The sequence below is a fragment of the Ambystoma mexicanum genome, chromosome 6q, assembly GCF_040938575.1.
Source record: "Ambystoma mexicanum isolate Mex_15411 chromosome 6q, UKY_AmexF1_1, whole genome shotgun sequence".
Lineage (NCBI taxonomy): Eukaryota > Metazoa > Chordata > Amphibia > Caudata > Ambystomatidae > Ambystoma > Ambystoma mexicanum.
The window spans coordinates 414,408,444-414,552,622 of record NC_090937.1 but is presented as its reverse complement, the minus strand read 5'-3'; positions in this window follow the sequence as shown (position 1 = coordinate 414,552,622).

Here is a 144,179-nt window from a genome sequence, read left to right as displayed (position 1 = left end):
TGGCGGCGACCCTGTTTAACCTCTACCTCTCAGACATTGAACAAATATGGAAAACTGAAATAACTTATCCAGCGAAACTGGGACATTTGCAAATTCAATGGATCGCTTTTGCTGATGATGTGCTAATATTTGATCGAACTCCTTATGGCCTACAAAAAAAGCTTGCAATTTTTGTGGATTACTTATATAAACATAATCTAACTTGTAATGTAGAGAAATCAAGCATCTTTATATTGCAAAATATCAAAAAGAAAATATCTACTATGCAATGGTCAATTAACTCGATACCTATGCCCATCTATGTAGACATGAGATACTTGGGCTATGATGTATTAGACTCTCCCACAAAAAAAACATGGTTCTCAAACCTAAATACTAAAAAAGCTGTTCTGATTACACAGATGGGGATCGTATTTATGAAGCATTGTAAATTCTCTATAGAACCACTATTGCAATTTTACATGCTGAAAGTGGAAGCCATTCTACTATATGGGGTTGACTTATGCTTGTGCAAAATAGATTCAATTCTTGATCAAATACGAGGGCAAGTATGGAAAGCTGTATTAAGATTACCAAATGCATTACCAAACTGTGTGTTAAGACAGGAGCTGGGTATCTCATCCTTATCGGCTAGATTTCATTGGAGACAACTGACGAATTATGGTAAGATGCTATTCCCACCCCAACAATCGCTCTATGAGGAATTCTCAATAATGATTAAAAATCGAGCACCAAACTCATTGCTTGTTTTCTGAAACCTTATGATCAAGACCTTAGACAAATGCTGTCATGAATCGCAGGGTGTGCCCCTTTTGGGCCTCATGGTCCCTGTCACAACGCACTTATACACAATAATACCTTCAATATGGCCATCCAACGCATTCCCTTCTCGCTCCATGCGTTGGACGTAACCTTTCTCTATTTCTAGACCACGCCTTCTGCGGCTCCGTGCGTCTCAATGCTATAGCGACTAGCGACCAGACGTGTGCTCCGTAGCTCGTGGTTCTTCTCCTTTCCACTCCGCTTTCCCTTCCTTGAACCCCCCCCTTCTTCTTCCTCCTGGATTCTAGTTCTAGCGAACTTACCTTGCCTCCTGGATTCCTGGATTCGGCATCCTGGAAAACTGAACGCATTCTGGATTCGGCAGAGACACGGGCCGCCTTCTTCAAAACCCGATCCATCCGAAAGAAGGCAGCATCCAAGGACACCGGTAAAGAACGGATTCAGGTGAGAAGGGGGGAACTCCTTGACAGTTTGAGATGCCACCCAATCAAAAGCGATATCGACATGGAGGCTGCTGTGCAGGACTTGATGCGTCATATGCAGGAACTATCAACCGAGGTACAGAATCTGAAAGCGGAGAACGTCGCTCTCAAACAATTGGTCCTATCCCGGGATTCTGCTACAAAAGAGAGTGTTATACTGGGCGGAGTCGTGGATAAATACGACGGCTCAGCAAAGACCCTTCGTGCATTCCTGGATTTGTGCTTGGTTCACTTTATCTTCAAGCCTTACTATTTTGCGACCCCCAGGGCCAAGGTGGGTTTTATAATCTCTCACCTTTCCGGGAATGCCTTGACTTGGGCCACTCCCCTCGTTAACTCTAGTGATGCCCTCCTGGACGATTATGATGGGTTTATACGGGCCCTAAAAGACATGTTTGACCATCCTGAGCAGGTCTATAGCGCACAAGAACGCTTGTTAGACTTTCAGCAAGGGGCCCAGGATATGCTCACGTATGTGACCCGATTTAAACAACTGGCAAAGGAAGCCGACTGGTCCACTGAGGCGAGTTTTACCCTTTTCATGAGAGGATTGAACGAAGAAATTAAGGATGAGCTGGCCAGAGTGGCACGGCCATGCTCATTCCAGGCATTAATGGATCTTGCCATGCAGATTGACTACCGTATCCAGGAAAGGAAGTCAGAAAAGAAGAAATCCAGGGGAACTCCTTCCAAGGTATCATTTGAGGGTACCCCCAGACCGGAAATCAACCCAAGCCCAGTTTCAGACTCAGAGCCCATGCAGATTGGGGCTTTTCGTGGACCCATATCTCCACAAGAGAGAATGAGGAGAATTCATACAGGCTTGTGCATGTACTGCGCCTCAGATAAGCATTTGGTTAGGGAGTGTCCTTTAGCACCCCCTCGACGTTCGGGAAATGCCAGCTCCTGATCTTAGATGGAGCAGAGCTTTGGGAGAGAGATGTTTGCTCCACATCCATTCCATCCTTGACCTCTCCTGGACAAAACAATTTGGTGGTACTACAGGCCTTTTTATCACCATCTAAGAATACAAACTATTCCATTTTGGCCCTGGTAGACTGCGGAGCTATGGGAATATTCATCGATCATGAGTGGGTTGATAAACATCAGATTCCCTACGAATCACGAAGCACCATGCAGCCTGTGGAGGCTATCGATGGAAGACCCCTCACATCAGGACCCATAAGCCTTCAGACCAATGAGATCCAGCTTTCAATAAATCACCATCGAGAGCTGGTTGGACATTATTAAGTCAGCTCATTACCCCTTGGTATTGGGCATGCCCTGGCAACAGAAACACAACCCATATATCAACTGGTCTGCGGGTTCCCTATTCCTAGGCTCGGAGTTTTGCATGTCTCATTGTCTATTCCTAGAACCTCCATTAACACACCCAAAGGAACCAACAAACGAACAACAGACACCACTAATGGTATCCAATGTCATGCAAGTTCCTGAAGTCTACCAAGCTTATGCTGATGTGTTTTTGACTGCCATTGTCCAGGCCTTATCCCCACACAGACCTGAAGACTGCGCAATAGATACAGAACCCTCTGCAGTGATTCCCTTCGGCAGGATGTTCATTCTATCCGAACCCGAGAAGAAGGCCCTAAGAGAATACCTGGATACCAACCTTCAAAATGGCACCATAAGACCTTCGAAATCTCCTGCTGGTGCTTCTCTATTCTTTGTTCCCAAGAAGGATACCAAGGAACTCAGACCCTGCCTTGATTGTCGCGGGCTAAATCAATGTACCCTCAAGGATCGGTACCTGTTACCCCTGATTTCGGATATCCTGGAAGCCGTGAGAAGCACAGTGATATTCTCCAAGTTGGATCTCAGGGGCGCCTATCATTTGATCCGTGTCAGGGAAGGAGACGAATGGAAGACCGCCTTCAGACACCCTTTGGCCATTTTGAGTACATAGTCATGCCCTTCGGATTGGCTAATGCCCCTGCATTTTTCAACGTTTTATGGATGGGGTGTTCTCTGACATGCTGTTTCTCTTTGTTATCGTATATCTGGATGCCATACTGATCTTTTCCAAGGATCCTAAACAACATGAAGAGCACGTGAAGGCAGTGTTGCAGAGACTCTGAGATCATAAACTCCTGGCCAAACCTGAAAAATGTTTGTTTCATGTGACCTCCGTTCATTACCTAGGGTTTATTCTTACCCCAGAAGGAATCGGTAAGGACCCTTCAAGGTAAAAGCCATATTGACCTGGCCCGCTCCAACTTCCGTGAAACAAATTCAATCTTTCCTGAGACTTGCCGATTTCTACCGGAAATTCATATCTAATTTCTCCGAGATACTGATTGTTGCTCTCCTGAAGAAAGACACTCCTTTCCTCTGGTCAACACCACAAGATATGGCGTTCCAGCGTTTAAAGACAGAGTTTACGCAAGCTCCTATCTTGGCTCAACCCGATACTAGCCGTCCTTTCCTGGTAGAAACGGACGCTTCAAATTATGCAATTGGCGCAGTCCTGAAACAAGAATTAGGAGATAAACTGGAACACCCAATTGCTTACCTCTCACAAACTCTGACTCCTAGTGAAACACATTATTCAGTCCTGGAAAAAGAATTGTTAGCCATCCGCCAAGCCTTCACTGAATGGCGACATCTACTTTTGGGAGCTAAACATCCAGTTCAGGTCCGTACTGACCACCGGAACCTCCAGATTCTACAGTCTTTGGAGTGTAGGAACAGTCGTCAGGCGCGTTAGGCATATTTCTTTGCCCAGTACCAGTTCCATATCACTCACGTTCCTGGATCACAAAACCTGATCGCCGACGCCTTATCTCGAAGACCTGACTACAAGCCCACTGAAGACAAGGCATATCCTCAGATGTTTTCCCCCACGATCTTTGTGGCCCAGGCAGTCAACCTCCTTGAAGAAATCCAAGCCCAAACCCAATCCTCTGATCTGTGGAAGGACAAATCCAAAAGAAATCCTTGGAATGTAAAGGTCCGGGAAGGTTATTTGTTCAAAGACAATCTGTTGATCATCCCTACAAAAAGACTACAACAGAGAATAATGAATCTCTGCCATGATACCCTACACTCCGGACATCATGGTGTCACCAATACACTCCGTCTGATACAAAGGCAATTCTGGTGGCCTAGGATGAGACCTGACGTACGGCAGTACATTCAATCCTGTGTTGTCTGCAGCCAAAATAAACACAATAACAAGAAACCAGCGGGCCTTCTACTACAGCCTACATTGCCATCTACGCGCCTTGGGAGATTATCACTACGGACTTCATTGTGGAACTGCCACCCTCCCGTGGGTATACCACCATCATGGTTACCATAGACTTGTTCACTCATATGGCTCATTTTACGCCCCTGCGTAAATTACCATCCTCTTCTGAACTAGCAGGAATCTTCCTGGAACACATATTCCGTTTGCATGGACTCCCTTCCAAGATCATTTCGGATCGCAGACCTCAATACATCTCACAATTCTGGAAACATCTCTGTCAATGCTTAGGGATCCAACGTGCCCTTTCGTCAGGTTACCACCCTCAAACCAACGGAATCACAGAACGTGTCAATCAAACCCTGGAACAGTATCTTTGATGCTTCGCCACCAAGGTCCAGGATGACTGGTCGCTCCTGATATCCGTGGCTGAATTTGCTTACAATAATTCTGACCATTCGGCACTTAAGATCAGCCCCTTTTATTGCAGTCAAGGATTTCATCCGTCGGTCCAACCTTCTGTTCTTCCCCAATCTACACCAGTACCTACAGTTGACTCCTGGATCGAAACCCTTGTCAACATACATAAAGAAGCCATGGAATTTTTGGAAAAGGCCAGGAAACAGACCAAGAAATATGCAGATTCCAGAAGAAGACCTGGCCCTTCTTATGCAGTCGGTGATCAAATCTGGTTGTCTTCAAAATTACTACCCCGACATCTACGGCCTAGTAAACTGGCCCCTCGGTACTATGGTCCATTTTCCATTAAAGAAAATATAAATCCTGTTTCTTATCGGATCAAGTTGCCTGAATCCTGGAAGAAGATACACCCAGTCTTTCACACATCTTTCTTGAAACCCTACTATCCGTCCTCGCAAAAACCCTCCAGACCTCCTCCTATACTGGTCAATGACCAATTGGAATATGAGGTATCTCAGATTTGTGATTCCAGGTATAGAAGGGGCCAGCTTCAATACCTGGTTGAATGGAAAGGATATCCTCCTAGCGAAAGAAACTGGGAACCTCTCTCAATCATCAAGGTCCCACGGCTGCTCAGAAGGTTCCACCTCATCCACCCGGGCAAACCAGGAGGGAAGGGTCTTCGGAAGAGACATGCTGTCATGAATCGCAGGGTGCGCCCCTTTTGGGCCTCATGGTCCCTGTCACAACGGACTTATACACATTAATACCTCCAATATAGCCGTCCAACACATTCCCTTCTCGCTCCATGCGTTGGACGTAACCTTTCTCTATTTCTAGACCACGCCTTCCGCGGCTCCACGCGTCTCAATGCTATAGCGACTAGCGACCAGACGTGTGCTCCGTAGCTCACAGTTCTTCTCCTTTCCACTCCGCTTTCCCTTCCTCGAATCCCCCCTTCTTCTTCCTCCTGGATTCTAGTTCTAGTGAACTTACCTTGCCTACTGGATTCCTGGATACGGCCTCCTGGAAAACTGAACGCATTCTGGATTCGACAGAGACACGGGCCGCCTTCTTCAACACCCGATCCATCCGAAAGAAGGCAGCATCCAAGGACACCGGTAAAGAACGGATTCAGGTGAGAAGGGGGGAACTCCTTGACAAATGCGGCTTAAAACCATTAGATCTTGAATTTCGGTCTGCTACTGTAAAGAAACTTTTATATGAGTATGACTGGTCAATTACATTGACAGACATGCACACAAAAAACTATATGTGGAAGCAGCAAAATTTGCTACATCTAGAATTCCGCGAAAGACATATCTGATAAAATTCCCGGCCAAAGAATATCGAGATTTGTACTTGAGATTTAAGCTCAATCAACTGGAACAAGCATGACTTGCAGAAAAAGATACCATGGTGCAGATTTTCTGTAGGAAATAGCTACATTAAAAATGTAAAACACCTAACTATCTATTGCACACATTTTGAAGCTCTAAAATATTCTTTTATTGGTCCGGACATGTTGAGGATGACTCAGGAAGCGAGGGAATGGTGATAGAAGAAGTTCATGTGGGGATACTCAATCAAAGTAGTTCTATCACCATGCATGTTCCTTGAGAAGTTGGTTCTGGAATTGCATATGAAGGAACCATAATACTAAAGGTGTATGTTCCTCTATGTAATGACAAGATCATATTTATATGTTTATTTGTTTTAAGAGCATGTATAATTATTAGTTTTGGATTAGGAAATGTAAATAGAAATTGGTGTATTCAATAATGAAATTTTAATCTTTTGTAATTGTATTTCTCAAGATGTTGTAAAAAGTTTGTTAATCAAACTAACAAACAACGTTTATATAAAAAAAAAGAAGTCAGAGATTACTTTGTATCATGTAGTGGCCTCGGTGAGGGGTTTTGGCTTGAGGAGCGGCCTCCTCCATAGGTTCTTGAAGCTGCAGACTTCCATCCAGCCTTCTGGAGATTCATCTGAAAGGAAGTCTTGTAGCTCATGCAGACTTGTGTTTTTGGCTGATGAGAGTGAGTCTTGTTTTATGGCTGCTCCTTGCAGTGGGGCTCTTTTACTAATGTAATCAGAGAAGCTTTAAAAGCTGGGTGTGTCCTTCATGCTAAGGCCATTTATGGGTGCTCATTTTGAGCTTTTGAACATTGATGTTCTCTTCTGGTTCTTTGCTCACTACTTCATCTGAGCCACTTAACATCTGGAACTGTTCCTGGCTCTGTAACCATGTCTCTGCCCCTCAATTTCCTACACTTTCAATCTTCAAAATTGTAGATTGGCCTTCTGCTAATGATACTATATTTTGTTTCTTGCAACTATTCATTGTGTTGCTTGAAATTATCTGTACTGTCTAGTGGATTGTTATATCATTTCCATTCTTATTGGCAATCCCCTTGTTCTTGATTCTTCCTGTTGTATTCAGTTAGTTATTGCCATAATTTCTCTTATTGTACGACTTCATTAATTAGTGTAGATAACCTTGGCGTAAGGCACTATAGAAGCAATAAAAATAGAAATTGGTGTCTACCAGGGTATATTTAATAAAAACAGAACTCAAATTCAGAAATAAAATATGAGGTGCTGGAATGGTGCTTCACTGTATTCATTAAAAAATGTACTTTCTTGTGATGCAATTATACATTGCCTGCATGCAAGAAATAAATAAGTATATTTTAGAATGTTAGGAATAGTTTATATAGTAAATTTGCTTGTGTAATAGATAGCCTGGTGTTTGGAGTTATTGCCCAGACTTGTCTGTAGTGAATCTGTTACAAGGTAACTTACGTTTACATTTGCATTTGAAAACCAATATGTATGAAAGCCCATAAAAGAAACCCATCAGGTTGGGTTACATCAACAGCATCACATGCTACAAATGTGAAAACTACATAAATAAATAGGATACATATATGGGCCTCATTACAGATTGCTGGTAACCCGCCGGTGCTGCCAGCGGGTTGCCGGCAACCTCGTATTATCATTACCGCCTCCTGACATCCCGCTGCTACCGGGATATCACAGGCGGCAGAACAGTAAGTTCCCATTCCCATGGAGTTCCATATGACTCCATGAGAGTGGGAACCCTGAAGCATTGAGACTGTTGTTAATGGTGCCAGTGCTTCAGTGAAAAACCTGTTGGTAGGGGCCTGAGCTCCCGCCAGGTCAGGCCTGCCGATAGTTCAGTGCCCCTACTGTCAGACTTACAGTGACCCAGTCCAGAAAAGGTGCTGCTAACCTGTTAACAGCACCTATATTTCTTGACTGGATCACTTATAATGAGGCCCAGAGGCTTTTTGTATGCTCTGTAGCTTACTTTATGACTCCAAGTGGTCATGTGGGGGAGTCTGTTATTTCCATAGAACAAATAACTAGATAATCTAGATCTGTTTCGCTTCAACCTTTTCTGAACTGTTGCTCAGAAGTAACATATAATCTGTCCATCCCTTCATGGATGGCTGATTCCCAGGAGACATTAGCCACCACTTTTTTGTTTAGTGATTAAACCTTTAAGCTTTGAAGCACAGAACAATATGTGTAATTTAATCTATGCATAGTGCAGATCACATGTTTTTCAATAACCCTGCAATGATTTGGTCTATAGGTAAAGCTAAAACTGGTTGGGAATTGGGTGGGATTGCCCCACAATATGAGACTAAATATGATATAATATATTTAAACAAATATCATTTTAATAACTTTGTCATCTTACCTGCTACAGAAGCACGTCATGTCTCTAAAGTTGCAGGCTCAAACTGTGATTTGAAAAATGTCTGCTTTAATTATCTAACGAAGAAGAAGAAGAAGAAGAAGAAGAAGAAGAAGAAGAAGAAGAAGAAGAAGAAGAAGAAGAAGAAGAAGAAGAAGAAGAAGAAGAAGAAGAAGAAGAAGTGGTGCCTGGGGGACATTTGGCTATGAAGTAGGCAGTAGCAATTGAGCGTCCATAGCAGGAACGTTCTTATTGAGAGGTTAAGAGGAAAGTAGATCAATAAATGGCCAGGTTATGGACAATGCCTGTCACTAAGAAAAGAGAGGAGGTCTGTGTAAAAGATATCCTAAATCCATAATTGCTAACATTGGGTGTACATCTATATCCCACTACAATCCTGAATAAGGCCAGAGCAGTATTTAGCCCCAGTGCATGGCCAACGAGAACTGGTTGAAACACGTGTTGACAGACATTGAAACAAATATACAAATATTTGTTGTCAAATAGTGGCGTTGGTGATTAGTAGATTAGTAGATACATCTCAGTTTATTACAATCCCGACAGATGTACGGGAGGGAGCATTGAAACTCAATGAAAGCGGGGCGTATGGGAATTAATTTGTATGACGTAGAAGATACATTTGCATTCAGGTTGATGAACAGTGATGTACAGTAATTTTATAGGGTGTTTTGTACATAATGACATTTGATGAAATATTTTGTAATCAAAGAAATAAAGAACATTTATTATAAAAGTGTACAACAGCAGTGTGGCAACAGTAAAGGGAACAATCACTATATTTTGTGGTGGCCAAGTCGTGTCTGACTCTATGGGTCTTGTTCGTTGTTTGCTAAAAATTGCATGTGCTTTAATGATCGGACAAATTAACAAACAAGGTTTTGGCTAAAATTTCGATTTGAGTTGAAAATTGTACAGAACCACAAATGCCAAATATTTAAATCATGTTGGACCTATCAAATAAAGGGTTGTTTTCTCTGGAAATTCTTAATAGAACAAATAGAAACACTCAAACAATCAAAAATGATGATGTCAGATGACATTGTGTGGGAAAATGTAGACTCTATTTAGGTCAAAACCCATAGAAAGTAGAGTTAGCCCTGGGATTCTGAAAGGTCTGCAGATAGGGAAAACCTATTCAAAATGATAAGTGCTGAAGTAGTATAATACCTTGAGATGATGATAGGACTCAGTATGTCCTGTCCAGAGGTAGACTTTGCATAAATAAAACATGACTACCTTGGAAGAAACCCAAAGCAGAGACCAACAGTCCTAGCCGACTGGGTAAGAGCTACCTGAAACTATGAGAGGCAATGGCAGTTCTGTACCTTAAAGAAAAACCACAGGTGAGTATCAAAGCCCCAATGTGATAAATATATTCCCTCCCTTTTATCAGTATACACACTGAAGGGGCTGGGTACAGGAAGAGAAGTCACTGGGGGACTCAAGTTAAAGCAGAATTCTGTATCATTTTCCATTGCAAAATGCAGCCTGCTTTCTTAACTGTTTACAGACTTCTAGGTGTTAGGAAATATTTCATATTTGAATGTAATTTTCCCTCCATGTGTCAACCCCCAAATATTTTGCTGCTGTTTTACACCCTGATCTAACCTTTGCCAGAGAAGCGAAGCCCTCCGCCGCACTCCTCTGGGCTTTCGCTCACTTCTTATCGGGAAACTGACATGCCCTTAAGACAGTCAGTACTGGGAGACTTTGTTTCCCTTAGTCCTTTCCTCATGTTGCAGTTTTTGTGCATCATGTTACAAGAGTGCAATGTAACTTACTTTACCGCACTCTTGGGTCTCTCATCATTCCAAAGGCCCTAGAAACTCTCGCTGGACTTATTATGAACTGTGCAGGTGTGTCACGGACAGGACTGGTGGCAGCTATTGTTTATCTTATGTTTTGAACTTTTTTTTTGCAATGTTAGCTGCACTTACCGCGTTTGGCACGAATAGGTGGCCTGGCTCCAAAATGGCCATGCCACGTGGTTCTTTGTCCTGTCCTTTGGCCATCTTGCCCCTTCACCTTCCCCAGGTCGAGCCAACCTGGGCCAGTCCTTATTTGGTCATGCACTTTCCCACGAAACCCAAAGCTTTCACGGGCTTCTGCATGCCTTGTGTGTGTGCCTCAGGATGTGGGCTGGGATGTCTGTTCCCAATACACATCCTGGGTGCCAGAGAGTCTGGAGTGTCTTGAATGCCTGGCACCACTGTGGTCCATGATTGGTCCACATATGGAGTGAGTGTTTATGAGCAGATCTCCCATTGGGTCCTCTCCGTTTTGGCGCGAAGGGAACTTTGGATAAGAGGAGGCCAAAAACACCACTGCCATGTCGATCTCCTGAGTTCACACGAACAAAGGATAAGGAGCCAAGTATCCTGCAAAAAGAAGCCGAGTTGAGGAGCCGCTGGTGACCCGCTGGAAGCTTTGGCACCCTGAGCCCGCTGTCGTCCTGCGAGACCCATCTGCATCTGATCGTCCTAGAAGGTCAGCGAAGGCTCTTCGACCCAATGGAATAGTGGGACCAACTATTCTCGGCACCTTCATCAAACCCTGCAAGTAAGCCTCTTCGGAAGTGTCCCTGGGCCAACCTGTGGGCTGACCAGTTTACGCAGCACGTTTGCTCTGTCATCGCTCTGGTTTCGAGGAAGCCCTCAAAACTTGGTATACTGCTTGCTCTGTGTCCACGGCACCCTCACACCGAATTCCGTACACTTGGCATCCCAGGTCTGAAGTGAGACGAGTGCGCCCGGACCGGAGTAAATGCGGTTACCGTGTTGCCCTGCTGTGGCAACGACCTGTGCAAGTTCGCTGCACTTGTGACCCTCTTGACCCTGAAGCCTACTACCGCAGAAACCACACGGTGTCGAGACGTCCTGATTTTCGCATTCAAACCTGACAGCGAAGTGGACTGAACTGGCGAAGTCTGGGTCTGCCTGTGTCGGGCACCGGTGAGTAGTCCATACCCCAACTAGTGGCCCCTAGCGCAGGAGCCTATTTCTTTTCTACCGCTGTTGTGATATAGCAACTCTATCCCGCACTCTCAACCTTCCTCTGCCCGCATGTGGAGGTCCTGCTTGAATAGTGGAGATTTGTTCTTCATCGACCGCATCCACCTTCCTGAGCTGCTAGTGACCCTAGAAGAGACCCTATTTTGTCCAGTGGCACAAGCGTGTGCATGTACTCTTGAGCATAAGGCTCCTCTCTTCGTAGGGCTTGGACTGCCTCTTAGTTAGGTGTATTCTTGATGTGGAACTGGGTCTAAAGATTACTTGCACTGCCTGTTTTCCTCCCCATCTAGGTGGTCTACATATTTCGTGCTTCTTAATCCGTTAGACCCCTCTGGTCTTGTATTTATATCGTGTTGATTGTGATGTGTTGGTTTACTTCAGTATTATTGTGATTCTTTGCTATGGTCTATATTACAAAGGCCTTATAATAAATATGTCTATATTTTTAATGTAACACCTGTCTGGAGTAATTTGTAAGTGTCTTTGCTTTGTGTGCTCATTGAGGTCTTTCAGTCACCCTCACCCCTCTTGAGATTTATGGAATTAATGTACCCTGAAAATTCCCGCGCAGACGTGCGAAACCGTGCGAATCGCAGTGCAAGTGCGAAAATCGCAGCGAAACCCATGCACATCGATTCATGGAAGTCCGTGCGCGAGTAAAATCTGGGATGTGCGCTGAAAATCTGCGTGGCGCACACCGGCGCACAAGTCATCTAACGGTGTGCACTACGGCCACAGCGAAAGCGCACATAGCGCGGCGCGCATAACAAAAGTAGGCGTAACACGGGCCGTGACACGCGGAATGGGGAACAACGCGTGAAAATGTGGGCATCACAGGGGAAGTACAGGAGGCAAGTGCGCGGAACGCCCACACGCTCGCCTACAACACGTATTCATGGAATCGAATAGGGCAAACCAGCGCACGGGCAAAGACGCGCACAGGGCCAAACACGTCCGCCAACGAAGGCAGACGGTAGCGTCCCTGCGCATGAAAAAAATGTGTGCCAAAATGTGCGCTAACAAAAAGCACATATATACAGCTCTGATGAATGTCCCATACTGTGGCCCTCTAGGACAAATGACGTGCAAAGGGGTAAGCGACAAACACGGACACCCGCTGTGTCAAAAATAGCGTGTGCGTGTATTTCGGGGGCACAGGGGAAGTTTCACACGCGATAAACCTTGGGTGAGCGGGGTACGTGTAAATCTGGGGTTCGCGTGAAGTTTCACACGTGATAGGCCCTGTGCGAGTGGGGTGCGTGTATTTCTGGGGTTCGCGTGAAGTTTCACACGCGATTGGCCTTGGGCAAGCGGGGTACGTGTAAATCTCGGGTTTGCGGGAAGTTTCACACGCGATAAGCCCTGTGCGAGTGGGGTGCATGTATTTCTGGGGTTCGCGTGAAGTTTCACACGCGATTGGCCTGGGTACGTGGAAATCTGGGGCTCGCAGGAAGTTTCACACGCGATAGGCCCTGTGCGAGTGGGGTGCGTGTATTTCTGGGGTTTGCGGGAAGTTTCACATGCAATTGGCCTGGGTACGTGTAAATCTGGGGTTCGCGGGAAGTTTCACATGCGATAGGCCCTGTGCGAGTGGGGTGCATGTATTCCTGGGGTCCACATGAAGTTTCACACATGATTGGCCTGGGTACGTGTAAATCTGGGTTTGCGGGAAGTCTCACACGCGATTTCAGCAGGGTACATGTATTTCGGGGGTGCCATGGAGTCCTACACGTCAATTGGCAGTGTGGCTCCTCCCAGGTATTCGCTCTACAACCTCCACAGCCCCTGCAGGCAGCCCACACCACAGGGGACTACCCTGAAGCCCTGGTCATGTCCCGCAGGAAGCCCATCCATCATTGTCATGCCCCCCAGGCAAGCCACATGTCAGCTTGCACTACTGATCACCAACGCATGACCCCCTCCACCCCGACCCCCCAGCACTGAGGGGCACCTGCCAGCAGGCCCCGACTCATGTCCCCCAGCACCCCCAACCCCCAGCAGTGCAGGGCACCTGCCAGCAGGCCCCCACTCATGTCCCACTCATGTCCCTTTGCAGCCCCAACCCCCAGCAGTGCAGGGTACCTGCCAGCAGGCCCCCACTCATGTCCCCCAGCACCCCCACCCCCCAGCAGTGCAGGGCACCTGCCAGCAGGCCCCCACTCGTGTCACCCAGCACCCCTACCCCCCAGCACTGAGGGGCACCTGCCAGCAGGCCCCCACTCCTGTCCCCCAGCACCTCCACCCCTCAGCACTGAGGGGCACCTGCCAGCAGGCACCCACTCATGTCCCCCAGCACCCCCACCCCCCAGCAGTGCAGGGCACCTGCCAGCAGGCCCACACTCATGTCCCCTTGCACCCCCACACCCCAGCAGTGCAGGGCACCTGCCAGCAGGCCCCCACTCATGTCCCACTCATGTCCCTTTGCAGCCCCAACCCCCAGCAGTGCAGGGTACCTGCCAGCAGGCCCCCACACATGTCCCCCTGCCTCCTCCACCCCCCAGCAGTGCAGGGCACCTGCCAGCAGGCCCCCACACATGTCCCCCCGACAGGTCATCACACTCCAGACCCATGCCCCTCATGGCCACCCAAATCCCACCCCAGTCCAAACACCCCACATTGAATTCCCAAAGTCATGATAGAAAATACATAACCAGCATGGCCATGAATCAATGTCCCTCAGACCCACGCAATGGTGACACATGACTGTGAAAAGATCAACATTGTGACATGCACAAAACAAATGAGATAAGACTACATCAGTAAAGTATATAATAAATGTGTATTCAATAATTAACCAAATGAATAAAAAAAATCACACAATAATGGAAAAAATGAAGAAAAAGCTGCATGTCCAAAATATTTAAAAAAAATCTGTGAAACCAGAATACAAATAAATCCAAAAGCAAATGGGTCCAAAGAGTCTGTCCGTCCAACTAAATCCAAAGTGTAAAAGTAAGACACATCCATTGATCCATGGTAAAAAAGAAACTTAAATGAAGTGAAATCCAGTGTAGAACTATATACAAAATACAAATCCAGGGTCCATGAGCCCAACCATTGAAAGGAAACCTACAAAAACCCTACCTAATGAACAACTATATACAGAAAGGTAGGGCATTGTCCAAGCGCCCCAAATGAAATGAAAACCAAAAGGAAACCTAACAATATATACAAAGGCAGCGGGCTAGTCCGACGGCTCACTTCCTGATTTCCCGGGCCAGGGCATCATCGAACTCCTGCTCAATGTCCCGGAGGCGGTCCTCTTCTAAGGCCCTGAGGGTTCGCAGGGACGATGACATCCGGACCTCCAGGTCCCTGCGAATTGCCTCGAGGCACTCGGCCCACCTCAGAGCCCTTTGCATGGAGTTCTCTGCCCTGACCATTGTGAGCCGTGCCTCTTCTGCCCGCTGCCGCTATAGCATGGCCTAACCGCTGCCACACGGAAGACACTTCCCGTCCGGGGTCCTCCTGCCCTCCGGACGATGCCTGCTCCTCCGATGTCAAAGGCCCCGAGCCATCATGGCTCCCACCTTGTTGCTGCTGCTGCTTTGCCTGTGCCCGTGCCCTGGCTCCTGCTGCCTGCACATTCTCCTCCGGCTGGGGAGCAGTTGTTGAGGTGGACACCCCTGCTGGACGTCCGACTCCCGACTGTGGCAGGGATGTGTCCTCCAACAGCCTGGCCGCACGGTCAGAGGCAGCTCCACAGGGTACCCAGGTGATACATGGGTGGGAAGATGCATGGAGGACGACTGGCGCATAGGGGGTTCAGGTGAGGAGGGGGTCGAAGCAAGGTTCAGCAAACGGAGGAATCCGGCCTGGGTGACCTGTCCCAGTAGGCTGACGTGGTCAACGAGCCATTCAAGATGATATGTAGTCTTCCCATGAAAAGCCTGCAGGTCACCTTGCATGTCCCGTTGACACAACGCCACCCCACCCAGGACAGGCTCAACCCAGTCCCGGACAGCCACGTCCACAGGGAGAGGAAGGCCAGTTGTTGTAAGCAGATCCCCTCCCTGAAAACGGGTCTGGACGTAGGCAACCCTGCTGGTGCGGGATCACAGGATCGGGAACAGGATTACACACAGGCATCTCCGTGGCGGCCTGTGCTGCCTCCTGTCCCTGCCCCTGCACTGCACCACTGGCACCAGTGGAATCCCCACCTCCAGACCCCGTCTCAGTCCCTGCGCGGCCTCCTCCTCCACCAAACCCCCCACCAACCTGGATGACTCCGTGCCATCTTCCTTCGTCAGACCCTGTGGGGTCTCAGCTGCCCCTTCTGATGCCGAGGAGTCCAACTTCGACCTCCACCTCTTGGATCTACCCTCGGCAGCTGCGGCCTGGGACGCGGCACCAGACTCCTCTCTCCCTGACGAGATCACAACCTGGGAGGGGACCATTGTACAGTACCCTGATGCTTGTGTTCTATGTCTCCCTCTACACAGCGGCAAGTGATGAAGAGGGCAGAGACAGCGCTGTGGAGCAAAGCGGCGGGGATACCCCCACCGGCCGTCGACGCAAGGCCCAGTCACCCTCCCAGAATTTACCATCGTCCGGGAGTGAGGGGACTGGTGCTGCGTCTGCCACTAACGCTGCAGCGGAAGGGGTGGATGAGCCCCCACAGGGGCTTGCAACGGCGGAAGACGGTGTGGAGCCATCCAATTTGGTTGTTTCCACAGAGGAGGCCGCTACTGAGCCGCACATGGGGCCTGGTGGGGGTGGTACCACTGGTGCAAGTGGTGCAGTCCAGGGCCAAGGGCAGGAGGCAGCACAGGTCATCGCAGAGGGGCCTGTGCATGTCGCTGTCCCTGACCCTGTGACTGCACCACCATGCACCAGCAGGGATGCCCCATCCCAGGCCTGTCCGCAGGTAGGGGGGATGTCCATGTCATCTGACACTCCTCTACCTGCGGACGAGGGGGCCCTGGCCGTATGGAGAAGGTCCTGATTGGTGTTGCGTTGCGCACGCGTGACATTCCTGATGACGTGCGTGCTTCCCGGGGGGAGCACGCACGTCATCACGAAGAGCAGCGTGCCAATGTGGCCCAGTTGGGAGTGTCCATGGTCGGGGGTTTTGTACATGTGTCGGCCACTCTGGCAGCCCTCTCCTCCTCTGTGGAGACTATGCGCCAGTCGTTCTCCATGCCGTCTTCCGGCCCAGATGCCACCAGGACCCCCTGTGGACCTGCCCTGACCAACGCAGCCAGCTCGGTGGGGATCCTATCCCTGCCACAGTCGGGAGTCGGAGGTCCAGCAGGGGTGGACACCACAGCAACTGGACCCCAGCAGATGGAGGATGTGCCGGCATCATCGAGCAGGGCACGTGCACGACAGCGTTGGTGGATTCCATCAGCCTGGATGCCGTCATGCTGGCAGAGGCAGTTGCATCGGAGGCAGCGGCCGGCTCAACGTGGGAGGCACCATGGCTCGGGGCAATCTACATCAGAGGGGCAGGCATCGGCCGGAGGGCAGGAGGAACCTGGAATGGGAGTGTCTTCCGTGTGGCAGCGGTTGGGCCAGCAGATAGGTGCGGAGCGGCGGCGGGCAGAGGAGGCACGGCTCACGATGGTCAGGGCGGAGAACTCTATGCGCAGGGCGCTGAGGCAGGCTGAGTGCCTCGAGGGAATTCGCAAGGAGTTGGAGGTGGACATGGCGTTATGCCTGCGAGACCTCGGGGCCAGAGAATAGGCCCGCCTCCAAGACATTGAGCAGGAGTTCGGTGATGCCCTGGCCCATGACATCAGCAAGTGAGCCGTTGGACTTGCCCGCTGCCATTGTATATAGTTCATTAGTGTTAAGTTTAATTTCTTTTTTCTTTCATTTGGGGCGCATGGACTATGCCCCATATTTTTGTATATAGTTAGTAATTAGGTAGGTTTCATTGTAGGTTTGATTTATGTCGTTGGGCTCATGGACCCTGGATTTGCTATTTGTAAATAGTTTTACAGTGGATTTTTCTCCTTAATCTTTATTTTTCTTCACCATGGAGCAATGGATATTACGCTTTTCTTTCCCTTTGGATTTGCTTTGTTGGACGGTGACTTTGGACACATTTTCATTTGGATTAATTTGGATTCTCATTTTTTTTATTTATCATTTTTTGAGACATGCTGCACTTTCATTATTATTGGCATTATTGTGTGTTTTTATTTCATTCCCTTCTTTTTGACTTGATTACATTTTTGTTTCTTACTTCAATGTGTGGTCTTCTCTCATTGGTTTCATGCATGTCACAATGTGGGTTTTCTCAGTCATGTGTTGCCATTGTGTGGGTCGGACAGACTTGTACTCATGCGCATACTGCTTATTCGTGATCTATCATGTAATGGGGATTTCAATTTGGAGTGGATGTAAAGCTTGGTTGGGTGTTTGGACTGGGTTGCTGTGGGGTGGAATTTGTGTGGCCATAAGAGCCAGGGATCTGGATTGCGATGACGTGTTGGCTGGGGGACATGTATCAGGGCCTGCTGGCAGGTGCCTGTCAATGATGGGGGTGTGGGGGTGCAAGGGGACATGTGTGGGACATGTGTGGGGGCCTGCTGGCAGCTGCCCCTGACTGCTGGGGGGCGGGGGTGCTGGGGGACATGTGTGGGGGCCTACTGGCAGGTGCCCTGCACTGCTGGGGGATGGAGGTACAAGGGGGACATGTGTGGGACATGAGTGGGGGCCTGCTGGCAGGTGCCCCTGACTGCTGGGGTGTGGGGGTGCTGGGGGACATGTGTGGGGGCCTGCTGACAGGTGCCCTGCACTGCTGGGGGTGGGGGTGCAGGGGGACATGTGTGGGACATGAGTGGGGGCCTGCTGGCAGGTGCCCCTGACTGCTGGGGGGTGGGGGTGCAGGGGGACATGTGTGGGGGCCTGCTGGAAGGTGCCCCTGACTGCTGGGGGTGCGGGTGCAGGGGGACATGAGTGGGGGCCTGCTGGCAGGTGCCCCTGACTGCTGGGGGGTGGGGGTGCAGGGGGACATGTGTGGTGGCCTGCTGGCAGGTGCCCCTGACTGCTGGGGGATGGGGATGCAGGGGGACATGTGTGGGCAATGTGTGCGTGCCTGCTGGCAGGTGCCCCTGACTGCTGAGGGGTTGGGGGTGCAGGGAAACATGTGTGGGACATGTGTAGGGGCCTGCTGGCAGGTGCCCCTGACTGCTGGGGGGTGGGGGTGCAGGGGGACATGTGTGGGACATGAGTGGGGGCCTGCTGACAGGTGCCCCTGACTGCTGGGGGGTGGGGATGCATGGAGACATGTGTGGGACCTGTGTGGGGGCCTGCTGGCAGATTCCCTTGACTGCTGGGGCATGGGCGTGCAGGGGGACATGTGTGGGACATGAGTGGGGGCCTGCTGGCAGGTGCCCCTGACTGCTGGGGGGTGGGGGTGCAGGGGGACATGAGTGGGGGCCTGCTGGCAGGTGCCCCTGACTGCTGGGGGGTGGGGGTGCAGGGGGACATGTGTGGGGGCCTGCTGGCAGGTGCCCCTGACTGCTGTGGGGTGGGGGTGCAGGAGGACATGAGTGGGGGCCTGCTGGCAGGTGCCCCTGACTGCTGTGGGGTGGGGGTGCTGGGGGACATGTGTGGGGGACTGCTGGCAGGTGCCCCTGACTGCTGGGGGGTAGGGGTGCAGGGGGACATGTGTGGGGGCCTGCTGGCAGGTGCCCCTGACTGCTGGGGTCTGGGGGTGCCGGGGGACATGTGTGGGGGCCTGCTGGCAGGTGCCCTGCACTGCTGGGGGGTGGGGGTGCTGGGAGACATGAGTTGGTGATCATATTGCAACGTGACATGTGGCTTGGCTGGGGGGCATGCCCATGGTGGATGGGTTGCCTGCGGGACATGACCAGGGGTGCAGGGTAGTCCCCTGTGGTGTGGGCTGCCTGCAGGGGCCGTGGAGGGGGTAGAGGGGACACCTGGGAGGACCCACACTGCCAATTCACGTGTAGGACTCCCCGCGCACCCCCGAAATACGCGTTCCCCATTCTGACAGCAAAATCGCGTGTGAAACTTCATGCACAGCCTGGTAATACACGTACCCTACTCCAATCGCGTGTGAAACTTCCCGTGCACCCCTGAAATGCACGTACCCAGGCCAATCGCTTGTGAAACTTCCGCGCACCCCTGAAATGCACGTACCCAGGCCAATCGCGTGTGAAACTTCCCGCGCACCCCTGAAATACACGTACCCAGGCCAATCGCGTGTGAAACTTCCTGTGCACCCCTGAAATACACATACCCAGGCCAATCGCGTGTGAAACTTCCCACGCACCCCTGAAATACACGTACCCGGGCCAATCGCGTGTGAGACTTCCCGTGCAGCCCTGAGATACACGTACCCAGCCCAATCGCATGTGAAACTTCCCGTGCAGCCCTGAGATACACGTACCCAGCCCAATCGCGTGTGAAACTTCCCGCACACCCCTGAAATACACGTACCCAGGCCAATCGCGTGTGAAACTTCCCGCACACCCCTGAAATACACGTACCCAGCCCGATTGTGTGTGACACTTCCCACTCACCCCTGAAATACAGGACTCAGGCCAATCGCGTGTGAAAATTCCCACCACCCCTGAAATACACGTACCCAGGCCAATCGCATGTGAAACTTCTCGCGCACCCCTGAAATACACGTACCCAGGCCAATCGTGTGTGAAACTTCCCGCGCACCCCTAACATACACGTACCCAGGCCAATCACGTGTGAAACTTCCCGCGCACCCCCGTAATACACGTACCCCACTCGCACAGGCCCTTTCGCGTGTGAAAGTTCCCGCGAACCCCGTAATACACGTATCCTGCTGAAATCGCGTGTGAAACTTCCCGCGAACCCCAGTAATACACGTACCCCACTCGCACAGGCCTTTTCGCGTGTGAAACTTCCCGCGCACCCCTGAAATACACGTACCCAGGCCAATCGCGTGTGAAACTTCCTGTGCACCCCTGAAATACACGTACCCAGGCCAATCGCGTGTGAAACTTCCCACGCACCCCTGAAATACACGTACCCGGGCCAATCGCGTGTGAGACTTCCCGTGCAGCCCTGAGATACACGTACCCAGCCCAATCGCATGTGAAACTTCCCGTGCAGCCCTGAGATACACGTACCCAGCCCAATCGCGTGTGAAACTTCCCGCACACCCCTGAAATACACGTACCCAGGCCAATCGCGTGTGAAACTTCCCGCACACCCCTGAAATACACGTACCCAGCCCGATTGTGTGTGACACTTCCCGCTCACCCCTGAAATACAGGACTCAGGCCAATCGCGTGTGAAAATTCCCACCACCCCTGAAATACACGTACCCAGGCCAATCGCATGTGAAACTTCTCGCGCACCCCTGAAATACACGTACCCAGGCCAATCGTGTGTGAAACTTCCCGCGCACCCCTAACATACACGTACCCAGGCCAATCACGTGTGAAACTTCCCGCGCACCCCCGTAATACACGTACCCCACTCGCACAGGCCCTTTCGCGTGTGAAAGTTCCCGCGAACCCCGTAATACACGTATCCTGCTGAAATCGCGTGTGAAACTTCCCGCGAACCCCAGTAATACACGTACCCCACTCGCACAGGCCTTTTCGCATGTGAAACTTCACGCGCACCCCAGTAATACACGTTCCCTGCTTGGCGTTTGCTGTTTGGCAGCCCTGTAAACTGGTCCAGGGTTAGCGCAGCCCTTTGCGCTGAATTGGGAATTTTGATGGCTTTTCCTTGCGTGAGGGCATTCTTGGGGGCGTAACTGGCGCTGCTGCAGGGTCGCTGTGCCACTCTGCGCCACAGCTGGTTTTGGAGGCTAAAATCCATGAATACGCTGTGCGCGGAAATCGATTTTAGCGCACACGGCTGGCACAGACATTCGCACGCGCACACTGTGCGCCAGCCGCGTGCGCCACTTTTGTGCGAAATTCTATGAATTACCCCCTTAGTCTTGACCACCTGCCATAGCTACCCTGATTGGTCTGGCTTGTCCAGAGGTTACCCTGTTCCAAGAAACTAGGTTGGCCTTCTGAACCTCTGCTTCAGGTCAGAGTTCTGAAATCCATCTTAACACTAGGTAACTTATTTAAAATAGAATCCTGATTGCATTTTCGGTGCAAAATGCAGAAGCTAAGTAAAAGAAACACAATGTTTTCACTAGTATATTTTGTAAAGAGAGCAATAAACCAAAACCCGAATGATAAAACTAATCCAAAAGATCAAATAATCATTGTACCTCTTTGCAGGGGAAGAAAATGTGTATTGCATGTAAAAAAGGTCTCAGATGGTTCCGTACAACCAAACTGACACAGAGCGTGTCATGTCCCAAGATGTTACAAGTTATATAGCGGAAAACTGCAAATCTGCATACATAGGTGAAAATGTCATCCCACCACCCATATTGGATACTACCTATGGAACATGCTAATGCCCCCTATAGCCCCTGGATCGATTGGCCAAACCTTATCTAAGCCCATTCTCCTAGACATGTGGCCCACTATATCAATCCAGGTATGGGAAGTTTTTATGAGTATATTGACACATTCATACATCGTGACCATGACATAATGTGCACCCCTCTGATCCAGAAACTGCTGAGGCCAACTCTGATTTAATAAAACAATAGAAAATCTCATTATACCAGGCACAATGGTGCACACAAGCTGCACCCCTGATCTTGCACTAAATATATTGGCATCACCTCTGCTTCTCCAATCCCAAATAACGGAGCGTTGCAGACACGGCATCCCCCTTATCTCCTTCAAACCCCAGATGCCCAGTAATGAAGTGACTGTGGCGCAGCTCTTGAGTCTCAATTTCAGGGATTTATTTGCTTTAGTTGTGTGTCTACTTGTAATTCAAATGGGATGACTACTCATTGGGGAGGGCAGTAGTGCTCTAAATCTTTGCCTGGCCTTTTGGCATCACACCTCATGCCCTATTGTCATGAATGTGTCCTTCAAAGGGTGCGTCTCTACCTGCTCTCCACCAGCTAACATTCAATTCCCAGCACATTCAGGCCCTGCAGCTGAATACAGCGAATATTTATCTGTGCACTGCAGGTGCCTCTGATCTCAGCTTCTTTTCTTGGGGACAGAAAAGAGATTTGTCATGGGGCTGAGCTAAACTGAGCCGTAGCTCCACATCAAGGCCTGTGTTCTATTTTGTTCATTTTGTACTAGACATTAAAATCCAATATGGCGGAACTCCTGCCATGTTAACATACTGACATTGCTCATACCACAGTATCTTTCTGACTCCATCTTCTACCTGCTTCAGGTCTTTCCTCGCACTTCACTGAAGATCATAACTTTGCAAACAACTACTGAACATCAGCCTATACCCTGCCCTATCCATAACCTCTGCAAATACAACATGAATATATGGGTTGCTCCATCTGTGTCTACAAGTGATGTATGCACCTTCTGCCATGTAAAATCCACCCTGCTCTCATGATGTCACGTGGTATTAGGTGTTAAACTGTAATTGTATAGTGCCTCCTTTATAGTTCAAATTTTGGGTTGACTTCGCCGCCATTTTAAGATTCATCAGCCATTTTGATTTCCACTTGTGTGTTTTTCATTTTAAAATGGTGGGCTATGTTTTCAACTCACAACCAAGCTTCCCGACCTTTGAGTTCTGTTAATGTTTAGACTGTCCAAGAGCCAACTTTTTATACTAGTCAATAAGGCCTTGCACTGCATATGAACTGTTGTTTAAGTGTTGTCTGCGCTCACAAGACTCATCCTTGAATACACATTGGGGACAATATAGAACAAACCTCGAGCATAGACACAGGCCAAACACAATTGTAAAGGGATATTGATTGATGCTTACCGTAAGATCTGAGAACATACATCATCATTGTGCCTCAGTGGAAATGCAAATTTATGTAATCCTTTGCATAATATTTTACAATCTGTATGTGAACTAGGTACAAACTCTAGACCACGAATTATTAACGTGAAGAGAGGCTCAACAATATTACTCAAAATTGTATAAAAATAGGAACGTTTAGATGTCCAGCACTCTCTCACCTCTCTCTGTCGGGCTGGTAAACATTGCGGGGTGTTGGGAGCCAGATAGCTATCTGTGTTACTTTGTAAACTATACAGTAATAAAAGATCTGTGAATCTCTTTAGCCCGTGATTGGTGTAATTCCTTTGTGATACTGAGCCTCGATATTTCCTTGTTCTTTCAGATGGTGCCCGAATAGGGACCCCCAAGATCGATGCCATCTCATTGAAGGGTTGACGCGGCTATCGGACCGGGATCGGACGGTGTGAAAGGGGGCCCGTTCTTGGATGAGACACGACACCTCAACAGTACTGCACTACCCGATCCCTGGAAGGTGAGCTTGCGGTCCGATACGGCATCTTGACAAGGGTCCATATATCGAGGCGGGCAGTTTTGCCAAAATCACCAACCACGAGGGTCCTTTGTTGTCCTTTGTAATCCGATCGGACCTCCCTTAGTCCTTTGATTTAGGTGAGTCGTGCCCCGATTCCTAAGTATCCTGATATTTGGTTGTAGTATTGTTCTCGCGAATGCAATCGTTGCCAGGTAACAACAGCAATCTGATATGCCTAGGAAATTGTCTGCCTGTTTCAGGGCGTTATTCCACAGAGACAGACAATCTTTGTAATTTGGCCGCCTTGCACCACAGGAGAGGTCACCAGCATGTACTATGTATTGTAAGTACGGCATTGGTAGTATAGTATTCAATGATATTTGGCACAGACAAACTAAACATGCTTCCAAATTTCAGTGGCCAATCAATTGTAGCTTTGAGATTTCCTGTATAGAGTATTTAGAATATATATTGTTAAAGAAAAAAGCTAGACCTGCAGCATTCAATGTAATACAACATTGGAAAAAAGAAGCTATGCAGCAACTTAAAAGTAAAGAGAAACATGCACGTCGACATATGTCAAATGCCAAAAAGGCATTATATGATCAACCAAAACAGTCAGAGTCTGTTAGAAACATGGATAGGGCTTTTCAACTTGGTATACAGAAAATATATCCATCTAAAGACTTTCATGTATCAGGTGAACTAATTGATAAACTCTTAAACGAACGTAGGCCTGGTGCCAGTGCACCACCTCCTTATGTACCTATTCCTGTTGTCTTACCTCTTCCTGCTGTCGCTCCTCCTCCCGTAGCAATTCCTGCTCCTCCCATTGTTCCTCCTATTGCGCCTTTGCTGCCAGCTATTGCTCCGTTTCCTGTTGTTGTTCCTCTGCCTGTACCTTCACCTTTACCGACTGTTGCGATTCCAATAGATTCGTCTTCGGTGCCAGTAATAGCATCACCACTGCCTGTTGTACAGAATTTATCTACACTTTCTTTTCCAAGAGGTCTTGCTTCCACTTGTAGTTGATAGAGGAGCGAGTGCTGAATCAAAACTGCAACTCCTAATACAGTTTCTAAAGAGAGAAATAGAGACTTGAATGCATGGGCTAGACAATGCATAGAGAAAGGTGAACGATCTGACGTCTTAGCTGCACTCTCTAATCTAGAAAGTCTTCCCAAGCAAAATGTCTTTATTGAAGGGATGGGAATACATTTGACTGTAATGTGCAATAGATTGAAGGACCTAGATATCCCACAAGAGTTAAGGGATCTGACTGTTTTTGCTCATTCAAGAGATACTGCAGAGAAAGTATATGAGCATGTCGAGAGGGTTTTTGAGTTTAGAAGGGAGTTAGAAAGGTTACAGAATGATGAAATAGATGGTGATAGTTTGGATACTTTTTATGTACAGAAACGGTTCCTTCCTCTTTGTAAGTTGATGAGTGAAGAAACACAAATTTGTACAAGAGATGCACTTAGATGGATTTCAGACATGTCGATATCTCCCGTAGAAGTATATGACACGTATAGTCAGTATGCTTCAGAAATGCAGAGGAAAGTGATATAGGTAATGGTAGAATACCTGCAGGATGAATGTATAAAGAGAAAGGTTTGTTGTCCCACAGAATTATTGAATATCTATAAGAGAGCTTTCACATCTGACACTGCTTCCTCCACTTTAGCGCTCGATTTAGCTCTGTTGCTTAGTAAGCGTTCGGAGTTGCCTACTTCTCAGTTGCCTATGAGGGAGGTTCCTCCGACATGTGCTCCTAAAGTTGAGGTTCTGGCTAATGTCGCAACAGATGTAGCCGCCTATGATATTGATGCACATTATGTATCACAGTTTGTTCAAGTCCCGTTGTCAAGACAGGAATACTATTAGACAGTCTATTCCAGACATTAGGAAAAATCTGGCAGGGTTTTATAAAGAAATTGAATCTGTCTTGCAATCATCAGTTTTCACTCTAGGTGATATAGATTTGTTGTTTCCTGTGCTCCTACCTGCTGATTTATGGAAACAGATTAGGACTGTAGATGATACAACAGGGTTGGGTGACACATGGGATAGTTTGGATAGGCAAGATAGAGAAAGGAAAGCTGGTGAAAGACCACCACAAGTGATACTGACCTTGCCAGATAGAATAATGGCAAAATTGAAAGCCTTAATCCCCAAGAGAAGGATTGTTTGGGACAAACTTACTGCTTGTACCCAAGGAAAATCTGAATGTGCTACCGAATTCTTTAATCGGTTCGAACAAGTATTCTCATATTTTAGCCGTCAGGATTTAAGAACAGAGTCCCGAAAAAGATTATTCGTGGACAAATTTGTGCGTGGATAGTTGCCTGATATCCAGTCACAAATTATGACTTCTGAGAGTGCTTGTCAAGCTAAATCACAGTCTGAAGTATTGCATATGGCTCAGTATTATGAGAATAGAGTCAATAATGAGAAGGAAAGGATTGAAAAGAAAAAAGGAGTTCTGAAAACTAAGATATTGTTGCAACAGATAGTTAGAGGACCTAGAGGGGGTATTACAGAGTTTCAAGGTCAGTTTGTGCCTCAAAGAAGTGTGCCGTTGGGTCCTGTACACACAAACCAATGTGCTTATTGCAGACAAGAGGGCCATTGGCGAGCACAATGCCCGATCCTCCAGCAGAGGTTCAATAACACATACAGTGTCATGGGTAGACGACCCAGAGGCCGCCCTGGGGTAGGGGGTCCTGGACGAAGCCAGTTTGCTCAAAATTCTCAGTCCTTTTCGCAAAATGATCAGCAACCTAGTGGGGATAGCAGAAATATCTTCACTAACAATTCTACTGCCTATCTCTCGGAAGATCTTGCCTTTGATGATATATTGTTCCGTTAGGACAGCCCGAAGCAGGGTCTGGAACCAACGCCTATTCCCATTAATCAGAAAGGTCCCTACGTTGAGATGATGGAGGGGAATAGGAAGCATCTATTTTTGATAGATACAGGAGCACAGAAGTGTTCCAGTAACCATTCACGGGTTCCAGTCATTCCACTGTCAGGGCAGACTAACGTTTCTGTAGGGTTTTCTGGTACGCCAGTGGTTAGTCCGGTTTCTTTGCCGGTACCGATTTCACGGGGACCATTTACGGATCACTGTCTGTTTCTTTTGACAATGAACTGTGGAGAGAATTTGTTGGGGTTGAATCTGTTGAAGGAATTAAATGCGCTAATTAATTGTTCTTCGGATGGAGTGTGTTTGACGATTTCACCACAGCAATTTTCTGCCACACAATTTCTGACTAGACCTTTGCCGCCGGAATTTAGTGAAGTTCCGGAGTGTGTATGGGCGATTGATGATAAGGATGTTGGTATTTTACAAATTGAGCCTGTTAAAATCGTTTTGAAACCAGGAGTTAAGTTGCCACAAATTCCACAGTATAAGATTTCAGTTGATGGTGAGCAAGCTTTGAAATGTATAGCTTCTCATTTTGTACATCGTGGGGTAATTGAAGAAATTGCAGGAAGTTTGTGCAATAGTCCGATTTTACCTGTATATAAGAAAGGGGATAATGCAATTCCTTTCCATTTCATTATCAATTTACGCGCTATCAATAATATTGTTGCTCCACAATTTCTAATTGTGCCTGATGTAACGATGATACTAACGATGATTCCAGCGTCTGCTGCTTATTTTAGTGTTGTGGATCTTAAGAATGACTTCTTTAGCATTCCTATATACGAGGATAGTAGATATTTGTTCACGTTCACTCTAGGAGGACGCTCGTTTACATTTACCCATGCACCACAAGGGTACACAGAGAGCCCAAGCATTTATAGTAGGGCTTTGAAATAGCAGCTTGTGACACTTGAGTTGCCTATTACTTGTACATTGCTGCAATATGTTGATGATCTTCTTTTAGCTGCATACTCAGAAAGTGCTTGCAAAGAAGGCACTGTGTTGTTGCTTATTCATCTAGCAAAACATGGACATAAAGCTTCACTAAAAAAGTTTCAGTATTATCGACAGGAGGTCGCCTATTTAGGCTATCTCCTGTCAAAGGAGGGAAGAAGATTGACACCTGAACAAATTAAAATCATTTCTAGCATGTCTATCGCAAATACACAGAAGGAAGTCAGAGCCTTGATAGGAATGGCTTGTTACTGTAGACAGTGGATCCCGAATTTTTCATTAGTGATCAAACCAACGTTGGCATTGACAAAGAAGGGCATTTCTTTGCCACTACCGTGGAACTTGGAACACCAGAAAGCGTTTGATCTGCTCAATACTGCACTGTGTTCAGCACCAGTTTTGGGCACACCAAATTATGAAAAGGCCTTCGAGTTGTATGTGCAAGAACGTAATGGATGTGCTTTGGCTGTGTTAACACAGGAACATAGGGGGAAGAATAGGCCTTGCGGTTACTTTTCCTCCACCCTTGATCCTGTTGCATGCGCTTTGCCGAGATGTCTGAGAGCTGTCGCTGCTGCTGCATCTGTAAAACAGAGCAAGGGTATGGTCCTAGGCCATGCTTTAACCTTGTTGGTACCTCACTCTGTAGACGTTCTATTAAATAGAACGCAAACACAACAACTTGCTTCCACACGATTAACGAGATATTCATTGATCTTGTTTGCACCGCATATACAAATTAAAAGGTGTTGTGTACTGAATCTGGCTGAACTGTTACCTCTTCTGGAAGATATTGCTTGCAGTGACGAAATGTCACACGACTGCCTTTATACCACAGAACAAGAAACTAAAGGCAGGATTGATTTGAAAGATACACCTTGAATGATCCTCAAGGGGAGCTGTTTTGCGATGGCTCCTGCTTCAAACTACTGCATGGTACATCCACTGCTGCTTATGCCTTCACTACATTAAGAACAATCATGAAAACCAAGAAAATTTCGCATAACTCCGCGCAGGCCGCCGAGATTATTGCACTTACTCGAGCTTGTGAACTTTCCAAAGGGATTAGAGTGAATATATTTACTGACAGCCAGTATGCTTTTGGGGTGGTTCACAGCTTTGGTAGATTATGGGCAGAACGCGGTTTCTTGACCTCACATGGAGCGAAAATCCAATATGGCACCTTGATAGTTCAGCTACTCAACTAGCAATTATGAAGTGTGCCGCACATCAGAAAATAGTAGATGATGTAGGGAAAGGGAATGTTTTTGCTGACCAGATAGCTAAACAGACTGCTACTGACCCCTACTCAGATATGTACACTACAAGGGAAGCCTTGTACTATATATGAAGGGATTGATTCCATAAGGAATATTCAAGAAGATGCCACTCTAGAAGAAACTAAACAATGGGCTGAGGGCATGGCGAGGTTGGATGAAGAAGGGTGTTGGGTGGATAATTCAAAGGGAAAATGGATGTTACCCGATGCGTATGTTACCGCAATGATCACAATGCCCCATGGTCACACTCAGATATGTGCTAGTAAGATCTGCAAAATGTTAGAATCTGTCTGGGTAAATGTTAAAATCCTAATAACTGCTGAGCGTTTTGTCCAGAGTTGTACGGTCTGTCTACAGCATAATGTGGGGAAGGGTATGTCGACACTGAGGAGTAGTTTTGGTCCACCCTCTGTGCCAACCAATTTCGTTTCGAGCTCTTAACCACAAACTACTCTGAACTGTGTGTTCCTCTGCAAAGACTCTGAACCAATAACATTGGCCAAGGCCTATTGATTTGAATCCTAGTTGTAGTAAGCATTTTCTAGATTGCCCTGCCTACTTACTTGTTGGTGCTGCTTGATTTTGTATAACCTTGTCTTCCCCTCCTTTTTTGAAATTGCTGGAGTGCCATTTTGCTCACACTTAATTTTGAGCTTAAATAGTCCAGAATGCATTGGGTGGTGTGTAGTGTATTAAGATTGTGATTTTCTGCTGCTTTCCTTTAGTGAACTGTTTTACAAATGATTGTGTAAATAAATGTATATTCTTTTAACCAGAAACCTTGAGCCAATGTTTGTTTGAACCATAGCAATTGTTGTCCTTTGTGTAACTTCCTATACTGCTCACTTTACTCTTGAGATAATTCTGGCTGCTCAGCCATCACTATCACTTTACTGTGTAGTACAGGCTTGTACTTGTACCAAAGGTGAATTTGTACTGTCACTTGTTGTCTTAATTGTGTGTGGTGTTCCCAAAGGGGACTGCATATGATTGTACCTAAGAGTGCACCCTTTCTTCACTAGCCGTGTGTGCCCCCTCACATCTTAGGTCCCTGCATCCTGTTCCATTCCACTCCTCCTGCATTTGACTTCCTCCCTCTTGCATCGCAGCCCTTCCCTCTTTGATCTATTGTGTACTATTCTTACACTGTCTCGTGCTACACTGATTTTCTGGCATTACATTTCATTGCCTGCTTTCTTTTTCTTTGTTCCTTGTTGACAGTATTGACTTTGTGGATGCTCTCTATGGTTCTTGATATTGTGTTGCTATCCACGGTTTGTGGCATCACATTGCAATTGCCTGCATTCTTCACATCTAGGTTCCCTGCTGACCTCTGTGTTTTGCTTTTGATCCTGAATTACATCTGCAATCTTTCCTTCCAAGTTCCTTGTTGTGCTTTGTGCTTAGCCTTGGTTCGTACTACATCTGCATTCTCTACTTCTAGGCTCTCTGTTGTGCTCTTTTCTTTGCTGATGGTTGTGTACTGCATCTGATTTGTAGGTCCATTGTTCAAGTTATTTGTTGTGCTCCCTACCCTTTCATGCCACCCCTGTGCCTACCTCCGTTCTGACCCCTTGCGTGAACTCCCTTCCCCCCTCCCCTGCATGGGCTGCCTTCTACCTACCCCCCTCTTTTGCCACTGGAACATTGCCCTCCCCCTTAAGCACTCTCTTGTGCACCCCTTCTGCCGAAGCCCTCAGCCGATCCTTCCTCTCCAGCTAACTATCACCTAATCTCCATCACTCCTTTCCTGGGCAAACTCTTGCAAAAGCTAGCCATCTCCTGGCTTAATCTACATACCGAATCTGTTGGTCGCCTCCAAGACCACCAGTCTGGCTTCAGAGCTGCCAGAAGTATGGAAACTGCCCTCCTGAACACCCATGAAGACTTGCTCTCCAATCTTTAAGCTACCTTCTGTCCTCATTCTCCTTGATCTATCCTCTGCTTCAGACCATGCCATCATGCTCAATCGCCTCCGTGACAACCTTGGCATTACTGATCAGGCCCTGGCCTGGTCGACCCCTTTCTCACTGGCCAATCCACTCAGGTCCAATTGGGTTCTTTCCTTTCTTCTACCTCTCTCTCTCCTTGTGGTGTTCCCCAGGGGTCTAACCTCTCTCCCTAGCTCTTCAACCACTACCTGGCACCTCTTGCCCATCGCATTGCTATTTTCTGCTCATATTTTGAATGTCATGTGGATGACACTCAGCTCTCTTTCAGGCTCCTCTCGGCCACCTCTTCCTCTTCTCTGATACCAGAATGTCTGGCCGCAATTCAGGAATGGTGTGCCAGCAACGATCTCTGGCTTAATGCCAGTAAGACTTGGATCATACTCATTGGGACACCCGCTCCCCCCTTTCCTCTTACTCTCTGGCCTCCCACTCTGGGCCCTCTTCATGCTTTTTGAGACTAAAAACCTTGGCGTCGTCTTCGACTCCACCCTCTCCTTCTCTCCTCACATCTCTGACGTCTCTAAGAAGCCAAACTATCAGGTGCACTCCTCAAAGGTATTCTTCCTTTTCCCACTTTCCCCCAGAAGCTCACTGTCTCAAGAGCTGTGGCTCTCTCTAGGCTGGACTATTGCAACAGCTTCTTTCTAAATCTTCCTGCCTCTACTCTTCGACCTTTACAATTTATCCAGAACAGGAGTGCAAGACCTTTCCTTGGCCTCAAGCCCAGGGATCATATATCTCCAGCTCTGAAAATATCTTCACTGATTACAATGATCAAGTTCAAGACCCTCTGAATTGTTCACAAGGCTTTCTGGGGCCTGGGACCGCTCTACCTCCAACCTTCTCGAGCTCTTTGCTCATCCACCTCAAACTCTCTGATGATCAGACGCTTTTCCAAGCAGATAGTTGGGGGTACATCTATCCCCTCAGCTGGGAACTCCCTCTGGGACAGACTCCCTGCCTCTCTCAAACTTGAGCAGAACCACCTCCGGTAGCAACTGAAGACCTTCATTTTTGCTTACACTTTCTCACTTCCTCTCACCTGCAGATGCACCTGAGTGCTTGGTGTACTGATCACCTGGCCACCCTCTGAACTTGGGATCAAGCTCCTGCATGACCAGTTACCCTTGCACTGCCTCTCGGCTCCCCAGCACTTAAGGGTTTGTATTTGTAACCGTACAGTCCCTTCTCTCTGCACTTATGAGCCACCCGCTGGCTGCACTTGTTATTTAACTGCACTTTCCCCTTCCCCTCCAGCCATGACACTTCTCCTCTTCCCTCTTCCCCACACTTGCCTTATCTGAATGACACAAGGCCTAGTAAGATCATTATTTTGTCCTCCCTTTGCTTCCCCCTCCTTTTCTTGCCGCACCTAGAAACACTTGTATACAGGTGCATTATAAATGCCACATCATATATCATATCCGACCTGGTGATCTGCAGCCACTTAGCATTTGCTGCAGTCTCAATACCTGGCACAAGGAGTGAGATAAAAATGTTTTGTTTTTGGTAAACAATTTTAAGTAGTTTGGGATTGCCTTTAATTGATCAGATTAATCTTTGGACAAGAAATGTGATCTTTTCTGGCACTGAAGCCTTGGTGAGTGGCGGGTATGCTTGTTGGATGGTGGCTTAGTTGTTTCTAGGGGCGGGGCAGCACATTAATGACAGTTATATGGACGTCAGGAGCTACTAGAACCTCTAAGTGCAAGGTGGTCAGTGTACATACATCCCTCCATGATGTTTGTATGCATATTGTCCACACACCCAGTTGACATCCATTAACGCGTCTGTGCCTTCGCTCAGATCAGGGATAAAAAGTGTCTTATTACAATGAATATTAGTTCCTACAGGTATAGTGCCATTCCCTTGGAAATAAAAGGAATACTCCACTGGCCTCTGTACTTTTGCTGGCGTCTCACTTAACTCGATCCATGTCAATTATGGCAAATCATTTCCCCATGCCCTCACACAGTTAAGATTGACACATGCCACTACATCTTCCGAGAACACCAGTAAGCCTCCCTTCTGTGCAGCTCACTACTCCTGCCACCAATATATAGTTGGAAAATAGTGCTCCTTCCATTTTGAGCAATGGTCTAATTTCCCAACGGGCATTGTCTTTCTTCTTGGCAAACTCATCGCTGTCCATTGTTCTTACCTGGACCGTGTGCCCCTGGAAAATATTGTGTACTCTGCACATAGCCTGTTGAACTGAACATTGGGATATAAGAGGCTGCATTTCTTAAGGTATAACTAGCTTGGGTGCACCCACCACATGAGGTATCAAAGAGCATACATAGCAGCTCTTGTTTGACCTCTCCCACTCTACGGATGCAATTATACCTCATGTTGTCCATCTCGGGGTGCTGGACAATTGCCACGGTATCCAGTATCATGCCCCCACTGATTATATTCTATCTCTGCTCAGTTTCCCTCCCGGTTCGTGTCATCCCCAAAGAAACATCTCTGTCATTCCCATACCCCCCATTTATATGACCCAACCATATAAAATAACCACACAGCAGCAATGTGGACACTCCAGAAAACAACATATGCAACTTAACAAACATATTTCACAAAGCTTGTATTGTTGAACCTACAGAGGGGTAGAAAAAACATGCAGATTAATCAGGTGCAATAGCATAAGAACACATGCTGCCAAGTATATTTTTACATTACTCAAAAACTGCTGCATTCTCACGAGAAGGCGGAGTGGTACAGGTGCTTTTTTTTTTCGAACATCAGACAAGTGGACCGAGTACCACAACTCCTTCACACAAACTGCGAACGGGGTAGCAAAGACTACAGTAAACAGTCCTTGAAAGTTCTGGTTGTTCTAGCACCAGACGAAATTCCTCATGAACACTTGGTCCCCGGGATACAGTTGGGGTGGGGTAAATTCACTCTACCTGCTGATGATGTCTCAGCTGCACCTTCTCTTCTAGGGGCAATCTGTTGAGACAAAATCTTTATGCTTTTTGTTAGCTCGCCCAAGTACCCCATGAAACTCCTCCCTCAATACTGTTGTTGCCCTGTGAGCATCTGATCCTGTATGTGTAGGGGTAAAAATTGTTTAAATTTGTTTCCCTGTCACTATTTCGTGTGGGGACACATGGTGATCTTTGCTTGTATGCATTCTCAATCTAAACAAAGCCAGAGGGAGACAGTGCAGCGAATTCCTCCATAACTTTCTGCACATTTCTCTTGGTTTAGCTTTCAACAATCCATTTAATTTTTCCACAATTCCTTTGGCCTGTGGGTGGTATATCAAGCACAGTTTATGCCATATCCCTAATAGGGACGCAATTTATTTTAACAATTTATAAAAAAAATATGGAATTCCCTTATCAGATTCTAGGGCCTCACATACCTCCCAGTGAAGTAAAACCTTGCTTAACAGAACTTTAGCTGCAGATTTAGCATCTGGTTGTTCAAAAGGGCCAGCATAAACCCAATGGGAGCAAGGGCACACAACAACAATAAGGTAACAGTAATTATTACTCCTGTTAAGCATGTTCACTTTATTTCAATTTAGAGTACCCAGAAGGGTCCAGTGGGACAGGGCAACATGCCACACAATGTCCCGAGAGTTTGTTCAGCAATATAAAGATGACTGACAGGAATGTTCTGGGTAATGCACTTGATTATAAGCAACCATGAGCCATTCCTGTGGCATTACTTCTTTATCTGTAATTTTGTGTCTCCATATCAAATCAGTATGTGACAGTGAGCATCCCCTTCTAACCCAAAGCTCTTTCTCTTCCTGGGGCACCTGACCTTGCAGTTCAATTATTTGTGTGCGTATTAGGACTCATGCCCTCTCGCCTCATGTAATATCTCAGGCTAGAATTGGGCCTAACCTCGCTTAAAGGAATGGCACTGCATGCCCAGGGTACCTTTTACTTGAAATGATGTGCCTCGCCTGTATGTAAACTTCTTGCCCTGGCGGGTACTAACTATGATCTAGAAAACGTCCCGCGTGGTGGCAACATTAAACATCTTAATGAATCCCTTTTTCTGTGGATAGTTTGGATACATGGCTTGCAGAGAACTAGACCATACGCCCGCCTGAAAAAGTCATTTGAACACAAGCTGAATCACCAGGATTGGTGTGAAAACTACTAAAAGCTGAAAGGGTATGAGTCAGTATCCCATGTAGTTCATAGATACAGGAGGCTACAACCTTACCTGCTTGTGTGCCCGGCCCGGACGTAAGGGACTTTGTGTTAAGGCTACACAATTATCAACTGCAGGTCCTTGCTGTTACAGGCCCATGCCTGGGTATAGCCCCTAAGAACAGGAACGGTTGCATCTGTGGGAGAAACAATTGCCTGGAGACCACCAGACATGCGCTAACTGCATGTCCCAAATTGGGACCGTTGTATATGTGCATGCTGTGAAAGCTGGTGCATAGCCTTGAAGCTATCACCAGAGTCTCTTTTTGGGACTACTGTCTCAACACAGACACCATCTCATCCTGGCTTGCCCTGTTCAGAGTTTGGATGCATGTGAGGGGCCTCCTGTTGAATGAACCCCTCAAGGGACCAGACATGGCACTTATATTTGTGTTGTCCAAGCTCCCTTGAAGTGGGGTAAAACATTATAGGTCGGAATATTGGCCCTGTACCTTGCTTCGTCAGAGAACTAGTCTGCCTGAGTATAGGCTTATATAATGGTCTTGGATAGCCTGGATGCTGTGGATCACTGGTGGGTGGGGGGTGAACCATTTTCATTAGCATTAACTGTGTACCCACTGTATATTTTAGTTTTAGGTAGTCCCATTACCTGATTAAATTCTTAATTCTCAACTTTTAATTCTGTTTTAATTCTGTGTTTTATTTTACTTTACCTTACAATTGTATGTTTCTATGCTTAGTATTTTTTTTAATGTTTTGTTATGTGGTTATGTTTGTGTAAAGTTCAAATTTGGACTAAATCACAATAAATTATTATTGTTATTATTTGTGTGAACGGCACTGCAGTGTATCAGACTGCAAGCACAGCTGATGATTTTCCACCTCAGGAAATGCAGTGACATCTGGTTCCCACAAATGTGCTGCTTCTTTGGCAGCCTTGTCTGCATCATCATTACCAATTGAGACAGGGTCTGCATTTTGGGAATGGGCAGCACATTTAACCATTGCCATGAGTGTTGTGCGGGACATGGCATAAATCAATCTATCCAATAAGGCTCCATGTTGTACAGGCATGCCATCTGACCTCCTAAATCCCCTGCTTTTCCAACTGGACAATCCTGAATATACAGTGGTGCTCACGTACCCAGAGTCAGAGTATATGGTTACTAAGCATCCTTGAGATGCCTCTAATGCTTCAATTAATGCAATCATTTTTTGCAGCCTTGGCTGAATAGTGTGTTGGTAATCTCTTTTGCACTAAAACCTAATATTCCCGTTCCACAAGGTGCACAACTGCTGCACCTATGTGTCTCTGGCCAGTCTCCTCATCAATCATCGATGACCCATCAACAAAGATGACCCTCGCCTTCTTCAAATGCACAATCCCTTGCTAGTATTAAATCATATTCAGGACCTTCATATGTAACACAATCATTCACTTCCTCACCTTGCTGGACAGGTATTGCAATAAATGTTTCAGGGTTCATTGCCTGGTACCTCACAATGTGAATTAATGGGATTGGCAGAATGACTTCATTTACAGATGCCCTTTGTGTGGTCAGAGTGGATTTAGATTGCTAAAGAATTGCATGCAATATGTGCTCCACATATAATGTCACTGAGTAACCAATAGTGATTGTTGAGGATTTTTGAATGGCAAAGGATGAAGCGGCCGGTACCTGTTCACAAGGAAATGTACCCTGCATCACTGCATTTAATATGCCACTATAATATGCTTTGTTTTTTTTCCCATGGATGTTTGTTGAGCCAACAGTGCAGTCATGACATGGCCATTAGAATGAGAAAACATGTACAGTTATGTTTGTATAATCAGGGGTTGCTAGTACTGTTGCATTACTTATAGAATTGTTAAATTCCTGGAAACATGTAATCATTTGACCTGTCCATGTGAGTGTTCATTTTCTTTTCTGTGTTTCCTTAAGTCCCTGCATCAGAGGTGTTGTGTAACTATAATCATCAAAATCCATTCCCTTAAACAGTTACTCAAACCCCAAAAATTGTGCATATCTTTTACTGTAGTTGGCTATGGTGTGTTCTGGGATGCAGCTGCTCTTTCTGGGGTTACTTTTTCCCCTGCAGATGATATAATCTGTTGAAAATGCACCACCTCCTTCTGACAATACTGCATTTTTGCCTTATACACTTTGTATCCTTTTTTCTGAAAGCTGCATGATAGTTCTTTGTACATGTATAGTACCCAAATCCATATGGAATACTATGTTGTATATTCTGGGGGACTCACAGTACCCTTCAGAGAGTCTGGTGTGTTGGAACCTTTATCTGCTGTAGTTAAACGCATTGAGGTATTGAGAATCAGGGTGCAATAGAATGAAGAAGAACACATTTTTCTTGTAGTCAGCGATCAGCACCGCCTTCCAAGTCTAACTTTATAATCGTACCCGGAGCATGAGCTTGGAGAACTGCTGGCCTAAACAAGAATTCAGACAGCACTCTCCATGGTTTGTTCCTAAGGCTCAGCATGCAGCTCAACAGAACGGTCCCTCCATACATAAACAAATCTGGTTGCAAAGATATTCCACTAGTAGCGCTCTCACTGTAGAATGGTTGTGTTATTTCCAGGATTCTATTATAAAAAAATCTTGGTTTGGAACACATTACCACTCCTTCTATGAATGAAATTGTCACATTTAGCTTGCTTAACAGAACCCTTGCTAACAGGTTTGCCAGTGTTGAATTTGAAAATAGTAGCAAGGCTAACACTTCTTGAGTCCCTACCTTGATCGGTAAGTGTGCTGTGAATGGAAACAATTGTATTGCTCCAGAGAACCCCTGCATGCCCAGTAACTTTCCTGAAAAGGGGAAGGGCCCTTTATGCATGATTTTGTTGCACGAGTGTCAACCATAATTCCTGGTGTGGAACACACTGCCACTCCTTCTGTAAATGAAATTATCACATTTAGCTTGCTTAACAGAAACTTGCCTAACAAGTTTACCAGTGTTGCATTTGAAAATAGTAGCAGGCTAGCACTTTTTGAGTCACTCCCTACCTTGATGGGTAGGTGTGCTGTGAATGGAGACAATTGTATTGCCCCAGAGAATCCCTACATGTCCAGTACCTTTCCTTATACGAGGAAGCACCCTTCCTTTATGCATGATTTTGTTGCACGTGTGTCAACCATAAAAAAGAATTATTTGTTGCCTATCTCCCCAACTACCAGGGGTTACTCTTTTGAGTTGGCTATGATCGACAGGATTAGGCATGTCATGGCTGTCTGTGGGCTGCCCTAGTCTGTAAATATCCAGGGTTTACCAGCCACCACACTCCCCCCTGTTTACTGTGTCATTGTGCCATGTGGCAAGGCATTTTTGTCCCATACGTGTGGTGCTGTCTGTTGTGTTTGTTGTTGCACATACACTGGTGCATTATTTGGTGCTGAGGGTTGCATCTGTGGTGAAATGGTGCTTGATATTGATACTTGGGATGTTGTCCCTGCTGGGGCACCTGCGTGAGGGCTGTACCATACGATGCACTGGGAGGCGTTATTCTGTACTGCTGTGGGTTTGCAATCGGGACTTCAGGCTCTCTGGGACAAGCACAGGTATCATTGGAATATGCTTGCCTGCTCCTACACTCTTGCACAAAATGGCCCATTCTCCAACATGACCAACACTGTCCTGGTTCACCAAATCTTGGCCCCATCCATCCAAATCCTGCTCCTTTGCCTCCTCACCCTCCTTGAAATTCTCCTCTTCCTTGTTGGTAACCTCGCTGAAACTTCCCTGAAAACCTCAGTTATCCAAATAGCCTAGATACCCTTCTTTCCACTCCGGTGCCATTCTCGTTTCTACTGGTATCATTCTTGGTTCTACATGCCTTGCAGGTGGGCCCGCTATCACTGTTCTTTCTATACTCAATAGAGCTATTTGCTTCTGTACTATCTTTGCCTTAGCCTTCTGTGCATTATCCACCACTTAGTTCTCTTTCGCTATTAAGTCAAATTACCTTTTTCTTTTTTCCAACAGGAAAAAAGATCAATTTAGAAAGATAACTCTATGACCTCACAGAGCAGTCTTTCTAAATCGAACTGTCAGCCCTGTGTCGCACACGAGTGAGCGCAGGGGCTAATAGGCACGGCAAGATGGAGAGGGTGAGCTGCGGGAGTCAGAGGTGAGTGTATGTGTAGTGTGTGTGTGTGTCTGTCTATTTGTGTGCATATGAGTGTTAGAAAATGTGTGTGTATGTGGACAGAGGTGGTGGGGCATCAGGGAGCAAAGGGGCGCTTAGGGTGGTGACCCCCACAAATGAAAAACTATAAAAACAGTGGTGATGTCCCTTTCCCGCTTTCTGGGGGGGTGGGGTGTTTGCACAAAATCAACTGAAAAAAATTGGTCTTATTGATATGCGACCATCAGAAAATGGGAAAATGACATAGAACCTCTCCTTCTCCTGCCTTCGCCTACAATGGCATATTATAATTGCCTGAATCTCTGCCCATCCCTTAGCCTCTATCCCTACTACTCTGTCCAAATCTTTCTGCACCTCCTTTGGGAGTCCTTCCTGTAACATATGATAAAATATTACAATGGTCTTGTCCCATAGTTCCCTAGTCTCAGCCCTCCACATCTCCTGAATCTGAAGTATGTATTGTGCCGGGTCTTCATTTTTCATGGTGTGCAACATGATTGAATCTACATCCGGTGTGTCAGTGTTAGGGGAGTTGTGGTAAGACTTTATCAAACTATCCCTTGGTATTCAGGCCCCAACTTCTAGTTTAAGTCTGTAATTCTCAGGGTTCTGGTAGTCTGGCAGAGCAGCCAGGCTTATTTTAGGAGAGAGATGTGAGCTGTAGATAGGTACAATGAACTTAGTAAATACATAGGCCCAAAGAAACTCTTCAACACTTGTAATTATAGTAAAATAGTTATTCTATATGCACAAGGCTAAAGTTAAATCTCAGGTCATTAAGTACTATTTCAAACTAAGCAATACAATATCAAATCAAAGCAATACTTCAGGTCAGTAAGCCATAAGATAAGAATTATACATGTAATTGAACAAAGTACGATCACTTGTTAAAGCAACTTAGAACATGTTCTGTTGTAGGAATAAAATGTTAAACAACACCGACAAAAGCAGGTCGGTACTTTAAAAAGACTTGTGTTACTTTTCAGAGGCTTCAAGGCTTTAGCAGTCCATCCCTGTCTAGTTATGAGTTCTGCAAAGTTAGATTGGATGTAAAGCAAATAAGGCACACATGCAGAAAAGGCAAAGTTCCAGAGGATTCTTCAATTACAAGTAAGTAAAGGTCTTTGGTTTGTTAAAAGGTTTTCAGGACCTTGGGTGAGGTTCCATATGGGCGCACAAGCGTTAAATCTGAGCAAACAACCAAACACCGCAATTAGCAATCCAGCAACAAAGGAGTGACATAATGACGCAAGGTATCTACTACCATTGAGTCCCATAGTACCTGAACAGTTATGAAGAAGATGTATCCGGGTTATTTCACGGTGCATCAGCGGTGGACCCGCTCTTCTGTTCCTTGGTCGTGGAAACAAAAGTAGGGAGTCTGAAAGGGATGTCACAGCAGCAGTCAAGAGAAAGGACTCCCAGCAAATGATTCTTCATGTTCCAACATCGGTCTGCAGTTTTGGTGCCTTTTGACATACTCCAAGAGTGAACATTTATGGCACAGTCAATTTGACTTGATTATTCAGTCCTGCACTCTGTTGAGGGGATTTTGGGGAGGGAGATCTTGCCTCTGTAGATCCAGCTGGAGTCAACAAAAGTTCTGGGAGGGTTCATTCATGGGAAGATGATGCAGTGCAATAGGGCTGGAGGTCCCAAGGGTATTGGCAGTTTGCATCCCAGGATGCTAACAGCATGTTGTGGGCTGTCTCTTTTTGCAGGTCCTCTTATGGCTGTTTGGTCCCATCAGCCAGAGGGAAGGAGTCATCCTCTTCAGAGCTCTACTGTTGGTTAGAATACAGGGTCAGAACATCAGTAGTCTCTGAAGGGAAAAAGGCTCCCCTTACTCAGGAGAACAAGAAAAAGGTCCAAGTGTCCAGCAAAAAGTGTTGGTGGTCTCATAGGTAGAGGGAGTTGGCATATAAATGAAAAATCCCCCTAACAATCAGGATAGGCTGAACTTGAGACAGCCCACACCTTCACCCGACAATCATTTAAATGTGCCCGTCAGGATTGTCATCGCCCATTCGTATCCCAGTGTAGCCTGGTTTTTCAGATATCATCTGATAATGTGCCAAACAAATGTTTGGTATCTCCTACCGCTAGTGTAATGCCTGTAGTCTGTGTTTCCAGTGCATATATCAACTTGCCTGCTCCTGCTACGAGTGATGGCAGTGCCTTCATCAAATTGTTTCTATTGTGCCCTTCTAGGACTTTTGTGTAACAATGGAAACTGTGTTCCTTCCGGCCTGGCCGGTAATTTTCTCCCCCCCTCATTTACCCTTCACCACCGCCATGTGGTCTGGCCACACTTTGAGTCTTGGACCCTAAAAATCTCACTACTCTTGCCATGGCCCTAGGTGGTATTTCATCTCCCTATTCCTCATCAGTGCCCCATTCCTCCTCATCCGCTATTCCTGCGTCTACATCTTATCTGATTGACTCATAATCTAAATTCTCTGCACATTGTTATACCTCTCGATCCCACTCAACCTTGCGGCCATCATCCTGCATATCAACATGTACATCCCCGCATTACTGTCAATTCACAATAAATATCACCTGCTCTCCATTCATCAATACCTATTGACGCTCAGTGGAGAAGATCCATCTGGTAACCCCTAGATATAATAAAACTACTAAATATTGCAACATGGTCTTTTACACACCAGGCACTCCCTATCAACTCTCTCCACACTGTTAAGATGGATTTCTGAACTCTGTCCTGGAGGGGCAGAGGACAGAAGGCCAGCCTAGTTTCTGGGAACAGGGTAACCTCTGGACAAGCCAGACAAGCAAGACCAATCAGGGTAGCGATGGCGGCAGTCAAGTCAAGGTCTCAAGAGGGGTGAGGGTGACTGAAAGCCCGCAATGAGCACACAAAGCAAGGACGCTTACAAATTACTCCAGACAGGTGTTATATTAAAAATATAGACACATTTATTACAAGGCCTTTGTAACATCGACCATAGTAAAGAATCACGGTAAAACTCCAATAAACCAACACACCACAAGCAATACAATATATATACAAGACCAAGGGGTCTAAGGAATTAGAAGTACGAAATATGCAGACCACCTAGATGGGGAGGAAAACAGGCAGTGCAAGTAATCGTTAGACCCAGTTCTACATCCGAGGCCACCTAACTAGAAGGAAGTCCGAGCCCTACGAAGAATGGAGCCTTGTGCTCAAAAGTACCTGCACACGTGGATGCCAATGGGCAAAGGGGAGTCTCTTCAGGGAAATCAGGCAGTTCAGAGAGGTGAACAAAATGATGATGAACAGATCCCCGCTACTCAAGCGCGGCCTCCACTTGTGGGCAGAAGCAGGGAGCGAGTGCGGAAAAGGGTTGCTGTTTACGACAGCGATGGAAAGCCACAGGCTCCTGCGGGAGGGCAACCGGTTAGGGTATTGACTACTCACCGGTCCCCGATGCAGACAGAGCCAGGCTTCTCCGGATCCATTTTGGTACTGGTAGGTTCAGATGCGATCAGCAGGATGTCTTGACGCCGTGTAGATTCCGCGACAACAGGAGTCAGGGTCGAGGGTGTCCCAAATGCAGAGAACACGCACAGGTTTGTTACCACAGCAGGGCAACTCGGCAACCGCATGTATTTCGGTCCCAAAGCGCACGTCTCACTTCAGACCTGGGAACGCCAAGTGTACGAATCACGTGAGAGTGCCGAGGACTTGGAATTTAGCAGCAGCCAGACGGCGGTGACAGATCAAGATTCCTGTGTAGGCTGGTCAGTCCACTGGATGGCCCAGGGACGCTTCCGAAGGCTAACATACAGGATTTGGTGAAGATGCCGAGAATAGTTGTTCCCACTATTCTAAAGGGTCGAAGAGTCTTTGCAGACCTTCTCGTTCGATCAGAGGCTGAGTGGTCTCGCAGGACGACAGCAGTGCAGGGTGCCAAACCTTCAGCGGGTCAGCAGCGATTCCTCGACTCAGCTTCTTAGTTGCAGGATAATTGGCTCCTTATCCTTGGTTCGTGAGAACTCAGGAGATCGGCATGGTAGTGGGGTTTTCAGCCTCCTCTTATCCAGAGTTCCCTTCGTGCCAAAATGGAGAGGGCCGAATGGGAGATCCGCTCACAAACACTCACACCATACGTGGACCTATCACGGACCACGGTGGTCCCAGGCATTCAGGACACGCTAGACTCTCTGGCACCCAGGATGTGTATTGGGAACAGACATCCCAGCCCACATCCTGGATGCACACACAAGGCATGCAGAAGCCCGCGAAAGCGTTGTGTTTCGTGGGAAAGTGCATGAGCAAATAAGGACTGCCCCGGGTCGGCTCGACCTGGGGGAAGGTGAAGGGGCAAGACGGTCAGCGGACAGGACAAAGAACCTCATGACATGGCCATTTTGGAGGCCAGGCCACCCATTTGGGCCAAATGCGGGAAGCGCGGTTAACATTGCAAAAAGGGGTTCAAAACACAAAGAAACAATAGCTGCCACCAGTCCCGTCCGTGACACACTTGCAAATTTCATGATAAGTCCAGCGAGAGTTCTAGGGCCATTGGAATGACTAGAGACCCAAGAGTGCAGTAATGTAAGTTACGGTGCACTCTTGTTTCATGTTGCTCAAAAGCTGTAACATGAGGAAAGGACTAAGGGAAACAAAGTCTCCCGGTAATGACTGTCTTAAGGGCATGTCAGTTTCCCCGTAAGAATGGAGCAAAAGCCCAGAGGAGTGCGGCGGAAGGCTGCGCTTCTCCGGAAACGTCTAGATCAGGGTGTAAAACAACAGCAAAAAGTTTGGGGGTTGCCACATGGAAGGAAAATTACCTACAATTATGAAATCTTTCCTACACACACACACACTCTCCTCTCGTTGTTTTCTCCTGCAAAGGTGCACTTAGATCTATGCGTTCTCCTTGAGTGTTCTCCTTGAGCTCCTCCTCCACTCCAAGTAGCAAGCAGGCCTTCTGGAAATTTGGCACTTGCAAACCTCTTCCGGTGAAGCACAGGGGGCGAGACACTGCAGATGGGCACCCCACCCCAGGATGTGTGGTTGGCATACCCCCGACCTGACGGAGAGTCTGGGGTCATGTCACGGTCACCACATTATAAAAAGATCAATAACCCATATAACTGGACTGATTGCCCACACATTATATAAACCCTTTCCCCTAGACAGGTGGCCCACTACATTGTCAATATTAAATCCAGGTACGGTATTAGTTAATGAGGATATTGGCACATTAATAAATCGTTACTGTCACATGATGTGCACCCCTACAATCCAGACACAATCAAAGTCAACTGGCGAGCCCAACTCTACTCTACTTTAATGGGGCAATAGGCTTTCTCATATTGCAAGATGCTCAAAGCACACAAGCTGCACCCCCACCTTGTACTAAATGTATTTGTATCACCGCTGATCCTCCTAATATAAATCATGGAACATTCCAGGCACACGCTCCAGACACAGCTTCCCAATATCTCCTTCAAACACCAGGTGACCAGTAATTATTTGACAGGGTCACCGCTCTTGATTCTGCATGATCAGGGATGTATTTGCTTTAGGTGTGTGTCTACTTGTAGTTCATATGGGATGAGTGTTCATTGCAGTAGTGCTCTAAATCTTTTTCTGGCCCCTTTGCATTGCAAAACCTCACACCCTATTCTCATAAATGTGTCCTTCAAGCCAGCATGTGTCTCCCCACAGCCAGCATGCAATTCCCACCGTGTTCAGGCCCTGCAGCTGGATACAATTAACATTTAACAGGGTATTTCATAGAATTTCGCAGAAAAGTGTCGCAAGCGGCTGGCGCAGAGTGTCCGCGTGCGATTGTCTGCGCCAGGCACGTGCGCTAAAACCGATTTACGCGCACAGCGTATTCATGGATTTTAGGCTCCCAAACCAGCCGTGGCGCAGAGTATCGCAGCGACCCTGCAGCAGCGCCAGTAACGCCCCCAAGAACGCCCTCGCGCAAGGAAAAGCCATCAAAATCGCAAAATCATGGCAAAGGGCTGCGCTAACCCTGGACCAGTTTACAGGGCTGCCAAACAAGGAACGCAAAGCGGGTAACGTGCATATCAGGGGTACGCGTGAAGTTATACACGCGATTAGCCAGGGTACGTGTATTACAGGGGTACGCGGGAAGTTTAACACGCGATTGGCCAGGGTACGTGTATTACAGGGGTACGCGTGAAGTTTTACACGCGATTAGCCAGGGCACGTGTATCACAGGGGTACGCGGGAATTATCACACGCGATTTGGCTGGGTACGTGTATTACAGGGGTACACGGGAAGTTTTACACGCGATTCGGCTGGGTACGTGTATTACAGGGGTGCGCGGGAATTCTCACATGCGATTTGGCCAGGTACATGTATTACAGGGGTGCACGGGAATTATCACACGCGATTAGGCTGGGTGGGTCCTCACAGGTGTTCCCTGTACACCCTCCACGGCCCCTGCAGGCAGCCCACAAAACAGGGGACTACCCTGCACACCTGCTCATGTCCCCCTGCACCCCCACCCCCCAGCAGTGCAGGGGCAGCCTCCACCAGGCCCCCACCCATGTTTCCCACCACCCCCACCCCCCAGCAGTGCAGGGGCACCCTCCACCAGGCCCCCACTCATGTCTCCCACCACCCCCACCCCCCAGCAGTGCAGGGGCACCCTCCACCAGGCCCCCACTCATGTCTCCCACCACCCCCACCCCCCAGCAGTGCAGGGGCACCCTCCACCAGGCCCCCACTCATGTCTCCCACCACCCCCACCCCCCAGCCACCAGGGGCACCCTCCACCAGGCCCCCACCCATGTCTTCCACCACCCCCACCCCCCAGCAGTGCAGGGGCACCCTCCAGCGGGCCCCCACTCATGTCTACCACCACCCCCACCCCCCAGCCACCAGGGGCAACCTCCACCAGGCCCTCACTCATGTCTCCCACCACCCCCACCCCCCAGCCACCAGGGGCACCCTCCACCAGGCCCCCACTCATGTCTCCCACCACCCCCACCCCCCAGCCACCACGGGCACCCTCCACCAGGCCCCCACTCATGTCTCCCACCACCCCCACCCCCCAGCAGTGCAGGGGCACCCTCCACCAGGCCCCCACTCATGTCTCCGACCACCCCCACCCCCCAGCCACCAGGGGCAGCCTCCACCAGGCCCCCACTCATGTCTCCCACCACCCCCACCCCCCAGCAGTGCAGGGGCAGCCTCCACCAGGCCCCCACTCATGTCTCCCACCACCCCCACCCCCAGCAGTGCAGGGGCACCCTCCACCAGGCCCCCACTCATGTCTACCACCACCCCCACCCCCCAGCCACCAGGGGCACCCTCCACCAGGCCCCCACTCATGTCTCCCACCACCCCCACCCCCCAGCAGTGCAGGGGCACCCTCCACCAGGCCCCCACTCATGTCTCCCACCACCCCCACCCCCCAGCCACCAGGGGCACCCTCCACCAGGCCCCCACTCATGTCTCCCACCACCCCCACCCCCCAGCCACCAGGGGCACCCTCCACCAGGCCCCCACTCATGTCTCCCACCACCCCCACCCCCCAGCCACCAGGGGCACCCTCCACCAGGCCCCCACTCATGTCTCCCACCACCCCCACCCCCCAGCAGTGCAGGGGCAGCTTCCACCAGGCCCCCACTCATGTCTCCCACCACCCCCACCCCCCAGCAGTGCAGGGGCAGCCTCCACCAGGCCCCCACTCATGTCTACCACCCCCCCACCCCCCAGCCACCAGGGGCACCCTCCACCAGGCCCCCACTCATGTATCCCACCACCCCCACCCCCCAGCCATCAGGGGCACCCTCCACCAGGCCCCCACTCATGTCTCCCACCACCCCCACCCCCCAGCCACCAGGGGCACCCTACACCAGGCCCCCACTCATGTCTCCCACCACCCCCACCCCCCAGCAGTGCAGGGGCACCCTCCACCAGGCCCCCACTCATGTCTCCCACCACCCCCACCCCCCAGCCACCAGGGGCACCCTCCACCAGGCCCCCACTCATGTCTCCCACCACCCCCACCGCCCAGCAGTGCAGGGGCACCCTCCACCAGGCCCCCACTCATGTCTACCACCCCCCCCACCCCCCAGCCACCAGGGGCAGCCTCCACCAGGCCCCCACTCATGTCTCCCACCACCCCCACCCCCCAGCAGTGCAGGGGCACCCTCCACCAGGCCCCCACTCATGTCTCCCACCACCCCCACCCCCCAGCCACCAGGGGCAGCCTCCACCAGGCCCCCACTCATGTCTCCCAACACCCCCACCCCCCAGCCACCAGGGGCACCCTCCACCAGGCCCCCACTCATGTCTCCCACCACCACCACCCCCCAGCAGTGCAGGGGCACCCTCCACCAGGCCCCCACTCATGTCTCCCACCACCCCCACCCCCCAGCCACCAGGGGCACCCTCCACCAGGCCCCCACTCATGTCTCCCACCACCCCCACCCCCCAGCAGTGCAGGGGCACCCTCCACCAGGCCCCCACTCATGTCTACCACCCCCCCACCCCCCAGCCACCAGTGGCACCCTCCACCAGGCCCCCACCCATGTATCCCACCCCCCACCCCCCAGCCACCAGGGGCACCCTCCACCAGGCCCCCACCCATGTCTCCCACCACCCCCACCCCCCAGCAGTGCAGGGGCACCCTCCACCAGGCCCCCACCCATGTCCCCTATCACCCCCACCCCCCAGCAGTGCAGGGGCACCCTCCACAAGGCCCCCACTCATGTCTCCCACCACCCCCACCCCCCAGCATCCAGGGGCACCCTCCACCAGGCCCCCACCCATGTCCCCTATCACCCCCACCCCCCAGCCACCAGGGGCAGCCTCCACCAGGCCCCCACCCATGTCTCCCACCACCCCCATCCCCCAGCCACCAGGGGCAGCCTCCACCAGGCCCCCACTCATGTCTCCCACCACCCCCACCCCCCAGCCACCAGGGGCAGCCTCCACCAGGCCCCCACTCATGTCTCCCACCACCCCCACCCCCCAGACACCAGGGGCACCCTCCACCAGGCCCCCACCCATGTATCCCACCACCCCCACCCCCCAGCCACCAGGGGCACCCTCCACCAGGCCCCCACTCATGTCTCCCACCACCCCCACCCCCCTGCCACCAGGGGCAGCCTCCACCAGGCACCCACTCATGTCTCCCACCACCCCCACCCCCCAGCCACCAGGGGCACCCTCCACCAGGCCCCCACTCATGTCTCCCACCACCCCCACCCCCCAGCCACCAGGGGCAGCCTCCACCAGGCCCCCACTCATGTCTCCCACCACCCCCACCCCCCAGCCACCAGGGGCACCCTCCACCAGGCCCCCACTCATGTCTCCCACCACCCCCACCCCCCAGCATCCAGGGGCACCCTCCACCAGGCCCCCACCCATGTCCCCTATCACCCCCAGCCCCCAGCCACCAGGGGCAGCCTCCACCAGGCCCCCACCCATGTCTCCCACCACCCCCACCCCCCAGCAGTGCAGGGGCACCCTCCACCAGGCCCCCACCAATGTCCCCTATCACCCCCACCCCCCAGCAGTGCAGGGGCACCCTCCACCAGGCCCCCACCCATGTCTCCCACCACCCCCACCCCCCAGCAGTGCAGGGGCAGCCTCCACTAGGCCCCCACTCATGTCCCCCTGCCCACAGGCCCTGACAATCCTCAAGCATGTGCCTCATGGCCAGCCACTACAGCCCAAAGACACAACCAAGTATTACATGTGCCCATGATACTACTCCAATGGAAACAATGTAAATCAACACATGTGTCTCACACACACACAATGGTTGCAAGGGAACCTGAAAACCCATATCATGACATGCATGAAAACAATGAGATGAAACCACACATTGAAGAATGAAAAAATCAAAATAATGTATTAAAAACAACAGCAATGGCTATCAAAATCAACCAAAATACACAAGTAAAATAATTAAAAAATCAAGCAGGCTGTCTCTTTTCAAAATGAAATCAATAAATGACAATACGAAAAAATATCTTCCAAAGTTCAAGTCCATGAAAAGTAAATGAAGGTAAAAAAGAAATAGAAAACCATTGCTCCATGGCAAAAAATATTCATAGTTAAAAAAATATCAAAATCCAAAGTCCAACTATGTACAAAGTATTCAGGGTCCATCATCCCAAGAGAAGAAATGAAACCTACCAAAAAACCTATCTAAAATGGAACTATATACAAAAGGTGGAGCAGTGTCCGTCGACTCCAAAGAAAAATAAACTGCAAAGGAAACCTATCACTAAATAACTATATACAATGGCGGCGGGCCAGTCCAGCGGCTCACTTAGTGGTGTTCCGGGCCAGAGCATCATCGAACTCCTCGTCTATGTCCCGGAGGCGGTCCTGTTCCATGGCCCCGAGGGTCCGCAGGGACGCCGACATGTTCACCTCCAACTCCCTGCGGATTGCCTCGAGGCACTCGGCCCGCCTCAGGGCCCACCGCATGGAGTTCTCCGCCCTGACCATCGTGAGCCGCGCCTCTTCTGCCTGCCGCCGCTCCGCATCTATGGCGTGGCCCAACCGCTGCCACACGGAAGACACTTCCCGTCCAGGGTCCTCCTGCCCTCTGGCCGATGCCTGCCCCTCCAATGTTGAAGGCCCCGAGCTATCGTGGCTCCCACCTACAGCCTCCTGCTGCTGCAGCTGCTGCTGTCCATGTGCCCTGTCCGATGGTGCGTGCACATCCTCCTCCAGCTGGGGTGCAGTTGTTGACGTGGCCACCCCTGCTGGACGTCCGACTCCCGACTGTGGCAGGGATCTGTTGTCCACCAGCCTGGCCGCACGGTGGGAGGCAGCTCCACAGGGCACCCAGGTGACACATGGGTGGGAAGATGGCATGGAGGACGACTGGGGCATAGGGGGTTCTGTGGAGAAGGGGGTCGGAACAAGGTCCAGGAAAACGGAGGAATCCAGCACTAGTGAGCTGTCCCAGTGGGTCAACGCGGTCAACGAGCCATGCGAGAAGACGTGCAGACTCATCATGAAAAGACTGCAGGTCAGCTCGCATGGCCCGTTGACGCAACGCCACCCCACCCTGGACAGGCACAACCTGGTGCAGGATAGCCACATCCGCAGGGAGTGGAAGGCCAGGTGTTGTAAGCCAATCCTCTCCCTGAGAACGGGTCTGGAGGTAGGCATCCCCGCTGGTGCAAGATGATGCAGTGACAGGAGCAGGGACAGGATTGCACACAGGCACCTCCGCGGCGGCCTGTGCTGCCTCCTGTCCCTGATCCTGCACTGCACCACTAGCACCAGTGGAATCCCCACCTCCAGACCCCGCCACTGTCGTTTGCACGGCCTCCTCCTCCACCAAACCCCCCACCAACCTGGATGACTCCGTGCCATCTTCCCCCGTTGGGCCCTGTGGGGTCCCAGCTGCCCCTTCTGCTGCCAAGGAGTCCAACTCCAACCTCCGCCTCTTGGACCTCCCCTCGGCAGCTGCGGCCTGGGACGCGGCACCGGACTCCTCACTCCCCGACGAGATCACAACCTGGGAGGGGATCCGGGCCTTGCGTCTCCAGCTGGTGGTGCGACCCCTGCCGCTGTGCTCCACAGCACCTTCTCCGCCCTCTTCATCAGTTGACGCTGCAGACAGGGAGAAAGAAAACACAGGCATCAGGGCACTGTAAAATGGACTCATACACACATGACAGTTATACATGAGTGGCATTGGTAAACCTCAGACATGGCATCACAATCCCCAACACACATGTCATTTCAACTTGCACACATGAGCCATACCGCAGCCATAATGCAACAGCCAGCACCATCCATTCACATACAACAGCATGAGCAGCCAAAGGTCATCCACACATCACATGCAACATAGGGAGTACACTACACATGCACACACAACACCAAACTTGCATGCATGTGTACACCTCCGCCAACTGTCGCAGTGTTTTGATCGACATCCATGTCACACCTGACAATCATTCCTCCACATCCTGTGCCATGCAAGCCCACACACACAAGCACCATCCATGTGTCACACATGAGACCCCTCGCATGTGTCACCCTCACGGCCCTGTACACCCCCCCTATTTGGCCACATAAAAATACATGTTCAACCTGCACACTCCTGGCACACCACCACACGCACAGCTTACAATCAGTATGCATGTACACTTACCACTCGACTCCAGACGGGTCTGCTTCTCAAGGACCTGGATGTGGAGCGCTGGGGATATGCGTTCCAGGACCCTCATCTGATCTTCCGACAAGTGGCCCCAGCGCCCCTTAGCATCCGCTGCCTTCAGGAGGCGCCGGGCCTTGTTGAGGGTCCTGGACCTGAAGTCCTTCCTGACACGTTCGTAGTCGTGGACTGCCACCTCCTCCGCGTTGATGGCAGTCACGATGTCCATCCAGATCCGAGTCCGTCCTTCCTTGTCGGTGCGCAACCTTCCGAAGAGGGCATCATACTGCCCCAGGACATGCTCCACCAGGACACCAACTTCGGTGGCAGTGAAGCTGGTGCCCCTCTGCCTCCTTGGCCCGTGGTTGCCACTGGTGCCAGATGTTGCAGTGCCCGACATGGCAACCCCAGAGGCAGGAGTGGGTGGGCAACTGGGTCCTGGGGCTGGGCTGTGGGGCGATGGAAAATCAGTCGGGAGTATTCGGTTCCAGCAGGGGTGGTCACAGCAACAGCACCCCTGGCTGATGTGCAGGCAGCAAATGGCAGGGCACGTGGACAGCAGGCAGCAGCAGATGGCAGGTGGGAGCGTGCTCAGGGCTCTGGGGGGCAGTAATTTGGCCTTCTGGGCAGGAGCGTGGTCTTCCGTGTGTGAACGCGTGGCCAGCTTGATACGGAGTGATTTGGCACGTGAAAATCCAACACGTCTGCGTGTAATTCGAGGAAAGGCCCTTAGCGCGTAAACGCGTCGCCAGCGTATGCGCGTCTATGAAGTCACGTGCACGTTGAATTGGGCACACGTTGGAAAATGTTGCGTGTGAAAAAAATGAAAGACACGTCCGAGTGTCAAAGCGTGTAATTGGAGAAAATGGACCTACATGCAGAAGTGACAAAGCGTGTAATTGGTGGAAATGGCCCTACACGCAGAAGTGACAAAGCGTGTAATTGGTGGAAATGGACCTACACGCAGAAGTGACAAAGCGTGTAATTGGTGGAAATGGCCCTACACGCAGAAGTGACAAAGCGTGTAATTGGTGGAAATGGCCCTAGCGCGTACACGCCGCGTAAGTGACGCTGGACGTGGGGGCCTGCATAAAAGGTACGTGTAGAACACCATTTCCTTGTACGTGCTTTTCTTGGAGAGGGAGTGGGTGAATTCTGTACTTCTTGTCGTTTCACACGCGATTTACTTCACGGCGTTTCAAATTCGTACTCCCTGTTACCTCTGACAGCTTTTTCTCTTTTTTCTCTTTTACTGGTTTACCTGGGCCTGTTCCCTCAAACAGTGTTCCCTTCTACTGTTGTCCTGTCTCCTCAGACAGCGTACAAATCTTCTTTTGGCGGGGGTGTTGCCAACCAAACGCGCTCCTTTTTCACGCTCTTTTACCTGGCAGACGGTGAGTAACGCACGTATCTAACATCTGTGCTTGCCCCGTGTGTAGCCTACCCCTTCAGAGGTCATTCTAGGCTGCGTGTGACACACATACGTTCATTCTTGTGTTACTGGGTGCCACAGCGTAGTGCAGGTTTTACTTTCTGCACACGTGGTCTAAGAGGGGTTGCGTGCACGTCATCTCCCTTTTTTGGGCCTCCTGTGCGTAGCGTGACACGTCATCTTTCCCCAGGGGTTACATTCAGCCTTGCTAGAGCACTAGGGTACAATTACCATCTGGTACCAAACCCCTTTGACCCCCAATTGCCCAGGACAATAGTTTACAGCCACTCCCATACGCACATTAACATCAGTGCCATGGCTGGGAGGCGAGGATTCCGTAAGGGTGGCAAAGGTGGAAGAGCCACAAGTGGTGGCCGTGGTGGATCCGGTAGGGGACGTGGTCGTTACTTTCAGGGTGAGCCTGTCCCCCCATGTGTGGAGGACCAGTCAAGGGCACCCATAAACCCCCCCCCCCGTTGAGGCTGATGTGGCTGACACCATCCATGCTCAGCCCTTGTTGGACCAGCCCATTGTGGCACCAGACCTGGCTGACTCCATGGCTGACTTCGAGGTCAGCAGGCCTAAGACACGTGCGCTGGTGCACGTTGATGTCATCATGCCACGTGCATCTGGGGCAGCAAGGTCATCTGCTGCCCCAAGTAGGCAGGGCGGAGAGGCTGCAGGGGCAGCTGCGGCTCCATCCACCCCAGCTCTCACACACCCTGCCAGGACAGTGTCGGTCCTAGTCCATCCTGCTGACATTCCCCCTGACACCATTACACTTGAGCCAATGCCTGCACCAACTCCCATGCTGAGTGTGCAATCCCACACTCCTGATACAGAGTCCACCAGGGCTCCTGCCCCTAGTGTCCAGAGCGGTGCAGGACACTCAGGATCACCACCACTTTCCAAGCGGAAGAGGAAGAGTGCTCGTCCGGCACAGGCTGATGCCCCAGACACGGCTACACAGTCCGGCCCATCGAGGAAGCCCAGCTTCACGGATGACGAACTGAATGCACTTGTCGAGTATGTGTCCGCACATGATAACGAGATGGTCATTGTTGCAGGATCCAAGACCACACCTGCACAACACCAGGCACACTGGCAGACTGTTGCGGACATCGTAAGTGCCCTTGGAATCGTGAGGCGCACAGCCAATGATTGCTATAAGCGCTGGAATGACCTAAAGCGCAGGGCAAAGAATAAGCTGGCCTCAAGTCATGCCGCAACTCTAGTGACTGGAGGTGGGTCTCCAGTAGTGGACATGGAACTCACTCCACATGAGTTAGTCGCTGGGACCTACGTCACGGAGGAACAGATCCAAGGCGTGGGAGATCTGCCTGATTACAAGGCATTGTCCGGTGAGTGCACATGCATGTGTGTGTCATCCATGTGCATGGTGTGTGTGTGAGGGCTACTGTTTGTGTGCCAGGTGAGAGTGTGTGCGCCTGAGTCCTATGGGTCAGCCATGTGCTTCATGCAATACATCCTGCGCAGCTGCATTTGGCCATAGCAGTATCCCTTCTGCCAACAGTAGACATCTAGCCCAACAGCACGCCAGTTGCCCTTGAAGTGTCACCTTGCCACAACATTGTTGCTTATTTTTCTCTGTTCATTCAGGCAGATTGTTTGCATTCCACCACTTTTACTAGGCATTTCTCAGTCCTCTAGTCACATGTCTGACATGGCTATGGTAAAGTGGAGTGACTTTGTTACCTGGATATCATTTGTACACACATGTCCCTGTGCAATTGGACCATTTTGGACTGGCAGCTCCAGGTGAAAAATCTGACCTGTTTGAATTAGATAAGCTATTACATGCGGGAACTGGACTGAATGAATAGGTGCTGCCCTCCTCTCCATCTTCACTCAATAGCAATGGTACATGCCATCTGTGTGATGGCATGTGTGTTTCACCTGGCAATCACAGGCCAATGTGTGATGCCACTGCCAGGCAGCATGCAGAAAATGTGTTCATCTTCCATCTTGGTGTCATCAGTGTGTGCCATTTGCCTGCCCTTCATATGCAGTGAGGGTGCATGCATGTGAGGGTTTTAGTCATGTGGAACATGTGTCAATCAAGTACTGGTTCTCTTGCTTCTCAGCCCTCATTGTGTGCCATGGTGCTAATGCCTGTTTCCATTTCTTTGTTTTTATGTCTTTGCAGGGGAAGACGCACCTGATACTGCTGGGGTTGTGGAGATGGTGCAGACCCAGGAGGGGTCTGAGGGCCGACCAACCACCAGTGAGGGACGTGGTGTGGTGGTGGTTGAGAACCCACAAGTGCTGCAGGTCGTGCTCTCAAGAGCTGTACTCAGGTGTTGATTCGGATGATGAGACCTACGTGCCGTCGCAGGTGAGTGTTCCAGGGAGGGATTCTGTTCTGTCCCACCCACCTGCACCAGGGTCAGAACCCTCAATGGGGATGTCAGTGTTGGCAGCTACGCCTTTGGTGGTTACGGATGCAGGGTCACACTCCGCGACATCTGATCCTGTTCCTGGGCCAGCAGATCAGAGGGGGAATGCAGTCCTGCAGCCTCAGGCAGTGCCGGCATAGCAAGGCGCAGTTCGCCTTGCCCCAGACAGGTGTGGTGCCCGCCGACGTGGTGGCCGTACGCCACCTGGCAATACCGCATGGGAGCAATCCATTTACGGTATGGCAACCCAATAGGCAGCATCATACGAGATGATGGCTCAGGCCATGGATAGGGTGGCCACTTCCATTGTCCCCCCTGAAAGGCTGATGGAGCGACTACAGCAGGCAACCGACTCCATCTGCCAGTCACACAGGGAGGACATGTTGGCGTCCAACAGGGACAGGCGGGCGGCACTGGCGACTCTGCAGGAGGCCATCTCCATAGAGTCCCAGGGCCACAGGGAAGCCCTGAGGCAGGAGCTCCTTCACCTCAGGACGACTTTTGTTGAGCTTGAGGCTTCAACACACCAAAGGACAGAACAGCAGCTGCAGCGTCTCACCCGTACGCTCTCAGCTGAGATGCAGGCAACGAGGGCGGAGGTCCGGGCATCCCGTGAGTTGTTGCATGGGGACCTCCGCACACTCATCCTCCAGAACGAGACCTACCACACCCGCATGCTTGCAGCCATTGAGGAGCAACTAGGGCCTTGCATGGGCTGCCTCCCATAGTGCAACCACCTCCGGATGCAGCTGCACAGGGTGATAATAGCGACAGCAGTGATACTCCCACAATAGGGTAGCCGTGTGGGCCATGAGCCCATGGAGGTGTTTTTTTTTCCCAGGATCCACACAGGTGGGTTTTGGTGTGCATCCTGTCCTCGGACCTCCTGGGTGGCCTCCCCAACCCCGCCGGGCCCATCAATGGCCATTTTTGATTTTTTTTAATTTTTATTTTTATTTTTATTTTTCCCAATTATTTTGGGACAATTTGTTGCCTTCCGTGGTTCCTGTGGGCATACGCTCCATTGTGGCTGGGCACATGCAGGCTTGTCATGTATTTGGTTCAGATGCTTGGGTTTGAGTCACACACATCCCTCCTGCTTCCCGTTTCCATGGGCTTGCAAAGGGTGTGCCCAAGTGACATTGACGTACATGGTGACATTGGACTCCCACTACATGTGTGGGTAGTCTAGTCAATACTGTGTATACATTCCTAGTGCATATTGCTGTTGTGTTGTACACTGCATGTTGCATTGATGTGTAACTCATCATCTGTGTCTACCTCCCAATTTGCAGGTCCCTTCCTCATGTCTACACAAGGCCCTCTAGTTTGGAGATGGGGTCCATGTTGGCAGCAGTGCACCTACAACTCTACATGGCGCCAACACTGTACAGTTGGAAGTGGTGGGAGTGCAGGCATTTCCAGGTGGTGAGACTACTAATTTATTACATTTGTGATGTCATGTTAATGGTAGTACCTGCTCAAGTTTGTTGTTGGTCCTGCATTACTGTGAGCATTTCAGGTGTTGCAAGTTTCAATTAGGGACACTGTACATTGTGACACTTGTGTCATGTTGTGGGGATTACTTTGTTTACCTGCAAATAGCATGACATGGCACAGTGTGTCGTGTGGCGGTGCTGGGGATGGGTTGGCTGACATGGCACTGTCCTCTTGTTGCATTTTGCAAGTGGGTATTCATTTTAGCTGCTTGAATGTGTTTCTTCACAAAACTGCCTTGGTGGTGTCTGTGTGGGTAGGGATGCACACATTGTAACACTTCCAGGTGAACAATCTCAGGCTGATATGGTTTTCACGGTTGATTCTCCAGACATTCAGGATCAGTGTCAGGTTGAGTTATCATTGATTGTCAGATGGAATGTGCCAGGGCAGTGTGCACTCCACAGGGGTGTGATTTCTATGTGAAGTAATTAGCCACTAGCTGTGTACGGGCTGCCTCCCTCCGTGCCCTTTCCCCTCCCATGCGCAGCGGCTGTGCATGTGGTTGGGGATGTGGGGCCACCACCATGTCCACGGCCAGGCCCCGGCGTGTTTCAACGTTGTGCAGGACACATGCTGCCACTATGATCCTGCACACTACTGGGGGAGCGTATAACAGCTGCCCGCCAGAACGGTCAAGGGAGCGAAAGCGTGACTTTAGCACTCCGAATGTACGCTCCACTATGCCCCGGGTTGTAATGTGGGCTGTATTATATCTTACCTCGGGTGGCGTGGTGGGGTTCCGAATTGGCGTCATCATGTGGGGGCTGAGAGGGTAGGCACTGTCCCCTGTGGAGGTGGTGATTGGTATCATTGGTGGGGTTGTGACCTTGCTCAGTATCTGACATGCATGCATGTGCAGTGGCATTCATACTCACCAAGCAGCCATGTATCGCCATGCCGCCCAGCTTCTAGGTCCCAGCTTAGGGTGGACATTCGGTAAATGAAGCTGTCGTGGGTGGACCCGGGATAGTTGGCATATACTGAGGAGATGATTCCCTTGGCATTACATACTACCTGCACGTTGATGGAATGCCAGTGCTTGGGGTTCCTATAGATGTGCTCTGATGCCCTGGGGGGACGTAGAGCCACATCGGTGCAGTCGATGGCACCTAGCACTTTGGGGAATCGTGCCACACCATAAAAATCCAGGGCGGCTGTAACGCTCACCTGATTCCCGTAGAGGCGCCGGTCTTGACTGGGCGTATACCGTATCTGCAAAGGTGATGTGTAACACACGGCTGGCTCTTTGGGCTGGACCTCTGTGCACTGTATGTCTGACTTGAAGGGTAAGATGTCTGCAGATAGAAAATATGGGATTAAGGAACTGGGTTATTGAATGTCTCTCTCTTCTTCCCTTTCTCTTCTCCTGTAGAACCCCAAAGGTTAACGCTCTCACCTTAGGTAAGGGAACGCCGTGCTCTCCATCTGCCTCGGGGCAGGGTGCTGTAACCAGTTTCTTCACTGGATAAGGGGAGCAGGCCTCTTGACTTCAGAGGACTGCTGTCTGTCGTTTACTGCACGAACGGTAAGTTTCGAGTAATTCTAATGTGTTTAAAGTCTTTAGTAATGATGTTTCTTGTTTTGCAGGGTTCCGGCGATGGCGGATGACGGGCTGAAGTGAGTTGAAGATGGAGCCCGTGTGATGAATAGAAGCGCCTGGAAGCACGTAAGTAAGCGCTTGTTGCCTGCTTCACGATGCGCTCTAACTGTCTTTTTATTTTGCAGGTACAAGTTCGGAGCGGCTGCAGGGTGCCAGAATACCCACTGGGTTAGATGTGGAAAGGAGTAATGGCACGTGAGTATTAAAGTTCCCCAATGTCTTTAAACGCACCTTGTTTTGTCTTTCAGATGCGGGATGCAGCGCCGAAGGCCTCCGGAGCGTGCAAACAGTTGGTAAGCTTTTGTCTTTCAGATGCCGGAATGCAGTGTGAAGACCTCCGGAGCGCACGAAGAGTAGGTAAGCCTTTGTCTTTCAGATGCCGGAATGCAGCGCGAGGCGTTGGTGACAGCCGATGGACCAGGTAAGTGAAGAGCTGTCACTGAAGACCGTAATGCTAACCTGTTCTTTCTTGTCTTTATAGGTGTTGCTGAAGACTGGATTCAGGATGGTAAGCCTTTTTCCTTAGACCCAGGATCAGATGCAGAAGACACGATGAGCGTTCTGCTGCAGAGGATGCAGAATAACGCAAAGCAAGATTCATTCATCGGGTGTGGTTTAAATAGCCTCCTGTAGTGCTTAGGTCTCTCCTTCCACAGCCACGCCTAGGTAAGAAAAGAGTTCCTGCTTTCCAGAAGAGTTCCAGTGTTCTGAATCTAGGGAGTGGCTCCTGCCCCACCCAACAGGAAAAGTAGTTCCAAACAGAAGAGGATCAGAGGCTCAACTGGCAGGCAAGTAAGCAGCATGGTCTGCTGCAGGTAAGTCCACCCAAGCATTATGAGCCCGGCGCTTCCAGCGCTGGGACTGGGCATATTTATGAGCCTGGTGCCACTGGCGCCAGGACTGGGTCCAAAAGGTCCCAATTGGGACTGGTTGGCACTCGGAACCTGGGTTATGGATCTGCTTCCAAGGGAGTTGGGAAAACCCTGACCTTTTGGAAGCAGAGATCATGACAGCGGCAGCATGCCTTTCTGCAGGTGTTCTGGGCAGGTATATGTGCCTGCGGACTGATGGGCGTGCAGTGATGATGTTCAAGACCTGGTGTAGGCAGCATGACTGGGTGGCCTGTGATACCCCACCCACTATGGCACTTGTCCGCTGAAATGATCCAGTGGCTAAGAAGTGCAGTACATTGAGGACCTTCTCCAGGGGGCTGAGTGCTTTGGAGCACAGGGTGGGTGATGTGAGGTCATCCTCCCACTCACTCACCAGGTCCAGTATTATGTGTGGTGGAAACCTGTACCTCCCATACACCTGGTCATCAGGCATCTCGAAAAGGCTGGTTCTGGGTGTGAATATTCTGGCCCTGACTATCCTCCTCCTCCTCCTTTGGTAGCCCACGGCCACTGCTGCTAGGAACGGTATGTTCATCCTGGGTCTGAGCTTGTTATTTTGTTAGCGCGCTAATTTATGTGTTGCGCGTGTTGTAGGCGAGCGTGTGACCCGCGCACCCCTGAAATCCAGTACCCAGTCCAATAGCGTGTGGAAATTCCCGCGCACCCCGGGATACAGGTGCGCTGACGTACTTGCGTGTGTAAGTGGCCGCGCACCCCTGAAATACACGTACATAGGCCAATCGCGTGTACGCGCACTTTTGTCCAATTACACACGATGACTCTCTGACGTGCTGTCCAATTACACGCGATGACACTCTGACGTGCAGTCTTTCCACGTGTGCTCCGTCATCACGTGCTGTGTGGGAAACACCCGTGCGGGTCACGTCACAGAAGCGCTTTTGCGCTGAGGGCCTTTGGTCCAATAGAATCGCGTATGCGCGCTGACGCGCTTACGCGCTAAGGGCCTTTCCTCGAATTTCACGCTGACGTGCAGGATTTTCACGTGCCAAATCACTCCGTATCAAGCTGGCCACGCGAAAACACACGGAAGACCACGCTCCTGCCCAGAAGGCCGAATTACTTCCCCCCAGTGCCCCGAGCAGCCTCCCACGTGCCATCTGCTGCTGCCTGCCTGCCTGCCTGCCTGCTGCCACCGTGCCCTGCCATTTGGTGCCTGCACATCAGCCATCTGCAGGGGTCCAGTTGCTGTGTCCACCCCTGCTGGAACTGAAGACTCCCGACTGGGATTACATCGCTCCACAGCCCAGCCCCAGGACCCAGTTGCCCACCCACACCTGCCTCTGGGGTTGCCATGTCGGGCACTTCCACATCTGGCACCAGTGGCAACCCCAGGCCAGAGGGGCATAGGGGCACAAGCTTCACTGACACCGAAGTTGGTGTCCTGGTGGAGCATGTCCTGGGGCAGTATGATGCCCTCTTTGGATCGTCCCGCGCCAGCAAGGAAGGACGGGAGAGGATCTGGGCCGACTGTGTGGTTGCCATCAGCGCGGAGGGGGTGGCAACCCGCGACGTCCAGAATATCAAGAAGCGCTGGGAGGACTTGAGGTCCAGGACCCTCGTGAAGGCCCGGCGCCTCGTGGAGGGGGGCCGGGGCCACATGAGTTCCATCCAGATGAGGGTCCTGGAACGCCCAGCGCTCCACGCCCAGATCCTTGAGAGGGAGACCCGTCTGGAGTTGAGCGGTAAGTGTCCAAGCATTGCTGTGTGAGACAGGGCATGTTGTGGTGTGCTGGTTCTCTGATACTTGCCTGTATGTGTGACATAGGCCATGCATGCATGTATGTGTGCAGGGACATCATGGTAATGCATGTGCGACCAGTGATGTGTGAACCACATGGTTGTTGCATGTGTTTAAATGCCACATGGGGAGCCCTATGCAGATTTTAAACATGAGAGCATGCCAGTCTCTGTTCCTGGACATGGGTGGGGGTGAGGGATGGGTGCTGATGCCAGGTACATATATGGTAGCCATGTCTGTGTGCCTGACCTGCGTGTCTGTGACTTGTGCATGCCATGGATGCATGACACATGTGTGTGACAATGCACAGATTCACTGATGCAGCCTAGTTACCCTTGTATCCGCTGTGTTTGGGGTGTATGGGGCCAGATGGATGTGACTGAGGTGAAGTGTGTGCATGTGATAGGCATGAGCCATGATGCATGTGAGTTCCATATCATTTTATGTTTCAAGAGTCCATTGGACATGTATGGAAATGTCCATGGCATGCACCATGCCTGTTACTGTGTGTGTTTTGCCTGGACTGACCCATGTGTTGTGGAGGGACATGATGGAAGTGTACTTTGACAGTGGTACTCATCTGCTATTGCTTCCTGTCTAGGGGACCATTGTACAGTACCCTGATGCTTGTGTTCTTTGTCTCCCTCTACGCAGCGGCTAGTGAAGAAGAGGGCGGAGACGGCGCTGTGGAGCAAGGCGGCGGGGATGCCCCCACGGCTGCAGCGGAAGGGGTGGGTGAGCCCCCAAAGGGGCCTGCTACGGTGGAAGACGGTGAGGAGCCATCCAGGTTGGTGGTTTCCACAGAGGAGGAGGAGGCCGCCACAGGGGCACACATGGGGCCTGGTGGGGGCATCCCTGCTGGTGCAAGTGGTGCAGTCCAGGGCCAGGGGCAGGAGGCAGCACAGGTCACCGTGGAGGGGCCTGTGCATGTCGCTGTCCCTGACCCTGTGAGTGCACCACCATTGACCAGCAGGGATGCCCTGTCCCAGGCCCATCCGCAGGTAGAGGGGATGTCCATGTCACCTGACTCCCCTCCACCTGCGGACGAGGGGACCCGTGTCTGTATGGAGAAGGTCCTGATTGGGGTTGCGATGCGCGCGGGTGCAATTCGTGATGACGTGCGTGCTTCCCGGGAGAAGCACGCACATCATCACGAAGAGCACCGTGCCGACGTGGCCCAATTGGGATCTTCCATGTTCGGGGGTTTCCTGCATGTGACGGCCAATCTGGCGGTCCTCTCCTCCTCTGTGGAGGCTATACGCCAGTCGTTCTCCTTGCCGTCTTCCGGCCCAGATGCCACCAGGGCCCCCTGTGGACCTGCCCTGACCTATGCAGCCAGCTCGGTGGGGATCCCATCCCTGCCAGAGTCGGGAGTCGGAGGTCAAGCAGGGGTGGACACCACAGCAACTGTACCCCAGCAGATGGAGGATGTGCCGGCATCATCAGGCAGGGCACGTGCACGACGGCGTCGGTGGATTCCATCAGCCTGGATGCCGTCGTGCTGGCAGAGGCAGTTGCGTCGGAGGCAGCAGCAGAGTCAACGTGGGAGGCATCATGGCTCAGGGCCATCAACATCGGAGGGGCAGGCATCGGCCGGAGGGCAGGAGGACCCAGGACAGGAAGTGTCTTCCGTGTGGCTGCGGTTGGGCCAGCAGATAGGTGCGGAGCGGCGGCGGGCGGAAGAGGAGCGGCTCACGATGGTCAGGGCGGAGAACTCCATGCGGAGGGCCCTGAGGCGGGCCGAGTGCCTCGAGGCAATCCGCAGGGGGTTGGAGGAGCAGATGGCGTCGTCCCTGCGGACCCTCGGGGCCATGGAACAGGACCGCCTCCGGGACATAGACGAGGAGTTTGATGATGCCCTGGCCCGGAACACTACGGAGTGAGCCGCTGGACTTGCCCGCCGCCTTTGTATATAGTTCTTTAGTTTTAGGTTTCATTTGTTTATTCTTATGATTTGGAGTCGACGGACACAGCTCCACTTATAGTTGCATTTTTGTTAGGGTTTTTTGTAGGTTTCCTTTGTTCAGTTGGGCTCATGGACCCTTGGATACTTTTGTACATAGTTCTTCATTGGATTGTTTTATTTTTTAATTTTTTATTTCTTCTCCATGGAGCAATGGTGTTTGGATTTATTTTTTTTCTGTCGGATTGATTTCATTTTTAATGTGACTTTGAAGTACATTTTTTTTGGATTTGGTGTTTTTAATTTTTTTGGACAGACATGCACCTTTTCTTTTTTTCATTGGCATTGTAGTTTGTTTCATTTCATTTGCATTCATATTTTTTTAATACAATTTTGTTTTCATACTTCACTGTGTGGTATCATCTCATTGGTTTCATGCATGTCATGTTGGGTGTTTTCCAATTCATTTGCAACCATTGTGTGTGACAGACATGGGTTCATTTGCTTTATGTACGTTGGGGGTGTAACATGTAATTTCCATTTCCATGTGGGTGAATGGGTTACTTGGTAGGGCCTTTTGGCTGTGGAGGCTGACCATTACGCACATGGTTGGTGATTGTGAGGACCTGGGTGCAGGGAGACATGGGTGGGGGCCTGGTGGAGGGTGCCCCTGGACGCTGGGGGGTGGGGGTGGTGGGAGACATGAGTGGGGGCCTGGTGGAGGGTGCCCCTGGATGCTGGGGGGTGGTGGTGATAGGGGACATGGGTGGGGGCCTGGTGGAGGGTGCCCCTGCACTGCTGTGGGGTGGGGGTGGTGGGAGACATGGGTGGGGGCCTGGTGGAGGGTGCCCCTGCACTGCTGGGGGGTGGGGGTGGTGGTAGACATGAGTGGGGGCCTGGTGGAGGCTGCCCCTGCACTGCTGGGGGGTGGGGGTGGTGGGAGACATGAGTGGGGGCCTGGTGGAGGCTGCCCCTGGTGGCTGGGGGGTGGGGGGGGTGGGATACATGGGTGGGGACCTGGTGAAGGGTGCCCCTGCACTGCTGGGGGGTGGGGGTGGTGGGAGACATGGGTGGGGGCCTGGTGGAGGGTGCCCCTGCACTGCTGGGGGGTGGGGGTGGTGGGAGACATTGGTGGGGGCCTGGTGGAGGCTGCCCCTGGTGGCTGGGGGGTGGGGGTGATAGGGGACATGGGTGGGGGCCTGGTGGAGGGTGCCCCTGGATGCTGGGGGGTGGGGGTGGTGGGAGACATGGGTGGGGGCCTGGTGGAGGGTGCCCCTGCACTGCTGGGGGGTGGGGGTGGTGGGAGACATGGGTGGGGGACTGGTGGAGGCTGCCCCTGGTGGCTGGGGGGTGGGGGTGATAGGGGACATGGGTGGGGGCCTGGTGGAGGGTGCCCCTGGATGCTGGGGGGTGGGGGTGGTGGGAGACATGAGTGGGGGCCTGGTGGAGGGTGCCCCTGCACTGCTGGGGGGTGGGGGTGATAGGGGACATGGGTGGGGGCCTGGTGGAGGGTGCCCCTGCACTGCTGGGGGGTGGGGGTGGTGGGAGACATGAGTGGGGGCCTGGTGGAGGGTGCCCCTGGTGGCTGGGGGGTGGGGGTGGTGGGAGACATGGGTGGGGGCCTGGTGGAGGCTGCCCCTGCACTGCTGGGGGCTGGGGGTGGTGGGAGACATGAGTGGGGGCCTGGTGGAGGGTGCCCCTGGATGCTGGGGGGTGGGGGTGATAGGGGACATGGGTGGGGGCCTGGTAGAGGGTGCCCCTGCACTGCTGGGGGGTGGGGGTGGTGGGAGACATGAGTGGGGGCCTGGTGGAGGGTGCCCCTGGATGCTGGGGGGTGGGGGTGGTGGGAGACATGAGTGGGGGCCTGGTGGAGGGTGCCCCTGCACTGCTGGGGGGTGGGGGTGATAGGGGACATGGGTGGGGGGCTGGTGGAGGGTGCCCCTGCACTGCTGGGGGTGGGGGTGGTGGGAGACATGAGTGGGGGCCTGGTGGAGGCTGCCCCTGGTGGCTGGGGGGTGGGGGTGGTGGGATACATGGGTGGGGGCCTGGTGGAGGGTGCCCCTGCACTGCTGGGGGGATGAGGGTGGTGGGAGACATGGGTGGGGGCCTGGTGGAGGGTGCCCCTGCACTGCTGGGGGGTGGGGGTGGTGGGAGACATGGGTGGGGGCCTGGTGGAGGGTGCCCCTGCACTGCTGGGGGGTGGGGGTGGTGGGAGACATGGGTGGGGGCCTGGTGGAGGCTGCGCCTGGTGGCTGGGGGGTGGGGGTGATAGGGGACATGGGTGGGGGCCTGGTGGAGGGTGCCCCTGCACTGCTGGGGGGTGGGGGTGGTGGGAGACATGGGTGGGGGCCTGGTGAAGGGTGCCCCTGCACTGCTGGGGGGTGGGGGTGGTGGGAGACATGAGTGGGGGCCTGGTGGAGGGTGCCCCTGGATGCTGGGGGGTGGGGGTGGTGGGAGACATGAGTGGGGGCCTGGTGGAGGATGCCCCGGCACTGCTGGGGGGTGGGGGTGGTGGGAGACATGAGTGGGGGCCTGGTGGAGGCTGCCCCTGGTGGCTGGATGGTGGGGGTGGTGGGAGACATGGGTGGGGGCCAGGTGGAGGCTGCCCCTGCACTGCTGGAGGGTGGGGATGGTGGGAGACATGAGTGGGGGCCTGGTGGAGGGTGCCCCTGGATGCTGGGGGGTGGGGGTGATAGGGGACATGGGTGGGGGTCTGGTGGAGGGTGCCCCTGCACTGCTGGGGGGTGGGGGTGGTGGGAGACATGGGTGGGGGCCTGGTGGAGGGTGCCCCTGCACTGCTGGGGGGTGGGGGTGGTGGGAGACATGGGTGGGGGCCTGGTGGAGGCTGCCCCTGGTGGCTGGGTGGTGGGGTGGTGGGAGACATGGGTGGGGGCCTGGTGGAGGGTGCCCCTGGATGCTGGGGGGTGGGGGTGCTGGGTGACATGAGCAGGTGTGCAGGGTAGTCCCCTGTGGTGTGTGCTGCCTGCAGGGGGCGTGGAGGGTGTACAGGGAATACCTGGGAGCACACAGCCAAATCGCATGTAGAATTTCCCGCGAACCCCTGTCATACACATGCCCAGCCAAATCGCGTGTGGAACTTCCCGCGCACCCCTGAAATCTACGTACACGGCCAAATCGCGTGTGGAACTTCCCGCGCACCCCTGAAATCCACGTACCCTGACGAATCGCGTGTGGATCTTCCCGCGCACCCCTGAAATCCACGTACCTGGCCAAATCGCGTGTGGAACTTCCCGCGCACCCCTGAAATCCACGTACCCGGCCAAATCGCGTGTGGAACTTCCTGCGCACCCCTGAAATCCACGTACACGGCCAAATCGCGTGTGAAACTTCCCGCGCACCCCTGAAATCCACGTACCCTGACTAATCGCGTGTGGAACTTCCCGCGCACCCCTGAAATCCACGTACCCTGACAAATCGCGTGTGGTACTTCCCGCGCACCCCTGAAATCCACGTACCCGGCCAAATCGCGTGTGGAACTTCCCGCGCACCCCTGAAATCCACGTACCCGGCCAAATCGCGTGTGGAACTTCCCGCGCTCCCCTGAAATCCACGTACATGGCCAAATCGCGTGTGGAACTTCCCGCGCACCCCTGAAATCCACGTACCCTGACAAATCGCGTGTGGAACTTCCCGCGCACCCCTGCAATCCACGTACCCTGACAAATCGCGTGTGGTACTTCCCGCGCACCCCTGAAATCCACGTACCCGGCCAAATCGCGTGTGGAACTTCCCGCGCACCCCTGAAATCCAGGTACCCTGACTAATCGCGTGTGGAACTTCCCGCGCACCCCTGCAATCCACGTACCCTGACAAATCGCGTGTGGAACTTCCCGCGCACCCCTGAAATCCACATACCCTGACAAATCGCGTGTGGTACTTCCCGCGCACCCCTGAAATCCACGTACCCCGCCAAATCGCGTGTGGAACTTCCCGCGCACCCCTGAAATCCACGTACCCTGACAAATCGCGTGTGGAACTTCCCGCGCACCCCTGAAATCCACGTACCCTGACAAATCGCGTGTGAGACTTCCCGCGCACCCCGGTATACACGCACACGTATTTTTTGTCAACGGGTGTCCGTGTTTCTGGGTACCCCTTTGCACGTCATTTGTCCTGGAGGGCCACAGTATAGGACATTCATCATGGCTGTATATAGGTGCTATTTGTTGGCGCACCTTTTGGCGCACATTTCTTACAGGCGCAGAGACGCTACCGCCTGCTTTCTTGTGGCGGTCGTTTTTGTGCTTGTGCGCTGGTTTGAGCGTGCGCTTTTTTGCCCTATTCTATTCCATGAATACGTGTTGTAGGCGAGCGTGTGGGCGTTCCGCGCACTTGTACCCTGTACTTCCCCCGTGACGCCCACATTTTGGCAAGTTGTTCCCCATTCTGAGTGTTACGCCCCGTGTTCCGCCTACTTTTGTTGCGTGCGCCGCGCTATGTGAGATTTTCGCTGTGGCCTGTGCGATTTTCGCTGTGACCTGGCGCACGCAGTTAGATGGCCTGTGCGCCAACGTGCGCCGCGCACTTTTTTATCGCACATCCGATGGTTTTCTCGCGCACGGCCTTCCATGAATCGATGTGCGCTGCTTTTCGTGCGATTTTCGCACTTGCACTGCGATTTTCGCTATTCCACTGCGATTCGCACGTTTTTGGCCACTTGCGCCGCGCAAATTATTCCATGAATCGGCCTGTAAATGTGCACTGTGGGTGCCTCTGACCTCGGCTTCTATCTTGGGTGATGGAAAAGGGATTTGTCTTGGGACAGAACAGCAGCTCCACGTCAAGGCCTGCATTATATTCTGTTTATTGTGTACTAGGCCTTAAAATCCAATATGGTGGCACACCTGCTATGTTAACACACTGCTTTCGTTCCTATCAAAGTATCTTTCTGATTCCATCTTCCATGTGCTGCAGATCTTTCCTTGCATCTCACTAAAGAAAATGATTTTGTATACAACTACTAAACATGCAGCCTATACCTTTGCAACCACAAAATTAATATATGTGTTGCTCCATCAGTGTTGAAATATGTGGGTATCTAATATGTATCCAAATTATATACAAGTGATTTGTGTGCATTCTGGCACAAATAAATCTGCCTGCTCACACAATGCTACGTGTTAATAGGTTTCTCTCAGCCTGAACCTTTTTGCCTAGCTGGGATGCTGAACAATTTGAAATGGGGTTTGTGAGCTGGTTTACAATTCTTCACAAATTTACAATGGGTTATTACATTCTGAAACTGAATAATCCATGATTATATTAAGAAAATGTCTGAGTACAGCCATTCCATTCTAGTCTGATGAGAGGGAGTTACGTTTTTTCATTTATTTTCCCAGAAAAAGAAGCAAATTTATAATGATATAGAAACCCTTCTAATGACATTGCACAGCATGAAGAGGGTGATTTGTTAGATAGATCCATAATTGTCAAGTGGAATTGGGTGATATATTTTGTTTTCTTTTCAGAAAATCATAGCTTCATGCTCCTTTGTTATGTGATAGAAAGAAGTATGTTGTGCTCTCTAAAAATAAAAACATTGCTTCCCAAAACCAGACCTATACATTCTTAATGTAATCCACTATAGATTGTATGTTAAATGCATGCATTGCTTGAAGCCAACAGGTGTATGCTTATGATAAAACATAAATATAGAAATGCATTTTTAAGCCACATTTATATGTTTGATGTTGTAGATAATACATGTATTTATGTAATACGTCATTCAACAAAAGCCATTTCAAATGTCTGTTGTTTATGAAAATTGCTAATACACATCGGCTGAAAAGGGGCAATGTTACAGCTGAACTGCCTATTGCTGTTAAAAATAGATTTGATTTAAAGAATTATGTATGTGTATTTCAATGAAGCTACATTATCTCAGGCAGTTATTTCTTTCCTTTCTGTAGAGAAGCTGATTTTGATTGTATGACATTGTTGGTGACATCCCCAGCATAAAGTTCGGGAGCCATCTTTGAATTTGATTTATTATTGTTAGGCGGAAACCTGTGCAGTTCCCTCTGGGACCACTGCAAAAGATTTAGGACTACAGTTGTTTGTCAGTAAACCCACTTGGTAGCAGTCTGTACCACACAGATTCACTTGGTAGCTGTGGCTGAGCAGTCAGACTTCCCTCAAGAAGAGTTAGGCAGTATGTGGAGTATACAAAATAGGGCAATCTACACAGTAAAACAAGCAAACACGCAACAAGGCTTCGGTGTAAAGATATATAGTTATTTATTTATAAGAACACATCTACAGAAAACACTCTGGCACTCAATACGGGAAACAATTTCAATCACAATTACTCTACGAAGAAAATATCAATCCCCCTAACAATAGTTCGACAAGTCTAGGTTCAACGGCATCACTTATTTGCAGACAGAGGTGTATGCTTTAACCTAGATGGCACTCTAGTATTCGTTAGGACGGGAGAGAAAAATAAGGCAGGTTATGAAGTCAACTCGGTACCAATACTTTATGGATACTTTATGGACAAATGCAAGGCAAGTAAGGCAGGGTCTACTGCAGATCACAAAGTTCAGAGGCCAGACCCACACGGAGAGAGGCAAGGCGATATGTCCCAAAAAGTGTCTCAGTGGAAATGCGCTTCGAGTCTTTATCTCAAATTGTTATGGAAAGATTGTACCAGTTCAGAACAACAAGTTAAAGAAAGCTTGAAGGCGACCCAATGGAAAGGTGAGGATTAAGACACCCTCACTCTATCCGGCAGAAAGGGAAGCCAGGCGGACACGGTACCTTGTTTGTGGAGAGACAGCTCCGGCGGGGGCAGTTGTTCCTGGTGGTGGATGCACATCGGGTCTTTGCCAAGAGTAGAGATGATCTCGTCGTCGAAGAAAAGTGAAGTCCGGTGCACCACCAGGGAAGAGACCATCCGCGGAGTGCTCCGTCACAAGGCACCACCTTTTGGTCGCGGTACAGGGGTAGTGGCTATCCGGTTGCCGAGGTGCTCTGCACAGGCAATTCGACCACTGTGTCCTGGAGCGAAGAAAAAGCAAAGGGGACTGTTTGTTCCCACCAGTCAGGGGAAGAGACTCTCCGGCAGGGAGATCTCCTCTGTCGTCGGGAAGTGGTGAGTCGGTTCCGCAGGGCTCCACCGGAGGTGTCGTCATTGCAGGTCGGCTCAGCTTTACCCTCATCGGAGTCTTAGGTCCTGTGGCGACTTCTGAAGATCCAGTCCCAAAAGCCCTGCTTTTATGCAGAAAACCCCATTTCATTCAGCCTAGCTGTCAATCAAAACATGCTAAGTGGTGAGCGGGGTGGCTCACCACTTGGGCCAATCACACTAGAGTGCGACAGGAGTTGGCAAGGCAACTCGGTCCAGGGTGCCTAAACCCCCTCCCACACCCCTGTGGTAACCCAGACAGAATGGCACCACTTTGGAGGGTCTCTGTGCAGAAGCCCGCCAAAAGTGGAACAAAGGGCGCAACCTTTGGTTTAGGAGTCACAGAGACGAACACAGACGCCATTTTAAAAACCGAGTTCTGTCAGAAAATACCATCCGATAAACTTATTTAAGATAAGTAAACCGGTGGTATGTTAGAGATTAACGAGAAAAAGTATCAATCTCCAACAATGGGAAGAATCCCATAGGGTTACATTCGGAGTCGAATATAGCAAGTAGTTTCCACTACCACCAGCCAAAACTCGACGAAGGGGGACGGGATAGTGCCCCCTCGAATAACAGACCCAGGAGTAATCGAATTACCCCTACTAGTACGTCCACAATAGGATGGTTTGTACTAGTTCTGTTAGTAAATTTAGGTCTAGTAAAGCCAATGGTGACTTTACATGCCCGGGGAGACAGTAGTCAAACCCGGGTATGGAGTCTATGATGGAGGTCCACTAGGACGCCCCAGTGTTATGGCACGGAGGGTGCAGTGTAACACACATAGCAAAACATATGAGACCCTATGGAGTAAAAGACCCTATAGCCCATAGAACACATTGACATTCAAAGGAATTACACACATTCATGTCCAAGAGTGGGAGAAAAAGGGTCTCACTCTTGGCAGGATGGAAAAAACAAACTCCAGAAATCCAGCAAAGCTGCTGGGGGACTCACTAGGTTAGGAAATTCAGCCTAAACAGAGAATTCTCCCTAACACTTATTGTAAACTAGAATATTATTCCCAAATATAGACTGTTTCTTGTCCCTGAATCATGGGGTGGGGCTGTGTTCTAGGGGGTGTTGATTAGGGGATGCACCCTTAGAAGAATTGAAAATTGCATGCATTTAAAATGTAACATGTCTGTTGGTAATAGTAGAATGGTTTATGGTGTCAAATGAAGCAAAAAGACATAGGTGAAGCTGCCCTTTCAGAATCCACTTGGAATTTAAGGCCAACCCAGAAGAAGAGGAGTATTGATGCAATTCCTCCAAGGAGCCTAAAAATGGTTTGAGCATAATCTAGGAGGATGTTTGTTTTCATGATGTGGCATTGTTAGAAATATGCCATTCAACAAGCCAGTTTGCCTCTGAATGAGTTTCTGGAATTTCATCTATAGCGGTTCTTTTGTTTAAATTCATTTGTTGTTATTGTACATAGGCTTATTATAAACCTTGTACAAAGAAAAAGCAAAAGGAATTCAAATAACTATCAATTTAAACAAAATTAATTTAACACATTCATTAAAAATACCATTCTTAATTCATTGCAATAACAAACAATTAAAACACAACACTCAATTTCATCAACTTAAATCAATAAAAAGTGATAACTCGAATTAATAATGAGGTAGGCTGTCCTTTTAAAATGTACTACCAAAAAGTGTCAGAACTTAAAAAATCAATATCATAAACATACATACTAAACAATTCTTCCCATTTTATTTGGAAGTGTGGACACTTTATTATTAGATGCTTTAATGTTTCTAAATTTTGATAAAAATAAGGCACACCACAGACAGCGATGTGCCTCTTATATACACAGTCTCTCTAGTATGAATGAGATTAAAACACATTCTTAAAAAGTGTTGAAAAACTCTCTGGTCAGGGTATTGATTTATATAATTCTGCACAATTCCTCTTTTGTTATTTTCTAAACACGGGGTCAGAGTAAAGTTTGGATTTTTGCTTTGCATCACAGGTATTACTCTAATCCATTTCAAACATTTTCCCTGTCGATGATAAAGGGTCAGCTATCATGTTTTCTAATATTACATTGTACAGTTATTATAATCATAATTGTTCTTTTACAATGTGGTTAAAACCAGCAAGTGGTTTCTAAGCACATGATCAGGATTCAAACATGTGTTGCGCTACGTTGTCTTGCTTCCAAGACAAATGCATTGCCCCTGTGCTATCCTTCCTCTTCCAGACTTTCTATGCATCTCTTTTTAAAATTAGCGAAACATCTAATATTAATACCTTCTAATGGCTTGCCTACCGCCTAATATAACGATTCAGTGTTGGCACAGAAACATTCCCTGCATAATGACAACTGTTTCCAGGACACCATACAGGACAATGAGGTCAGTCCCAACTAATATCATAGAATTACTGCTGGCACAGAATTGGGCAATGACAAGGCCTTGCACCATACTAAACCCTCAAGACGATCAATTTCCAAGCTCTCAAATACTGAAGAGGATGCAAAGCCATACAATATAGACAGGACTGCTTTCTGTTTATAAAACAGAACTAGCTGACATAGCGAGAATCTACAATACTTTCTTGAGACAAAAGGCATTTGAGCCCCCAACTGCTGGGAAGACGTTACTAAAATGAGCCCCAAATATTGTACAGATTGTACAACAGTCAACAGAGTCATACCAAGAAACCATTTATATTTTATGGGTTTAGTTCTCTTCTCATTGAAGAACAAATATTAGATTTTGAAGGATTAGTCTTCAATTTATTTTTTATGGTGTATTCTTCAAATCGTGACATTAGGCGCTGTAAGCCTATGGGAGTTTTGTCCAGTAAAAGAGCATGGTTGGCATAACCCAGCCAAAAACAACCCTCCTTGGCAATTACCGGCAGCAGAAATGCTGTGGTTTCTAAGAAAACCCCAAGATCTGAAATATATAAGTGAAAGAGCCAGGGGGCCAGGACACACCCCTGTCCCAGACCGTGCGCTGTTGGAATTTGTGCTTGTGACCTCGCCCTGTACATTTAACCTTACCTGAATCTCAGTTTCATTATGAATGTGGATTAGAATGTCTGAGATGTGATGTGGAAGCTTCCACCTAAAGAACTTATTCCATAGTCTTGCTCGATCCACTATATTGAATGTGAGAAAGCCACACTAGCAATGTACAATGCGTCGGCCTCCTCACCAAAGCATATTCAATCAGATAGTAAATTACCAACCAATTGGCATCCATCATGATCCCGCTCCTAAAATCAGTTTGATACTTTAAAAGCATTTTGTTTTGATTTATCCAGGTTTCAAACTTTATGAAGGCAAACCCAGAAAATCTTGCTGTTGGCATCTAGGAAGGCATTTGGGTGGTAACTGCGTGGATCCTGATGGTCCTGCTTCTTGCAAATCAGGACTATATGTGGGTACTGCCAAGAGAGGAGCAGAGCTCTAGTTCTCAAAAGGCTTTTTTTCAGTAGAACAAAGAACACTCTGGCCCAAGTGTCTAGAGCCATGTTCATCATTTTATTGCATAGACCATTTGGTCCCGGTGACCTAGTGTCGGAAGCCAATGAGATGATCCACGGTATATATTCACATGAAATCTCTATGTTCCATTCCCCCTCATAGACACAATCAAAAGATTCACTGGAGGCATTTTATATATAATTAAAGGAGTCGTCTGGGGCGTGGCTTGGTGCTGTCTAGAATGGCTGCCTAGTCTTCGTCTCTCTGCGCCGGGGACCTAATTATTTTTTATTATACACCCCTATAACCCTTTAATAACATTTGGCAGTGTCTCCTCTTCTTACTGTGTGACTCTCTGGTGGTCTGTTTTGCACTGCCCGAGGGCACTGTTTAGCCTCATGAACTCGCTTGGAGCCGTGTGTGGGCCAGGCCTGCAGCCGAGTGATCCCATGACTTGAACAGCCGACGTCTCCTGACAGCTGCCCGGACTCTGCTGCGTGGGAGGCACACCTCACGCTGGTAACTGGATTCTCTCACTACACGTGCCAATTTTATAAGCAATCTCCATTTACTAATGTTCACTTGATTTGAACAACATATGAAGACATATATTTTCCTTTTAAGGATTTCATTGTTCAAACTCTTCTCTGTTAGAGGTTATGCCTACTCACTGACTGCTTTTAACAAAGGAAATATTTTTACATAGCTCAATCTATTTTCTTTTAAAATGCATTTACATTGAATTAGTTCTCAACACTTCTCACTATATTGTTCCAAGCACTATTTCAATCAAAATTAGCAGAATTGCTTTACGTCAAGTACTATTATATGGGTGTGCTTGCAGATAAATGATACCTTCTTCCAGCTTTTAAGTGAATGAAGCCAAAATATCATGCCTGTATATCCACCCAGTTTGTTCATTATGTCATCCAAGAATAGACCAAAGAAATATCTTCACCTTCACCTACTACCATCAAAAGCAGAAAAGTGACTTACCCACACCAAAAGAAGACATTTTAGACCCTGTCATGCCAACTATTCTGTCAGAGATAAGAGCTTTGAAACCATTTATAGAGGATACTAATGCTAAATTGAAGCAGCTTGACAATAAGTGGTCTGTTTTTGAATATCAGATGAATGAGGTGAAAAGGCGTATTAGTGATGCCGAGGATATCACAAATAGAGTAGTAACCCCGGAAACCACTATTAAATCTCTACAAAAACATACTGAGAATCTTGAGAACAGAAACAGGAGAAATAATGTATGTATTGGTGGCCTTCTGGAAGGAATGGAAAAGGTTAATCCTATTTCATTCTTATATATCTTTTTACCTCGGCTCCTTAACTTGCCTGCATTAATGCATCTCAATATCCAAAATGCCCATCATGTTGGACCAACCAATTCAGTCTGAAACTCTGCAGGCTTACCTAGAACACTCATCCTGACTCTTTTGGATTACACCCATGTTACTCTTATAATGGAGAAAGTGAAACAAATAAAGCAGCTGTCTTGCAAAGGCAAGACAATACTTATCTCACAGGATGTCTCCAATGTTACCGCAGCAAGAAAAACAGAACTTCTCACCTTTAGACCCGCCCTGAGCCAGTTAAATGCGACATCTGGCATTATCCATCCAGCTATTCTCAAAGTCACCCTGAATGGGCATATCTCTGCTTCCAGAACCCAACAGATCTGAGAAACTATATTCCATCTCACGAAAGGTATGATATGGACACTCAAGACCTCCTACTTGAAAAGAATTGCAACATGCAATGGGTCAATATATTGAATCTATATTGATCATATTCCACCAGAGCGGGGTTGGGCTTGCCTTGTTTCAATTGGCTCTCCACCCCTATCTCATTGTATATCCAATATGGATCGGCGTGGCTGTTTCCTATTAGACACATTCCTATCTATAGCTCTTGGTTATGTCTCATGGTTACAAAAATCCATGTTTTCACTGTCCATCCCCCCTTCTCCCTTATATTTCACTCCATCTATGTATCCATGCGTTATACAGAACTCTATATATGTGTCTTATGGCCGTATTGCTCAAATGCTCTCTCAAATATGCTCTTGCAAGTCTTACTTTATTAGCAAATGTTATTCTTTTCATATGCTATTTACATTCTTTGTTCATCTCATTTTAACTTGTACCACTTAACATAATCTCTTGGAATGTCATAGGATTGCATAAACCTGTCAAGAGACAAAAAGTGCTATCTCACCTCAACATAACAAAGCCATCAATTGCCTGCATACAAGAATCACATTTCTCAAATGAGGAAGCACCTAATCTAAGATGTCACTGGGTCGGTCAGGTCTTTTCAAGTGCAGCAAATGACAAAAAGAATGGTGTTATCACACTATTAACAAGGCATTTAAATGCAAAGTGATATCAAATGAATCTGATGATCTAGGTAAACTGGTACTACTCTAGATCTTAGTGGAGACCATTGAGTATACAGTTTTGAACATCTATGACCCCACATCTGCAGATCTTTCTTTCTGACAACAATTTAGAAACCACATTATTCAATGCAACCCCCATAATGTAATAGTCAGCAGAGATTGTAATCAGATTATGGACCCTTCCTTGATAGGAAATCTAGTGTACGCTTCCAAAACACCACCTCCCATACACAATTTACTATTGTATCAGAGTTAGGTTTTATGGCGTATCACTCATCCTACCGATTCCAAATCTAGGGTTAATCTCCTTCTTGCTTGCTTCCCAAATAGAATCTTTAACAATTTCAGATCACTCCCCAGTATACATCAAACTTGCAACCTCTCAGAACACCCATAACTCCCATAAATAGACATTTAATGCTACCCTTTTGAGTGATGAATTATGCACACCATACATTACACAGCAACATGACAATTGTTTCTTGGAGAATACAAGTCAGGACTATGCAACAATTGGGACTGCTACAAAGCTGCTCTTAGAGGCCAAAACATATCCTTTGTCCCTAATAAAAAAATAAAAAATAAAGCAAGAATCTGACATCAGACTCAGACAACTCAAGCCCCTTGAAACTCAATATGTATGTGTAAAATCCCCTTCCATTCTTAGGGATATTTTAAGGTTAAGATTGCAATACAATAGAATTGTTATGCAGTACTCATGTGCCAACTAAATGAAATATAAAGCAAAGATCTATCAATTCTCTAATAAGACTGCTAAATTCCTTGCATCATATGATATGATATGACATTTATAACGCAACTATACACAAGTGTTTAAGTGTTTCAAGGCGCGACGAGGCAAGGAGGGGAAACAAAGGGACGACAAAGCCAACAATCTTTCTAGACCTGGTGACATTGAGATCGCACAAGGGTAGGGGAAAAGTGCCAGGGGAAGCGGAGAAAGGGCAAGTGCAGAACACAGGATCAAAAACAAGTAGTGGGGCCAGCAGGTGGCAGTGCAAGGGTTAAGTACAGACAACAGGTGTCTTATAACTGCAGGTTTGCAGCTACAGAACCAATTGCACGGGTTGCCAGGAGGCAGTGCAAAGCTTAAACTTAAAAAAGACAACTCTACACTTGTAGTTATAAAAGACCACAGAGGTAATAGGACATTTATAGACAAAGAAATCATCCAAGTCTTTTCTCAATTTTATTCTATTATATTTACCTCTGAGGCCCCTCCAAATGACACTCATATTCAAGATTTTCTTCATTACATTTCCCACACTAGATATCGCCAAGCAGATTTCCAGTTACTAAATGTGCCAATATCTTCTACTGAAATACACCAAGCCATTAAAGACCTTAGAAAAGGGAAAGCCCCTGGCCCAGATGGTTTCCCTATTGACCCTGTTAGGCAGAATCATATGCAGTACCCTTTTGGAACACTACACATAATTAAGACTACAAGTGTCAGTACAATTTCACCTTTGGTACAAGCCTGTACTACACAGTAATGTGGTAGCAGTGGCTGAGCAGCCAGACTTATCTCAAGAGTAAAGTGAGCAATACAATAGGTTACACTAGCAATTACAGTGACTAGCAATCACAGTGATTCAAACAAACACTTACTCAAGGTTTCTTGGTAAAGGAATATACATTAATTTACACAGTCAGTTGGGAAACATTCCACTAGCAAGAGCAGCTCAATATCATATACTAATATACTACAAATACACCACCAATAAGTTGTTGAATAAGTGCAGCTCTCCTGAAGTGGGAGCAAAATGGTACTTCAATTACTTTTAAAAGGGGTAAGAGAAATCAAGGCATAAATACTTTCATAGGCAGGGCAAAGGGTTTCAGTTCACTACAACCAGCAATTCAGTTCAATAGGCCTGGGCCAAAGTCAGTGGTTCAGAGTCTTGTATAGGATAGCACAGTTTTGGTAGTAAACGGTTAAGTCTTTGCCACGTTTCTTAGAAGAATTTGGTCAGACGAAAAGTTAGATGTCAGTTTATGGAAGGACAAGCCTTCTAAATTGGGAAAGTTTCACAAACTTTCACTGCGGCCCAACAGCGTTCTCCACCGCACTTGCACAGTACCTTGAAAGTGAAGAAAAACTGTAGCTGAGGCAGTTGTTCCTGGCAGTTCCTGCAGATCTCGATGTTCCTGAGCTTCAGTCATGGGGACAAGAAGGAGGACGTCGGAGGTTCCTGCACTACCCAGGGAAGAGTCCACAAGCTTGGCAAAACGTCGGTTTAGGATGTGAGTGCCCTAAAGACCACAAACTGGTATCCTTCCCACTGGCTATCTGGTTTTCAACAGCACTCTGGAGAAAATTCGAACCAGTATGGGGACGGCGTCCAGGCGGCTTATGAGTTGGTTGTTCCCAACAGACTCAAGGGAAGAAGTTAACCTTGAAGGGCTTCTCTGTCGATGGAGTTTCAGGCAACTCGGACCTGCTGCAGGGCTTCACTGGTGGACCAGGAGTTGCAGTAGTCGTCTTCCTTCAGCTCATCTTCAGTTCTTTTGTTCCAGTGATCGACTCTGCTTTCCAAGTCCCAGAGACCAGCTTTTAAACAGTTTTCCCCCATTCATTCCAGCCTGGCTGTTACTCACACAGCAGGGTGGCTGTCCTTGCCGGACAGCCAGCCGGCAAATCATGCTAGAGTGCATTCAGGTACCTAGGAGACTAAGCACAGGGATTTTCGGGCACCTCCCTCACATCCAGTCCACCCCAGACACTCAGGCACCAGAGGAGGGCTTCAGCACTGAATCCCGCCAAAGGCCAATGAACAAAGGGACCAAACTGGGTTTGATGCGCAGAGAGAAACACAAGAAGGACCTTTCCAAAAAGAAATGGTGAAAAAAGTCGACCAGAGTCTGTTTTTAAAGTTAGGTCTTGGCCGCCATATTGGAAAACATGGCTGACCAGATTTTTAGCTACCAGTGTTCGCGTTCGGGACAAATCATGGTAGTTTGTTTAAAACCACTGCCACCAGCCATTTCAAGTGTGAAATGGTAAAATGTGACTGTTACATGAGTGTTTAGACTCAGAGGATGCCAGGCAACCCCTCCAGCACTCTATAGAAAGATAGTGTGTGCTGGGTCTGTAAATTTAAAAAGGCTAGTAAAGTCAATTTAACTTTACATGCTCTGGGAGACAGTAGTCAGTCCCAGAAAAGGTATTTAAACATTGGGTAGTCTGAAATACACCCCTCTCCCACTGCACTGAAGGTGTTGTGTGACACACAGAAAAAGATGATGCATATGGAGTTGTTTTAAAACTCTATATCCTAAGAACACAAAAGTAAAACATATTGAAAATGAAAAGTTCAAAGTCCCAAAATATAGCAAAAGAGCTGGAGGGCTCTAAGGTAAAGTGAATTTAGCACTTGGGTGAGAATTCTCCTTAACCGACCCTTTCACCCATTTTTGCAATATATTAGTACTTAAACTCAATACCCACTTCATCACAGAAGTGAAGCACAGGGATCCTTCATGGAAACCATGTTAATTGTTTTCCCAAAGCCTAACAAAGATCCTTAAGCTATCGTCCAATTTCCCTCATTAACAGAGAGGGCAACATTTTTGCCACAATTTTAGCTAATAGACTTGTCCCCTTCTTATCCAGCTTACTTAAACATAAGCAGGTCGGATATGTTAAAGGCATTCTATCCTCTTCCAATATTAAAATGTTTCTTGATGTCCTAGATATGATACTTAACTCCAAAGATCCCCATGCAGTGGTAGCTCTAGATGCAGAACAAGCTGTTGATAGGGTAGAATGTGACTACATGTTAGAAGCCCTTAAGTTTCATGGCTTGGGCACCCCATTTCTATCCATGATCAGTGTTCTATACTCTAACGCTAAGACTGCAGTCTTTGTCGATGGACAAATGTCCCCCTACTCCCCCTTGTTTCGAGGGACGCATCATGGATGCCCCCTTTCCCCAATTCTTTTCATTTTAGCTCAGAACCCTTCTTAGAAGCAAAAAGACAAAACAATGACATTCTAGGAATTTAATGTGGGTATTTACATGTGAAAAGTGTGGCATATGCTGATGATGTGCACATGCTCTTTAACGATCTGGATACTAGTGCTCAACACCTATTAGATATTATTTCAAAGTTCTCAGTAGCATCTGATACAAGTTAAACATCGACAAGTCGGAGTTTCTACCTCTCAATGTGCATTGTACAATAGATCAGACCCAAACCTTAGGCATGAAATGGTGTCCCAAAGGCTTTAAATACTTGGGTATTCATATATCTGCATCAAGCAAAGACATCCGAAAGCAGAATTCCGAGGCCCAACTAACAGGAATGATTGAAATAACAACCTCTTGGTCTCTCATTTACCTCTCCTGGTGGGGTTGCCTGGAATCTATTCAAATGATGATTTCCCCCATTATTCTCTATCTCCTTTATATGTTATCAACTCATCTTTCCCCCTCCATTTTTAAATCCATAGACCCCTGCCTAGACTGGTCTGTCTGCTAAAGATGCAAAATCCACATTAAAAACTAGAGTAATCCAAGAGCTCAATGGACAAAACTTATCTGCCCATGATGTTGTGGAACAATTGACTCAGCAAAATTCAAAATGCATGTGCCTAATTCAACGAAACAATGTTGAAAAATTAGATACAACCCATACTGCATATCAGCTCAACAGACAAAGTAGAAGTGCATGGTATGACACTCCCTATGTGTCAACAAGCAACAGCATGAATAAATAGCTTAGAAAAATATATCTCCAACACAGCTGGATTAAAAAATGGTTAACTCTGTGTCTAATCTGCAGAGCAATTCTAAAAAGTAACTTTGATTCAGAAAAAAGTTTAAGTCATTGGAGCAATTGGTACAGTTGTCGATTTTGAAACATATCCGCATGACAACATTCAGTTTGTCAACATCCATTTTGACAAACTTACAGAAGTTAAAAGAATAGGCTGAACATAAATTCCTTCTTTTCAAATACATTTATATAACCAAAGAACAACTCTCTATCTTTTGCATATACTCCATATGCTGTCATTATTCACTGATCTCAAGGTCTAACTCTAGACCACACAGAATTCTGCATTGCCAGTCTTCAAAGAAGGGATAAGTTACATAACACTTTCACGTCTCTGTACACTTTCTGGTATATTCCTAGTTAACTTTGATGCAAACAAAATCAATGCTGATGTTCCTTGCATCCTAGAATACAACAGGCTGCATGCATTGTAAAATCCCACCTAGATATGTACCCTGTACCTGAAAAAACACACCCTTTCAATAGAGAACTAAAAGGAACATAAACTATACTGGATCACCCTACACTCCCACTGACAAAAAAAAGTACAACTACAGGATCTGCAAATTATGAAAGCAGCAATTGCTCTGGTCCTAAAACAACTGCAGCGCCATCAAAAAACACAGACATAAATGTCTCTTAACCAAAAACAACTGCATGCCCATCAGAGGCGTTGCTAGGGGGGGATAAGGGGGCTATAGCCCCTGGTCTTTTGGTTGTAGCCCCTGATAGAATCTCAGGAGCTACAGCCAAAAGGCTAGCTAGCCACCAGTCCCGACAGTTCCGACATCAGCATAGCCCCGGGTCTTTTCCAGACCTAGCAACACCCCTGATGCCCATTAAAAAATACAGAGGCAAAACTGTCTGGTCCATTTACATTCAGCAACACAAATGGAATAAATTGCTATGCAGCAGTAGCAATCAATCTTCTCTTCCAAATTCCACCAATTTATCAGAACATTTATTTAATCGGCTCAAACCAGTTATGTATGTAAGTGCTTCACCTTCATACAAATGGCACAAATAATCCTGCCGACACCTACAGTGTCTAAGGCAAGAATTGGACTACTGTGTCGGAATGGCAACATTCACCATAAACACACACAAAGATCCACAAGAATCACTAATTTACTTAATATAAGTACTAGAAACAAAGAACTTTCCTATTAATGAATTCTTCGAGAGTTCATACACATGGAAACATATACACTCTCTGCAATCATGTTTGTCAAGAGCACATCCCTAATCAATGATTTGTGTGTGTATCCATACCAAATTGTGAATCCATTCCATTTCACCAGCATCTACAGAATAAAATCATGGCATATTATGCTCTTTTTCAATGCAGACAATCACTCCAGCATCCAAATAGATTTGTATAGCCATTATGTGATACTAATATATATATATATATATATGTTTTTATTATAATGTGTTTAGCTTGCAAAAGTAGGCTTTTTGCATTTAACAGTACAAGCACAGTCAAATAAAACAACAAAGTCCTAAGAATTGTATAACATTTCATCATCAGTTCATGCACCAAGAACCATTTAAAAAAAGAAGAAAAGTAAAACAAGACATAAGTCCATCCCGCTGTATAGTAATTACTTAATTTCTTCCCCCCGATAACCAGAAAACGCATTCAATTGATTTCAAGAACACAGTTAGCAAATCATACAGTGCCAGAATCAACTTTGTCAAATTACCCCACATTGGCCTGATCCAGTACATGTCAGTCAGCACCTCCTCACCTATGTAGCACATCCCCGGGGCAGCAAAACCACGACAATCCATGGTGAAGTGTTTCAGGTTTTCCACTGTGAAGTATGCACACAACCTACAGGTGTTAGTAGTTAATGTTTTGTCCCGCTTAATTATCCTTTCTAGGGTAGCATATTGGTTCAGGCAGAATCAGAGACATACATTCTGGATGTTTGGGCAGGGGAACAGTGACAAGAACATCAGGTTTTTTCCTCGCCTCCTCCGAACACAGCATGCTCCCTGTAGAGTGAGAGATTGCCCAGTAAATCAGACATTTCTGCCCAGTCAGCAGTATATATTGTTTCAAAGGCTCTCTTCCAGCCCCTGTTTCCCCCATTCATGTTGTGCTCTTGCACCTTGCCAAATCACGCGCTCACTGCGTGCACCTTTACGATCTGGGCTCTTGTTTCTTCCCCAGTCTGGCGAATCATGCGCTCTGTGCGCGCACCTCTAAGCAAGAGCAGCTGTGCATCTCTGAAGCACCGTGTACCACACGCTCTCTGCATGCACCCTCGTCATCATCAGCTGTTTGTGAATTTGGATGCTGAGCTCAAGCACTTCCACACGTACCAAAGCACTGATCAGCTGTGCAGCGTTCACCTCCACGTCGCTCCTGTGATGTTTACTTTCTTCATCTGGTAAGCCTCGTGGCCTCCGTCACCGTTACTGACCCCTTGCTTGCTGCACCTTACTTTCACACTGCTATTGCTTTCTGTACATGAGAAACAAAATAAAAACAAAAATATATGAAAAAAGGGGCACACTTTTTTTGCAATATGTTAATCTGGGTGCTTAAACACGCAGCATAATCTATTGAGAAGCAAGTGATTTGTAGCACGTGTTTTTTGCCAGCATCCTAGCCACTCTCTCACTGTTGTTACTCTCTACCGGCCCTCTGGTCAAATCACCTCTTTTCTCTCTGAATGGGTTGACCTCTCCTCCTCCCTCCTAGCCTCAACCGCTCAACTCCTCCTCCTTGGTGACCTCAACATCCATCTTGATTCTCCCGGCTCCTCATCTACGCTCTTTCGCGACCTCTGAGATTCTCTCTCCATCTCTATCATCCCCTCCGGCCCAACCCACTCTGCTGGTCTCACACTTGATGTCTTGATCTCCTCTGGCCTCCCCCTCTCTACTCCCCTCACCACTTCTCTCTCCTGGAGTGATGACTGCCTCCTCTCCTCTCATCTTTCCATCTCCTCACAACAAGCAAAGCCTACCCCAAGATTGCCACCACCTTCTCAGACATTCAGCCCATTAAGCGTGTGTCAGTTCGAGGCTTTCGCTGCCACCTTCTTCACCCCTCCTCCTCCCCGGGCTGACTCACACCCTGACACAGCCCTGTCTTTGCTCTACTCCTCCATTTCCTCTACTTTTGATGCTCTTGCCCCTGTCATGAGGATCCACTTGAAGTCCAAAGCCAAGTGCAATTCCTGGTATGACTCTGGTCTAGCTACACTTAAATGTAAGTCTAGGATGGCTGAGAGGAAATTGATGGCTTCTTGCTCATCCTCTGACAAACTGGCCTGCTGACTGCTCCAACGGCAATACCGACTCTCTGTCCAAACCAAGAAGAGAATCCACATTCAAAGCACACGTCTCTGTGGCATCTAACAACTCTGTTGAACTCTTTAAAATCTGTAAGGAGCTGGCCAAAACTGCTGCAGTCTCCACCCCTCCTCTCGCCTCCCAGGCTCTTTGCAATGCCCTTGCCTCTCACTTTATCTCTAAAACCCAGGACATCCTGTCCACCCTCTCCTCAACTACCCCTCCTTTCCCCTCTCCTTCTATGCTTGATAACCCTCCTTCAGCTACCTCCCTCCTTCTCCTCCTTTCCTCTTTTCACCCCTGATGACGTCGCTAAACAAGTCCGATCTATGAGAGCCTCATCAAAACAGGTCCATCCCTGTTCCTCGAAAACCATTAAGGACCTCATTGATACCATCAATTTGGCACTTGCCGAATTCTGCAACTTCTCCTTTGCCTCTGGTTCTTTTCCCTCCCCTCTGAACACTCTGAAGCACTCCCTTGTGAATCCTCTCCTCAAGAAACCCACAGCTGATACTTCTTTTGGCTAACTATTGCCCAATTACCAATACTCCCTTTTTGGGTAAGCTCCTGGAAAAGCTAGCCATCTCTCAGCTTAACCTTCATTCTGACTATGTTGGACCTCTCCATAACCACCAATCTGGCTTCATAGCTGCCAGAAGCAAGAAAACTGCTCTCCTGAACATCCGTGAAGACCAGCTCTCCAACCTTAGCTCTAACATTCCCTATGTGCTCATCCTACTTGGTCTCTTCTCTGCTTTCAATATGGTCAAATATGCCACCCTGCTCAATCGTCGATGTGGCAACCTGGATATCACTGGTTGACCTCTTTCCTCACTGATCGTAACTCCCAGGTACAACTAGCCCTCTCTACCTGTGGTGTTCCCCAGGGGTCTAACCTCTTGCCTTGACTTTTCATCCAATACCTGGCAACTCTCACATACTGCATTTCCAATTTCTGCTCAAATTTCCAGTGTTATGCTGACGACACTCAACTCATTTTCAGGCATCCTTAAGCCACCTTTCTCTCTTTCCCTCATATTTGATTGCCTAATCGCCATTCCAAATTGGTGTGCCACCAATGATCTTTGTCTAAATGCCAACAAGACTGAAATCCTCCTCATTGGTACACCTTCACCATCCTTTCCCCTCACTCTCTGTCTGGCCTCCCTTGGCCTTCCTCCTACCCTTACCTGCGAGGCTAAGAACCTTGGGGTCATCTTTTACTCCAAACTTTCCTTCTCTGCACACATCTAAGTCTATAAAAAGTCAAACTTCTTACTGCATCTCCTCAGAGGTACTCTGCCTTTCCTCTCCTTTCCCCAGGATCTCACTGTCTCTCAAACTCTGGTTCTCTCTAGGTTGGTCTACTGTAACAGCCTCTTTCTAAATCTACCTGCCTACACTCTCCGCTCTTTACAACTAATCCAGAACAGGACTGCAAGACTTGTCCTTGGCCTAAAGCCCTGGGATCATATCTCTGCGGCTCAGAAATCCCTTAATTGGCTCCCAGTGGATGTTGTAAGGATTACATATAAAACCATCTTCATTGTCGACAAGGCTTTCTGGGCCCTGGGTCCAAAATACCTTCAACTATCCCTCTGTAAATTCTTCCCCTCTCGAGCCCTTCACACCTCTTCTTCTAACTCCCTCAGGGTCAGTTGTTTTGTAAAGAAACATGCCAGGGGTAGATCTCTGTCTTTGGCTTTGGCCTCCCTTTGGAACAGCCTCCTTGCAACCTTGAAACTTGAGGAGAACCATCGCTGGTTCCGGAAGCAGCTCAAGACCTTCCTCTTCACTTCAACCTTGGCCCCTCTTCTCCCCTGCTAATCTGCTTTCTATCTCTGCATCGTGCACCTGGCTACCCTCTGTTCTTTGGGCCCAGGTACCTGCTTACCCTGCCTCCCTCCTGCACTGCCTCCAGGCCACCCCTTGCACTGGGGTCTGTATTTGTACCCATACAGTCCCCCACCCTCTTTTCTTCTGCACTAATCAGATACACCTTATCTGACTAACCTAGCAACCTAGCACTTTGCCACTCGCTGTCTGCACTACCACTGTTTATCACCTTTATTATTTATTTTACTTATGTATTCTGTTCTCTCCTCTGTTCCACACTTTCCACTTTCTCCCCCTTCCATGCACTTCCCCGTTTTCCCTTACCCAAGCACCTGTGCGCTCTTAATGTCACAGGGCCTAGTAAGATCGCTGTTTTTGTTCTCCCCAGCTCCCCTCACTTTGCCTTGTAGAGCTCTGAAACACTTGTTTATGAGCGCGATATGAATAACATATCATATCATATCATATCATATCATATCATATATAGATTGCATTTTACCTCCCCCGGGAATGGATTCAGCTCATCCTGGGATGAGCCAATATTCTGGAGAATGGCAGACATGGCAAGCTTAAATTTGATAACATTGGAGGCCGTGTTAGATTGAGATGACTCACCTAGATCTTGATAAAGAGAGTTATTTGGGTGGTTCAACATCTTTCCATATTCTGCTACCTTATTCCAAAGGACTCTGGCTGCCAGGGACACTAAACCCAGTCCATGTCTGATCACAACGTTTGGGACAGTTTGATTCAGACCCAAGGTTCTTTTGCAGAGGAGCCCCTGTAAGGTGTTTAATGGGCCATCCCAGGTGAAACAAAACCATATAGAATAGTTGGTTCAATAGTTTGCAGATAAAACCTAAGCAAGGGGATCATAGAGTAGCAACAAACATGGGCGTAATTTTAGGAGGGGACAGGGGTGTTTGTCCCCCCCTACTTTCATGGCACACCATTTTGTCCCCATTCATTTGGCTGGGGCAACTTTTCTTCAGATGTCATGTCCCCCCCACCTTTTTCAGCAAAGTTACTCCACTGGTGACAAAGCTGGGAATAGATGCTCTTAATTATTGCCAACAAGGCTGGGCACCCTCCCCTAAATAGGGTAATGCATTCTCCGCTGGGATATCTGGTTACAAGGATGAAGCACAGATGTCTTTCCAAAAGCTGTTCACCTACCCTCCAAATCCAAGTCTTAGAGCGCTTCTTAGTTGTAAAAATGACGACCTTGGATTTTTTCACGTTTATCTTGAAGTTATTTTGGACCGCATAGTTGAAAAAGAGGGTCAATTTCCGGACAAGGCCAATTGGGGTTTTATCAAACAAGATGATATCATCGGCACAAGCGAGCCAGTCCAATACTAGGTTGTCTAGCTTTACAGAGTTGGTAGTTCCCACCTTCCATGAGGCTGTAATATCCGAAACAGATAGGTTGAGGAGGGTCAGGCCACCACACAGCCGTGTCCAAGACCCACGTAAGTGGAAACAGGGGAGGAGATGGCCCCTTCCCTCATCAACCTGACCCTCAGTGAAGAATCCCCATGCAGCAATGCCAAGGTCTGTACAATGTTTAATGGGATCTTCCATTTAATACGCTTACTCCAAAGAGTTTCTCTGCTGACTGTATCTCTGCTGACTAAGCTTTTAAGGTATAATGCAGATGGTACCAAACATAAGTGCAAGCTCACTATCTTTACACACAGTCAAGTATCTCTAGGCAAGAACACCTTAAAAACAGCAGGCATAATATACCACACTGATGCCACAGCCACTTTAGGCTAATATACTGCATAGGTCAAAAAAGGAAGTGGTTGGTTTGAATGGACCAACACTTCTGTAACTCGAAAGCATAGGTCACCAGCACATCTAACACATGTCTACCTAATAGTCTTGCAACCCAAATGTACTCATTAAAGTGCTGTGCAATACACAGCATAGGCCAATGGGTATCTAACTACTTTGAACATACCCTTCATTAGAATGCACTTCAAACATGCCATCACACTTCTACTGACATAATACATCCTTACTACTACAGTAGTACTTTCAAAATCCAACACAGTTACAATATGCAGACAGGTATCAAACTACTTTACATATACCCTTCATTACAATACAATAAACAGGTAGAATACTCCATTGGGTATCTAACATACCCCTCATTAGAATACAATCCAAACATACCATCACACTTATACTGACATATCTATAGTACTACAGTAGTAATTTTAAGATCCAGTACAGTTAGAATACACCAATGAGTATCTACTTCAAACAGACTCATATCAAACAAACACATCATTCTGTAACAAGTAAACTTTACAACCACTTAAATGCCAGAAACAGTATCGCTATGCAATGTTCTTTATTTTCAGTCCACCATGGATTTTGTTTTCTCCCAATGACCCAATGATTACTACATGCATGTATAATTGGTTATTTATAATGTGCTTAACACCAAAGAGGTTTCTAAGTGCAGACCTGAGATTCAGATCTCTGTTGTTCTGCATCGTCTTGCTTCCAAGACGACCATGTTGTGACTGAGCTATACTACCCATGCTGTATGTAGATCCAACAACAGTGTACCACACAAAAATGTTGTACCAAACATAGTATATTCAATGTTCAATTTATGAGGGTCAAAAAATTAAATCTATATGTACAACTGTATGCAATTAAATGTTTCAGAAGCAAAGTTCTTTTTATTTACTTTATAAAGAAACAACTGCAGATTGCAGCCTTGTTACCACATTCAAGTAATTATCCACACCCAGTATCAATTACTCTTGGCATATTACTGTAGCCATAATTACTAAAGAGAAATTATTATATGTTTCGCCAGTGTCTACAATTCTACATTACAGCCTTCTTACAATATTCAACTAAGTATCCATTCCCTGTAGCCAAAATCACTGATGACAAACCATTGCAGTCATACGAAGTGTGAACAATTCTGGTAGGATTATATCAGTGATGTCATCAATGACATTTGTGATGTCGTCTTTGATGTCCTGGGTGTTAGTCTTAGCAGTGCATGGTGGCGGCGCGAGTTATGGTTGCTTATCTTACCATAACTGCCGAATTTCAAGGGTTTTTCAGTTTTACTTTGAACCATAACGTCCCTTTAACAACCTTTTTTCACTGAATTTCATAGGTTTTTAGTAGCGCAACTTAACCATAACGTCCCTTTAACAAAGTTTTTTTACTGAATTTCATAGGTTTTTAGTAGCGCAACTTAACCATAACGTCCCTTTAACAAAGTTTTTGTTACTGAATTTCATAGTTTTTTAGTAGCGCAACTTAACCATAACGTCCCTTTAACAAAGTTTTTTTACTGAATTTCATAGTTTTTTAGTAGCACAACTTAACAATAATAACTTTGACTTTATGTACATATAATATGGAACATACTGAACCCTTTCTACTGAATTTGACGGTGCGCAAACATGTTTGGACAACAGTACCACCACCTAAAAACTCTAGGGAGGTATGTGTAATAGTTATATCATAACATAGGAACATTGAACAAATTCACAAAGCAGCACACATCCAAAGTATATGTAGTAATACTTAAAAAATGTTAACCATATATGTAACACACTAACCATTCATGTAAATACAATATGTTTTAAAATGGAATATACCAAAATAAGATAAAGTGGCTTCCACCATAATTACCTCACAGACGCTCCACAACCAACAGCAAGACCAGACGTATACACTACTGATTACATATCTCACCAGACATAGTAAGTGCACTTCTTTTTACTCATATATTTACAAACTTTCTATATTAGAAAAAAAAAACATATTACTTTTTTGTTTTCTCACAGAAATGTGTAGTACTCTCGACTGGCTAGAGGAGCATTTCCCACGAGAGGAAATGTTAGAAAATAGTCCACCTAATGGTACACACTTTACTATATAAACCAATTAATAAATATTATTTTGTATACATTTAACATATACATTTTTTTTTATTACAGACCATACAAAAATTCCAAGCATCTCACAACAACAATCAGAGGATATCACTCTACAGCAGATTAATCAAAAAATGGACGACCTTATGCAAAATTTTATGGATTTGAAAAACTTTGTGGAAAATTATGTGAAACCCCCAACAGCACACCATTGTCCAACGTGCACTTGTCCCCCCTCACCCTATCCCACGCAGTTAACCCCAAACCCTGTCTATGGACGAAAGCGTTTCGATGAGATTTCCTTCCCTTCTTCACCTGTTCCCAGTTATCTAGAAATCCCTAATCCTCCTGTTTTTGTTTCCGTTTCTGCCCCACCTTCCCAGTCATAATTGTACATATATATGAAATAAAGTTACTTTTCTTATATTGTGTTGTAATAACTTTCAGTTCATTGTGATAAAACCAATTTAGGTGTCCACGGACACTGCGGTTGTTCGGAAATGTTCGTAAAGAAACGAAAATGTAACTGTCCTGAGGACACTACATCTGTCCGTAATGTTCTCATGCAAGTTGAAAATGTTCTAAGAACACTCGTAGTGTCCTGAAATGTTCGTAAATAAACGAAAATGGAGGTGTCCTTAAGAACACTATGCCTATTCGTAGTGTTCGATAGCAAGCGGAAACTGTTCTAAGAACACTCGTGGTGTCCTGAATTGTTCGTAAATAAACAAAAATGGATGTGTGCTTGAAACGCTATGTCTGTCCGTATTGTTAGCAAATAAATTAAACTGTGCTAAGAACAAACGGCTGTCCGTAACTGTTCGTTTTACATGTGACGCACTTTTAATTAGTTCAGGACCCGAACACTGTCCGTAGAACATCAACACGCATGCGCAAAACAATGTCCGTACATTGGGTGTCCTGCGGACGACCGCTACCTTAGTGAACATGCTCACAAAACAATCATGTGACCGCGCCCAGGCTCATCTCGTGCTCTAAATGCAGACACTGTTCGTGTCCCCGACCAGTTTAAAAGTACATTTCCAAGTAATCCACAATATTTCTCATAAAAAAATCACCATACCACAAATCCCACATACTAATCCTAACTTTCCACATAGTTTTTGTGACTTTTTGAACCTTTTTTGATGTTCGATCTGTCTTGCGGACGGCGCGCATGTCCGCGACCCACGCACAAGCACCCCGATATAAGACCACGGCCTAGAGCGCATTCTCATTGTGTTTCTGACTATTCCACAGAGCACACTGCATTTTGCTGCATACTTTGCAGATTTTGAGATTTCCATCTCCAAGCCTATGACATCCATGGCTCGACTATTACCACATGGTGCTACATCTGCCTCAGCACCACCCCCACCCCCTCCACCACCACCATTTCCCCAAGGGACTGAAGAGGGGAACAGGAGTTAGGATATAGAGAAGGAAGAAGAGGATGACGAGAATGAGGTAGAGGAAATCCCTACTACCCGCCGTCGGCGTGAATCTTGGGTGTGGCGGTTGTTTACCGATCATGGAAACGGTCATAAGTCTCATGCGAACCGTGTCACCTGTAATGAGTGCAAAATGGTACTCAGTCGCGGGAAGCATGGTTCGTATATCTTTGGGACCACTACCATGAAGCGACACCTGCGCTCAATCCACACTGGGGCCATTCGCAAGGTTGTACCTTGCGAGAAGCGTAGTAGGTTGATTGCCTCTACTTCATCCTCCGTTCCTGATCCTGTCACCACAAGGAACACCTCTGTGGGACAGCGTCTTCCTCAAGCTGCCTCACAGGCCATACAGAATTCTGATGACCCTTACCTTTCGAGGGTCACAGTTGTATGTGTGTACTGTGACACAGTACTCTGCAGGGGGGCGCGACTTTGGAGTGCTTTTGAGACGATCGTCTCAGAGCACCAGAAGACCTGCTCACTACCCAAATAAAACCCACTCTACCTCTCTCAGCTCGCCCTTTCTTATCCCTTTGGTTGGTGTCCCCCTCCCTTTACCCTCCTTTCCCTCCTCTCCTAGTGTGTCGTGTACAAAAAAGAACAAAAAAATACAAAATAACAAAAATAAAAAAAAAATAAGGCTCTTTTCAGAGCCGCCTTTCACAGTTAAAAAAAAGAAGTGAGCATACATAAAGCATAGCCATTTCCATTTCGTGAAAGTCCGCGTACGGTCCGCGAACAGAAAAACAATTGCATTGCTACCCTATTGAAACCAATGCATTTTTCTCTAACAGGAAGTGGTGGCTCTGAAAAGAGCCTTTGGGAGGTGTTTGAATGTAAAACATTTTAACTACGCCAGACGTACTTCAAAACGAATGCTGTATTTATAAAAAAGGTCGCAATGCATTTTGTACATTTCTCAGAAAAATCTGATTGCCAGCATAAGTAAGATGGACTCCATCTTTGCGAAAAATATATGTACTACGAAACCAAATATTTTCATTGTTAAAAGAGGACATGCCAAAATCTCTTAGGAAGGCACAAACAGCCTTATTAAGATTACGCCTTGGTTTCTCCATTTGTGTACCACATGAGAAAGAACGAAGCCACACTTGTCTCTGCGCAATCCGTGAAAAAAATATTTTAGAGTTTGGAAACATGTCCATTATCTTCTGAAGTCCTTCTTTCATTGCAAATTGCAAAGAAATTCCAGACACATGTCCTAAACTGTTCCCTCCACAATGAATTACAATTATGTCTGGATGTTCCTCTATCTTCAAAGTTGCACAGAGAGGTAGCAAGTCCAACCACTTAATTCCACGCACTCCATGCCAGTGCACTTCCACATGTGGGAATCCAAGATCTATAGATACTCCACAGCTTTCTGCATGCACCTTCAACCAATGAATCCACGAGTCTCCCAAAATCCATACAATCTGTGTTTTGAAACACTCAGCCATAGCTATCTGTTCTTCTCTCTGCAAAAACAATATCTGAGAAAACCTCTCCTAGCACAAAACACTCACTAAACTTTACTGACCAATCCCTTGCTTCATCCAATCTCATTTCCATACCTCCCCTCCCCAAATTCCCCGGATGTAATACGCGATGTCCTAGAACTACCGCCATGTCCGCGAAGGTATCGTAACATGTACAGCCCTTCTACCATTTCAATTTCACTCTCTGTGCCATTCCCTCATTGGATGTAGCTAAGCAATCACATGACCATCCACCAATCAAATCCAATAACTCTACATGTAACTGCATCATCATAGAGCAGCACTACAAATGTACGGTGTATCTCTCGGAGTACAAGTCTCATACCATTGACAACCACGATCTACGAGAAATACTATACAAATCTCCAATATTTCTACTTGCAGCTTGGTCCATATCCATATACATGAACAGAAAGTACATGTATGCATATTTTCTATACAGTACATGAACACATTTTCTAACCGACTTTTACCTTCTATAATCTGAAAAATGAATGGACGATCATTGTTTCATTGTCCTAAAAAGTCACTTACAAACCTTTATATCGTTTAATTTCTTCATACACACACACACATGCAAATACTATTAAACTAACATTTTTGAAATAAAATATATACACGACATATAATCACACAAAATAACATACACACTCTATGATCAAATCTCAAACAATAATATTTGTACAAACACATAATTGGTTTTCATTTTTTTCGTTTATATAAGTACTTACATACATTTATATAGGACAAGCAGACTATGACATTCACTCACTGTTACGTGCAAAAGCAGGCTATGACACATAGCTCTCAACGCACACACTTTTGGCGGGTGTCACCCGCCTTGTAAAGGACTGACTCACCCGCCAAGCCTCCTGCATGCCCATTCATTCCAATGGGCGTCTCACCCGCCAAAAACAAAATCAGGTGATTTCACCCGCCTTTGCGACACACATGATTGAGAGCTATGATGACAATGACTCACTATTACGTGGAAAAGCTTAGTTACAAGAATAGTGGTATACATTGGTAGATTATGAATTCCACAAACCATAGTAAAGATATTTTCTTTCCTACTCTTAGTCATAATATAGTTTTAATGGTTTTCAGGAAGGCGCTGAGCATTTCAATTTAAAAAATCTATGTCTAAAATGAAAACAGTGCTATATAGCAACCAAATTACTAATTTCTTTCTTTTACAATTGCAGTGAAGCCCATTCTCCTGAATAGAAGCAGCCGATTTTGATCTACAAAGAACAACTAAGAAGCAAACTACTCATTTTTTAAAAAAAAGTAAGTAGATTGTTACCATAATATTTGATTTATAACTCACACGCACTGTACGGTGCATTCATGGTATTTCTGTGCCTAAAAATAGAGATTCTGCACCATTCTGACCAAAAATCCCCCCGTCTTAAACAGTGATCTCCTGTCAGAATGGCCCTCAAATTCCTATTTTTCGGCACACAAATTACCCAGCTCAGCCGCTAGAATGTAGATGTTGTAGAACAAACAACTGTTTTAATTGTATAGCTTTACCTATATTATTTATTCTTCTCCACACCACCGGCTTACTTTTTTCTGTCATCTGAAACCCAGTTTAGTAACACATTAATTGAAGAATACCCATCCCTAGTAGTTCAGCTTCCCAATTCACAATCACACACCATTACATACATCTTTATCATCTTACTCAAACAATCATGCACACAACACACATGCATTGCAGAAAACCCCAACCCATACCTTCTGTATTTTCTTCAACAGACGCTAAAGAATGCCCACCAAAAAGCAACTCTGTAGAAAGGGACGCAGAAGTAGAGCAAATGAAAAGAAAAGTCTCCAACATAAACACCCATCTATAGCAGAATTTGTAAAAAACGTTGAAACACAACAGCTAATACAGTCATGTTGTGAAACAGAAGAAGTAAAACGACCCAAAAAACTATTAACAGAAAATCAACTATCACTACAAATAAAACGTCTTCTATAAATCTTGATATAGTACAAAGTAAGCATACCAAGAAAAGTATATTAGCCAAAATGTTCCGTCACAAAGTCCTTCAAAATCTGATAAAAACAGGAGAGAAACCAGGTTCAACACTTCAAACCTATCGTAGGAAAGTAATCTTAGAAGCGTTGATAGACAGTGCAATTCTTCTCAAAATAAACTTATTTATTGTTGTGTTAAACAGAATTAAACCACTAACAAAACTAATAACTAAGTTTCAAAAAAGACTTCTCAATAAACAAAATATGAACAGAAATAACTTCTTAAATATCTGTGGAGGTGAATGGAGTCACACTACAAGCACAGAACCATACTTTAATGAAGAAGCGTACAAACAAAAGCAAACAAATACAATTGCCATACATAGCAGTGGTCGAGGTTATGAAAAAGTTAATAATACCATAATGGAACAAGAAGTACTCCTTACAAAAATATGCCCTGAAAACCTAGATTTACCCCTCCATTTGACTGAATCAGAACATCTAATTTACACATGGCCATGCACGTCAATGTGTAACATTCCAAAAAAAAATGTCAAATCTTTATGCCTACTCCTCAATCAATATGTGAAAAGCAAAGACAAAATCAAAATTAAAATACTGCAAAGTATGGATGCTTGTCCAGTACGCAAGCACAAAGGACTGCAAGGACATTCGTTGGCCTGCATATCAGGAGCTACTTACAAAACAACCTTCCATGATATCAAAAGGATATCAACACATCATGCTAGTATAAGAAATCTAGTTTATAAACTATATTATGCAAAAAAGTCCTGCTTTAGCACTAGCCAATTTAAATAACATTCTTCTACATGGTACACCAAAAGACCTACTAGAAGAAATCGAGTATATACAGAAAAAATATTTTGGAAATGAAACCCACTTACAAGATGAATTAGCTGTCAACCAACTTCGTAACAAATCTGCACATGGCAACCTTTCACTACACACATAGAAAAAAGAAATATTAAAATTTCAAAGCACTTCAGCTGAAGTACCAAACCACGTGTGTGTATGTTGCCGCAGAACGTGTTATAGAAGTAACACAAAAACTATAGACCTTTCATACAAAATAGAAACAATGAAGATTCTAAATGGTTTGAATTAGCGCTCTACCTTATAGCAGAAAACAAACACAAAATAACTGACCCCATAATACTTTGCAGTTACTGCACCACCAAACTTGACAACAACCAAACTCCTTCACGTGCTATCTCAAATAGCTTGGAATTACATCCACTACCAAAACTCCTTCAACAACTTAATTTATATGAGAGCATCATAATTCAAACAGTTCATCCATTTCAAGCAATAATACAACTTCAACCAAAAACTGCAAAATTACCTCCCTCTGAATTAGTGAAAGGTAATTGTGGAAAAGTAGTGTATTTACCATTAGATCTAAAAGAAAATGTGCACACACTAGGAGTGAACGTCCAATGCAACAATCTTTAATTATCTTGGTAAATGGAGTACCTACAAAAGACAAAAAAAATTGGCAACAACTGGTAGATGTACATAAAGTTAGAGAAGCCCTGCAATATCTCAAAGAGAATAATGATTATTACAAAGAAATTAATATCGAAGAAAACTTGAAAGATACAACTGAAATAATTCAAGAGACACAAGAAACTGGTCAATTTGAGCTCCTAGATCCTGCTACAATAGCAAACACTTTAGACCATTATACAATTCACCCATTGCACTCTAATGACACCATAGAAGATGCACTGGAAATGTACCAAATGTGTCAAACAAAAGGATCACCAATCAGCATATGGGAGAAAAGTATAGAAGCACGTGCTTTTCCTCTACTCTTTCCTACTGGCAAAGGAGGAAGATACGATGATAGACCTGTTCAAATATCAGCATCAGAATATCGCTCATTACGAATGTATTCTGAAGATCCCAGATTTCGACAAAATGTGGAATACATATTCCACCTACTCTTTGAAAGTGAACTAGCAACTTTATGTTACAGAGTTGCACACATATTCAAATCAGGATCACACTTTCAAAATATGACAGCCACACAATTATTACAAAAAGTTCAACAAAAAGATGAGGTTTTACAGGCAAATCTTACAAATCTATTAGCAAATATGCGAGGTACTAAAGAGTACTGGTTTCGACGCCATGGAGATGTACGTAGTATGATCAGAAACCTTGGCCCACCCACTTGGTTTGTTACATTAAGTTGCGCAGAATATGCATGGGAAGATTTACATGCTTTCCTACGCATATCAAACAAAAACAAAACAAACATAGATATACTAACACCTGGAGAACTTTGTTCTCAGGATCCTGTTAATGTTTCTAGATATTTTCAAAATCGCTTCATTGCTATGCTACATTTTATTTGTAATAAAACTGTTCCTCCCCTTGGAGAAGTGCAACACTTCTTTTGGAGAAAAGAATACCAAGCCAGAGGAGCGCCACATGTCCACATGTTTTTATGGATTAAAGATGCTCCTAAATTTGATCAAGACAGTGATGCCACTCTTTTACAGTTTATTGAAAAATATGTCACTTGTGAAATTCCGTCAGAATCCACAAATAGTGATCTTCATGCAAAAATCTTACAATTCCAAAGACACAAATGTGGCAAATATTGTCGTCGCAAATACAAAAACAAAGGGAAATACTACACCAAATGCCGATTTGGTTTCCCTAGACCAGTTAGGTCAAGTGAACAACCTCATGTCTTCAGTTAGACATAGTGTTAAAGGTAAGTCACCTAAAATACATATTGCATAAAAAGAAAAGAAGAAGAAAAATATATCAATGATTACAATGCAATCATTGCCCACTTGTGGAATGCAAACATAGATGTGCAGTACATTTCAGACAATTCTACTGCAGTTGCACGATATGTCACAGCATACTTAACTAAATCAGAAAAGACAGAGCTCCAAGACCTCTGGAATGACCTGTCATCAGATAAAACAGTGTCTCAGAAATTATACAGCTTGGGCATAAAAATGCTGTCCCATAGAGAATGTGGATCCTATGAAGCAGCTGATCGATTAACTGGTACTGCATTGTATGGTAAATCTGCAAATATAGTATGGCTAAGTCTTGGTCCAGCTTAATCTAGAAAAAGAGTTCTAAAATCATACGAAGATATAGAAAAAAATAGCCAAACATAATCCCAACAGCCAAGACATTTATTGGACACATACTACCCAAACAGGAGTACCACTTTGGAAACCATGTGTCTATACCACATAGCCCAAAACTACACATACAAAAATAATATAAAACCTGATGAGCAAACCGTAAATACAAAGTGACAAACTGTGATGGCAGCTTAGTAAAACTCACCAAACCAAATTTAATTAATCATATCAAATTGTCATTAAAGACTCCTCAACATCAAGAAATATATTACATGTCCCTGCTACAACTCTTCAAACCATGGAGAAAAGAAGAAGAAATACTAGATACCTATGACTCATATGAAGACGCTTTCAAAGCCAATGAAAGCAGTATAACTGATGTAAACTTTGCACAGTTCAAAACAATGTTGCACATTGAACAGCAACAAGAAGAGGAACTCAAGGCCCAACTAGATAAGGACACTCCTGACAGTAGTCAACCTTCTGTCACAGGAAGCCAAGAACCACTGGGAGAACCACTAATAACAAATGAGGCAGAATTAGCTATGATAGAAGTAGAAAACACCATGTGTCACTATGAAGATAAAGAAGACTTAACTACACTACAATCAAAACTAAGCAAAGAGCAACGTAGCATTTTTCAAGAAACAACAAAAGAAATTGCACATGGTGTGCAACATGAAAACAAAGAATGCACCTGCCAAAATTACAAACCTATACTATTGTATGTCAGTGGTGAAGCTGGTTCTGGCAAAACATTCCTAATCAAAATCATCAGTAAGTTCCTTCAACAATTGACAAACAACAAACTGTCAGCTGTTGTCACTGCCCCCACAGGATTAGCTGCCTACAACATAGGTGGTGTCACTTTACACCGATTACTACTCCTGCCAGTAGAACACCAAAACAAGTTAGATTATTACAAACTTTCTGCAGAAGCTGCAATGGAACTACGCAGAGTATTGAAACAAATGAAAATGCTACTAGTAGATGAAGTGAGCATGGTGTCCAACCTAATGTTAGCTTTGATTCACCTCAGATTACAAGAAGTACTCAAATCAAACTATGAAGAGCTCTTTGCAGGAAAACACATCATTGTTTTCGGAGATCTTCTTCAATTGACACCTGTAAAAGGTGCGCCTATTTTTAAAACATTAGGACACAAACTCTGCCGTAAAACTGTTGGAAGCATTGGAAATGTCAACCTTTGGCAACATTTCCAATACAGAGAATTAACAGAAAACATGCGCCAATCTGCAGATCTCACTTATGGCAACATCTTAAAAAGTATCAGAGTTGGTATACTTTCTAGAGAAGCAGAAGCAATATTGAAAACCCGGCACATTCATGCACTTTATGGTGATAATGCATGTGCTACAGATGTTATGGAACTATTAGCCCACAAAAATGTCTATTCTATGGCCTTAATGCCAACTCTTGCAAGCTGTTTCAAATTCAAGGAAATAGTGTTAAGCAAAGAAATGCAACCAATTATGGAAATTAGCGCCACAGACAAACTAGATGTACATGGAATGACACTACCCATGTGTGACCAAGCCACAACAAGACTAAATATTTTAGAAAAATCAAACTCAAACACAACAGGCTTGGAAAAGATATTAAAATGATCCTTAAATTGCAGAGTAATGCTTAAACGTAACCTTGACCTGGACCAAGGACTAGTTAATGGAGCACTGAGTACAGTTGTTGGCTTTCAAACATACCCACGTGACAACAAAATTCAGTTTGTCAATATTCTCTTTGACAAACTTTCAGAAGTAAAAAGAATAGGACGCTCAACAGCTTGATTCCTTCTCTTCAAAGACATGTATGTACGCAGAGAACAATTTTCTCTAACTCTTGCATACGCAGTCACCATTCATAAATCACAAGGTCTTACTCTAGACAAAGCAATGATAGACATTGGTAACACAGTCTTTAAAGAAGGCATGAGCTACGTAGCACTGTCACGCCTACGTACAATTGACGGTCTATTTCTAATAAACTTTGATGCAAGTAAAGTAAACACTGATATTCCTTGCATTTTAGAATACAATAGACTTCGTTCACTATACACCCCCCATCTACAAACATATCCTGTTCCACAAAAAGGAAAATGTTCTAAAAGAAAACTAAATCAAACAGAAATGCAACAGGATGTCACTGCAAATCCTCCAAAGAGACGAAAAGAAACTAAAACTTCATCAAGTACCACAAGCAAAAAAGAATCAATTAGGGAAAGTACACCAGGTACTTCTTTAAAGAAGGGAGACAAACTCCAAAAAAAGCAGTTAGATACAGAACTACCTGGACCATTTAAATTCTCAAATATAGTTGGTGCAAGTTGCTACGCAAATGTAGCAATGAATATTCTATTTCAATTACCACCAATTGTTGACAACATTTACTTACAAAGTACAGACCCATTGTGTTTGCAACTGTTAGTACTTCACAGAAATGCAGCAAACAATCCTGACAACACGTGTAGTGTTTTTGGAATAAGACAACAATTGGACTACTGTGCTGGAATGGTGAAATTCACTATAAACTCACAGGAAGATCCACAAGAATGTCTAATGTACTTACTATTAGTACTGGAAAACAAAAACATACCTATAAATGAAATCTTCCAGATTTCATACATGTGGACACATACATGCACTCTCTGCAACAATGTGACACAAGAACAAATCCCCAATGAGCGATTTGTCTATATATCAATACCTAATTGTGAATCCGTTCCATTTCAGCAACTTGTACAAAATGCAAACCACGGTAGATTATGTTCTACCTGCAATTTGGATAATCGCTCCACATTACTAATACAAACACATAGTAAATACGTAATACTAATGCTTCTACGTTACAATGCAGATGGTACAAAAAACAACTGCAAGCTGACTGGATTCACACATGGGCCCTCATTACGACCCTGGCGGAAAGTGACTGACCGGACCGCCACAGCGTAAATAGCGTTTCCGCCATTGCACGAAGGAGCAAAGTGCGGCCCATTCCGACCCATCGGGCACGAGCACCACGGCATGGCGGAAGTGCAAAGTCCGCGATGGCGGAAATGACCCCAAAACGGCCCACACCGCCGCCGTACGGCGCCCTAGGTGCAATACCGCCACCCATCACAGCGGACACCGCAGTGTGCGCCTACCGTAAAGTACGGTGACCGGAAATATACGGAAACGGAAGTTAAAACATGGGCCCGGAACGGGAAACATCCCGCCGTACACCTATAAAACCACTAAAACCACACAACCACTAAAATCACTACCCTGAAACACACCCCAACCCGTCATCCACCCTAGCGAAACCAAGAAAAATGGGAAAAGTAGCGAAGAAAGCGTGCGACCGCAAGCGGCAGGTCCACTTCTCCCGTGAGGAACTCACCGTGCTAACAGAGACCCTCCAGGAGAATGCTGCCGTCGTCTTCTGCACGCAAATGACCAGGACGGCACTTGCAAACAAGAAGGCCATATGGGCTCTGGTGGCACAGCGGGTAAGTGCGGTGGGGACCGCACCCCGCACCCCACAGCAATGCCGCAAGCGATGGGACGACCTGCGGATACGCGTCCGCAGCATACTCTCTGCCAACCGCAACATTGCCACAGCCACCGGGGGAGGTCCTGAATCACCCATCAAGTTGACCCCCTGGGAAGAAATCTGTGCCTCCACCATCGGAATGGAGAGCATAGAGGGAGTCGGAGGGATGGAGAAAGGAGTGCAGACATCTGAAGATTCAGGTAGGTGGGCCAAATAAAACAATGCCAAATCCACAAAGTCCATCCATGTGAAGTACCATGCGTCCACATAGTGCAACAGAAACACATGTCCAGGAGAACGTCCACACACATCGGCCTGATAGCGCACGTTAAAACCCACAATAAATACATAAATAATTAAAAACCCCTAAAACACGCACTACACGTGCAGCAGGCACACCCTAACTGCAGGCTGCCAAACAACTGCACCCTCACTCCACACACAAATGAAAGCACCTCCAAGGCCCCGACCCAAATCACCCTCAGGTACCACCCCAATGCATGTGATACAATGCCATTCCAATTCCCACAGACCCATCAATAACCCTCGCCCTCCTTTACTCCACCACAGGGTCCGATCCAAACGACGAGCTTCAGGACACCCCTACCAGCACACCTGCAAAGAGGGCCAAGACCAACGGCCAAAGACCCTCCACCTCAGCTGCACGCATCAAGACACGGCAGCAGCACAAATCAGGTGGCAGCACAGAGGAAGGAACATCAACAGGCACCCCAGCAGCCAGCATGCCCACAACACCACCACCACAGGTCCCCCCAAACGGATGCCACAGAAGGCACTGCCTCTGGTGGCAGCAGCACCATAGGTGACACCCCATTGATGGCAGCATGCTCCGACACAGAAGACGGGGATGTCGAAGTCAGATCCATCCATGACCTGTCCCAATCCCCCTGTCTATCCCATCCCGTACAACATGAGGATACCACGCAGGGGCACCCACAAGACGACGACTGGCCATCCCCCACAAGCCCTGTGGCAAGGCAACATGAGGACAACAGCCCCTCTGTGACACCCCCGCAAATGGCCATGGCCCAGCAGAGGCAACAGTCCCTCGACCAGTTAATCGTGCAACAGCAGCAACTGGCCACGCTCCTCAAGGACCATGCCGATGAATGTGGGGGCACTAAGGCAGACATAGAAACATCAACTGAGACACTTAGGGCAGAAATGGAGAGAGGTACAGAGACACTAAGGGCACAAATGGAGAGTAGCACCGAGAGCCTGGGAGTCCAAATGGAGAGATGCACCGAGAGCCTGAGGGGGGAACTGCATGCGACGTCCAAGGACGTATGTGCCGAACTTGCCGCAGTGCGCCGTGTGCTCACTGAGCTCTCGCAAACCCTTAGGGACATGCATGGACGTGAGCAGGCAGAGACATCATCCGTTGCAAGTTCCGTCCAGGGCTGCCCCCAACGTAGATCTGGGAGGAACCTGCGCTCCACAGGCAGGGGTGCCCCTGATACCCGCAGAGGGGGCTTGCAATAGCGACTGCCCACTGACAATGAGCATCTTTGGACACTGGTGTTCGGGGGAGAGGTAGGAGGGTGGAGGGGGTGTGTTGGGCTCACTTGGGTGGCGGGTCGATAGGGTGTACAACATGATATCACATATGCCATAAACTGTGCACGATCAACCAATGAGATGTGTGGACATTGATCTTTGTGTACTAGGCCATCATAGGCGTACAGTCCATATTGTGCATGTCCCAGACACACACAGTGCCACGAGTCCCGTGTCCATGTATCAGCCACCAGGCGTGAGTGCTAGAAGCATACATCAATGAGATGCTGACGAATGTCACGGCCCTCCGGTGCCTCGCAGACTCCATGAGGTGCTGCCACATCCCCACCCTCATCATGACCATCATCAGGTGCTTGCAGTTCTGCGTCAGGGGGCATGGGCACATTTCTACGTACGCACATGTTGTGGAGCATGACACATGCCATCACCATCTTTGCAACCTTCTCATGGCGGTACAGGAGTGCCCCGCCAGACCTGCTGAGGCAGCGGAAACGACCCTTCAGTAGGCCGAATGCCTGTTCAATGACTACACGGGTACGTGAGTGGGCATGGTTGTAGTCCTCCTCATGCTGGTCCCGTGGGTTCCGGACTGGTGTGAGGAGCCATCTCTTCAGTGGATATCCAGCATCACCTGTATGTGGACGAGAAACGTATGATGTGGAATGCCATTGCTACGTACGCACACCCCCCCCCTTCCTGCCAGGTCATTGCCGAATCACATACCCCACATTATCATGCATGTAATGAGACTCACCGAGTAGCCAGGATCTGTTCCCTGCGTGTCGCTCCATGGAGCGTGGTATTGTAGAGTTCCTCAAGACCATAGAATCATGGGTTGATCCAGGGAATCTGGCACAACAATGTGTAATGATCCTGTTGGAGTCACACACCATTTGTACATTCAGAGAATGAAATTGTTTTCGGTTGCGGTACTGGGCCTCCATGGCATGTGGGACGACCAATTCCACATGGGTGCAGTCGATGGCACCAATGCAACCCGGTATGCCGGCAAGTGCATGGAATCCCACTTTCGTGTTGGTAATTTCCTGCTCCGAGCGTGGTAGAGAGATGTAGTCGTCTGCGTGCTGCAGGAGGGCATCGAGCACTTGCAATAGTGTCCGTGAGAACAGTGGCTGAGAAATGCCATGCAACTGTTCGACTGTGTGCTGGTAGGTGCCTGTGGCCAGGAAGTGGAGTACAGACACCACCTTCAGTAGGGGTGGGATGGCGGTTGGGCTATCTATCATGCTGACAAGGTCAGCCTGTGTCATGTCCACAATGGCGGCTATGGTGTCCCGGTCCAGGCGGTAGAGGGTGTGGATCTGCTCATCAGTGAGGTTGAACGGATGTGCTCGGAGGCGTGGGATTGCGGGCTGCCTGCGTGGTGGTAGTGGCTGTGCTGGCGGCCCTTGCTGGCCCTGCCTTGGCCTCCTCCTCCTCCTCCTGCGTCTCCTCCGTGCGGCCGGTTGTAGTTGGTGTTCGTCTTCTTCTTGGAGTTGGAGTACTTGCAGTGCTATCAGGTCCCCCAGGGCCAACATCGCGAGTCCTGCCGGTAGCATTTCGGTGTGGTTGTGGGAGGAGACTGGCTGTGCAATTTATGTGTTTTCAGGCTGTATGGCCTCCACCTGTGGTGATTAATTCCACCTGTGCAAACTGCTCTCCCCTTTGGCCGAGCACGTCCCGCGCACAACGCTGCAATTCGGGGAATGGCATCTTGCTATTGCAATCATGTATTTGTACCCGATGGCCGTGTAAGATTGGTTGATATGTTCATTCTGCTGTGGTCCCATTGTTTCACATACTATCTGTGCAGTCGCGAACAGACTTGTGAAGGGTCAGTGGAACGTAGTACTCGAGTAACGGTGGGCCCTCATGCATCACTGTACCGAGTTGCAACGACGGGCGGGGCGTCCCATTTGTGGGTGAAGGCAGTTGCCATTTTCACACACAGCCGCACTGTGGCTGCACGAAGGGCGGCGCTTTCGGTTTTCAGCTAGCGGCGAGGAAATGCCCACAGGTCTGACTGCAAATATAACGTACTATTGTTCAATGTCCTTGAGACAGGGGCCATGGCGAGGATGCAATAATTGATATGAATAGTTTGGGATGCGCAATAGCGACGTGGGCGATGAGGCCGGACGTTCCCAAATACATGTTACTTCACTACACTGGAATTACGGGCTGGGGCACTGTGGATTTTGCAGGCTGCATAACGCACAGACTCAATGGATATTTCTAATGTTATGTGAGTAAATATTCAGGCGTTTTAATCCCGGGATGAGGGAATGATGAATGGATGCATGGGCAGGTGATTTGATACAGAGTTTGCCATGTACAGGGCTTCTTGGGATCTATCCGCCTCCCCTACGCTATGTGATGCAGGGCTGCCATAGTGGGACCATCGTCTATCTGGCCTTGTTGAGCCCTCCCTGTCTCGACGCGCCCTCAGACACTTGTGTCCATGCACGTTAACATTCCCATCTGATGGATTCTGTTTTGACAGACGCATGCACAGGTACACTCGTTTGTGATGGTGTTTGCACCTCGATATAGATGGTTATGAGTCGCAAGTGGTTTTGGGGTGGTGATGATCCTTTGGAGTGGGCTAGCATGCATATGGCTGTGGATTTAGTGTGATCATTGAAGTGAGTTGTTCGGATGTAGTTCTGATGGCCATTCTGTTCTTTTTCTTTTCTTTTGGTTGACAGGTATCTCCTCCCCTTTTGCCACTGCCATCTGTATGCCACTCCTGCAGATGGCTTTTACTCCCGACACCTGCTGCTTCGTGTTAATCAGTGGAGCAGCATTACGATCTTATGGGACGATCGCCAATGGGCCACATGCCCTTACGCAGTACTGGTGGCTCGGAGCAACATTTCGGCCTTTCAGCTGGACTAGTGCCTCCCCATTGGGACGGCCCTGCGGTTCTGTGCGCTTCCATGTTGCCTTTTCGTACGTGAATGTGGCTCTGTGTACCATGAGGGAACAGGGCGTCACACAAGTAGTGGCTGGTCATTTCTTGCGGATGCAGCCCACAATGGTGAAAAGTGTTTTGGAGTTCATGGCCTGATGGCTGTATGGGCTTGGTGATTTTGATGTGCATTAAATTTCTATTCTGATTTGGCCCGTGTAGCGTTCTTCTTTGCAAGTGATGTGGCATATGCCTATTTGGGGGGCGATGTATTGTGAGGAGATCTGCATTGGGTTCCAGCTTCGGAGTTTAGTTGCGTGGTACTGTACTGGGCGCGTTTGCCTACGAAGCCCGTGAGGTCAGGGATGGGGGCTGCCAATATGACAGTTTGAATGTTGTCATGCTCAGGGGCGGGGGATTGGGTTTTGTGTAACAGATGCCGGTCAGCCAGGTGGACTGGTGGAATGATGTGATTCTCGGAATATTGCTGGTCACAGGTGCCTGTGTTTGCGTGCGTTTCTTGGTGGGGGACTGTGGTCATGTCCATTGGGATGGCTTCTGTATTCGTGCCATCTGTGCCCTGCAGCTCCCATTGGCCCCTCTTGTGATTCTTTTGTTCGTTGGCATGCATGGGTGACTTGTACATTTCAATGGTTGCATTGTGAATTCATTGCACCTACGGGGAGTTGTACTTTGTGGCCAGGGAGCGGTGTACAGGCACTCAGTGGGGCCGTTTACGGTTGATTCGCGATGCCGTACTTCTCACCATGGCGGAATGGTACATTCCGCCATGCTTGATGGCGTTAGGTACATGTCCGCTAGGGTCGGAATTAGCGTACCCTTGCGCCATGGTGGTATTTACGGTTTGGCATGGCGCGCGCGCGCGTGCTTGGTGCAGTTAGCGTTGGCGTTCACTACGGTGTCGCTAATGGCTTCGTACTTTGCGGTGACGGGTCATAGTCGCACCGAGCGCTATTCGATGGCGGTATTGCATTTCCGCCATCGTTTTCCGAGTTCCGCAAGGGTCGTAATGAGGGCCATGGTCAAATATCACTTGGTAGGAAAACCTTCACAACAATAGGTATAATCTACCACGCAGGAGCCACAACCAACTCAGGGCACTACACTGCATATATAAAAAAAAAAATTGGATGGTTTGAATGTAATGATAGTACCATTACTCTAAAGCAGAGATTACCAGCTAATCTTACAAACGCGTATTTAATGTTCTTAAAACCAAAATTTGATAACTGAACTGTACTTAAACCTTAAGTACACTTGTAGTAAAAAAATATAAACTGTCACAATATTTCAAAACCTATCTAACTGCCCAAAGATTCTACAACAACTAATCAGATAAATTAATACCACTCAAATAGAGCAAAAAATAGACAGTTAGAATACGCCAATTGGTATCTAACTGTCCCAAAATTTACAAATATGCAAACAGATAAATCAATATCACGAAATTATATCAAAACATAAACAGTTAGAATACGCCTACTGGTATCTAACTGGGCCAAAATTTTACAATATCCAAACAAATACCTAATATCTTACTGCTCACAAAAACTGAAACAATCCAATGCATAAAGCATTAGGCAGAAAGAACAAGTAAACGCGGAAAACAAACAAATAAATAAACTGTAGCATAACAGAAAAAGGTTTTTTTTTTAATCCAACATGGATTTATTTTCTCCCACAGACCCAATGATTTTAGCAACAAACACAGAAACTTTTCAAAATGCACAGTACTCTGGTTTGTATTCTACTAAATATGAGGGTCAGAAAAAAGAAGAAAATGTTGATTGTACAATGTAATAAGTCATAAAATACTAATACTAACATGCTATTTTCTTTTATTACAGAAATGAACAAGAAAAACATGGACTCCTGTTACTAAACCAAATAGTACGTATAACAAGATAAATACAACCATCGCAGCATATCACACCCATACAAGCTTATAACATTGTTCCTTATAAATTAGTTTTTGACCCAATGTTAAAAGCCACTATGGGTGTGATATGCTGCAGTGGTTGTGGCCAGGGCATACACTCTTGGGTGCATGGCCAAATGGCCATGCACCCAACATTCTATACCCTGGCCACAACCACCGCAGCATATCACACCCATAGATGTAAGCATTGCAACCATTTTTATGTCCGCGGACAGGGGGAAGGTCCTAGGACACATTCAACTTGCCAGAGGACAATACAAACAGCGTCCTAAGGACACCCCCATTTTCTTTATGTACGAACATTTCAGGACACCGCGATTGTTCTTAAAACATTTTCACCTTGCCAACGAACAATACTGACAATGGCCCTCATTACGACCCTGGCGGAAATCGTGGTGCAAAATGCACCATGGAGCACGGCGGAAAGCTGCCGATAGCGCCATGGGGGTTGGCGGATTTTCCGCCCCATTCCGACCTTGGCGGGGCGGTAAATCCCCATTCCCCATTTTACCCTTCCCCATTCCCATTTTTGCCCCATAGGGTATAATGGGAGTGGGGAAGGCGTTAATTACGCCACCGTAAAATACGGTGGCGTAATTAACAACAAGGTCCCGTAGCGCCATGGATTTCTCCGCCCGGAAAAACCAGGCGGAAAACGCTCCATGGCGCTACGGGAACTCGTAGTAGGGCGGACGGGTCCGCCGCGAATACCGCTGGCGTAAACCCACTCCGCCAGGGTCGTAATGAGGCCCAATGTCTCCAGGACACCCGCTGCAAACATTCCAAGACCCCACGAGTGTTCTTAGAACACTTTCAAGTTGACACCGAATCCATTCTGTTTATTTACGAACATTCCAGAACAGCCGTGTTGTCCACAGACAAATCGAACACAACAAAAGCATCTAGCACATAAATAAAATACAACTTTGAACCTATCTCATACTCCCCCATCCTCCCCAAAGACTTTTACACACCAACACACTCTACTAAATACACATTTTGAACAAACTTTCACTGCGCTGTCTGCGGACGTCCGCAAATGCAAGATGGCGGGCGCGACAGAAAATCTGACGCGCATCACGCACCGCGCCGCCCAATCAGCGAACACGTCGCATGTCCGCGGACATGACGCAAGCCGCTCGGCCAATCGGGGTGCTGTCCGCGGAGCGAACAGGGAAGTCTGTCTGCGAAGCGAACACAGATATCACTAATTTTTTTGCCTTACATTTTGGTCATTTTTAAAAAAAAATACTAGACGGATTTACACCAAATTTGCAAAAGCATGCTTTCGGGACCAGGCCGCCGCTCCTGCCGCAAATTTGGTGTAAATCCGTCCAGCGGTTCGGGCTGTAGCCGTGCGCAATGTTTTTTCCCATTCAGTCTATGGGAAAAAAAAAGTTTTGGGACCCCCCTATAACTTTTCCCCTCCTGGACGAATCCTCACCAAACTTTGCAGAGTGGGCCATATACTTTTTTGCAAAGTTTGGTGAGGATTTGTCCAGGGGGAGCGAAGTTATAAGCCACCCAAAAAGTGCTCTTCCTATGGAAACACCAACTTAACCATAACTACATGGACGCTACCGCGTCCATGTAATATATATATATATATATATGTATAAAACAACATTTGGGCATTTGATATTAAACAGTCGTCTGAGCAAATGTGGTAAACACTTTCAACTTCATGGATGAAGTAGAAAACGAATACCATACCGATTTTGCAAAGTACTCGTCTTAAAACAAGTGGGACCGCTCTTCTGAGCAATTAATTGGGAGGGTTCCAAGCTGTTTTGGCTGTGCTCTGGTGGAGAGTTCAGCGTGGTCACTTCTTACCTCTGACATGGGGCCAGCCTGCCCTGCACAATGTGGCACCCCAACAGGCCCTATTCGGACCCTCATCCTTCTGAGGTCTATACATTCAGTACACCCAAAACTGGGTAATATTAAGAGCTAAAATACAGCGCTCAGATGTGATATGTAAAAATTCTGTTCATGTTTAAAGTACCATCCAGTTCTTGTTTTGGTATGTTCTGCCTTCACCACGCCTGAAGGTTCGTATTTAGGAATATTTAAGGAAACATGAATGTTTTGTTTACACCGAACCTTGTGTAGGACTCGTAAAAATTAATGTGTTCCACGTGTAAAGGAAATGATTATTTTTCATATAAAATAAACAAAATAATTGTCACATTTCACTGTTCAACGTTTGTAGAGAAGCTGAAGCAGGACGCCACACGGCGATTGTGATGTGTATTGTATTATTTGATTGTAAGTTTTTCCATTTGTAATCAGGGCATTTGGTGGCCACAGTGGTTCACGTTAATGTCTATTTCAGAACAAGTGTTTTGATTGTAATTCTTGTTCCATCTTCTAACTAAAAGCATCTCCTACAGCCAGACTTCCACACAGCAGATTTTTCATAGCCATTACTGAATTTGCAAAATTCATTGGCTCGTGTCGTCCTTGACATAATCTTCTCCATGTGCCTGAAAAATCCCTACATGTATTCAGCAAAGCAGAATGTTATTAGGAGAACTGATGTGTAACTTACATTTTAGTCTTTGACACATGTGCGGAACAAGCCGCTCTTTAATGCCTGCTGCTGTGCATTCATTATCTGGCTGACTCCTGTTCCCAGGGCACAGCATCATTGGTTGACAGGCAACATCCATTTTCCCTTTTTTGGAGATGTTGTCATGCATAACCTCATCACTGTGTAAAGTGGAAATCAGAGGTGAAAACTGTAGCGCTTGAATAAACACATAACCTCTCTGGAGAACAATGCAAATTAGGAAAATTCAAGTCAAACATATGATTTGAAGGCTCACTTTCAAACATTGCAGAACCAGCTCAAGGGCCACTTGGACGATGTATTATATTTTGTAAGTCCAATAAACAGAAACGAATAGTATTACAAGAAATAATGTACACATATATATTTTAACAGGCTCCGATAACCTTTTATACAGCACGAGATGAGACCATCTTTGAAATACTCCTCACCTTAAAGTTACCATCCATTTCGAATAATATTGAATGAGCTTGCTCCAAAATCCATTTGGACCATCGTCTTGTATCATTTGAGATTGCCATCAAATTCTTACACAAAATTGGCTTCTAACATTATAAACGAGAACATGCAGTGATAATGTTAGTGCCATGTTTTGCCATTATAAAATAATAATAATAATAATAATAATAATAATAATAATAATAATAATAATAATAATAATAATAATAATAATAAACATTATAATATTATTATTATTATTATTAGTGTTATTATTATTTAAGCCAACAAATCCAAATATTGAATACTATGTATGCCATACGGGCATAACATCCATACATTTGCTATACGTTGTGTCTACTTGTATATTAACATATACTTCGGATGTGCACTACAGTGGTTTTTACATCAATTAATCATTCTTCGGAGGACTGATACTGATGAAATAGAAACTGGTGAAAGGGATGGACAAGGAGTTCAAACAAGTAAGTGACTTGCTGTTCCCTGTAATATTTGTCAGGTGAGGACATCTGTCTCTGATCGCCAGTGGCTTTAAGGCGTTCCAATAGCATTTAACCATCTCATGGATGTTCTCCTTGCAGCTGTGACAATGTCGCCCCCAAAGGATGGCAAAGTGATCTCCTCCACCAATGGCATGGGGTTTTCAGGTATTCTAAACGTGGCTGACGGTGTAGAGAATGATGAGCATGGACCTGCTGTAGAACAATGTATATTGCCATGCATTTCCTCTACCACACGTGTAGGCTGGTAGAGCCCATATGAGCACCGTGTGAACATTCTCTGTTGCTCCTTGCTCCCGGATTTCATGTGAAAACTGGGTGTTATGGTGTGATAACATACTACTAAAGTAATTGCTCTCTGGGTATTTGTTCTCTCGATCAGAACGTTATATTTTCTTTGCTGCCATCAGATACCCTGCATCATAGTAAGCAACTTCCCACGCATGTGTCTCTTTATCCCCAATCATCTATACTAAATTAGAAAATTAGCTCTCCACGTTGTGGCGTTAGATACAATATCTGTGAAATGTAGCCATGCCCAGCATGTCAGAATATCGACGGTCCTGTAGTTTAGGTTTCATGTTTTTCCTTAATCGATTATATGCTGAACCGAATTTGAAAAATGGGGAAGTCTTAAAAGTGGGATTTAAAGCTGTCTACCATTGTTTTACTTAAAAAAAAATGCACGTGTATTCTGTTTTGAGCAAAACAATTCACAGCGGTGTGATATAAAGAACAGCTGGATATGGGCATGCACATCTATCAAAAACAAGGACATTGCCAACTGAACACATCATGATTTATCCTTCATGTTCAATTCCATATGGACTTTAAAGTAGTCAGCCAGTTACTCTCAAGCAATATTTAATATGGTATCTCAGCATTAAATATCAGACATAATTGTATACCCACCTAACAATATTTACACCTAAACATCAATATATACACTATGTACACAAAACTATTTTTTCTCAAAGAAATAATGTTTACATCCTCATTAGGGACACATCATGTTAAGGGTCAGGTCTCAATATATTTAAGTCACTAATGAGTTAGGATCTTTTCCAGGTGGAAGGGAATTGAATTTCTTTTAAAATAATCCATAATTCACCTTCCCAGTGAAGAAATAGCATGTGCAAACTTGTGTGGGTATGGCCTTCAACGTTCAGGGGACCCATTAATACTTGCAGATGATTGGGACTGTGTGTTCCCAATGTTCAATGTTCAATTTTTCTTTAAAGAATCATGCAGTGTAGCTTCAAAGCCAGATGCAAAATGCAGGCGATATTGTTCGATAATAAATCAGAAGACATCAGGCCAGACCTGAAAAAACATAAGATAACTGGAGAGACATGTTACACATTTACGTTTGCCAAGTAAGAAACAAGCAATATGATAAATATCCTACAAACTATAAAACCCACTGCCTGCTATGAGAACATCGTCCCCTCCAAAATAATTATTTCCCACAGACAAATATGTGCACCTTTCCTAACCAGATTCACCAATGCTTCTTTCTGGGATGGAAAAGTGCCCATTGAAATTAAGACTGTTGAAATCACCCTCATTCAAAATAAGCCTAACATAGACACCAAGGATCCCAAGAATCATAGACCTATCACAAATTGTAACATCCTTATAAAAATACTTGATAAAGAAGCAAACAAACAATATCAGTCATTCATTGAAACTGAAACATCTTATACTTCAAGCAATCAGGCTTTAGACTTAAATACAGCACCAAGACCACACTATTAGATCTTCAGTGCCACATGGCACAGTTAATCGAAGAAGGCAAACTTGGTATGTTGGCCCTGTTGGATTTATCTTCCGTCTTCAATTTGGTAGACTATGACACGCAACTAGTCCTTCAAAGCATAGGTGACTATGCAAAGGATGCAGCCACACTAACATACACCATCTCATTGAAAACTGGATGGCCAACCATTGGCTTTGCATAAATGGGGAACAACTGAGCTTTTGATCTTTGGATCCCAAGCTTCTCGAACCAAACTAAATGTGGATTACTCCAAATTCCAAATTGGAACCAATGGCACATTGGTCCATGGGAAAGGTTAAAAGCCCTTGAGATTCACTTGGAGTCATATTTAGCATCTGATGCACATGTGAACCAAATCATAAAAAGCTACACCTACTCTCTCTACCGTCTAAAAAACATTTGACCCTATGCGTCAAAGAAGAATGCAATTACGATTGCCCGTGCAATTATATTATTTAAGTTGGACTATTGCAACTCCCTGCTAGTGGGAGCCTCGGAAACAAATCTAAACAAATGCCAGGTAACACAAAACAATGCTGTATGCATTGTAAATACACTTTGGGAACATGAGCATATTACAGAGCACAGAAAACATCTACACTGGCTGGCTGAGTACAACATAATTCTTTTAAAGAACTTGTCGCTGACCCACAAGTGCATATATGGCTCTGCCCCACGATATCTAAAAAAAAGTATCCCACAATACGAGCTCTGCAGGGCTCTGCGATCAGAGGGGAAAAAGGCTGATCGGATGTCCCAGATATAAACCGGAAAAGGGCTTGGGAAAATCCTTAACCATCAAAGCTGCTAAATCATGGAATCTCCTGCCCACACCACTGTCAGAAAACAGCAATCTTAAAACCTTTAAAAAAAACTCTAAAAACTCACCTTTTCAGATAAACGTTCCTGCTCCTTACTATGACCCTGGCTCTCCCATCCTTCTAAAGCCCTGAACTTTTTTACTGTGTTTTATGGACTGTCTTCTGTGATTTGTCCCAGCGCCCCGATGCCCATGGGCTTTCAGCACTTTATAAATACATCAATAAATAAACAACGCTTATTTTTGGTCGACCCAAGGTTACAGGAAATCATATAGCATGGTTAGAGTTAACATTGGTGCCACACATGTGGCTATTTGGGATATTATTTGAGACACCAGAAATTAAAGCGTGATTCTGAAGTATATGTTTTCAAACTAACTAGAAGGTATAAAACACTAAATACTGTGGGCTCCAAAAAAGTGTCTCAATAATTAAAATAAGCAATTATTTATTCATTACAAAAATAGATTGACACTCTGGAACATCTTACTTTTGACACCATTGATATATATAGCAAACAAAACATGTAAACAAACAATGAAATGAATACATCATAATTAATTTGAACAACTCCATAAAAATTGAGGCAAAACCTAGGTACATTGGCTATATGGTGCAGATGAATATATCAGATCTATAAAACACATTCTAACATGTTTCTGTTCTCAAATCATCTACAAAATCGAAGACACTCAAGCCAATCACTCAACCCTAATCTAGTGTCTAAAAGAAGTCTTTAATTGGATGAATGGCAACAACTTGAAAATCAACACAGGAAAGACAGAAATCAAGAGAACAACACCTATTTTCTATAAGCAACGGAAATGGGAACCGCACCAATTCCATCTAAGGTAGTAAAAAATCTGTGAGTCTTGATGGACAACACCCTAACTTTAGAACCACAAATAAATGCAATAATCAGGAAAAGTGTCTTCCTCCTTCACATAGCAAGACAAATCCTACCTTTCCTCTCCTTCACCCAGGAAACACTCACAATTGTCACCCTCATCACGTCAAGAATCGACTATGCAAACAGCCTCTATCTTGGGATACCAGAATACCTCCTGAACAAACTACAACAGATCCAAAATGCAGCATCCTCCTCAAACTATCCAGAAGAGACTACATCACTCCAGCCCTAAAAACACTGCACTGGCTCCCAGTCAAACATTGCATCACCTTCAAAACAATGTGCAAAACACACAGGGCAATCAACGACAAGGAGCTGAATTCCTACAAAAGAAATTAGCAATCTACTAGCCAACGAGACTCCTCAGATCAACAAAATCCATTTGGAAGAAAAACCATACCTTAAGAAAAAACTTAGGGGCTCCTCCTACTACCACTTAGCCACAAAAACCTGGAACAACATCCCAAAAGAAATGAGAAACACCAAAGACACCTACAATTCAGAAAATTAACATCACAGATTCAAACTGAAAAACCAAACCCCCAAACAGGAAACACAATGAAGAGGATGACAAATCTAGGACGACAATGACAACATCTAGAACCAAATAAAGAAACTCTTACTACAACAAGAGAGATGACACTTACAGGGTAATTCATAGAATTTCGCTGAAAAGTGTCGCAAGCGGCTGGCGCAGAGTGTCCGCGTGCGATTGACTGCGCCAGGCACGTGCGCTAAAACCGATTTCCGCGCACAGCGTATTCATGGATTTCATGCTCCCAAACCAGCCGTGGCGCAGAGTATCGCAGCGACCCTGCAGCAGCGCCAGTAACGCCCCCAAGAACGCCCTTGCGCAAGGAAAAGCCATCAAAATCGCTAAATCATCGCAAAGGGCTGCGCTAACCCTGGACCAGTTACAGGGCTGCCAAACAAGGAACGCAAAGCGGGAAACGTGCATATCAGGGGTACACGTGAAGTCATACACGCGATTAGCCAGGGTACGTGTATTACAGGGGTACGCGGGAAGTTTAACACGCGATTAGCCAGGGTAAGTGTATTACAGGGGTACGCGGGAAGTTCAACACGCGATTAGCCAGGGTACGTGTATCACAGGGGTACGCGGGAAGTTCAACACGCGATTAGCCAGGGTAAGTGTATTACAGGGGTACGCGGGAAGTTTAACACGCGATTAGCCAGGGTAAGTGTATTACAGGGGTACGCGGGAAGTTTAACACGCGATTAGCCAGGGTAAGTGTATTACAGGGGTACGCGGGAAGTTCAACACGCGATTAGCCAGGGTACGTGTATTATAGGGGTACGCTGGAAGTTTAACACGCGATTGACCAGGGTAAGTGTATTACAGGGGTACGCGGGAAGTTCAACACGCGATTAGCCAGGGTACGTGTATTACAGGGGTACGCGGGAAGTTCAACACGCGATTGGCCAGGGTACGTGTATTACAGGGGTACGCGGGAAGTTTAACACGCGATTGGCCAGGGTAAGTGTATTACAGGGGTACGCGGGAAGTTCAACACGCGATTAGCCAGGGTACGTGTATTACAGGGGTACGCGGGAAGTTCAACACGCGATTGGCCAGGGTACGTGTATTACAGGGGTACGCGGGAAGTTTAACACGCGATTAGCCAGGGTAAGTGTATTACAGGGGTACCCGGGAAGTTTAACACGCGATTAGCCAGGGTAAGTGTATTACAGGGGTACGCGGGAAGTTTAACACGCGATTAGCCAGGGTAAGTGTATTACAGGGGTACGCGGGAAGTTCAACACGCGATTAGCCAGGGTACGTGTATTACAGGGGTACGCTGGAAGTTTAACACGCGATTGACCAGGGTAAGTGTATTACAGGGGTACGCGGGAAGTTCAACACGCGATTAGCCAGGGTACGTGTATTACAGGGGTACGCGGGAAGTTCAACACGCGATTGGCCAGGGTACGTGTATTACAGGGGTACGCGGGAAGTTTAACACGCGATTGGCCAGGGTAAGTGTATTACAGGGGTACGCGGGAAGTTCAACACGCGATTAGCCAGGGTACGTGTATTACAGGGGTACGCGGGAAGTTCAACACGCGATTGGCCAGGGTACGTGTATTACAGGGGTACGCGGGAAGTTTAACACGCGATTAGCCAGGGTAAGTGTATTACAGGGGTACGCGGGAAGTTCAACACGCGATTAGCCAGGGTACGTGTATTACAGGGGTACGCTGGAAGTTTAACACGCGATTGACCAGGGTAAGTGTATTACAGGGGTACGCGGGAAGTTCAACACGCGATTAGCCAGGGTACGTGTATTACAGGGGTACGCGGGAAGTTCAACACGCGATTGGCCAGGGTACGTGTATTACAGGGGTACGCGGGAAGTTTAACACGCGATTGGCCAGGGTAAGTGTATTACAGGGGTACGCGGGAAGTTCAACACGCGATTAGCCAGGGTACGTGTATTACAGGGGTACGCGGGAAGTTCAACACGCGATTGGCCAGGGTACGTGTATTACAGGGGTACGCGGGAAGTTTAACACGCGATTAGCCAGGGTAAGTGTATTACAGGGGTACGCGGGAAGTTTAACACGCGATTAGCCAGGGTAAGTGTATTACAGGGGTACGCGGGAAGTTCAACACGCAATTAGCCAGGGTACGTGTATTACAGGGGTACGCGGGAAGTTTAACACGCGATTGGCCAGGGTAAGTGTATTACAGGGGTACGCGGGAAGTTATACACGCGATTAGCCAGGGTACGTGTATTACAGGGGTGCGTGGGAATCATCACACGCGATTAGGCTGGGTGGGTCCTCACAGGTGTTCCCTGTACACCCTCCACGGCCCCTGCAGGCAGTCTACAAAACAGGGGACTACCCTGCACACCTGCTCATGTCCCCCTGCACCCCCACCCCCCCAGCACTGCAGGGGCAGCCTCCACCAGGCCCCCACTCATGTCTCCCACCACCCCCACCCCCCGCCACCAGGGGCACTCTCCACCAAGCCCCCACCCATGTCTCCCACCACCCCCACCAGTGCAGGGGCACCCTCCACCAGGCCCCCACCCATGTCTCCCAACACCCCCACCCACCAGCACTGTGGGGCACGTGGCCAGCAGGCAGTCAGGCAGCAGCAGATGGCAGGTGGGAGCGTGCTCAGGGCTCTGGGGGGCAGTAATTTCGCCTCCTGGCCAGGAGCGTAGTCTCTCGTGTGTGAACGCGTGGACAGCCTGATAGGTAGTGAAATCCCACACGTCAGCAAAGGGCCTTAGCGCGTAAACCCGTCAACAGCATATGCGCGCCTATAGTCACCTGCACGTGCAGGAAATTGTTGCGTGACACGTCCCAGTGTCAAAGCGTGTGATTGGTGAAAATGGATAAACACGTAGAAGTGACAAAGCGTGTGATTGGTGAAAATGGATCTACACGCAGGACTGACAAAGCGTGTGATTGGTGAACGTACACGCCGCGTAAGTGACGCTGTACGTGTGGGCCTGTATATAAGGTACATGTAGAACACCATTTCCTTGTACGTGCTTTTCGTGGAGAGCGAGTGGGTGAAATCTGTACTTCTTGTCGTTTCACACGCGATTTACTTCACGGCGTTTCCAGTTCGTATTCCCTGTTACCTCTGACAGCTTTTTCTCTTTTTTCTCTTTTACTGGTTTACCTGGGCCTGTTCCCTCAAACAGTGTCCGCTTCTACTGTTGTCCTGTCTTCTCAGACAGCGCACACATCTTCTTTTGGCGGGGGTTTAGCCAGCCAAACGCGCTCATTCTTCACGCTCTTTTACCTGGCAGACGGTGAGTCACGCACGTATCCAACTTCTGTGCTTGCCCCGTGTGTTGCCTACCCCTTCAGAGGTCATTCTAGGCTGCGTGTGACACGCATACGTTCATTCTTGTGTTACTGGGTGCCACAGCGTAGTGCAGGTTTTTCTTTCTGCACACGTGGTCTAGGAGGGGTTGCGTGCACGTCATCTCCCTTTTTTGGGCCTCCTGTGCGTTGCGTGACCCGTCATCTTTCCCCAGGGGTTACAATCAGCCGTGCTAGAGCACTAGGGTACAATTACCATCTGGTACCCAACCCCTTTGACCCCCAATTGCCCAGGACAATTGTCTACAGCCACTCCCATACGCACATTAACATCAGTGCCATGGCTGGGAGGCGAGGATTCCGTAAGGGTGGCAAAGGTGGAAGAGCCACAAGTGGTGGCCGTGGTGGATCCGGTAGGGGACGTGGTCGTAACTTGCAGGGTGAGCCTGACCCCCCATGTGTGGAGGACCAGTCAAGGGCACCCATCATCCCCCCCCCTCCCCCCCCTCCCCCCCTCCCGTTGAGGCTGAAGTGGCTGACACCATCCATGCTCAGCCCTTGTTGGACCAGCCCATTGTGGCACCAGACCTGGCTGACTCCATGGCTGACTTCCAGGTCAGCAGGGCTACGACACGTGCGCTGGTGCACGTTGATGCCATCATGCCACGTGGATCTGGGGCTGCAAGGTCATCTACTGCACCAAGGAGGCAGGGCGGAGTGGCTGCAGGGGCAGCTGCGGCTCCATCCACCCCAGCCCTCACACACCCAGCCAGGACAGTGTCGGTCCTAGTCCATGCTGCTGACATTCCCCCTGACACCATCACACTCGAGCCAATGCCTGCACCAACTCCCATGCTGAGTGTGCAATCCCACACTCCTGATACAGAGTCCACCAGGGCTCCTGCCCCTAGTGTCCAGAGCGGCGCAGGACACTCAGGATCACCACCACCTTCCAAGCGGAAGAGGAAGAGTGCTCGTCCGGCACAGGCTGATGCCCCAGACACGGCTACACAGTCCGGCCCGTCCAGGAAGCCCAGCTTCACGGATGACGAACTGAATGCACTTGTCGAGTATGTGTCCGGACATGACAACGAGATGGTCATTGTTGCAGGATCCAAGACCACACCTGCACAACGCCAGGCACACTGGCAGACCGTTGCGGACATCGTAAGTGCCCTTGGAATCGTGAGGCGCACAGCCAATGATTGCTATAAGCGCTGGAATGACCTAAAGCGCAGGGCAAAGAGTAAGCTGGCCTCAAGTCATGCCGCAACTCTAGTGACTGGAGGTGGGTCTCCAGTAGTAGACATGGAACTCACTCCACATGAGTCAGTCGCTGGGACCTACGTCACGGAGGAACAGATCCAAGGCGTGGGAGATCTGGCTGATTACGAGGCATTGTCCGGTGAGTGCACATGCATGTGTGTGTCATCCATGTGCATGGTGTGTGTGTGAGGGCTTCTGTTTGGGTGCCAGGTGAGAGTGTGTGCGCCTCAGTCGTATGGGTCAGCCATGTGCTTCATGCAATACTTCCTGCGCAGCTGCATTTGGCCATAGCAGTATCCCTTCTGCCAACAGTAGACATCTAGCACAACTGCACGCCAGTTGCCCTTGAAGTGTCACCTTGACACAACAGATTTGCTTATTTTTCACTGTTCATTCAGTCAGTTTGTTTGCATTCCACCACTTTCACTAGGCATGTCGCTGTCCACTAGTCACATGTCTGACATGGGTATGGTAAAGGGGAGTGACTTTGTTACCTGGATATCATTTGTACACACATGTCCCTGTGCAATTTGACCATTACAGACTGGCAGCTCCAGGTGAAAAATCTGACCTGTCAGAATCAGAAAAGCTATTACATGCGGGAACTGGACTGAATGAATAGGTGCTGCCCTCCTCTCCATCTTCACTCAATAGCAATGGTACATGCCATCTGTGTGATGGCATGTGTGTTTCACCTGCCAATCACAGGCCAATGTGTGATGCCACTGCCAGGCAGCATGCAGAAAATTTGTTCATCTTCCATCTTGGTGTCATCAGTGTGTGCCGTTTGCCGGCACTTCATACGCAGTGAGGGTGCATGCATGGGAGGGTTTTAGTCATGTGGGACATGTCAATCAAGTACTGGTTCTCTTGCTTCTCAGCCCTCAATGTGTGCCATGGTGCTAATGCCTGTTTCCATTACTTTGTTTTCATGTCTTTGCAGGGGAAGACGCACCTGATACTGCTGGGGTTGTGGAGATGGTGCAGACCCAGGAGGTGTCCCAGGGCCGACCAACCACCAGTGAGGGACGTGGTGTGGTGGTGGGGGAGAACCCACAAGTGCTGCAGGTCGTGCTCTCAAGGGGTGTCTCTGGCTGCACCTCCCCCGAGCTGTACTCAGGTGTTGATTCGGATGAGACCTACGTGCCGTCGCTGGTGAGTGTTCCAGGGAGGGATTCTGTTCTGTCTCACCCACCTGCACCAGGGTCAGTACCCTCCATGGGGATGTCAGTGTTGGCAGCTACGCCTTTGGTGGTTACGGATGCAGGGTCACACTCCGCGACATCTGATCCTGTTCCTTGGCCAGCAGATCAGAGGGGGAATGCAGTCCTGCAGCCTCAGGCAGTGCCGGCACAGCAAGGCGCAGTTCGCCTTGCCCCAGACAGGTGTGGTGCCCGCCGACGTGGTGGCCGTTCGCCACCTGGCAATACCGCATGGGAGCAATCCATTTACGGTATGGCTACCCAACAGGCTGCATCATCCGAGATGATGGCTCAGGCCATGGATAGGGTGGCCACTTCCATTGTCCCCCCAGAAAGGCTGATGGAGCGACTAGAGCAGGCAACTGACTCCATCTGCCAGTCACACAGGGAGGACATGTTGGGGTCCAACAGGGACAGGCGGGCGGCACTGGCGACTCTGCAGGAGGCCATCTCCATTGAGTCCCAGGGCCACAGGGAAGCCCTGAGGCAGGAGCTCCTACACCTCAGGACGACTCTTGTTGAGCTTGAGGCTTCCACACACCAAAGGACAGAACAGCAGCTGGAGCGTCTCACCCGTACGCTCTCAGCTGAGATGCAGGCAACGAGGGCGGAGTTCCGGGCATCCCGTGAGTTGTTGCATGGGGACCTCCGCACACTCATCCTCCAGAACCAGACCTACCACACCCGCATGCTTGCAGCCATGGAGGAGCAGACTAGGGCCTTGCGTGGGCTGCCTCCCATAGTGCAACCACCTCCGGATGCAGCTGCACAGGGTGATAATAGCGACAGCAGTGACACTCCCACAATAGGGTAGCCGTGTGGGCCATGAGCCCATGGAGGTGTTTTATTTTCCCAGGATCCACGCAGGTGGGTTCTGGTGTGCATCCTGTCCTCGGACCTCCTGGGTGGCCTCCCCAACCCCCCCGGGCCCATCAATGGCCATTTTTGATTTTTTCTTATTTTCATTTTTATTTTGATTTCTTTTATTCCCAATTTTTTTGGGAGGATCTGTTGGCTCCGATCTGTTGGCTCCGATCTGTTGGCTCCGATCTGTTGGCTCCGATCTGTTGGCTCCGATCTGTTGGCTCCGATCTGTTGGCTCCGATCTGTTGGCTCCGATCTGTTGGCTCCGATCTGTTGGCTCCGATCTGTTGGCTCCCGTGGTTCCTGTGGGCATACGCTGCATTGTGGATGGGCACATGCAGGCTTGTAATGTATTTGGTTCAGATGCTTGGGTTTGAGTCACACACACCCCTCCTGCTTCCCGTTTCCATGGGCTTGCAAAGGGTGTGCCCAAGTGACAGTGAATTACACAGTGACGTTGGACTCCCATTAACTGTGTGGCCAGTCTGTAGTCAATACTGTGTATACATTCCTAGTGCATATTGCTGTTGTGTTGTACACTGCATGTTGCATTGATGTGTAACTCTTCTTCTGTGTCTACCTCCCAATTTGCAGGTCCCTTCCTCAAGTCCACACAAGGACCTCTAGTCTGGCGATGGGGACCATGTTGGCAGCAGTGCACCTACAACTCTACATGGCGCCAACACTGCACAGTTGGTAGTGGTGGGAGTGCAGGCATTTCCAGGTGGTGAGACTACTAATATGTTACATTTTTGATGTCATGTTAATGGTACTACGTGCTCAAGTATGTTGTTGGTCCGGCATTGCTGTGAGCATTTCAGGTGTTGCAGGTTTCTAATAGTGCCACTGTACATAGTGAGAGTGATGTCATGTTGTGTGGATTACTTTGTTTACCTGCAATTAGCATGTCATGGCACGGTGTGTCGTGTGGCAGTGCTGGGGTTGGGTTGGCTGACATGGCACTGTCCTCTTGTTGCATTTTGCAAGTGGGTATTCATTTTAGCTGCTTCAATGTGTAACTTCACAAAACTGCATTGGTGGTGTCTGTGTGGGTAGGGATGCACACATTGTGACACTTCCAGGTGAACAATCTCAGGCTGACATGGAATTCCCGGTTCATTCTCCACACATTCAGGATCAGTGTCAGGTTGAGTCATCATTGATTGTCAGATGGAATGTGCCAGGGCAGTGTGCACTCCACAGGGGTGTGATTTCTATGTGAAGTAATTAGCCACTAGCTGTGTACGGGCTGCCTCCCCCCGTGCCCTTTCCCCTCCCATGCGCAGCGGCTGTGCATGTGGTTGGGGATGTGGGGCCACCACCATGTCCACGGCCAGGCCCCGGCGTGTTGCAACGTTGTGCAGGACACATGCTGCCACTATGATCCTGCACACTACTGGGGGAGCGTATAACAGCTGCCCGCCAGAACGGTCAAGGGAGCGAAAGCGTGACTTCAGCACTCCGAATGTGCGCTCCACTATGCCCCTGGTTGTGATGTGGGCTGTGTTAAATCTTACCTGGGGTGGCGTGGTGGGGTTCCGAATTAGCGTCATCATGTGGGGGCTGAGAGGGTAGGCACTGTCCCCTGTGGAGGTGGGGATTGGTATCATTGGTGAGGTTGTGACCTTGCTCAGTATCCAACATGCATGCATGTGCAGTGGCATACATACTCACCAAGCAGCCATGTATCGCCATGCCGCCCAGCTTCTAGGTCCCGGCTTAGGGTGGACATTCGGTAAATGAAGCTGTCGTGGGTGGAGCCGGGATAGTTGGCATATACTGAGGTGATGATTCCCTTGGCATTACATGCTACCTGCACGTTGATGGAATGCCAGTGCTTGCGGTTCCTATAGATGTGCTCAGATGCCCTGGGGGGACGTAGAGCCACATGGGTGCAGTCGATGGCACCTAGCACTTTGGGGAATCGTGCCACTGAGTAAAAATCCAGGGCGGCAGCATGCCTTTCTGCAGGTGTTCTGGGCAGGTATATGTGCCTGCGGACTGATGGGCGTGCAGTCATGATGTTCAAGACCTGGTGTAGGCAGCGTGACTGGGTGGCCTGTGACACCCCACCCACTATGGCACTTGTCCGCTGAAATGATCCAGTGGCTAAGAAGTGCAGTACATTGAGGACCTTCTCCAGGGGGCTGAGTGCTTGGGAGCACAGGGTGGGTGATGTGAGGTCATCCTCCCACTCAGTCACCAGGTCCAGTATGATGTGTGGTGGAAACCTGTACCTCCCATACACCTGGTCATCAGGCATCCCGAAAAGGCTGGTTCTGGGTGTGAATATTCTGGCCCTGACTATCCTCCTCCTCCTTTGGTAGCCCACTGCCACTGCTGCTAGGAACGGTATGTTCATCCTGGCGTCTGAGCTTGTTATTGTTAAAGTCCGCGATTTATGCTTAGCGCGTGTTCTAGGCGAGCGTGTGACCCGCGCAGCCCTGGAATCCTGTTGCCAGTCCAATAGCGTGTGGAAATTCACACGCACCACGGGATACCGGTTCGCTGACGTACTTGCGTGTGTAAGTGGCCGCGCACCCATTAAATACACGTACATAGGCCAATCGCGTGTACGCGCACTTTTGTCCAATTACACGCGATGACACTCTGACGTGCAGTATCTCCACGTGTGCCCCGTCATCACGTCCTGAGTGGGGAACACCCGTGCGGGTCACGTCACAGACGCGCTTACGCGCTGAGGGACTCTGGTCCAATAGAATCGCGTATGCGTGCTGACGCGCTTACGCGCTAAGGGCCTTTCCTCGGATTTCACGCTGACGTGCAGGATTTTCACGTGCCAAATCACTCCGTATCAAGCTGGCCACGCGAAAACACACGGAAGCCCACGCTCCTGCCCAGAAGGCCGAGTTACTGCCCCCCAGTGCCCCGAGCAGCCTCCCACGTGCCATCTGCTGCTGCCTGCCTGCCTGCCTGCCTGCTGCCACCGTGCCCTGCCATTTGGTGCCTGCACATCAGCCATCTGCAGGGGTCCAGTTGCTGTGTCCACCCCTGCTGGAACTGAAGACTCCCGACTGGTATTACATCGCTCCACAGCCCAGCCCCAGGACCCAGTTGCCCACCCACACCTGCCTCTGGGGTTGCCATGTCGGGCACTTCCACATCTGGCACCAGTGGCAACCCCAGGCCAGAGGGGCAGAGGGGCACCAGCTTCACTGTCACCGAAGTTGGTGTCCTGGTGGAGCATGTCCTGGGGCAGTATGATGCCCTCTTTGGATCGTCCCGCGCCAGCAAGGAAGGACGGCAGAGGATCTGGGCCGACTGTGTGGTTGCCATCAACGCGGAGGGGGTGGCAACCCGCGACGTCCTGAAGATCAAGAAGCGCTGGGAGGACTTGAGGTCCAGGACCCTTGTGAAGGCCCGGCGCCTCGTGGAGGGGGGCCGGGGCCGCATGAGTACCATCCAGATGAGGGTCCTGGAACGCGTACGCCCAGCGCTCCACGCCCAGATCCTTGAGAGGGAGGCCCGTCTGGAGTTGAGCGGTAAGTGTCCATGCATTACTGTGTGTGACAGGGCATGTTGCGGTGTGCTGGTTCTATGATACTTGCCTGTATGTGTGCCATAGCCCATGTATGCATGTATGTGTGCAGGGACATCATGGTAATGCATGTGCGACCAGTGATGTGTGATGCACATGGTTGTTGCATGTGTTGAAATGCCGCATGGGGAGCCCTAATCAGATTATGAACATGAGAGCATGCCAGTCTCTGTACCTGAACATGGGTGGGGGTGAGGGATGGGTGCTGATGCCAGGTACATATATGGTAGCCATGTCTGTGTGCCTGACCTGCGTGTCTGTGACTTGTGCATGCCATGGATGCATGACACATGTGTGTGACAATGCAGAGATTCAGTAAAGCAGCAAAATTACCCTTGTATCCGCTGTGTTTGGTGTGTTTGGGGCCAGATGGATGTGACTGAGGTGATGTGTGTGCATGTGATGGGCATGAGCCATGATGCATGTGAGTTACATATCATTGAATGTTTCAAGAGTCCATTGGACATGCATGGAAATGTCCATGGCATGCACCATGCCTGTTACTGTGTGTGTTTTGCCTGGACTGGCCCATGTGTTGTGGAGGGACATGATGGACGTGTACTTTGACAGTGGTGCTCATCTGCTATTGCTTCCTGTCTAGGGGACCATTGTACAGTGCCCTGATGCTTGTGTTCTTTGTCTCCCTCTACGCAGCGGCTAGTGAAGAAGAGGGCGGAGACGGCGCTGTGGAGCAAGGCGGCGGGGATGCCCCCACGGCTGCAGCGGAAGGGGTGGGTGAGCCCCCACAGGGGCCTGCTACGGTGGGAGACGGTGAGGAGCCATCCAGGTTGGTGGTTTGCACAGAGGAGGAGGAGGCCGCCACTGGGGCACACATGGGGCCTGGTGGGGGCATCCCTGCTGGTGCAAGTGGTGCAGTCCAGGGCCAGGGGCAGGAGGCAGCACAGGTCACCGTGGAGGGGCCTGTGCATGTCGCTGTCCCTGACCCTGTGAGTGCACCACCATGCACCAGCAGGGATGCCCCGTCCCAGGCCTGTCCGCAGGTAGAGGGGATGTCCATGTCACCTGACTCCCCTCCACCTGCGGACGTGGGAACCCCTGGCCGTGCGGAGAAGGTCCTGATTGGGGTCGCGTTGCGCACGGCTGCGATTCGTGATGCCGTGCGTGCTTCCCGGGAGGAGCACGCACGTCATCACGAAGTGCACCGTGCCGACGTGGCCCAATTGGGATCGGCCATGTTCGGGGGTTTCCTGCATGTGTTGGCCAATGTGGCGGCCCTCTCCTCCTCTGTGCAGGCTATCCACCAGTCGTTCTCCTTGCCGTCTTCCAGCCCAGATGCCACCAGGGCCCCCTGTGGACCTGCCCCGACCAATGCAGCCAGCTCGGTGGGGATCCCATCCCTGCCACAGTCGGGAGTCAGAGATCCAGCAGGGGTGGACACCAGAGCAACTGGACCCCAGCAGATGGAGGATGTGACGGCATCATCGGGCAGGGCACGTGCACGACGGCGTCGGTGGTTTCCATCAGCCTGGATGCCGTCGTGCTGGCACAGGCAGTTGCGTCGGAGGCAGCAGCAGGCTCAACGTGGGAGGCATCATGGCTCGGGGCCATCAACATCAGGGGTGCAGGCATCGGCCGGAGGGCAGGAGAACCCTGGAATGGGAGTGGCTTCCGTGTGGGAGAGGTTGTGCCAGCGGATAGGTGCGGAGCGGCAGCGGGCAGAGGAGGAACGGCTCACGATGGTCAGGGCGGAGGACTCCATGCGGAGGGCGCTGAGGCGGGCTGAGTGCCTCGAGGGTCTTCGCAGGGAGTTTGAGCTTGACACTGCGTTATCCCTGCGGGACCTCGGGGCCAGGGAACATGCCCGCCTCCAAGCCATTGAGCAGGAGTTCGAGGATGCCCTGGCCCATGACAACAACCAGTGAGCCGTCCGAATAGCCCGCTGCCTTTGTATATAGTTGTATAGTTAGGGTTAGGTTTCCTTTGTTTTTTTGAATTTTTTTTGGGTTGCGATTGGACAATGCACCACTTTTTTGTATATAGTTCCCTTTTTAGTTAGTAGTCAGTTAGGTTTAATTTGGTAGGGCTCATGGACCCAGGATTATCTTCTTGATTGGCTTATTTTATTTTTTCAAAATTTTTTCATGGACATTCATCTTGTTTTGTTTGATTTGCTTTGTGTTTTTTCTTATTTGCTGTTCAATACATATTATTTTTTTAATCTTCAATGTGTGGTATCATCTCATTGCTTTCAGGCATGTCATGTTGGGTGTTTTGACATTCACTTGCAGCCATTGTGTGTGACAGACATGTGTTAAATTGCATTATTTACATTGGGGGTGTAACATGTAATTGCCTTTGATATGTGGGTGGGTGTGATAGTTGGTTGGGCCTTTTGGCAGGGGAGGATGGGCATTACGGACATGATTGGGGAATGTTGGGACCCAGGTGCAGGGGGGCATGGATTGGACATGGGTGGGGGCCTGCTGGCAGGTGCCCCACAGTGCTGGGGTGTGTGGGTGGTGGGAGACATGAGTTGGACATGGGTGGGGGCCTGCTGGCAGGTGCCCCACAGTGCTGGGGGGTGGGGGTGGTGGGAGACATGAGTTGGACATGGGTGGGGGCCTGCTGGCAGGTGCCCCACAGTGCTGGGGGGTGGGGGTGGTGGGAGACATGAGTTGGACATGGGTGGGGGCCTGCTGGCAGGTGCCCCACAGTGCTGGGGGGTGGGGGTGGTGGGAGACATGAGTTGGACATGGGTGGGGGCCTGCTGGCAGGTGCCCCACAGTGCTGGGGGGTGGGGGTGGTGGGAGACATGAGTTGGACATGGGTGGGGGCCTGCTGGCAGGTGCCCCACAGTGCTGGGGTGTGTGGGTGGTGGGAGACATGAGTTGGACATGGGTGGGGGCCTGCTGGCAGGTGCCCCACAGTGCTGGGGTGTGTGGGTGGTGGGAGACATGAGTTGGACATGGGTGGGGGCCTGCTGGCAGGTGCCCCACAGTGCTGGGGGGTGGGGGTGGTGGGAGACATGAGTTGGACATGGGTGGGGGCCTGCTGGCAGGTGCCCCACAGTGCTGGGGGGTGGGGGTGGTGGGAGACATGAGTGGGGCCCTGGTGGAGGGTGACCCTGGTGGCTGGGGTTTGGGGGTGGTGGGAGACATGAGTTGGACATGGGTGGGGGCCTGCTGGCAGGTGCCCCACAGTGCTGGGGGGTGGGGGTGGTGGGAGACATGAGTGGGGCCCTGGTGGAGGGTGACCCTGGTGGCTGGGGTTTGGGGGTGGTGGGTGACATGAGTTGGACATGGGTGGGGGCCTGCTGGCAGGTGCCCCACAGTGCTGGGGGGTGGGGGTGGTGGGAGACATGAGTGGGGCCCTGGTGGAGGGTGACCCTGGTGGCTGGGGTTTGGGGGTGGTGGGAGACATGAGTTGGACATGGGTGGGGGCCTGCTGGCAGGTGCCCCACAGTGCTGGGGGGTGGGGGTGGTGGGAGACATGAGTGGGGCCCTGGTGGAGGGTGACCCTGGTGGCTGGGGGGTGGGGGTGGTGGGAGACATGAGTTGGACATGGGTGGGGGCCTGCTGGCAGGTGCCCCACAGTGCTGGGGGGTGGGGGTGGTGGGAGACATGAGTTGGACATGGGTGGGGGCCTGCTGGCAGGTGCCCCACAGTGCTGGGGGGTGGGGGTGGTGGGAGACATGAGTTGGACATGGGTGGGGGCCTGCTGGCAGGTGCCCCACAGTGCTGGGGGGTGGGGGTGGTGGGAGACATGAGTTGGACATGGGTGGGGGCCTGCTGGCAGGTGCCCCACAGTGCTGGGGGGTGGGGGTGGTGGGAGACATGAGTTGGACATGGGTGGGGGCCTGCTGGCAGGTGCCCCACAGTGCTGGGGGGTGGGGGTGGTGGGAGACATCAGTTGGACATGGGTGGGGGCCTGCTGGCAGGTGCCCCACAGTGCTGGGGGGTGGGGGTGGTGGGAGACATGAGTGGGGCCCTGGTGGAGGGTGACCCTGGTGGCTGGGGGGTGGGGGTGGTGGGAGACATGAGTTGGACATGGGTGGGGGACTGCTGGCATGTGCCCCACAGTGCTGGGGGGTGGGGGTGCAAGGGGACATGTGTTGGTGTTCATTAGTTCAAGGAGACATGTGCCTTTGCTGGGGGGCATGCCCATGTTGGGTGGGCTGCCTGCGGGACATGACCAGGGATGCAGGGTAGTCCCCTGTGGTGTGGGCTGCCTGCAGGGGCCGTGGAGGGTGTACAGGGTACACCTGGGAGGACCCACACTGTCAAATCACATGTGGGACTCCCCGGCACCCCTGAAATACACGTACCGTGCAGAAATCGCGTGTAAAACTTCCCGCGCACCCCTGAAATACACGCGCCCAGGCTATTCGCGTGTAAAACTTCCCGCGCACCCCTGAAATACACGCGCCCAGGCTATTCGCGTGTAAAACTTCCCGCGCACCCCTGAAATACACGCGCCCAGGCTATTCGCGTGTGGGACTTCCCGCGCACCCCTGAAATACACGGGCCCAGGCTATTCGCGTGTGGAACTCCCCGCGCACCCCTGAAATACACGCGCCCAGGCTATTCGCGTGTGGAACTCCCCGCGCACCCCTCAAATTCACGCGCCCAGGCTATTCGCGTGTGGTACTTCCCGCGCACCCCTCAAATTCACGCGCCCAGGCTATTCGCGTGTGGAACTTCCCGCGAACCCCTGAAATACACGCGCCCAGCCTATTCGCGTGTGGAACTTCCCGCGCACCCCTGAAATACACGCGCCCAGCCTATTCGCGTGTGGAACTTCACGCGAACCCCTGAAATACACGTAGCCCGCTCCCCCAGGCCCGATCGCGTGTGGAACTTCACGCGAACCCCTGTAATACACGTAGCCCGCTCCCCCAGGCCCGATCGCGTGTGGAACTTCACGCGAACCCCTGAAATACACGTAGCCCGCTCCCCCAGGCCCGATCGCGTGAGGAACTTCACGCGAACCCCTGTAATACACGTAGCCCGCTCCCCCAGGCCCGATCGCGTGAGGAACTTCACGCGAACCCCTGTAATACACGTAGCCCGCTCCCCCAGGCCCGATCGCGTGTGGAAATTCCCGCGCACCCCTCAAATTCACGCGCCCAGGCTATTCGCGTGTGAAACTTCACGCGAACCCCTGAAATACACGTAGCACGCTCCCCCAGGCCCGATCGCGTGAGGAACTTCACGCGAACCCCTGTAATACACGTAGCCCGCTCCCCCAGGCCCGATCGCGTGTGGAACTTCACGCGAACCCCTGTAATACACGTAGCCCGCTCCCCCAGGCCCGATCGCGTGTGGAACTTCACGCGAACCCCTGAAATACACGTAGCCCGCTCCCCCAGGCCCGATCGCGTGAGGAACTTCACGCGAACCCCTGTAATACACGTAGCCCGCTCCCCCAGGCCCGATCGCGTGAGGAACTTCACGCGAACCCCTGTAATACACGTAGCCCGCTCCCCCAGGCCCGATCGCGTGAGGAACTTCACGCGAACCCCTGTAATACACGTAGCCCGCTCCCCCAGGCCCGATCGCGTGAGGAACTTCACGCGAACCCCTGTAATACACGTAGCCCGCTCCCCCAGGCCCGATCGTGTGAATAACTTCACGCGAACCCCTGTGATGCACGTACCCTGCAAATCGCGTGTGACACTTCCCGCGCATCCCGGTATACATGCACACGTATTTTTTGTCAGCGGGTGTCCGTGTTTGTGGGTACCCCTTTGCACGTCATTTTTCCTGGAGGGCCACAGTATGGGACATTCATCATGGCAGTATATAGGTGCTATTTGTTGGCGCACCTTTTGGCGCACATTTCTTACAGCCGCAGAGACGCTACCGCCTCCTTTCTTGTGGCGGTCGTGTTTGTGCCTGTGCGCTGGTTTGAGCGTGCGCTTTTTTCCCCTATTCTATTCCATGAATACGTGTTGTAGGCGAGCGTGTGGGCGTTCCGCGCACTTGTGCCCTGTACTTCCCCCGTGACGCCCACGTTTTGGCAAGTTGTTCCCCATTCCGAGTGTTACGCCCGTGTTCCGCCTACTTTTATTGCGTGCGCCGCGCTATGTGCGAATTTCGCTGTGGCCTGTGCGATTTTCGCTGTGACCTGGCGCACGCTGTTAGATGGCCTGTGCGCCAACGTGCGCCAACGTGCGCCGCGCACTTTTTTTTCGCACATCCGCTGGTTTTCTCGCGCACGGCCTTCCATGAATCGACGTGCGCTGCTTTTCGTGCGATTTTCGCACGTTCACTGCGATTTTCGCTATTCCACTGCGAATCGCACGTTTTTGCCCACTTGCGCCGCGCTAATTATTCCATGAATCGGCCTCTAAGTCTAATAGGACACAATTGACACCCATGAGGACAGAATCCAGCATCCCTAGCCAACTCCCAGCGAGCAACCTACACCCACTCGATAAATGCTACTATAGATCATACCTGTATAAAGTTGGGTGAACGATAGCACTAGCCACACTACGTAAGCTGTAGATATTGGCAGGGGCATGGACTGAAGAGAGTTGTAAATGAAGGCAGCAACCGAATAAGATGATGAATACTGAGCAGCCACAACTCATGGAGGGAGTAAACCCAACATTACCGATGCCGCCCTCCTACTAGACTGGGAATGCTTTATGGGCTAGATTGCAAGGGACGCACAACTGCCTGTCCGCCCCGCATACAAACAGGGGTCACGTAGGCGGCCAGTGCCCAATTTGGGACAGGTGATGCATGTGAACGGATGCCATATGGGAAAGGGGCCATAAGGGTCGTACATCCCTGATCTGGAGGTAGACACAGAGACGCCCACACAACCCACCTGATTAGAAATATGGAAATTTAGCACCTCACTTCAAGACAGCAAAGCAATTAACCAACCCACTAACAACTTCACCCTCTGCATACACCTCTGAAATTCTAACCAAACACAACCACAAACCTACAACACAACAATCCGCACAAACTTCACCAGACTACAACAACAAGACAAAGCACACATAGAACCGCACAACAGCACACAATGTCTTCTGACAGTTTAACACCAAATCCCAGCCAACGGAATTCCAGGCTGAGGCCACCAACAGCACAGCACTGCTCTCTTGCACTTCTCCAGCTCATCCCACTAACTCCTACCCCATACCTTTCCCTTTTTTTTCAGAGCCGCCAGAGCGCCCAGGGACCACTCCGGTGGTGATAGTGGGCGGTACAAATATTCTTTAACATTAACCTTAACATTAACATATACAATTACAGATATTCATCAGGGAAACAAAAAGCAATTACGTGTGGAATACCTATAACTATTGTGCAGATTTGCATATAAAGAATGTGTTTGGGTGTGGAATATAATCTAGAGATATGGAAAGAAACCTTTGTGTCAAAAGTGAATCACACTTTCATTTAACAAATGATAATTTTAACTGACAGCATCTGTTTTAAGTGGCATTCTATTTCAAGAAAAAGAAACATGCCTGGCAGAGTACATTTACCCTGAGAAGCAACATCATCCCTTCTCTCAACGTTCTTTAGAAAGTAAGTGAATGTGAAGTATAGGAAGCTTCTGCTGTCATGTTATTACACTTATAAATATTAAAGATGTGTGTGAGTTAATCATTTGAAATATGATTTTATTGCAATTATGATGCAATGGATTTGGTGTGTCTTTCATATGTAACTCTCTATGTACTGATTCTAATATAAGTTACACAGAGTAATCTTCAAAACTACTAATCACCTGTGATCTTCAATCTTTACATAGAAGCACTCAGAACCCTTCTGTCTCCACACAACATCCACATTCACCAATATGCAGATGGCATGCAGATCTACCTCAAGATGTCCTCCAACTATTACATCCACAGGTTTAAAGTCTGGCTCAAAATGATCCTCCCAATGATCCAGTTCTGCCTCACAATGATCCAGTCCTGGATGTCCAGTGTTTACCTGAAGCTGAAGCCCTCCAAGACTGAATTCCTACTGCTGACCAACAACACTGAACACCCTGACAGCCAGACATGGCTCTCTGCTATGAACCTTGTGGGATTCACACCCCAGCTGGCCCCCTGTGCCAAGTCCCTTGGGTTCAACATCAACAGACACCTCACGTTCAAACAGAACATAACAAGGGAAACAAAAACAGCCTGGTACCAGCGTTCTCTCTTGTGGAAACAATTGAGCCATTCATCCCAGAAAACAACTTCAGATCTGCTGTCCAAGCATTGGTCCACTCCGATCGTGGCAATGCCCTTTTGAAAGGCCTTCTGGCAAATGAGCTGCCAACCTTGAAATGTGTCCTGCATGCTATAGCAAGACTGATTAAAGGAGTCTAAAATTTAACCACATCACTCTGACCCTCATCGAACTGCACTAGCTCCCACTGCAGTATCGTCTTCAAATCCTGTTGCATCATCCACAAGGCTGTCATCCAGAAGTCCCCAAGCTACCTCTCTGAGAAACTCAGAGCCTCCTGAGGTCTCCGATCCACCAGAAGTAAGGAAATGTGTAGACTTGAGTTATGACAGTGCAGGAAGGAAAGAACCAGAAGATTGGACTTCTCTGTCTACGCTACAAGACTCAGGAACCTCTCACTTTTCATATAAGATTTGCCCCATTACGTCTACAGTTCACGAAAGAGCTCAAGACCTTCCTCTTCAAAGAATGGCTCCTCATCAACACCTAGGTCCACACACCCTTCAGTCCCCATCCTAACTGAGACTCAGTGATCTGCTCCCCACTGCCTTCCTCCCATGCTGCCAATTGCCCACCGTAACCTGTTAGCTCCCCACTCTTTTTTTGTCTGCTTCCCCCATTGTGTTCTTCGGCCTATAATTGTAGAGTGCTCTGTTGCTTCCTGAACCTAAGACCATGCTCAATAAACACTGTATAATAATAATAATAATAATAATAATAATAATAATAATAATAATAATAATAATAATAATAATAATAATCATAATCTCATTGACCCAGCTAATGTGCTATCCATTCTAATTGTTAGGCATAGAATTAATGTGCCATGTTAGGAACTCCTATCCCTTCTTTTTCATAGTGTGCATATCACTACTCTGCACCTCACTTGCCCCCAAATTAATGTTGTATTCTTTTAGTCATTTCTAATTCTGACTCATTATTTCCTACTACTCAGAGTCACAATTGGTAAATTTGTCCCTCTTTTGATTGCGATGATATTATCTGGACCACTACCAAGCTCAAAAACCCTCTCTGTTAGATCCTATCCCTCTCTCAGTGTTGAAAGCCACTGTCTCTGGAATACCTCTGAGGATAACTTTGGCTGTCAACCATTCACTTACCACTGGTTATATCCCTCCTGATCTGAAGCATGCCTTGGTGATCCCTCACTTGAAAATGTTTTCCTTGGATTCCCTTCTTCTGGCTAACTATCGGGCCATTTCCCTTCTTCCTTTCTTGATGAGAATACTTGAATCTCATTCTGTACAATTGGGGTTTTAACCTGTTCGCGGTATAGAGAAAATTCTTGTTTCCGTCACGGATGATTTTGCTCTGCTTGCTGATCAAGGAGGTATTGTGTTGGTTTTACTTGATCTCTCAGCGGCAATCAATACCATTGATCATACTATTCTACTATCAAGAATAGCAGCAGCAGGCATCTCTGTCTCGGTGTTACCTTGTGTCCATTCTTTTTTAGTTGAGCATTCCCAGTCTCTGTCTCTGCCCCATTTCAGGTCTGACCCACTAACTATTAGGGCTTTGCCCTGTAACTGATAGTATTTAATGTCTATGTTCAGCCATTAGCAAAACTCATTCAGTCCTTTGGTCTCCACTGCTAGATCTACATGGATGACACACAGATTGCGGTCACACTGCACACACTGCAATGTCAGTCAATCTCAGAAATTGTCTGAAAGATGTTAGCAACTGGATGAGTCAGAATTGCAGCTGGAGTCAATGCAGTTCTCTGAGGGTTTGGTTGACATGGTCGAATTTGTAGAGCTCAATGATGAGTCATGCGGCTGCATGCAGGACACATATCAGGGGTGCCTATCCAATCGCCAGAAGGCTTGGACACCAGATCTGAAGTTGTTTTCTGTGAAGAATGACTTGATTTTCTGCAGGAGAGAAAGTAGGCACTAAGCCTTTCTATGTCTTCCTTGCTATGTGTTGTTTGAAGGTGAGGTGTCACTCGATGGACTACGCACTTGGTTCAGGTGGCTAGCTCTGGTGTGAAGTCCTCTAGGTTCATAGCAGCAAGCCAGCTCTTCATGTCGAAGTGTTGGTGTTGTTTCTCAGCAGTAGGAATTCAGTGTTGGAGGGGTTGATCTTCAGGTGAGCACTGGCCATCCATGACTGGATCAGTGTCAGGCAGGCCTTGTGCCTATGGATGGTTTCGATGGAAGGTATCTTGAGGTAGATCTGTGTGTCATCTGCGTATTCTTGGATGTGGAAATTGTATGGAGCAAGCAGGGTTCAGAACAGTGCCCTGTAAAGATGAATGGTCACGGGTGACAGGATGGATCCTTGCGGAACTCCAAGGTGATTGGTAAATTTGGTGATCAGGAAGAGTGTAGCTTTATGAACTGTTGGCAATTAGCAAGGTAGTATTTCACCCAGCTGAGGTTAATCTCACTGATAACCATGCTGCATGCAGGGCACATCTCAGGTGTGCCTGGTTAATCCCCAGAATGCCTTCCATAAGGGCATTTCAACTTTCCAGATGGGAGATGAGTAAGAATTGGACATCGGATCTGAAGTTTTTTTCTGGGATGAATGGCTTGATTTTCTGCAGAAGAGAAAGTTGACACTAGGTGTTTTGTGTCTTCCTTGCTATGTATTGTTTGAAGATAAGGTGTCCCTCGATGGGCTAGGGACTTGGTGCAGGTTGCCAGCTGGGGTGTGAAGTCCTCGGGGTTCATAGAAGAAAGCTTGGTCTTCATGTCCGAGTGTTGGTGTCATTTCTTAGCAGTAGGAATTCAGTCTTAGAAGGGTTGATATTCAGGTGAATACTGGCCATCCACAACTGGATCAGTGTGAGGCAGGCCGTGTGCCTATGTATGGTTTCGATGAAAGATGTCACAGATCTGTGTGTCATCTGAATGTTTTTGGATGTGAAAATTGTATGGATCAAGGTGGGTTCAGAACAGTTACATGTAAAGATTAACGGTCACAGGATGGATCCTAGCAGGACCCCAAGGTGATTGTTAGATTTGGGGATTGGAGGAGTCTATCTTTATGAAATGCTGGTGATTAGCAAGGTAGGTTTTTAACTAGCTGAGGACGGTATCGTTAATCACCATGCAACAATGTAGATTGTCGGTGAGTGGCTGGTGGTCTGCTGAGAGGTCACAGAGAACCTGGAGGCAAGGATGCCAATCATTCAGAATATTAACGGCATCATCATTCACCTTGATTGTAGCTGTTTCTGTGCTGCCTCTGGGTCTGAATCAAGGCTGGTAGGTCTGAAGGAGTTTATAGGCTGCAATGTGTTGAAGGAGTCACATGACTATTGCTTTCTCAGGAATCCTACCTTATGTGTGAGCGTGATACAAAAAATATATCAATATCAATAGGAAGGGAAGTTGGGTGATGGGGTGGTAGTTGCTGAGGTCATCAGGGTCCTGTATTGGTTCTTGAGAGCAGGAGGATTTGTCTGTTCTTGATGGTCAATGGGAAGGTGTCTAAATTCAGGGAGCTACTGATGATTGTTAGGTAAGGGAGTAGTGCTTCAATCACAAGGTTCTTGAGTATGGTGGCAGGGAGAATGTCACCCTCAGATGATGTGGCATTGAGTATTGCTAGGGTGTTAGTAAAGTCTTCCATAGTTAATGCCTTGAACGTTGTCCAGTGTGAGGTGTTGTGAATGAAACTCAGACACAAGTTAGCCATGTTTTAGGTAACAGACTTTTATTGAATATAAAAGGGTTGGAAAAGGGCCTCTCTGACACTGCTCGAAGAGGAATGTCCTGCCTGTGCCAGGATGTCAAAACCAATAGTGTCCTGTATCCAAAGGTATATTCTGACCGTCACACTAAAACTAAACTCTAAAATGAAACAGGAAATGTCTTTAACCTTGGAAGGTTTAGAAAAATGTTCACAAAAGAAGAAGGCATGGCTCCAACACAAAGGTTATTCCAGGATAGAGATCCTTATTCCAGAGGGTGGTTGCCTTCCCCGGGATTCCTCTTTGCTCCCCGAAGCTTCACATGCAGCAGTTCATTGTTACTTTCTAGGCTCACACAAATGGATGTATACAATTATTTGACTTTACAATTGTATTTAGAAAACTTGGTATGTTTTTCTGCCAATCTTTTATTTCTCCTCACCTGGTTCCCATATTTCTGTTTTACTCCTGATATTCCCTCTCAGGATCTCCTTATATCATACAGTTATTGTTGCCTGGTATACTGTCCTGCCAAGGCATCTTGCTTTCACCCACTTGTGGTTGCCTGGTTTATTCTCCTGCCAGGGTTTCTTGTATTCACACATTTGTAATTGCCTGGTATACTTTCCTGACAGGACTTCATATATTAAAAGGGGGCATCTTCCCTTCCCCAACATTGCATATACTCTTTGTTAGTCAATCTCTTCTCTGCATATATTTTGTTGATGAAGGAAGAGTTGATGGTTGTGGGTTTTTCAATGGAGTACAGTATGGGTTGGTGGAGCAGAGAGTTGACAAAGTATTGATGGCTTTGAATAGCGCTCTGCTTTAACTGTTGGCATGGCTATAGTGTTTTGTGATTATTTGGCCATGGTATTTTGGATCATCTGCTTGTAGCATAGAGTTCAATGGGTTGCCAGACATTTGGTTGAAAAAAATTGGTCGACCAGACAAATGGTCGAACCAATTTGATCGAAAACCAAATGGTCGAATTTTTCTTTTTTTTTTATTTTAACCCTTTTTTTTCATTTTTTTGGGGGGTCCCCCCCAACCCCCTTTTTTTCTCTAAACACCCCTTTTTTTACTAAACGAAAACCCGAAAAATAAATATATAAATAAAAAAAAAAAATTCGACCATTTGGTTTTCGACCAAATTGCGTCGACCAAATTGCAGTCGACCAGTTTTTTTTTCGACCAGTTGACTGGACACCGTTCAATGGCAAGGCGAAGTGGATGAGCTGCAGGATTTTCTTGTTTTCTCATGGTTCATTTGTTGAAGTTCAGTTCTTGAATGTACCATGGTGCTGAAGGTTCAGGCTTCATGGTATGCTGTTGAAAGCTGATGTGTTTCTCATGGTGGTGTGGAGTTCATAGAGAAGCGATTCGCAGTCCTGATTTATTAGATGTAGATTGGCCCATTTTAGGTGGGGTTGGGTGAGGTCTTTCGTGAGAGCCACCAGTGGGAAATTCTTGAATGATCTGAATGTTTGTTTGCTGGATTTCCGATGGTTTTGCTTGAGAGTTGTGGTGTGACTAATCTCAAAGGCGAGAGCCAGATGATCTGATCAGTTGAGCGGGATAGAAAGGTTGTGATGGAAGGTGGGCAGTGTACTGATGATGAGGTCAAGGATATTACCTTTCCTGTGAGATGTGCCGTTCGTGTGCTGTATGAGGTTCAGAGTGGTTGTTGTTACCAATAAGTCACTGAGGAAGATGTTGTTGCCATGCGTCAGAGTCATGGTGGTTACTAAGTCAGTGAAGTCTTCAATGAAGAAGGTGTTGGGATTGGGTGGTCTATAGGTGAGGTGAAATGTGATGGTATCAATTGGTGAGATCAGGAAGTGGCAGTATATGTTTTTGAAAGATCCGATGTCGGAGATGTCCAGTTGGGTGCATTGTTGTGACGCTTTGTGAATGATAGAAAGGCCTCATCTAACCTTGTTTGGATGGTCCTGCTGTAGATTCTGTAGCCCTTGGGGCTGAGACCATCTTGATTGAGGGTGGATGTGGAAGTCATCCAGGTATCAGTATTGAAGATGCCATCCAAGTCGTGTGTGGTGATGAGGTTGATGGGCTGTTGGGAGAAAGGGGTGAAACACTTATTAAAAGGAGTGCACCTGATGTTAGAAGAGCAGGAATCTTGGGTCCTTCTGGTGTGAAAAGGTTCAAACATGATTTGTCCTTTTATTTGACTGCTCTTCACTTCGGAAACCGGGTGAGGGACTCCCTTGATCTAAGAATTAAGAAATGGAAGGAAGAGGCAGGGGTAAGAAGGTGGGTGGGATTATGTCACATGACCTAGATACACTTGCACCTGCTCAACAGCTTCTAAGGAAAAGAGTTAAAGGGCTGCTTAAGTAGGGAAAACAGGTGGCAAACTAAGAAGGTATCAACTGATTAGTAGTGATTGGCAGGTGGGTGGGTAGATAAGGACAAATATTAAAATGCAATTATTGGGTAGAGTAAGAGATATGTAGTGCTGTAAACTGTTTATAGAAAGAAAAGGTCATGGGACATTCAGGATGCTGCATTTAATGTAGTTGCATTTTGAAGGAAATGATGGACTCACATTTTTCAAAAGAGAGATAGATTGCAGGCATATGGTTGAAATTGAATGATCTGGATCATATCTCATTTTGATAAAGCTATGAGGGAGACAGATCCTAAACCATGGAAAGAGAACAGCTGTGTACTGGTGGCAGATTTATTTGGGAATGGAAAATTCCTCCTGTTCAAGGAAATGAGGGAGTTTTCTGAAGTGTCGGCAGGAGGTTTTCTGCTGTTTGCAAGGCTGACCAAAGTTGGCCAGGAACACTGGATGGGATTCCAGACAGAGACAACAGACTCTGTCACATTGAAAATAATGCTCGAGCTAGGCTCTGGAAGTCATTGGGTATCACGTATGTATATTTGAATGCAGACAGATGATGATCCCACAACTGATAACCAAGGGAAAGTGTGAAGACGATATTGGCATGAAGTTAATGATGCAGATTGGCAGAGGGTATTTATGGAGTTAGAATAGTCTCCCAGAATGCATGAATCAGTGTGCTCCATAACATGTATATTATGCATGCGATTGTTCTGAGTAAGGGGAGTGTCCTAGGCACCATGGAGAGTGGTAACACCTATCCCACTTAATATGGACGTGGCTCAATATTGTAAAAATTTGGAATAGAGTCACTGAGACCATGGGAATAAACAAATAGGGGTAATTGAGATGAGTATGTCTGTTGGGGTTGGTACGCATAAAATAAAGGACAAATGAATATTGACATTTCTGCAACTGGGCTTGGTGGTGGCCAAGTCAATTATAGCCAAATATGGGATCTATAATTTTCACCTACAGTGAAGATGTAGCTTGCAAACTTCAAATGGTGGGCATCATCTAAACTGGGAATTATGCAGTACCAAAGTGTGGTTGACACTGTTTTGCAGGATGTATAATTATTACCAGATGCATACCTTTCATAATGTTTCTATAGATGAACTCTAGAGACTTTTCTGAAATAGTAAAGCTCTGAATAACGAAAATGTGATAAAATATTGATGTTTGATGTATGAAATAAGTTAAGCTTAGCAATGAGTAACTTCTTAATGTCACGAGACATGTTTACTTTCACATTTAATTAAAGAGTACTGTGAGATAGGCATGGTATCAAGAGATGACACAGACAACAGATTCCAAGTTTCAAAGAATGTTTTATTTAAAATATCAAGATGGTGTAAGGCCTGACTTGTTCTATAATCAAGGTAGGGAGTTATCCTGCCTAAATAATACTAAGGGAAGCTTGTGTCGGTAATTCCAAATCAAGAAGTCTGTCTTCGTCAAAACCTATGCTTATCCTTACATCTAGAGAAAACATGGTAAGGGATTTTAGTCAACAGAATAGTGTTCAAAGGTAAAGCCTTCACAATGTTCCATCAAATATTGAGGTTCCCTTCTCCAAGTTCAATACAGTATAATTCACACAAAAAGGAGGTCCTGAGGTTCCCTTTCCCAAGACAGCGGATCTCAGTTCTTTCAAATATCAGGATTCCCTTCTCCAAGCTTTTACTGCAGCACTTATCCTGCTTTCATCAGCTTAATTTTGGAAATAAGATTGTTATCACTTAGGCCTCTCTGGTATAGGTGTATTTGTCAGAACACACAGTCCACCCATCACAGGTCAAGCAACAATGAGTTCCCATAATCTTGTTTGACCACTTCTCTGGCTCTTCGACCTTAGGCTTCTGACTTCTCACACTTGAATGTACTTGGTTATGGTAACACTCTTCTGTTAATGTAACAATCTTCTGTTAATGTAACACTATTCTCATGCACTTTGCTTATGTTAACACTCTTCTGGATTAGTCTTTTGTTTTACCATATACTTATGGGCCTTTCTCACACTATTTGTAAGAATACTTAAATGATTGTTCAATATTCCTTATGCTTTTCGTTTTTCCTACAGTACTGCTTTTATACAGAGTAACATCCAATAAGTCTGCTTCAATTCAAATGCTTGATCAATGCTTAATAGGCCGGCATCTTATTGAAGTAGCAATTGTTGACTTCAAATGTCCAGTCAATATGCCAAGATCTTATTCAAATAGCATTTGTTAACTTCAGTTCAATGTTCAATGTACTCAATTAGTAGTTTCAATTCCGTTCGGTATTCAATATGGTTCAAATTTACTTGGACCGTCACTTTCATGTGGTCCCAAGAGCTCTCTGGTCGCCCTGTGTCCTGTGATACTCACTTGTTCTTTGCATGTATCCAGCTGCTGCTCCTGTTGCTCTGGCTCAACTTCTCTGTTGCTGAGAAGCAGTCCGCTACGTCATCGGGGACGTCCTGACTGCACTTCTCTTCCCAACAACTTTGCAATTGATGCAGACCGCTTCTCCCCTGCTCCCAGTTGCTTTCACAGCTCCTGCTGCTTCCAAGGTCTTGACATGGGCGGCGTCTCTCTATCTCTTCAGTTTGGCAACCGCAGCTGCTCGCCTTCCAGTTCGAATATTCCCGGTCCTGCACCCACCAGCTGCAGGTCCCCCGGGATGGATGACAGTATCCAGATTTCTGAGTCTCCTCCCAACACGGTGTCTTGGCTGCTTATTCTACTTATCCTTCACCTCCTTCCCCTTGTATACACTGGAGCCCTATTGATGGGCCTCAGGTGTGAGATGTTAGCTTGTCTTGCCTGGTCATACTTAATCAATGGGACGCTCCCTGATCTTCAGTACTGGATGTCTTCATACCCCTTTTCTTCGTACCAATACCGGAGTGGTGTTTGGAATAGGAAGTGATTGTTTCTTCCTCTTCTCAGTACTTGGTGGGATTACAGGGTAAGAGAGGGCATGCATGAACATAGCCCATGAATGTTGAGGGAAGGAAGGATAAGTCAGTGTGAGGAAAGAGGGGAAACTATGCCTCACCATCGGCCCCCTCTTTCCACTGGCCAAGTACCCTCCACCCAGGTGATCCTCCCTTGCATGTCCACCACCAGGGTTAGGCTCCAAGAGCAATTGCCTTTCCCTGGCAACCTGCACAGAGGATCCATGGGAAGTAGGAGGGAGAATACCCTCAGGTTTATCACAGCACTGAAACTTGCTTATTTGGGAAGTATCTTGTTATATTACTATGTGAAGCGAATATGTGTACTTGGTTGCAGATTAATGTATTTGAACATTTATAAAATACATTTAAAAATAAAACAATGCAATTGGGATGTTCTCATGATATCAGTAGATCGATGGTAACTAATCACTAAAATAAAAAAAGGAACAATTCTAACGCGTCCCAAACATCTTTACAGGTTTATATTGCATTGTTTAAAGTACTGAGAAGGTTGAAAAATAGGAAGAAAAGGCAAGGTTTAGATGGGCATTACTATAAGCAGCAAACCACTGTCTGATATAAAAAATGTTGTTTGTCGTTCAGCCCTATAACACAGATGTTATCTGAAAGCACCTCTTACAACCCACCATTCTCAATAATAACAGAACATCACAACATTGGCATATTAGCTATTGTTTTGTACTCAGTGGGGTAGTAATATGTGTTAAAAATTGATTCAACAGCTACTCCTGCCCCACAGTCTACCTTAAGATACGTCTACTATTCTGTTTTTCCTTTTGAGCCAATTCTTCTCTTTTCTACACTGATCAAAATGTCTAAATTATCTCTCCATTGATGGAGAGAGGACAGAAGGGTCGGAGACCTTAATGTGTGCCAGGCCTGCTGGAAAGTCAGATGCTCAGCAAATAATCTCTTTCTGAGGCCAGGAACTTTGAAGCAGAGGGATCCAGCCCAGGGACAGACGTGAACTGACTTAAAGAGAAAAAGTGCAGGTTGTGTGTGGAGGGTGCAAACTAGAACATGTCGCTGAGAAGAAGAAATTGTACTAGAAGACGAAGGGTGCAATCAGTGTATTAATGTCAGTAGTTCAAGGTCAGGGATCAGGCTGAGACAACTGCTGGATTTTATTTGGACTTGAAGTTGAGAAGAAGGTGGGGTCAAGCCTTCAATTGACAATAATATAAGAACTTGTGGCAATGCGATTGAATGTGGACATTTCCTCGTAATTTGGCGGTGGGGTTCCGTTAGGTGTAGACTTGAATTTAAGCGGGTGCCCCGGACACATTTTCATCATTTGCATGGTGGAGTGCAAA